The sequence below is a fragment of the Eulemur rufifrons genome, chromosome 24 (assembly GCF_041146395.1).
Source record: "Eulemur rufifrons isolate Redbay chromosome 24, OSU_ERuf_1, whole genome shotgun sequence".
Taxonomy (NCBI): Eukaryota; Metazoa; Chordata; class Mammalia; order Primates; family Lemuridae; genus Eulemur; species Eulemur rufifrons.
In genome coordinates, this window is record NC_091006.1 from 6,617,909 (window position 1) to 6,751,824 (window position 133,916).

Sequence of the window (133,916 nt, forward strand, 5' to 3'; positions counted from 1 at the left end):
GGGGGTCCCAGGGGGGACGCGCAGCCTTACCTGTCCCGGCGCTCACCTGGTGGCCGGCTTGAAGGTGACGGCGGCGTACCAAGTCTTCCTGGGTCCCCCTTCCCGCGCCCCGCCCTGGGGGGGTGTGCGTGGGGTGCTTGAGACCGGCCGGACCTGTGGGACCCGGGTCCCCAGCTGTCTGGGGAGTCCGTCACCCCGAGGCGACCGGCTCTTCCGGGGCTGGAACAGGCTGTAGGCGGCGGGAGGCCTCGGCACCGGCAAACTCATAAATACCAGAACAGCGCTGGTGGCCGGAGACTCGGGTACCGGCAGCCGGCACCCCGCGAGGGTGAGCCGGGGTACCCGAGGGCGCCCCTCGCCCCGGCTCCACCTACCCTGGCAGGTCCGGGGCGAGCCGGGGCCGGTGGAGCAGGCGGGGAAGGGCTGGGGACAGGGGCGTGGGCCGGGGACGGGGGAGGCCTGGGGCGCTGAAGGCTGGCTGGATGCTGGGGGCGGGGCGGGCAGGATGGACTCAGGGATCTGGGGCTGGGGCGGGAGGACTGGGGTCACTAAGACCAAAATGGGCTGCTGAGGATGGAGCAGAGAGCGGTGAGGTCCTTGCCGGAGGGTGGAAGGCTGGAATCTTGGGAGTGAGGTGGAAGAAACCGGGGTTACTAAAATCAAGATGATCAAGATGGAATGCTGGGGGTGGGGTCACCAAAGACAAGCCCCTGCGCTGAGCCTCCCACCCCACGCCGGCAACTACACCTCTGGCTTTGAGGGTGAGCTGCGGTCAAAAGAGCAAGGCTCTGGAATCGGCCGGCCTGGGTCCGAATGCTGGTCCGTCACATCCCAGCTGTGCAACTGAATCACTCACTCAATTTCCTCATCTGTGATACGGGATGATGGTCACAGGAGCCACCACCTCATAGCAATGTTGTGAGGTCCCTGGAGTTAATCTATGCCAAGTGCTTAGCACGCAGGCAGGCCCAGGGCGCTTTGCTGCTCCATAGTGATCATTATTTTTGTTCTCTCTCCCCAGTGCCTGGATAACCACCCCCTTGACGACCTCCCTGCCGTCTGGCTTCCCACCCCGCAGCCCTGCCTCATCTTCCTCCATCCTCCATCCTCCCAGCCCTTCCTGCTGGACCTGAGGAATCTCGTCTACTCAGTCCTCCTCTCCCCATCTCTGCCCCCACGGTCTCCCTACCATGCGCTCCCTTCCATGCTTCTTGGAGTCCTGCTGCTGTCTGCTTCTACTGTTCTCCTCAGGAGTCCAGGGGGCCCCAGGGGCTCCCAGTGCTGCCCCAGAGCAAGTCCATCTGTCCTACCCAGGTAAGTGTCCACACGCCTCCCCGCGTCTCTCCCAGAGAGGCCCAGTGGTGCCTCTTCCCCACAGGCTGCCTCCTGAGCAAGATCAAGAGGTGGTGGTGCCGTGTGGTGCACTGCGGGGGTAGAGCTTGACCTCTGAACACTCTGCACCCAGACTGCCTGGGTTAGAGCTCCAGCTTTGCTACTTACCTGCTGTGTGGCATTGGGCAAGTGACTTAACCTCTCTGGTCTCAGGATTGTCATCTGGACAATGGAGTAATATTAGCGTGACCTCCTGGCGAGGAGTAAATGAGTTGCTCCCTGTGTAGAGGCAGAACTGAGCTTGGTGTGTGGTAGCTTTTGTCTCAGGACTCCGCACTGCTAAAAACCTCAAAGAGCTGTCGTTTATGTGAGTTATATCTAGTAATAGTTACCATGTTAGAAATTAAAACTGTCATTTAAAAATATTTATTGTCATTTAGGCTAAGGCCACATGGCCCTGAAGGCACCCGATCTCCTCTGATCTGGGAAGCTAAGCAGGGTCCGGCCAGGTCAGGTTTTTAAAAAAAATTAAAAAAAAAAAAAGAAAAAGAAAAAAATATTTATTGTCATTTAAAATGAACAATTATAGGTTGGGTGCAGCGGCTCACTCCTGTAATCCCAGCACTTTGGAAGGCCTAGGCTGGAGGATCGCTTGAGGCCAGGAGTTTGAGACCAGCCTGAGTGACATAGTGAGATATCATCTCTACAAAAAGTTTTTTTTTTTTTTTTTGTTGAGACAGAGTCTCACTTTGTTGCCCAGGCTAGAGTGAGTGCCGTGGCGTCAGCTTAGCTCACAGCAACCTCAAACTCCTGGGCTTAAGCGATCCTACTGCCTCAGCCTCCCGAGTAGCTGGGACTACAGGCATGCGCCACTATGCCCGGCTAATTTTTTCTATATAGATTTTTAGGTGTCCATATAATGTCTTTCTATTTTTAGTAGAGACGGGGTCTCGCTCAGGCTGGTCTCGAACTTCTGACCTTGAGCAATCCACCCGCCTCGGCCTCCCAGAGTGCTAGGATTACAGGCGTGAGCCACCGCGCCCGGCCTCTACAAAAAGTTTTTTTAAATAATAAATAAAATTAACAATAACAAATCCTTTCTGTATTAATGGAAGTGACTTTTTGATGAAAAATTACTATATTTTGAATAAAGAGAAATTTAGTGAGGAGAGTGGCATTGATTTACATCTCTTCAAATCTCTTTTGTGTCTGGCTTAATGGGGGACAACGGGATTGTCCTCAGATCTGCTTCTGCTTCAGTCTGTTGTGATAAGTTGCATTGGATGACGTAAGTGAAGAAAATCTGCTCTCAGACACGTGGTTGAAACAGGGAGGAAGATTTTAATAGGAGTTTCAGATAACTGTGGCTATTCTTCTTTGATACTACACGAAAACTCAACACACAGTTCTTTCTTTTTAAAAAATGTTTAAGCTTTTTATTTTAAAATAATTTGACTTACAGATGAGTTCCAAACACAATACAGAGTTCCTGTATACCCTTCACCCAGCTTCCCCTCATGGTAATCCCTCACATAACCGTGATACCATTGTCAAAGCTAAGAAATTAACACCAATGATCATGTTATTAACTAGACTTCGGATTTCACCAACTTTTCCACTAATGTCTTTATTCTAATCCACAATTGCATGTTGCATTTAGTCTTGTCTTTTGTATCTGGGACAGTTCCTTAGTCTTTCCTTGTCTTTCCTTATTTTTCAAGTCCTAGACACTTTTAAAGAAGATAGTTTCCTTTTTTTTTTTTTTTTTTTGAGACAGAGTCTCACTCTGTTGCCCAGGCTAGAGTGAGTGCCGTGGCGTCAGCCTAGCTCACAGCAACCTCAAACTCCTGGGCTCAAGCGATCCTCCTGCCTCAGCCTCCCGAGTAGCTGGGACTACAGGCATGCGCCACTATGCCCGGCTAATTTTTCTATATATATATTTTTAGTTGTCCATATAATTTTTTTCTATTTTTAGTAGAGACGGGGTCTCGCTCTTGCTCAGGCTGGTCTCGAACTCCTGACCTTGAGTGATCCACCCGCCTCGGCCTCTCAGAGTGCTAGGATTACAGGCGTGAGCCACCGCGCCCGGCCAAGAAGATAGTTTCTTAAAGGTTGGTTGCAGTGTGGAAACAGAAACCACATGAATGAAGTGACTTGGCATTGCTGGCCAAGTGACCTTGACAAAAAGCACTTTGCCCAGAGGCCTCAATGAAATGGGAAAGACGGAAAAAGCCATCTCATGGTGCCACTGTGAAGATCCAGTGAGATCACAGCTGTCCTTATTGGCCTACACAATTATAATAGCAAATATATTCTTACTAAGTGCTGTAGATGGGTAGATAACTCATTTAACCTTAAGTCAATCTTAAGCTATAAGTACTATTGTTACTCCCATTTGACAAAAGAGTAAAACTGAGGCTCACAGAGGTGAAGAGTCTGACCGCAGATCACATAGCCTGGAATTTGAATGCAGCAGGCTGGCTCAAGGGCCCACGATCTTTGCTTTAAAACTTAATTTTGCATTAATTTTACATCTAGCAGAAAAGTCCAAAGGTATTGTAGAGTTCCTATCTCCCCTTCGCTCAATTTCCCCTGATGTTACCATCTTATGTAACTGTCGTGCACTTATTAAAACCAGGAAATCAAGATTGGTGCGATACTGTTAACTAAACTGCAGACCTTTGTTTGAATTTCACAGTTTTCCACGAACGTCCAATTTCTGTTCCAGGAGCCAACGCAGGGTCTCACACTGCATTTAGTTGTTGTGTCAGTTTTTCTATCTTCGCTTATCTTTCATGATTTTGGTATTTTTGAGTACCGATCAGTTACTTCACTGGATATCATTTTTGGGTTTGTCTGATGTTTTCTCTTGATTGGAATTAAGTTACCTATTTTTGGCAAGATGGTCACATATGGGATGTTGTGTCCTTCTCAGTGGATCACGATGTGGATGTGACTTATTGCTGTCACTGATGTTGACCTTGATTGTTTGGATAAGGAGATGCCTGCTGGGTTCCGCCACTATACAGTAATAATTCTTTCCTTAGTTGTTTATAAATATCTTGGGGGCGATTGCTCAAGACTATGCAAATTCCATTTCTTCTGAATGTTTGCCCACTAATTTTACCATCCACCCGTGGATCTTATCTGCAACAATTATTAGTGAGGTGATTATCTAATTGTGATTTTCTAATTTTCTAAGTCCCTCTTTCCATGTAATTGAAAGTTTACCGTAAGAAGAGCCGTCCCTCTCTGCTCCACTTATTTAGTTATTCAATTATTTGTTTATATCATGGACTCATGGATATTTCTTTTATTCCCATGGGTGAAAATCTAATTCTATCATTATTTATTCCGGTACTCGGGTTGTCCCGGATTGGTCTCAGGAATTTCTTCAGATTGGGTTCTCTGTTCTTTCAACAAGCCCCCATCGTTTTTGAGCACTTCTTCCCTTTATGACACCACAGATTATTCCATGCTCATCTTATATATATTTTTTCTCATCCCTGGAATCAGCAGTTTCTCCAAGGGGTCCTCCTGGTTCCTCTCATTAGAGAATGGGTATTTAGAAACTAAGATCTGAGCACTAGGTGTGCTCATGCTACTGGGGGTTGCTCATGCTGGGGGCTTCTAGGCTCCACAGACAGAGCAAGACAACACGTGCATGTATGCTAACGTGCATGTTCACAACCCACATTTCTGTACCCATCTCTCTGTGTACATACTAAATACCATGACATCATACTGATACCTCTAAATTCAGCTCAACACCAAGGGTTTATTTTAGCCTCATCTTTCCTTATTTGTAACTTCTTTCTCTAACACTGAGAAACCTGACTTTCACTGTCTACAATGTACTTACTTATTTGCTCAATCCTAGCACATGCACAAAGCAGTTTCAGAATTGTCTGCCCATATTCCGGGAGACGCGCTTACCGACTAGATGACAGTATTTATGCACAGTCCTTTTTGGCTTTAGCCTGAAAATACCCAGTTAGGACACTGTTTCCCACAGTTATTTTTCTTCCCCAACCCCTTCAGTGTGGTTATGTGATTCATCTTTTTAACATCGTTAGGTCCATGTTTTAGTGTTTATATTCCATATTGGGCTCCCCCCACATCCTGGTGGTTTTATTTGTTTATATTTTGGGTGTGTGAAGGACATATGAAACATGACTATTGTTCCGGGTATCAGAATGATCACATTAACTGCCATGTGAGTTGTATTTAACTCACGCTAGTTTCGAGCCCAGGGCCTCGTGAAGCATATGTAACTCACACATCTCTTCACCTTGGGTAACTATTTTTCAAGTTGCATACAACTCATGCACAGAAAACAATAAAAAATAATAAATTTTTCATTAAATTAGAAAGGATTGTTTTGTTTTTGAAGTTTTTATTCTATTTTCATGATAAAACATCGTGATCCCAGGGAAAAAATTTTTTTTCCAGTCTGGCCGTGAAAGTGTTATAAAAAAGATTGACTCAGAGAAGTGTCTCTCCTTCCTCATCCCTGCTACTCTGTTCCCATTGCCCCCTTTTCCACCCCATTTCCCACCCACCCCCGTAAGTGATCCATGTTTTTAGTTCCTGGTGTATTCTTCCTGTATTTCTTTTGCACAAGTGAGCAGATACCGGCATATTCTCTTCTATCCCCTTATATTAAGGGTATCTGACTATGCTCTTGTGCACTTTGCTTTTTTTGGTTTAAGAATATGTCCTGGAAATCATTTCATAACTGTTCTTAGAGCCTGTTCTTTTGTACACCACTGTGTAGATCTTATTCAATCACTCTCCTAAATCTGGGCATTTTGGTTGTTTCCCATATTTTGCAATTATAAAGAGTGCTGCCATAAATAACCCTGTGCACATGAATTGCTGGAGGAAGAACCCATGCTCTTAACACTATGCTATACCACATGGTATTTTTAAAACCTTGATTTGGTTGCTAGCATTTAAGAATTTGAAGCTATCACTTAAAAATCTGGACCCAGCACTTTGGGAGGCTGAGGCAGGAGGATCACCTGAGGCCAGGAGTTCGAGACCAGCCTGGGTAACAAAGGGAGACCATGTCTCTACAAAAAATAAAAAATAGTTGGCATGGTGGCATACACCTGTAGTCCCAGCTACTCAGGAGGCTGAGGCTGATCACTCGAGCCCAGGTTTTCGAGGTTGCAGTGAGCTATGATCATACCACCGTATTCCAGCCTGGGTGACAGAGAGAGAACCTATCTCTAAAAAAAGAAAAAAATCTGGATTTGCGTATCTATCTATGTATGCTCCTGGGTTATAAAAACCACTGTGTAAAGATTTGCTCTAGAAGTTGATAGATTTGGTGGTACTGGGCCTGCTTCCGGCTTGGCGGCTATCGCCAGTGCTGAGTGACGGCTGTCCCTTTTAGACAGGGTGGGGTCTGCAGTTTGCCACATGCTCTGCAACTCCTTGCTGCCTTACAGCTGGCCCTTGTCCCCCTTTATGTGACCTAGCTGGTCTCCAGACATCTGCGTGGGCAACCCTTCAATGGTATCATGTGTGTGCAATGTTTGGCACAAGGCCCGTGCACAATAAACAATGGTATTAATAATAATATTCATTCCCCCGTATAACTCCGACTGTAGCAGGCACTGTTTCGAGTGCTGTACTTATATTTATTCGCCTAAGCCTCATAACAACCTTAAAGGGTAGATACGATTACTATTCCATTTTACAGATAGGGAAACTGAGGCTCAGAGAGATGAAGTGACCTGCCCAAGGCCAGCACAGTGTGGAAATGGCAGAGCTGGGATTGAACTTGGGCAGCTCCAGAACCGGTGTCCTTACCTACGAAATGTTCCAGAGCTGTTGCAGTCAGTGGCCCGCCCTGCCCTGCCCAGGCCTCACTGCCCGCCCTCCCTGTTCCTTTCTCCCCAGGTGAGCCAGGCTCCATGACTGTGACCTGGACCACATGGGTCCCAGCCCCCTCTGAAGTGCAGTTTGGGTTGCAGCTGTCGGGGCCCCTGCCCCTCCGGGCCCAGGGCACCTTCAGCACCTTTGTGGATGGGGGTGTTCTCCGGAGGAAGCTGTACATGCACCGAGTCACGCTGCGGGGGCTGCTGCCCGGGGCTGAGTATGGTGAGCAGGGTCCCAGGCTAGGGTGTTGACGGGAGCAGGAAGAGGAGCGGGGTGCAGACCAGCAGCTACCACTGGCGGTGGCTCAGGCCAGGCTGGAAACTCCTCTGCTTCCCCGCAAGCCTATTGTATGCGATGCTGCCCCATGAAAGTGGGAGGCGCTGGGGAAGGTGGACAGGGGGCGTGTGTCAGCCCTTCCACCGCTCCAAGAGGATAGGGGTTGGGGGAGAGGTCCTGGGGCGTCCCAGCTGACCGTGATCTTTTCCTCTTTTCTTAGTTTACCGCTGTGGCAGTGCCCAGGGCTGGAGCCGTCGTTTCCGCTTCAGGGCCCTGAAGAATGGGGTGCACTGGAGCCCCCGCCTGGCTGTGTTTGGGGACCTGGGGGCTGACAACCCGAAGGCCCTGCCCCGGCTGCACAGGGACACCCAGCAGGGCATGTACGATGCTGTTCTCCATGTGGGTGAGGCATCAGCAAGGGTGTGCCTGGACGTGGGGGAAGCAGGGGTGGAGGGCAGCGCCAGGACAGCGGAAGGGACAGGGCCGGGGCCAGTGTGGCTCTGCAAGGCCACGGAGATGGTGACTTTGGCTAACCTGCTGCCCAGGCTAAAATTCCAACTCTGCGCTTACTGCTGTGAGCTTTGCTTTTCCCCTGCGGATTATTATCATCAGGGGTAAAGCGAGTTCCCAGTTCCCAGGATTGTCATGGCGACTGCTTAAGTTCACACGGCCTGGCAGGGCGTGAGTGCTACATAAGTGTGTGCTATTGTCATTATTGCTGCTGCTGCCGTTGTTATTTGAGGGGGCAGGGGATGACATGGGAGCTGGGGCCTGGGGCCTGCGTGGTTCAAGGGCAGACAGCAGCCAGGCTCCGGGTTTTATTCCTGGATCTTTACTAACCGGCTCTGTGACCTGGAGCCTCAGTTTCTCCATCTGAAATGGGGATAATCCCTCGCAGAGGGAGTTTTGAAGAGTTGGGTGATCATGTCCGTAAAGCCTTTGGAACTGCGCCTGGTACAAAATTGGTACCGGACTCTCTCAGTTTTAATGTTGTTGTTTTGGGAGGGGACAAGGGGGCAGATAGATGGGGGCTGGTGTGCTCAGAGCACAGGAGACAACATGGTCCTGAGGGGGACCAGAGGTGTCCCAAGCACATGGAGGTGGGTGTGAGGGAGGGATTGGGGGGCTGGGGGAGCCCTGAGGCCAGGGGTGGCACAGCCCACACCTGAGCGACCAGATCTCTCACTTCTGGCAAAAGCAGAGCCACGTTTGGGTCCTCACTGTCCTCTGCCTCCCGTCCCCAGGAGACTTTGCCTACGACATGGATCAGGACAATGCCCGTGTCGGGGACAGGTTCATGCGGCTCATCGAGCCGGTGGCTGCCAGCCTGCCGTACATGACGTGCCCCGGGAATCACGAGGAACGCTAGTGAGGACAAGGGCTGCGGGGGAGGGGACAGCCGGATCAGTAAAAATGGTTGCATCTGTCCTTCTTGGTGTCTCCCCTTAGTCCCTCATACTGTGGAGTCTCTCTCTCTCTCTTTTTTATTTTTTTGGAGGCAGAGAGTCTCGCTCTGTCACCTGACTAGAGTGCTGTGGCATCAGCCTAGCTCACAGCAACCTCCAACTCCTGGGCTCAAGCGATCCTCCTGCCTCAGCCTCCTGAGGAGCTAGGGCTACAGGTGCTCACCACTGCGCCAGCTAATTTTTCTATTTTTAGTACAGTCGGGGTCTCACTCTTGCTCAGGGTGGTCTCAAACTCCTGAGCTCAAGTGATCCTCCAGCCTTGGTCTCCCAGAGTGCCAGGATTATAGGTGTGAGCCGCCGCACCTGGCCCTGTGGCCTCTCTTTGTATATCAAGAGGAGAGGGGGTGGGGGGCCTGAGAATGGGCTGGGGCACCCAGCCCCTCATCCCCTCCCTTTTACTTCCTTTTTCCAGCAACTTCTCTAACTACAAAGCTCGCTTCAGCATGCCGGGGGACAATGAAGGCTTGTGGTACAGGTACTCTGGGGGACTGGGGGACTGGGGGACTGGTCTGTCTCCCCTGAAGGATGGAAGATGCAGAGGAGACCCTGTCTCTGACCCCTGCCCTTTGACCCCTCCAGCTGGGATCTGGGTCCGGCCCACATCATCTCCTTCTCCACGGAGGTGTATTTCTTTCTCCATTACGGCCGCCACCTAGTAGAGAGGCAGTTTCGCTGGCTGGAGAGTGACCTCCAGGTAACCTGGGTGGGGTCCCCTTCCGTCCCTCACCTCCCCCTCCACCCACCCCTGCCCTTCACCTGACCTGCGCCCTTCTCTCTAGAAAGCCAATAAGAACCGGGTGGCTCGGCCCTGGATCATTACCATGGGCCACCGGCCCATGTACTGCTCCAACGCGGATTTGGATGACTGCAAGAGGCACGAGAGCAAGGTGAGGACCCCCTTTCTGGGTGGCGGGGTGGAGGCGATGAGAGCCAGGTGGGACTTCCGCCTGAGCCTCACCTGCTCGTTCACCCTGCCCAGGTCCGCAAAGGCCTCCGAGGCAAGCTGTATGGGTTGGAGGATCTTTTCTACAAATACGGTGAGTGACCCCTGGGACGGCCCAGCCCCATGTCCCCCTCTCTCCCCGCCCCAGTGGCCTGACCCCACCTGCTCTGTCTCAGGAGTGGACCTGCAGCTGTGGGCGCACGAGCACTCGTACGAACGGCTGTGGCCAATTTACAACTACCAGGTGAGGCAGGTGGCGGGCCAAGCACCCACGTGGCTGGTGCCAAGGTGACCAGATGCCCTGGGCATGGCCTGGTGTGACCTCCCCCCACATACTTGTTCCCTTTCTCCAGGTATTTAACGGCAGCCTAGAGTTGCCCTACACCAACCCTCGTGGCCCTGTCCACATCATCACAGGATCCGCGGTGAGCAGCGGGGGGCGCCCTGGCTTCTCCCCTCTTGTTATGGATCGAGGGCTGACCGTGTTCCAGCCCGGGTGCCCTGCGCTTCACGCTCTTGATGTCACTTAACCTGCATCCCTACGGTTAGGTACTCCTAGCAGCACATCCCTTGTACAGATGCAGGGACAGAGGCTCAGGGAAAATACTCGCTCAATGTCACAGGTTGCATAAGTGGCAGGGGTTGGGTTTGCTCCACGGTAAAGTTACTATAGTTCCCTTTTTAATTCATAACTGTCTTGGGGAGACCCTCGCAGACTCTGCAAATGTCTTGTTTCTCCTCAAACTTTCAGCCCCTAATTGTAGCGCCCGTCGGCGGATCCTGCCTGCAACAGTTATTACTGCCGTGTTCTGAGGGGGACTTGCTATTTCCCTCATTCTTCCAAGATTTATTCATTGCAATCCTTCTGTAACGGGACATTGCACCTTCTGCCCCATTTGTTTGGTTGGTTAACTATTTATTTATGTCAGTGTGAACTCCTGGGTAATCTATTTTATTGTGTGGGTTATAAACCAACACTACTGTTATTTATTTGGATGCTCAATTTGCAGCAGCTCTGGCCGGCAGGAGCTCTCTCAGGTGGGCTGGGCTCCCTGTCCCTTTCCACATGTCCCCGTCATTTTGTGAGCACTTCCCTGTTTTCCCTGCCCGGCCTCGGTATCAGCCCCTTCTCCAAGGAGAAAAAGGCTTAGTTTTTTAAGCTGATCCTTACAAATTATTAAGATCAAAGTAAGAGCCACTCATGATAAAAATTCAAACAGTGCAGAGGTCAGGAGGTAAACAGCAGCCACCCATGCCACCTCTCGCCTAGTTCTCGGTGTTCCAGGTCTAGGGTGGCATTCTGCAGTGTCCTGTGCATACAGATGAGTGATTATTTAGACAGAGATGGGTAACTGTAGCACCCACTTTTAAAAAGCAACATGGGGCTGGGTCACACACACCTATAATCCTAGCACTCTGGGAGGCTGAGGTGGGAGGATCGCTTGAGGTCAGGAGTTCGAGACCAGCCTGAGCAACATATTGAGACCCCTATCTCTACAAAAAAACAGAAAAATTAGCCAGGCATGGTGGCACATGCCTATAGTCCCAACTGCTTGGGAGGCTGAGGCAGGAGGATGGCTTGAGCCCAGGAGTTGGAGGTTGCAGTGAGCTATGACGACACCACTGCACTCTAGAGCCCAGGCAACAGCCAGAGACCTTTTCTCAAAAAACTCCCCCCAAAAAATAAATAAAAAGCTTTCTCAGAGGGTCTACTATGCAGCCAGAATTAAGACCCAGTGTTTTCTTCTATTCTTCAAATTGCTTTTTCCTCTTCACAAACACATCTTGGTCACCTTCCTGTATCTCCCTGCTTGCGATGGCTACGCTATAATTTATTTAACTGGCTCCCCTGCTGGGCATTTGGGCGGCTTCCAGGTCAGGGCTTTTATAGAAAGTGCTGTAGTGGGCAGTCTTGCACAGCCAGGTACTTTTCTAGAAGTCAAAGACCGGGGGCAACGGAAGCCTGGCTGGGTCAAAACACTCAATTGTGAGCATTCTTGTGGCCGAATCTTAGCTGGCTTTGTCTTCCTTGGGGGCAGCCGGGTCATTTCTGTTTCCTGCGGGTCCTCCACCTGTCCCAGCCCCCCGCCTGACCAGTTCTGCCCCGCAGGGCTGTGAGGAGCTGCTCACCCCCTTCGCCATCTTCCCGAGGCCCTGGAGCGCCGTGCGCGTGAAGGAGTACGGGTACACGCGGCTGCACATCCTGAATGGGAGCCACATGCACATCCAGCAGGTGTCCGATGACCAGGTCAGTGAGGCGCAGGCCCAAGTCACCTGCACCAGTGAGCCACCAGGCCCAGCGTGTTTGGGAGCTGAGTGTTTAAGAACTTGGACTCTAGAGCTAGAAATCTGGGGTTCAAATCCTGCCTCAACTACTTACCAGCTGGATAACCTCAAGCAACTTATCTACCTTCTTTGAGCCTCAGTTTTCCCATCTGTGAAAAGGGCATGATAACAGTTTCTACCTCACAGGATTATATGGGGGTTGAATGACTTATGATATATAAAGTGCTTAGAACAGTGTCTGGGACTTGGTAAATTCAACAATCCCATAGGGGTGGATTTTCTTTCCATTTTACAGATGAGGGAACTGAGGCTCAGAGAGGGGAGGTAATTTTCCCAGGGTCACACAGCTGGAGGATGGCTGAGCTGGGATCTGACAGCCACCATTTATCGAGTGGCATGTGCACCAGGCACAGGTGTCTGCATATCTTGTTGAGCTGGCATGATTACCCCGTGTGGGCTGTTCTATTGCTGTCACCATTGCATGGAACGTGGAAGTTAAGTGTGCTTAAAGCCACACAGAGGGTGACGCACTGGAATATAAATCAGGTTTGTCTGACTATGCGGTTTGTGCTCTAATAATCATAGCCTGCACTTACCCAGGCCTTGCCATGTGCCAGGCTCTGTTGTAAGCCTTTACAAATATTGTCTCATTTAATTCCCACAACATCGGTGATGTAAGTACTATTACTATCATCCTCGCTTTTTAGACGAGGAAAACTGAGGCTCAGAGAAGTCTAGCAACTTGCTCAATGTTGGACAGCCGGTCAGAGGCAGAGACGGGATTTGAACCTAGGCCATCAGGGTTCAGGCTTTCTGTTCTCACCACCTTCCCTGTTTTTGTGCCTCACAGGACGGGAAGATTGTGGATGACTTCTGGGTGGTGAGACCCCTGCTCGGCCGGAGGATGTACCTGTAGGGCTGGGGACAGCTGTCATCAGGAACCCGGTGACCAGTCACTGCCCAGGCCTGGATGGGGAGTCGAGGCGGGCCCCGACTCTCCTGCCCCCTGGAGGCCCCACGTGGGGTGGAGGCAGCTCTGATGGAGCTGGGGAAGCTCTCCCCCCTGGAGAGGTGGGAGTCCTGGCTGGCTATGGAGGGAGGGCAGGTGCGCAGGCACAAAGTGACGCAGGGGGGGTCCCCGGCAGCGCAGCCCCACCCTCCTGCATAGCACTGACCAGGCGGGGTGCCCACGGGGACCAGGAATAAAGAGGATTACAGCTGTGCCTCCGTGGACTCTGCACTTCTGCCAGGATGCCCCTGGGCCGCCGCCTCTCCTGCCCACCTGGCCACGGGCATTGCCAGCCTCAAGGCAGCAAGGTGGACACAACCAGCATGACACCACTCACCGGCAGGGGGCGCCAGGGCTTTCTCTTCTCATCCAGGTCCTCAGAGCCAGTCTGAAGCCTGTCTCCCTGTCCTCCAAGGAGTGCTACCCAGTGTCCCTTTGTGCCTCAGTTTCCCAGCCTGGTACTGTCTTATCTGGGAAGACGGGAAGTGTTAACACTCCTGCCTTTCAGCCGGGGCAGCTGACAAGCCGTACGAGCTGACAGATGTGCCACTTTCTTCCCCCCTTCCTCCCTTTCCTTCTTTCTCTCTTTCCCTTCTTCCTTTTATTTATTTAATCATTATTTATTGCGTGTCTACCACGTGCCAGGCCCCATTCTCAGTACTGGGGGGACAGCCATGGACAAGACAGGGACCTCTGCCCTCATGGAGCTGACATTCTGCCCAGGGAGTCAGAAGTAAACATGACAAATAAGTAGGTCAAATGTACATCCGCTCAGGGCCACCTCACTGAGAGGGTGACATTTGATCTAAGGAGCTGAGGGAGGGGAAGAGCACTGCAGGCAGAGAAACAGCCAGTGCAAAGGCCGGGAGACAGAAGGGCGCCTGCCCCGTTGGAGTATCCACAAGGAGGCCAGTGTGGCTGGAGCAGAGAGAGGGAGAGGAGACTGAGGTCGAGGACAGGCAGGTGACGGGGACAGACTGTGTGGGGCCTTGTGGGCCACAGTGAGGACTTTGGATGGAGCCAGGGAGGGCTCTGTGCAGGTGAAGGATGTGATCTGACCCACGGAGTCTGATGCAGAGGCTGGGGGCTGCCTCTAGGGAGGCCTGTGGGCCCCAGCTCTGTGGGATGGGCTCGCGTTTATTCATTGTGCTGCAGTTTCAGCTGCTGCACACCGGTGTCCTTGGGGCTTCTGGAACATGCTCAGCTCTGTTTCACTGTAGGGCCTGCGCACGGGCTGCTTGTGCTCCCGAGTGCTGTCTCCCCAGCTCCTCCGGGTTGGCACCTCCTCAACCTCAGGTCTCAGCCCCAATGTCCCCTCCTCAGGGGCCTTCCCTGATGACCCAGCTAAAATAGCCTCAATTGCTCCCTGTCCCATCCCTGTTTTATTTATTTATTTATTTATTTATTGTCCGAGACAGAGTCTCACTCTGTTGCCCAGGCTCGAGTGCCGTGGCGTCAGTCTAGCTCACAGCAACCTCAAACTCCTGGGCTCAAGCGATCCTCCTGCCTCAGCCTCCCAAGTAGCTGGGATTACAGGCATGTGCCACCATGCCCGGATAATTTTTTTCTATATATATTTTCAGTTGTCCAGATCATTTCTTTCTATTTTTAGTAGAGACAGGGGCTCTCACTCTTGCTCAGGCTGATCTCAAACTCCTGACCTCGAGCGATCCTCCTGCCTCGGCCTCCCAGAGTGCTAGGGTTACAGGCATGAGCCACCAAGCCCAGCCTCTTTCTTTCTTTTTTGAAAGGGGGGAGTAAGGTTCAATTTCCTTTTTTTTTTATTTTTTATTGAGACAGAATCTCACTCTGTTACCCTGGGTAGAGTGCAGGGGCATCACCATAGCTCACAGCAACCTCCAGCTCCTGGGCTCGAGTGATCCTCCTGCCTCAGCCTCCTGAGCAGCTGGGACTACAGGCGTGTGCCACTGCACCTGTCTAATTTTTCTATTTTTAGTAGAGACAGGGATCTCGCTCTTGTTCAGGCTGGTCTCAAACTCCTGAGTTCAAGCCATCCTCCCACCTCAGCCTCCCAGAGTGCTAGGATTACAGGTGTGGGCCATTTTGTTCACTCATGAGTCCATCACTTCTACCAAACACTCCTGGGCCCCTTCTCCGGCTGGGTTGGGGGCCCTGGGCCCCCCTCATCTCAGCCCTGCCCATTCTGGGCTGTCGCTATCTGGATGTGGGTCTCTCTGACGCCCCCACTGGACTCTTCAACCTCAGGAGGGTGGGACTCAGGGCTACATCCCGGTTTTGCCCAGCACAAGATAGATGCTTAATAAATATTTGTCGTCTTAGGCTGCCACATGCCAGGATCCAGTCAGGTAATACCAGGGACAGCAATGAATCAGCCCCAGTCATGCCCTCTCGCAGGCAGGCGGGGAAACGTGGTTACCCAACACAGGTGACCAGCAATGAGGGAATGCCGTGGAGGGCTGGAACAAGACCGTGAACTCACAAGCCGGAGAGTCATTGCATGTTGCAGCGCAGGATTGAGCTGGTGCATGATGTGGGCCCGGCACGTTCTGTCCTGGGCTGGGTGGGGCTGCGCAGAGGTGGGGTTCACAGAGGGCAAAGGCCTGGCACTGGAGCCAGACAAACTGGGTTCAAATCTCAGCTCTCCCACTTCCTGTGTGACCATGGGCTGATCACCGGCCCTCTCTGAACCTCTGTTTGTCCATCTGTAACATAAGGATCGTAGTACTTTGTGCGGTTGCCTTGGGATTAAATGAGATTGAAAGCCTTGGTCTTGTCATTGACTCCTCTTTTTCTCATGCCCCACATCCAATTAACTAGGAAATTCCATGTGCTTTAAAATCTATCTAGAATCTCTCCACTTCTGCCACCTCCAAGCCCGACCCTGGCTCTGCTACACTCATTTCCCACTGACTCCCTGCTCCCTCCCTGTCCCTGGAGATCTTTGCTGCCTCTTTGCAGAAAATTTTTTAAATAATAATATTTTTATTTTATTTCAGGTGAAAAAGAAACACACTCATTGCTTTAAAAAAATAATAAATTCAAACCATGCAAAACAATGAAGTAGACACAAAAATGATATGTGGGGTAATGAATGTGTTAATTAGCTAGGTTTAGTCATTCCACAACGTATATATACTTCAAAACATCATGCTGTACATGGTAAATACATAAAAGAATCAGGTAGAAGTGGAAATTTCCCTGCTGTCCCATTGCTAACAACTTCTAACTTTCAACATTTTGATATGTCTTCTCGTAACCCCTGATGTTTTAAAACTGAAAATACTATCATATGATATGGGAGGGGTTGTGATTTGTTTTTCTTTTCTGCTTAAATTAGCATAAATTCATGTACTGCATTTTTTCCATTTTTAAGAATAAACTTTATTTTTTGAAACAGTTTTAGATTTAAGGAAAATTGCAAAGATAGTAGAGTTCTCATGAACCCCCCACCTAGCCTCCCCATTATTAAAATCTTAAATTCTATGGTACATTTGTTACAATTAATAAACTAATATTGATATATTATGAACTAAAGTCCATAATATGTTCTACTGTATTTTAACTTTTTGTTTGTTTATTTGTTTTGAGGCAGAGTTTTGCTCTGTCACCTTGGCTAGAGTGCAGTGGTGTCATGATAGCTCACTGAAGCTTCAAACTCTGGGCTCCAGCGATCCTCCAGCCTCAGCCTCTGGAGTAGCTGGGACTACAGGCTTGCATCATCATGCCCAGCTAATTTTTTCTATTTCTTGGAGAGACAGGTCTCTAGGTCTTGCTCTTGCTCAGGCTGGTCTCAAACTCCTGGCCTCAAGTGATCCTCCAGCCTCAGCCTCCCAGACTGCTAGAATTACAGGCGTGAGCCACCACGCCCGGCCTTACTACATTCTAAAAACATTTTAAATATAACTCTATTGAGACATAATTTAATACAATTTGCTGCACCCTTTTAAAGTGTACAATTTGATGAGTTTTGACAGATGAAACCACCAGCACCGCAATCAAGATACAGAATATTTCTGTCACCCCAAAAAGTTCCCACCTGTCCCTTTGCAGCCTCTGTCCCCCAGCCTCAGGCAACAGCTAATCTGATCTCTGTCACAATAGATTTCCCAGAATGCTAATAGAATCATGCAATTTGTAGCCTTTTGAGACTGACTCCTCTCACCCAGCCTGATATATTTGCAATTTACCCATGTCGTGGTGCTTATCAAGAATTCATTCCTTTTTACTGCCAGTGTATTCCGTGGAATAGATGTACTGCAACGTGTTTATCCATTCACCAGCTGATGGACATTTTGGGTTGTTTCCAGTTTGGGGCGATTATGAAAACAGCTGCTATGAACATTCCTGTACAAGTCATTGTGTGAACACATTTTCATTTCTCTTGAGTAAATACCTAGGAGTGGGACCGCTGGGTCCTGTGTCTTCCACATTCTTTTTGTGGCCGCTTGGATGTGTTCCATAATGTGGGATTTTTCTTTCTAGTGCCGCTCACCGCTTTATTTTATGTTCGATTATTTCCTTGTTCATGTGCTTGTTATTTACCTCTCAAGCATTTCTTCTCTGAAAAAGAAGACAAGTGGTTGGGGGCCCAGACCCTGAAGCCAAGCTGCCAGTTTGACTTTGGAGATGGTACTTAATGTCAATGTGCCTCAGTTTGCACAGTTGTAGAATGGGGATAACAAGAGTGCATAGGATTGTTGTGGGGATTAAATGAGGTAGTGCAGTACATGTAAAGTGCCTAGCACAGCGCCTGCTATATACAACGCTCAATAAATGTGTGCAGTTGTCATTACTCAACATGCTCGGCACAGAGATGGCAGGCAGTGGGTATATTTATTGAATGAATTTGAACAGTCTTTAAAAGTATCAGTCTTTAAAAGTAACAGTTTTGAAGTCAGACTTCCTGGTTAAAATCCCAGCAGAGCTGTTTACAAGTGGTGGGACTTTGTTCCACTTCCCACCCAACTCCCATGCCTCAGTTTCCTCATCTGTTAAATGGGACTAAGGATCCCATCTTATAGATGAATGACAAGGATTAGATAAGCTCATGTAGGTAAAGTGCTTAGAGAGAGTCTGGCATAAAGAACAGTGAAAAAATTGGAAGCAACCTAAATGTCCAACAATAAAGGTTTAAGTACATTATGATACATCAATAATTAAAAAATAATAGTTATAATAAATATTATCCAAATAGTGTTCACTAATGATAAACATTTTCACATATACACCTTTGTCTATGTCTTTCTCTTTTTTTTTTTATGATTCCAATTTTATTTTATTTTTTTTTATTTCATCTTATTGTTATGGGGGATACAGAATTGCAGGTTACATACGTTGCCCATGTACCGCCTTTCCCCCCAAGTCAGAGCTCCAGGCGTGTCTGATCCCCAGATAGTGCACATTGCACCCATCATGTAGGTATATGTCCCTCCCCCCACCCCCCCTTCCCGAGTCAGCACCTTCAAGCGTGACCATTCCCCAAACGGTGCGCAATGCACTCATTGTGTAGGCACACACCCATCCCCTCCCCCACCCCCCACCTCAGTCTGATATCCGATTGGTGTCGTTCCCAGATGTGTATTTAGGTGATGATCAGGGAAACCAATTTTCTGGTGAGTACATGTGATGCTTGTTTTTCCATTCTTGGGATACTTCACTTAATATAATGGGTTCCAACTCTCTCCAGGAGAACCATAGAGATGTCGTATCTTCATTATTCCTTATAGCTGAGTAATATTCCATGGTATACATATACCACAGCTTACTAATCCAATTATGTATTGATGGGCATTTGGGTTGTTTCCACATCTTTGCTATTGTGAATTGTGCTGCTATAAACATTCGGGCACATGTGTCTTTGTTACAGAATGACCTTTTTTCCTTTGGGTATATGCCCAATAATGGGATTGCTGGATCGAATGGCAGGTCTACTTGAATCTGTTTAAGATACCTCCATAATGCTTTCCACAAGGGTTGCACTAGTTTGCAGTCCCACCAGCAGCGTATGAGTGTTCCTGTCTCTCCACATCCACGCCAACATGTGTTGTTTTGGGTTTTTTTGATAAAGGCCATTCTCACTGGGGTTAAGTGATATCTCAGTGTGGTTTTGATTTGCATTTCTCTGATGATTAGGGATGTTGAGCATTTTTTCATATGTTTGTTAGCCATTCTTATATCTTCTTTTGAGAAGTTTCTATTCATGTCATTTGCCCACTTTTTGATAGGGTTGTTTGATTTTTTCTTGCTGATTTTCCTGAGTTCTAAATAGATTCTTGTTATCAGTCCTTTATCTGATGTGTAGTATGCAAATATTTTTTCCCATTCTGTAGGTGGTCTGTTTATTCTCGTGACTGTTTCTTTGGCTGTGCAGAAGCTTTTTAATTTAATCATGTCCCATTCATTAATTTTTGTTGCTGCTGTGATTGCCTTGGGGGTCTTCTTCATAAATTCTTTACCTAGGCCAATGTCTATAAGAGGGTCTATGTCTTTCTTTTCCTTTAAGATCGAGTCCTAGATGTGGAATTGCTGTATCAAAGGGTAGACAGCAGTATTAAGTTTCTCGATGGATATCACCAAAAGTTCCTCTCGATCGCAGTCTGCAGGTGGGATATGAGAGTAGTTGTTATCTTGTATTTTCATTAGTACTGATTATAATATTTAAAGAATATTTTTCTGAGAGACCAAAAACAAAGGATCTGTTTAATATGCATCTCGTTAATTTTTTGTTTGCCAATTCCATTTTTATTGTTCATTATCTGTATAATTTTTGTGTTTTTTAATGTCCTTTTTCTATTTTTCTGTGGTATGGTCACCTTTTTCAACTTAATGACCCTGTAAATGCCCTTTACATTTGAAGGCCAGAATGCTTTGCTTGACATCCATATATTATCCACCCAAGTAAATGACTGAAGCAAAAATCTCAACCAATGGAGGTTTATGAAGCCAAGATTTTGAGAATTCACCCAGGAAAAACATGAACTGCAGACAAGCTGTGGCTGTTTTTCTGAAGGGGAAGTTAAACCTTCAGCATTTTAAAGGCATACAGACATTTTACATAAAATAAGGCAGTGAAGAAAACATCAATTACGTAGATATCCCTGGGTAGGTGGAAGAATGTCTAATTCTGTCTGGTCTCCAGTTCTGTTACCTGTAAGATAAACTTGTAATGCATTAATAGTGTGGAATCAGATAGGCTTCAGTTTTAGGTGTTAGACATAGTTACAATTGGCATGTCTTTGCTTATGGGAGATTAGCAAGGACTTTCCTTAATGATTGATCTGTGGGGCCAGGTCTTCACAGGTGCCTGAGGCTTTTACCTTCTCTTTTGCATAAGGAGATGGGGGGTGGCCCTGAGACTTCATTTTTCCTTTTACAGCAAGGTATCTTTTTCCTTTATGTACTGAAATTTATAATTCTTACGAGGCCAAATCCTTTTCACCCTTCTCTCCTGTTTCCATCCTTGAGGGTCACCTCCTCACCACTCCCCTTCCAGGAAGCCCTCTGTAGGAGGCTCTTTGGGGGCTGATTTTCCTCTCCTTAAGGGTCCCGAGGTAGCAAAGCCTGATTGCCCACCCTGAGTAAGCCCCCGGGGCAAGTCTGTCTCTGGGAGCTTTCCAGGGGTCTGACCTTTGACTGGGATCCCCAGCGAAGTTACAAGAGGGCTTCCCCAGACGTGGGTTCTAGAGCGTAAGGCCCTGACGTTTGTGCAGGGCATTGAAGAGGCAAAGACTGCACTTGGCCCTCTTCCCGCCACTACGGCCTCAATAAGGTGCTGTCGTCTCAGCTACTAGTCTTGTTTTGTTTTTTTTTTTTAAACAAAGATTCTGTAAGACATAAACATTTCAAAAGAGCACAAAAACAAGAATGTTTAATGGGGGCGAGGATACTTTAAAGGGCACGTTGCCTCCTAGCGCTGGCGGGAGTGCGAATTGGATCCCCGCAGCACAATTTGGCAATGTGTGTCCCAGGCCGTGGGGCGGCAGCAGAGGGCAGTCAGTGAGAACAGTGCCTGGGAGTCAAAGCTGGGTTTGCCCCGTTAGTGAGTGACTGTGAGTAAGAGAAGTAACTTCTCTCAGCCTCAGCTCGCCCCTCTGAGAAACAGGGATGGATAATCACAGCCCCTGTAGCTAAAATTACACGGTGTAAGTCAGGCGCGGTAGTGTGGGCCGGCTGTTGCAGCTACCTGGGACACCGAAGCAGGAGGATCCCTTGAGCCTAAGAGGTCGAGGTGAGCCTGGGAAACACACCGAGGCCCCGTTTCTTAAAAAAAATAAAAAAATAAAAAATTCACAGCTTAGCGCTATGCTTCCTCGTGCATGGAAACGCTTGAAACGTGGGAACAATCATTAGATCTTAAAGATGTATATTCCCTTTGCCCCAGCAGTTGCATCTAGTAATCTATTCAAAGGAAATGATTAGAGATGTGCACAAATATTTAGCTGCTTGGCTTTTTTGGGGGGGGGCGGGAATTACTTATAATAGCAAAATATTTATTACAGCGTAGATGTTCAACAAGAAACAGTGGTTAAACAAATTAGAGTTCATCGACAGGATGGCATCATATGCAGCCATTAAAACTAATCTTGAAGAATATGTAAGGACAAGGAAAGATGCTGGTGATATTTATAATCTTGTGTTTAAGTGACATGACCTTCTTTAGAAATGTGCGTTTCAATTCTGTTAAAAGAAAAGAAGGTAGGTAAATGTGAAGACGTAACTCATCATACAATCATTCATTCATTTTTCCGCAGACATTAATTAAATGCCTACTGTGTGTTAGACACTGTTCTGGGGCAGGTGAGAAGCACCAAACATTTAAGAGTATCTGTGAAGGGGTGGAATTACCACTCATTCAACCATCCATTCGACAAACGTTTATTGAGCATCTGCATGCCAATAATGCCAAGGCACCGGGAATGCAACAGTAAACAAAGACAAAAATCCACGCTGTCATGAGGCTGATTTCCAGCTTGGGACACAACTAACAAACAATAACTATAATTAACAAAAAATAAGAAAATGCAGGCAAAGGGTTCGGTAGCTTCTGAGAGGGATGTTTGTTGCTTTCTAGGGTGGGCAGGAATGATCTCACTGAGAAGGTGGCATTGGAGTAAAACCCTGAAGGAAGGGAGGGAGGGAGCCAAGAGGACATCTTTATGTTCCAGACAGAGGAACACTCAATGCAAAAAACTTGAGGCCAGAGAGCACGTGATATTTTTCAGGAAGAGCAAGAAGGCTGGAGCCCTGTGGCTAAGATCATAGAAGAGGATGTCTGAGTTTAGTTTATGGGTCTTTTGTTTGTTTGTTTTGTATTTTCCAATTTTTTTGACTAATTACTCTTTTTAACACTTATAAAAGAGATTAAGATCAAATAGTGTCAGGTTCCCAGGCTCAGACAGATTGTCGTTCTAAACTCATTACCTACTTCCTGTGATGCTATGCCAGCTAGTTCGCCCTCTGAGCCTTAGTTTCTTTATCTGTAAAATGGGTATCAATAATATACTACAATAGGGTTGCTCATTCAGTGAGATAATGAGAACAAAGCACTTAGCCAGGTGCCTGGCTCATAATAAGTGGTTAAGAACTGTTTCTGGCCATTGTTAACCCATTACTGTCTTCCACTCCCTAATTCCTTTTGGGGGGAAGGTGGGAACAGGCGATACAAGAAAACAGTCATTTCCCCTTTAAGAACCTGAGCGGGCCGGGAGCCAACCTTCCCGCACCTTTTCCAAATTTTCCAATCCCTGCTTGGCATTTTCCGTCCGAAGGTCTCCGATTGGACAATCTGCACCAGTCGGAGGCCGGAGCGGGAGCTACTAGGAGCCCAGCTCCGCCCCTGCGCAGGCCCTGCCCACTGCCCGATCAGCGCCGTTGCTATGGGGACTGGTGGGCGGCGAGGGGGGGAAAGCCCCGGATGTTCGTTGGGTATTCAACATGGCGGCAGTAGTGGCCGCCGTGGCGGCGGCGCAAGAGAACTGAAGGAGGCGCGAGGGCGCAGAGTTCGGGGCCGAGCAGCTAGACCGCTAGCGACTGCAGCGCCGAGCCGGTAGGACAAGCGGTCTGGCCAGAGGTTTGGGGTGGGCCGAGCGCTGGCGGTGGGAGAGCGTTTACGCGAGGAGGGGGCGGGGCAGCCTGGGTCAAAGTTCACTCATGGAGGGAAGGGTCGCGTCCTAGGGGTCGAGGGTCAACGTTAAGGGGAGGGAGGTGCAGAGGAAATCGGAGGTCAAACTAGCAAAGGGGGCGTGACAGAAGGGAGTGCATAGTTGGAAATTTGAAGTGGGGGCGCGTTCGAAGGGATAGGGCGAGTCTCAAAAAAGGGAGGGTTCAAGTTGATAATTTGAGGGGAGGCTGCGCCTACAAGGGTCAGAGGCACAACCACGGGGGTGGCGAGTTGGAGGTTTAAGGCCGCAACCAGCGGAGCAAATGGATGAGATTTAGATTGGGGGGGCGTCTTTTAGGGGATCATAGGTGGGGCATGGCTAGAGGGTACAAAGGTCAAATTCTGACAGTGGGACAGATGTTGAAGGGTCAAAAGTTAAAACCCTCGTAGGGTATACTGCAGGGAGGAGGGGCAGGGACATCCAGGAGGTGCTTCCAGGTAGTGGGAGAAGGGGGCCCCTCCCACAGATGCTGATAATATAGCAGACACTCATAAAGCAGTTACTTTGTGCTAGACCCTCTTCCCCACACTTTATGTATATTAACTTGTTTAGTCCTCACTACAGCCTTGTGGGGTCTTAACCTATTATTAAGAGGTTAAGTGATTAGCCCAAGATCACTTAATGGGTAAGCTGTGTGGCTGGAATTCCAACTCTGGAATTCAGGCCTATAGTCCTTCCGTGGCCTACTGCCTCTCAATCGTAATGTGGGTTAATGTTTAATGAGAGCTCACACTGTGCTCAGTGATGGGTGTGTGCCCAGTTTTATTTCATTCCTACCGCAATCTTGTGAAATGGGTACTAAAGATGAACCCACTTTACAGACAGAAAAAGTGAGGCTCAGAAAGCTTCTGCTAAGGGCAGAGGCAGATTCAAAGCTGAGGCTGGGTGATTCCAGAGCTCCTGCCCTAGTTGCCACATTGTCCATTGCCGGTAGTTCTGTTCCTGGAAGCAGGGGGCTGGGTAAGGCTGGGACACTCCCTGGGCAGGAACAGATTGTCGGCTTGGCCTCCTTGGAAGGGTGTGATCTGGGAGGGGAGGTTCCCATGGGCCTATGGGAGTGGGGTGTTTGTGGGTGGCCCAGAGTCTGAGTGAATCTGATGGTTTTCTGGCGGGGAAGGGTGTCCCTGGGTGGTACCCTGTGCAAAGTTGGTTGTTCTTAAAACCCCAGGCTCTTGCTGTGGTCCTCAGTCACTCCCACCTCATTTCCTACTGCTCTCCCCACCACTCCCCAGCCTGTTTGCTGTTCTTGACCTCTAGGCTTCTCCTCCCTCCAGGTTATTGACCTTCCTATTCTCTCTGCCTGGAATCCTTATCCCACCCTGCCCCCTTTCACTGGGTGTCACTCACTCGGCCAGACCAGGACCACCCTAGCTCTCACTGCCCTCAGGCTCTCTCTGTCTCACTGTCTGTTCTCTTCCCAGCCATTTGCTTTTGCTTCCTCCTTACCTTGTTAATTAGGGCAAACGTTTGGTGTCTGCCTCCCCTGCTAGAACCCCCTCTAGAATGTGGGTTCCACATGGCAGAATTGCTCCATGGAGTTCCTTTTCTCAGTCCCCACCTGAAGCCCTGCCTAGCCTGCAGAGGGTGCTCTTTTGGTGGTGGTTGACAGTTGGGCACTGTGCTGGGACTGCAGGGGACACAGAGCCCCTACCCCAGAGAGCTCTCAGGGTCCCTACCCCAGAGAGCTCTCAGGGTCCCCTGGTGGGAGCAGGCTGGAACCAGACCCCCAGCCAGTGACACATGGCTACATTTCTACAAACCATGATGTAGCCTGCGAGGACATGTTCAGGGAGCCGGGAGAGTGCCCAGACCCTGAGCTTGGGCTGAGGCCTGTGTCCCTTTCCCCTGGGAAAGTCCCCTGGGAAAGTTCTGAAGGATGAGGAGGAGGGACAGGAAAGGGTGCACCAGGCAGAAGGAGCAGTGTGTGCAGGGCCCTGGGCATGAGTGGAGGTCAGGGGGCAGGTGCAGAGTTGGGGCCTGGAGGCAATGTGTAGGCTGCGTAGGGTCAGGGCGAGACCCTGAGGTAGCTCAGCCTTGAGGGACAGTGGGAGTGGGGGAGCGCTGAGGAGCTGCCGGTGTGTGGGGGGCTCTGTGGGGCCGCAGGGGGCAGTGGTTCAGAGAGCAGGCGAGGACCAGGCATGCCTGGTTCACACCCAGCCCCATCACTCACAGGCTGTGTGCGAGTGTCTCGGTTTCCTCCTCTGCAAAATGGGCATAATGATAGTGGCTGCCTCATAGGATTGCTGTGAGGGTGCAGAGTGTAGAGCGCTCGGCCCAAGGCCTTGTGTGCAGTAGGTGCTGTGTAAGCAGTGGTTCTGCTGCTGCAGCTGCTGCTGCTACTACTACCACCGCCTGGGGAGGGCCGCTCTCCACCGGCCTCCTGGCTTTCTCTGGCAGCCATCCCACTCCCACCTGGCTCTGGCAGGGTCACAGAGCGGGCACACTGCCAGGCAACCATGTGAGGCCAACCCAGCCTCCTAACCTGCGGTGCCAGCTCACTCAGCGTCTCAGGGCTTGGCGGAGATAAGGAGGGCTAAGGCTTTGGCATTGCAGACCCATGTTCAGGACCCTGCTTTGTCACTTACCAGCCATGGGACCTTGGACAGATGATTTCTTACTTGCCAGTTTTGTTCCTCGTGATACATTGTGGACCAAGGAAAAAGAGTAGAGCTTTCAGTATAATGAAATACCCACACAGAAATACCTACCTGTCGCATCCATCCTGGGAACAGAACATGCTGTGATATGTTACAGGCCGGGGGTCTCCTCCCCACTCCCCTCCCCTCTCCTTTCCAGTGGTAGCTGCTCTGCTGGATTTGGTTGTCAGCATTCCTCCGCAGCTTGTTATATTTTTTGCTACCCTTGAATGTATTCACAAACAACAGAGCAGTAGCTATACATTGCAACCCCCTGGAGAGCTTTAACGAGATGCCTTTGCTCAGGCACGCTGTACACCATAGAAATTCTTCAGACTCGCCTGGTCTGGAGTGGCGCTGTCTTCAGTCTTTACGAAGCTCCCTGGGCGGGTCTCATGGTTAGCCTGGGCGGACCACTGCTGTTTTACAATTCATATAAATGGTTTCACTGTTAACATGTCCTACTGTGACTTGCTTTGCTCGACATTACTATATATATAATTTTTTTTTTTAAGAGACAGGATCTCGCTAGGTTGCCCAGGGTAGACCTGAACTCCTGGGCTCAAGCGATCTTCCCGCCTTAATCTCCCGGGCAGCTGGGACTACAGGTGGCTTTTTGCTCAGCGTTAGAGTTTGGATCTTTCTCCGTGGTGATGTCTGTAGGTCTAGGGCAGGTCATTTGCTTTCCCTGCTGTTACTTCTTTTTGTGATTGTGTGTCACACAGAAGTTATCTGTTTACCTTTTGGTGGCCATTTAGGTGATTTCCTGTTGGGGCTGTAACAGTGCTATGATGAACATTCTGGAATGTCTTTCCTTGTATACTATGGCCGGAGTCTGTCTTGGGCATATGCCTCGCAGTGGAAATGCTGCACTTTCCACCTTTGCTAGCCGTTGCCAAGTCGCTCTCCTAAGCGGTTGTACGAGTGCATCCCAGCCGCGCTCCAGAGCTCCCTTCGTTCCACATCCTGCTTTGGGCGAGTTCCTGGCCCTCGCTGCAACAAGTTACTCAGCCGTGAGACGGTAGGTTTATGGACCCCTGCACCCCACCAGGCTCGTTGGAAACAGCTGGGGAGATGGTTCATGTGACTGGCTTAGCCAGGACCTGATACCCACTGGCCCCTCACACTCAGAGGAGGAGGCAGGATGGGGAGGCCTTTGACCTTTACCCTCTAGGGCATCCAGGACAGTGATGGCGGCTTTGACCCAACTCTCCCTGGGAGGCAGCTCGCAGGGTTGACAGTTGGGAAAGGGAACTGTATTAACTTGAACCTCCCTTGGGAGGAGGCAAGGGGGAAGGACGTGAAGGTTGGAAAGGGCTGGACAAACCCTGGGTACACTGTTTTGGTGTGTCGAATTATTGGTCCAGTGGTGACCAACACAGCCCAGCACTGCCCTCCTGCCCTGGCCAGAGAGGTTAGGGCTAAGAAGGAGGAAGCACAGGCAGAGGGGTTGGGGTGGTGGTGGGGCACAGGGACTGTGGGGCTCCAGAGGAGGCATCTGACCCAGCCTGGGCGGTCCATGGTGACATCTGATTAATGAGAAAGAGTGAGCCAGGCCTAGAAAGGATGTAGAAAGGACATAGCAGGTAGTGGGTACAGAAAGTGCAAAGGCCCTGAGGTCCAGATGAGCTTGGGGTGTTCAAGGACCATCACACAGGCCAGTGTGGCCGAGTGGGGGAGGGTGTCCCGGAGGGGGAGGATGTGGCAGACAAAGCAGAGCTGACAGGCCGAGGTAAGGCGTGCGGATTTCGTTCTGTGTGTGATGGGAAGTCATTGGAGGGCTTTGGCAACATCTGGTTTCCCTGTTATGAGATTGCTCAGGCTGCTGTGTGGGGAGCAGGTCGTGGTGGGGGAAGGGACAGGGAGCCTATGGGGAAGCTACTGTGATAGTCCAAGCAGGAGAAGAGGGTGGATAGGATGAAGGTGACAGTGATGGAGGAGGGTCCCGAGTGCCAGCCGAGATCGTCAGTGCTTTACCCATGTTAACTCATTCGATCTTCACAACAGCCTATGAAGTGGGTACTATTATCATCCCCACTTTCGAAATGAGAAAACTAAGGTCACACAGCAGGCAAGAGGCAGAAGTAGTGTTTGAACCCCGGTCCTCAGGGCTCCAGAGTCACTGCTTGCTGGGGCTGCCTGCCATTGGTTTGGAACTGGCCTTGAAGGATGGGGCTGATTCCTGTCCAGTTGGCTCTTCCCCAAGCTCCTTTTTAGACAGAAGCTCCTTGGGGACCTGTTCCACCTGGGTAGTTTCTGGGCACTGGGTCCCCTCGGGGCCCCCCTGTACCTCCTTTCCTTTCTTGTCCACTGCCCCACCCCTCCTTGTGCTGCTGGCTCATGGTGAGCCAGACTTCCTGGCCAGACGTTAGGGGTGTCCCCCGCAGCTGTTTCTCCCATCACCCGAGCTGGGCCGCCACAGATGCTGCCAGCAGGAAGCAGTCTCCTTCCAAGTCACGGCCAGGGAAATGGGACCCTTCCCGCCCCGGCCACCCATCTGGGGCCAGGGCTTATTGTCTGCCAGACGCCTTGGCCCACAGGAAAGTTATGGGGGCCAAGGAGAGTGAGAAGGGGAACTCTCCCAGGTCCCAGGGGAGCCAGCTATGGCGGATGTGACAGAAGCCATTGCTCACTGCAGCCTGTCTCCTGGGGCCCTCAGGTCCTGCCCTGACCTTCCCCTGTGTGCGAGGCCATCTGCTGCTGTCCTAAGGGACAGTGGGAACTTCCCTGCTGTGCAGTCCAACACATCCCTCAGCTTGCCCCCCTAGCTGGGAGCTCCCTGGGCCTCCCGTTTGTCACTTACTAAATGGGGATGTTAGTGGCTACTTCTTGGGGCTGTGGAAGGATTTGAAGAGATCATGTGCGTGTGTAAAATGCTAGCCCGGTGCCGGGCGCACAGTAAGCTCTTGGTGAGCATTGACTTAACAGTTCTATGGGAACTATAGTTCCATCTCCTCGCACCCTGCCCTCCTCTGGGCTCCCAGCCATGTCGATCCCACGGTAGCCCCCAGCTCCTGGCGTCCAGGCTTGGTGAGCCAAGCACCGGCACGTGTGACTTATTGTCGGGTGGCTCTGCACAGAGACCCTGAGAAGGAGGTGTTATTAACCTCATTTCTCTTTTCCTGCATTTTAATTTTCAGAAGGCACATTTTTGCTCCATGTGCACGTATTACCTATTCCTCTAAATAATAATTGAAAAACTGCACACAGCACCAGAAGGTATACAGAGACGAGCAAATCTCTTCCCTGCCCGCTGCCAGAGGCAGCCACTGTTCCACTTTCCTTTCTTTCCTGCACTGTTTGTTTCCTGCAAGTGTTCTCCACTTCTTTTAGTTTTTACTCAAATGGAGCGGACTTCCCATGTGTGCCGTATGTCCTGCCCTTTGCGGTTTCCCTCCGAAGTTCTGTATCAGGACAGAGAGTGCTTCTCGATTGTCCCCTGGCAGGTGTGTGCCCCGACAGTTCCCTGGGTGCCAGTGGCCGGTCAGGTGGCTCCACTCTTCCCCTGCTGTGAACAGGGCTGCATCTGCATGCGAGCTGCGTGTGTCTGAGCTCGTGGTCTCCTGGTCTGAGATGGGTGCCCCGTTGGCCCTGCCAGTAGTGTTCCCTCCTGCCAGGGAGGCCGTGCCCGTTCACACTCCCACCCCAGTGTCTAATGGCACCAGCGTTTCCTCGCACGCTCACCAGTGTGGACGGGGCATTACGTGATGCTTTGACCTTTGCCAATGAGACAGATGACAAATGGCCCTCCTTGTGGTTCTGATTTTAATATGAGTAAAGTGGAGCATCTGTGTGTTGTCGAAAGCCATCTGGGCTTTCTTCTCTGGGAGCTGTCTATTCCTGATTTTATTTTCCCTGAGAAGGGGAAACTGAGGCACAGGCCAGCAGCCCCACAACCAGTAAATGACAGATCTGGGGCTCCAACCCAGGCCTTCTTGGCTCCATTCTGGAGTTCCTAACCTGTCTGACACAGTGGAGGTCAAGGTCATGGACTTTGGAGCCAGCTTTGCCACTTACTAGCTGTGTGACCCCAGACAAATCACTTCACCTCTCTGTGCCTTGATGTCCTCATCTATGAAAAGCGGATGACAGTTATACCTCCTCATAGGGTTGTTTTGAGGATAGAAATGCATGTTCAGCAGGTAAGATGCATAGTGAGTGTTCAGAGACTGTCAGCTGCTAGTGTTAGCGCGCAGAGTACTATTCTGTATTGTTAATACTACCGGGCCCTGTTCTCTCTGCTTTCTGTGAGCCAAGACACAGGTGCTGTTACTGTCTCCCTTTTACAGGGAAGAACATGGAGAAGCGGGAGGTGAGCAGGGCTGGGGCTTGCTGAGCCCCCTGCCTCCCACCCCCAGACTAAGCGCCAGGATTAGAAGGCTCTGCCTCCTCCTTCTCCCACCCCGTTCTATCGTGTCTCCATGCTGTGCAGGCTGCAGTGGAGCTTTTGAGGGGACACCTTGAGAGGTGGTTGCCCTGGGCAAAGTCCTCACGTAGAGAGCCTCCCTCCCGGCCCTCCCTGCTCCCACCCCGGCCAGCCCTGGAAACTCCTGATAAAGCTGCATTGTGCAGCGGGTTTCGAGTTTGCTCCCCCGGCTCCCCCAGCTCAGTTTCACCACTCCCACACCTCGCCACTCCCACCCTTCGGAAAGCACCCACAGAAAGCGCTTGCCATCCTGGGCCGCCTTCCCTGCCTCCTCCTCCCCCTCCCACCCCCACAGGCAGCGGTCAGCCCTGGGCGCAGGGAGAAAGTAGGACACTGCAGGCTGCTGGCCTCTCCTCAGACTCAGCCCCCAGGTGAAGACCCCGCAGGCAGTCCTTGTCCCTGTCTCCTGAGGAACCCTCCTTCCCTGCTGCCCACAGGGACCTCCCTAGCCCTGTTGTCCCTTCCCCCAAATCTTCCACTGCAGCCTGGCCCCAGATTATTTGCCTCTGAAATGCTGTATATACACATAGCACTTATAATTCCTCTACTCTTTCAAAACCTTTAATAACTGTCAAGTATAATGTGTCTACAAAAAAAGTGCACAAAATGTACATGTCAGTTTAGCAAAGAATTATAAGGTGAATAAACACTTCACCACCAGGTGGGTGAAAACAGAGAAGGCAGCATCCCCAAAGCCTCCCCATCTCCCCTCGACCACGGCCTCAGTAGTGACCACTCTCCTGACCCTGGTGGTCATCACGTCCTTGCTTTTCCTGATAGCTTTTACCATCAACGGTGTATCCCTGAATTCCAGAATGTCGTCTCGCCTGCTTTTGAACTTGACATAAATGCAGTCTTCCAGTGTGTCCCTGTCTGAGTCTATGTCTTTCATCTTTAGGTCTGTGAGATCCATCCTCGTGGCCGCGTGTGTCTGTGGTTCATCCCTCTCGTTGCCGTGCCGTGTTCTGTCTCTCCGTCTCCTGCCGTGCTGGTGCCTGTGTCCTCTTTGCAGGCGTCTGCTGGGGCGTGTGCGTGCGTTTCTGCAGGGGACGTACCCACGAGTGCCTTGCTCAGGGCAGAGGGTGGGGCAGTTTCAGTGTTAGTGGACATCCCGAGGTGGTCGTGCCTGTGTACACTCCCAGTAGTGGTGGGTAAGAATTTTTTTGCTTGACATCCTCACCAACACTTGATACTATCAGACTTTTTAGTAGATCTTGGAACGTTTTTATTCTTTTCTCCTGCGAAAGTGTTAATAACACTGCTGGTTGCATTGGGAGGGGTCCTCCCTGTTGTTTTCTCCTCCCTGTGTTCCTGCCTGTCCCAGCTCTCACCCATTCTACAAATAAGAGTCAAGTGTTGGGGACCAGGGGGAACGCAGGTAACAGGTGGCCCTCGCTGAGCTGTCTGGCAGGGGACACAGAGACAGGTAAGATAAACCAAACTGGTGGCTCTCACGCCCCCATCTTCCCACAGTGACCCTGTCTCAGTAACGGGCACCCATGTCCACCCTCTTGATTAGGACACCAAGGCTGGCATCATCCTGACTCCTCTCTTCCTCTTCTCCACCCCCCAGATGTCAGGAAAGCCTGTCACTGTACCTTCAGAATGTGACCTGGTGCCTCACACCCTCCCCTCCCCCCTGGACCATTGCTGCAGACTCGTGGCTCCCGCCTCCTCCACTGTCCCCACACAGCCAGAGGGGGCTGTGAACACCTGGTCACATCCCGTCCCTGCCCTGTTAGGGACCCTCCGCTAACTCCACCTGTCCCAGGGGAGAAGCCCATGAGGCCTGAGACCCGGGCCCAGCTTTGCAGCCTGCCCACTTCACTCCTGTCCTGCCGCACCATTCCTGAATATTCTAGGCTACGGCCCGCGCCAGGGCCTTTGTTCTTGCTGCCCTCTCTGCTGGCAGCACTCTCCGTCCCTGCATTCGGGCGCGTCCCCACCCGACCGCTGGGTCTGCAGGGGCAGTCCCTGTCGTTCTCTCTGGCCACCTTCCCCTACGTGGTTTTCTTTGTGGCACTCATTATGGTTACTTGCATCACACTATGATTTTTATTGTGTCCCTCCCATAACTTGGCTTCCCGCGGGTGGGGAATGACAGGGCCTTACTGTCCCTTGCCGTGTTCTCAGGGCTTGGCAGGTAGTGGTCTCTGAATAAACACTGGTTGACTGACCAAGTGAGCTGTCGTAAGAGGAGCTGCCAAAGTGTCTAGTGGGGGATCCGCCCTGGGTGGGGAGCGCAGGGCAGGCTTTCCTGAGGAGGAAATGCCACTTGAAGTATGACCTGGCCTCAGCTGAGGGAGGAGCAAGGCCGAGGCTGAGCAGCTGCCTGTGCAGAGGTCCTGGGGCGGGAGACTGCGAGGGGCCTCTGAGGAAGGGTCAGTTCTGGAGTTGGTCTGGATTCGAATGGTGACAGCCACTCAGGCCTCTCCTGGCCTCAGCGTTGTCTTCTCTAGAATGAAGCTCCTTCGGGTGATCTAGGGCCTCTCTGAAGTTCTGCTGCTGACATGCTTATCCTGGTGCCGGGCTCAGAAATGTAAATGTGATTGTTTATTTTTTCTACAAATACTCTGGAGTGCTGGCCTGCTGTGACTTCCAGGGACACAGTGGTAGATAAACAGACCCAGTTGCTACCCATTTGGAGCCTGCTTGGTGGCCTCTTGGCTCTCTGGGGTGCCCCAGCTTGGAGGCAGGAGAGGGCCTGACATGACCCTGGGCCTGGAGTGTCCTTATTCTGGACACAGGAAGCTCTTTAGGCTGATTAATAGGGAAAAGTAATTGAGGGTTTGCGTGCGCTGGCGCTGGGCCCTGTGCGGTGCTCCCACGCTGCTGCCCACCCTCCCAGGGTCCCAGGAGGTGGTGGGCAACACCCATTTGACCCATTTCACAGATGTGGAGGGTGAGGGTGGCGCCACAGGTAGGTAAATGCTCGGCCCATCTTGCAAGCTAATGCCGAGTGGGTCTGGTGGTCTCTCCCCTGTGGTGCTGGTTTGCATTTCCCTGGTGGCCAGTCCCATGGAGCAATTTCCCATTTGTTATTCCGGCTCCTGTGAGGGGCCATTCATGGCGCTCGTCTGTTTTTCCACTGGGCTGTCTGCCATTTTAGTTTTCATTCGAGTTAAATCCTAGATTCTGGACGAGAGCCTTTGCTTCCAAGGTGTTACGCTGAACCTTCTCCCAGTTGGTGGCTTGTCTTTTCACTGTTTTTATTTTGTATTTGATGAACAGAAGTGCTTAATTTTAATGTAGTCAAGTTTGCCACTCATTTCCTTTGTAGGTTTATAGTTCTGCTTTTCCCATTTTGTCTGTATTGTTTTCATGTGTGGTGGGCATCCAGTTCCATGTTGTCCATGTGATTCCCCAACCATCCAGGCGCTATTTATTGAAAACAGACTGACTTTCCCCACTGCTGCCTTTATCATAAATCATGTCTCAGCATAATTGTCTGTTTCCAGGTGCTCTCTTCTTTTCTCTTCTGTGTGTTCCCGCGGTAGAACCACACTGTCCTAATTTCTTTAGTTTGTAAGTCTTGAGTGCAGCGAGAGCAAGCCCTCCCACTTGTTTTTCAAGAGTATCTTGGCCATTCTTGACTTTTTACAATGTTTTAAAAATATTAGACAAGCATCTTGTCAGTGTATTGTCCACCACACACACACCTAAATGCACACATGCACACACACATGCGCACATGCGGCAACGAGTCTCCCAATCCATGAACGTGGTATGTCTCTCCGTTTATTTATATCATACTTTTTCAGCAGAGGCCTTGCCCACCTCTTGTTGATTATTCCAGTACTTTGTAATGCAGCAGAGGGTTTGGTCTGTGCCCTTCTCTCCCACAAGGCATTTTGCTCCCTGGGTTTGGCCTTGCTGGGTGAAGACCTCACAGCTGTGGCAGGAGCCCACTTCCTCCATTCCTTGCTTCTTCCTGGCACCATCCCTGGGCCCTGGTAGAGGGTGGGCAGGGCGCCCAGAGAGGAGGCTGTAATTTTCCTGAATGATTTCAGGGGCTAATTAAAGGTTTTCCTTGACTAATCAGCTTACAGTTTAATTATCAGGGAGCAGGCTCAGGGATGCGGGAAGCAGCTCTGCTGGGGTCTCCCCTCATCGTGGCAGGAAAGAGCCAGGGCCCCGCCCTACCCTGTGGGGGTGGCAGGATTTGGGGATACCCCAGCACCCTCCAGCAGGTCAGTGGGGTTCTCCATTGCTGTGAGAGACAGAGGTGGGGGGCAGTAGGTGCGGTTGAAGTTAGAGCAGGTCCCTCCCCTGCCTCAAATCCTCCCGTGGCCCGAATTTCCCAGGGAGGGGTCAGGACCCAGCCCCTCCAGCGCTTGGGCAAGGCCCTGCCCCCTGGTCGCCTGCTGGCCTCTGTGCTCTCTCTTCATTTGTTCTGTGGGTCTAGGCTCGAAGGTCGGCACCCCTGGGAAGCCTTCTCTGGCGTCCCTCCTGCTGGCTCTCATCACAGTTGTTCATCCACTCACTCGTCCTGCCCACACTGATACGTGCTCTGAGGGGGTTCTCAGTGTTCAGGGGACCCAAGAGGACAAGGGGTTCAGGACTGGAGCTCCGAGGAGAGGGCTGGGAGTGGGTGTTCCGGCAGCCAGGCCCCAGTGATGGCTGAGGCCTTCCCAGGGCAGGCGGCTGGCCGGACCCAGGATGGGCTCCTGGGAGTTTGTGCAGGGGGAGGGGACCTGGAGATGGCCGTGCCAGGCCTGGCCTCATTCCTTGCATTCCTCAGCAGGCCCCAGACTCCTGGTGGCCCTAGGTGGGGGAGGGTGAGCCAGCAAGAGAAGGGCCTTCTGGGTACTGCTCCTGTCACTCTGTGGGCCTTATCGTCCTGTCTCTGTCTCACTTTACACCCTCCCGTCCCCAGGTCTCAGGCCTGGATCTGTGAGTCCGGCCCCCCCTCCATCCTCAGCCCTGGCTGGACATTAGATTCACCTGGGGTGGGATGGGAAGTGGCTGGGGGCGGCAAACCCAGACCATTTGAGTCAGAATCTCTGGCTGTGGGGCCTGGGCATTGGGGTTTTTAAAAGCTCCCCTGGTGACTCTACTGTGATTTGAGCTGGGATGAGAACCACCGCCCTGCAGGAATGATGGCAAACGCGAATTAGCTTTGGGAATGTTCTGAGTTCTTTCTGAGGCTCCTGACGTGGAGTGATGAAGCCACGACATGCCGTAGGAAGAGGTGACTCCTATGTTACGGACAAGGCAGCTGAGGCCCAGAGAAGCCTTGCGTGCCTGGCGGTGTGGCCTCTGTCACCGTCTTATCTTCCCCTCCCTGGGCCGTCTGGATGTCTGTCTGGGCCGATTCTCCGTCTACCCCTGGCTCTCCATTTCTTCTCTCATCTCTCTCTCCATTTCCTCTCTCGTCTTCCTGTTTCTGTCTCTTGTCTCCCTCTCCTCCTCCCTCCACATTTCTGCCGCCACCCCCCCCCCACCTGGCAGAAGCTTCTAGGCTTCTCTGTTTTGAGGCAGGATCCAGCTGAAGCCACAGAGAGGAGATGATTTCTGCAGGCCCAGGACATCCTTCTGATGGGAAGGATGCTGATGTCACCGTGCTGGCCTCCTTCGCTGCTCCTGACACCTGGGGTCTGGGGGCGGGGGGTGCACAGCATCCGATGGACAGTTGCGGGGTGCCAGGGCCAGCTCTGCAACCCTGTGGAAAGGACTGGACTGTCCAGGAGGGCAGACTCTGACACACCCTGTGACACCAGACCCCTCCACGGGCCCAAAAATCTGGTGTTATCCGTTGCTAGTTAACATTTCGGGCTCCCGTTGGGTAGGGCTGCCTGCTGGCCAGTAGTTTAATTCCAGCAAAGGTTTGTGCTAAGATGTGAATAAAGAGGCTTTATTGTGTGATGGGAACGAGGGGAATGATAGCCAGTGCTCCCCTGCGTCTCCACTCGCTGAGTGCTCCCCTGGCCTCTTCTCCCCTCGCCCCTCTGCAGGGAAGGGCTCAGGAGCCCGGCTCCCCTCCCGCCTCTCCTAGCTCCAGCACAGCTTCCGCTGTGACCTCCGGCCCTTGCCGAGAGCCTCAGAAGTCTCTGGGTTCCCACATCTGGAGCAGGAGGATAATGATTCTAGCTGCCTCCCAGGGTTGTTGGGAGGATTAAGTGAGTCAGCGTGTGTGACGTTCAGAAGAGGCTGCTATCATGTCATTGCGGTCACTGTTCTGTCATTACCGTCACAGTTATTAGAGAAGCAGGGTGTGCGCTTGGGTTTAGTAGTTAGGGTTCACAGAGGGAGTGAGCCGCGACGCTCTGCTGCTGTGATTAGGCCGCATTTCCTATTGTAAAATGTGGGACACTTCTGTGTTACGGAAATGTTCACACATACTCAAAAGGATGGTCTCTTGCCCTCCGCATGTCCCTGTCACCAGCCCCAGCAGGTCCCAGATGTGACCACGCTTTGTCATTTATACCCCCTTACCGCACCTCCCTGATTATTTCAGGACAAATCCCAAACATATAGCCATAAAAATTTCAGATTTTTTATAAAGAGACATTCGTTAATATCCTCACGTTTCCTCAGTTGTCTCAATCCCTTTTTCAGTTTGATTTGGGTCCAGACAAGGTCTCCACTTTGCGTTTGGTCACTGGGCCTCTCACGTCTTCTTCCGCCTGCAGGATCTCCCCGTCAGCTCTTTTGCGCTCGCCGCTGTAGTCGTTTATCTATGGAAGACCCGGGCCGTTTGTCCCAGAGGGTTTCCCAGGCTGGAGCCGGCTCATGCGTCCTTGTGGTGTCGTCGCGTGGTTCCTCTGTTCTCTGTGCTTCCTGTAAGTGGGGACTGAGGTCTAGAGTCAGGTTCAGTCTGTTCTGGCAGAAACACTGTCAGAGGTGGTGCCATGTGTGAGCGTTAGGGTGATTTAATGTTCGTGTGACTGTCACGTTATAAAATGAATTCAGTAAAAAAAAGTGAGAGGATTGAAAGAAAACTCTTAGGTCACTCCTAGTAAGGCTGGTACCCAGGTCCAGCAACAGTAGGGCAGGAGGGACCCGAGGGGCTGAGGCTCAGAGCTCCCCTGGAGCCTGGGCACAGCGGGCTGTGTTGTCAGCTCCAGCTTCAGGCAAGCTGAGGCCTGAGTGACCTCGGGCTGACCCTTCCCCTCTCTGAGCCTCGCTCTCCTCCTCTGCAAAATAGGGTGTTAACAGCACCCTCCTCGCTTTTTGGCACCAGCGTGGTACCTGCACATAGTGTTTTGTAGTGGCCTTACTGCTGTCCTGTGTCTCTAGCACAGGGCGCCGATGAGCCAGCCAGGGACTGTCCCTGCCACGGGGACACTTTACATGATCTTGAATAATAATAAGTCCCTCCACTTTGTGTGACCAGCCGTGGTGTTCCAGGGCAGGAAGGCTTCCTGGGGAATGTGACTGGGGCAGGACACGAGAGTGCCGGTGTGTGGCGAGACCTGGGTGTTGTGGCCTGAGTCTGCGGGCCCAAGGGCTGGCTGCTTTCAGGACTTTGTCTTCCTTGCAGGAAACAGGCCAAGAGCTACGAGGGAGGAAGACTGCTGCTGTGGTTGTGGTGGCAGTTCCAGCCCTGGGGAGCGTGTGTGTGTGTGTGTGTGTGTGTGTGTCTCTACATACTCATAGCAAAGCAGAGACAGAGCAAAGAGATGGGGAGAGAGAGAGGGAGGTTGTTTGCAGGCACATGCAAACATGGAGAAAGCTTTTAGTTGTCGAGATCGATCTCCCTGGTTTTTCCTGCACAGTGGTGTAAAATCTGACATGTATACAGGAGAGTGCACAGAACCTCCATGTTTAGTTTAATGAATAATTATAATGCAAACACCCATGCAGCGACCACCCAGATCAAGAAGACAAGCTCTGCAGCTCCCCCCTCACCCCCCGCCCTGTCCGCTTTCCCCAGTACTATCAAATACCTCCTTCCTTCCTTTTTATTCTTGTTTCTTTTTTGGTAAATGATGAAAGATGTCAGACACCACCAAGAGAATAGAGAGTCATCTGCTGGACTCCCTTGGGCCCACTGCCTAGCTAAAAGACAAAACACTCTTGTCACAGTTGCAGCCCCCAGGTACCCTCCCCCAGGTCCCAGGCCTTTGGGTCCCCATGTTGTTCTGCAGGCTTTAAACTGCACACAAATAGTATGACACTGCCAGCTCTTGGCTGCAGCTTGCTCTTGGTATTTTGCTCTTGAGATTTCCCTGGGTGGAAAAATGAAGGCCTGTGCCAAGAAGAATGGTCCCCAACAGGGGTCAGACGTGCCCCCTCCCATAGCCAAATGAACGCAGCCTGGCTCTGAGGGATCCTCAGGAGGGTGCCCTGGGCTCCTCTCACCCAGGCCTGCAGCCCCCTAGTCCATCCGGGTTTGGAGCAACAGCCTCAGTGGAAGTGGATGTTTCCTGTCCTCGGAGAGCGCTGCCGGCTTCCCAAATCTCCGAGTGGGATTCCGTTACAGGCCCTTGATGTGTAAGGGGCCTTCGCTGAGTGCCTGTAGGGTACAAAGGAGGCCCTGGTGCCCCTGGGGTCTTTGTGTGCCACGGAGGGGCCTTCCCTGCAGGAGGGAACAGATCAGGGGCTGCGGGCAGGAGGGTCTCTTCTCTTCCTCCCTCCCCCGTCCCTGTTAGCTAGTCTCAGGCAGCCTGTCATGGGGAGGCCTTCTGGGTTGGAGGTCACTACTGAAGCCTGCAGATCCAGCTGGTGGCCTAGGTTAGGCATGTGGCAACCTCTGTCCCACCTCTGTTAGCCTCAGTTTCCCCATTTATAAAATGGGGTTGTGTAAGGGTTATTTTATCCATGTAAAGCATTCATGTGACCTGGCACACAGAAAGCTCCTAATGAGGGTTAGCTGTCAGTGTCATTGTCGTTACTGCCATTCTCTTTCATTTTGTAGATATTCACTGTTTACCTCCTCTGAGTCTAGCCCTTCAGCACCACCCTGCCAGGCTGGTGGTGGTGACCTGTCAGGCTGAGACTCTGCCTTCACAGAACATGTGGCCCAGAGAGGGAGACAGACGTGGCCCCAGGCAGGGACAGCCCAGAGTGACCTTGGGGTAAGGACAGGTCAGAGTGTGATGGCTGTGATGGGAGAAGCCTGGGCTCCAGCCCAGGAAATGAGGGAAGGCTTCCTGGAGGAGGAGACATCTGAGCTGAGGCCTGAAAGAGTAGCAGGGTTAGTTTGTAGGATGGTGCTCCAGGGAGACCAAACAGCGTGTTCAAATGTTCATAGGCTAAAAGATGGGAAATGGCCTGGCATTTTTAATAAATTAATAATATTTTTAAGTAAACATTTTATTTTGAGATCATCGTGGAGTCACGTGCAGTTGTAAGAAATACAGAGAGATCTGGTACACCCGGTTCCCCCAATGATAATCTCTCGCGAAACTGTGTACAAGATCACAACCAGGGTATTGACATTGATACGGTCAAGGTACAGAACATTCCATCACAAAGATCCTTCTTAATGCCCTTTTAGAGCCACACGCCTTTCCTGTCCATCCCAAACCTCTGGCAACCAGTCATCTACCTGTTCCCCATTTTTTAAATTCTGTTATTTCAAGAATGTTATGTAAGCGGAATTGTCCAGTATGTAACCTTTTTGCATTGACTTTATTCACTCAGCGTAATTCTCTGGAGATTCATCCACGTAGTTGTGTGTTAATAGTTATTGCTGAGTAGTATTCCATGGTATGGGTGCACCACAGTTCATTTAACCATTTTCCTATTGAAGAACATCTGGGTTTTTTCTAGTTTGGGGGTTTTACAAACAAAGCTGCTATAACATTCACATACAGATTTTGTGTAACTGTAAATTTTTGGTTTTTTTCTGGGACAAATAGCCAGAAGTATAATTGCTGGGCACTATGGTGGTTACTTTTTTTTTTTTTTTTTTTTTTTGGAGACAGTCTCACTCTTGCCCGGGCTAGAGTGCCGTGGCGTCAGCCTCGCTCACAACAACCTCAAACTCCTGGGCTCAAGCAATCCTCCTGCCTCAGCCTCCCAAGTAGCTGGGACTACAGGCATGTGCCACCATGCCCGGCTAATTTTTTCTATATATATTTTTAGCTGTCCATATAATTTCTTTGTATTTTTAACAGAGACGGGGTCTCACTCTTGCTCAGGAGGTCTCGAACTCCTGAGCTCAAACAATCCGCCCGCCTCAGCCTCCCAGAGTGCTAGGATTACAGGCGTGAGCACCGCGCCCAGCCTGGTTACATGTTTTAAAGACTCTTGGAAAACCAAAGTGTTTTCTGGAGTGGCTGGACCATTTTATATTCCCACCAGCAGTGTAAGAGGATCCAGTTTCTCTGCATCTTCACCAGCACTGGATATTGTCACTATTTTTTATTTTCCTGCTTCTAATAAGTATGTAGTGATATCTTATTGTGGCTTTAATTTGCGTTTTTCTAATGGCTAATGGTGATGAGCATCCTTTCATGTGCTCATCTGCCGTCTGTGTATCCTCTTTGGAGAAATACCTTTTCATGTCTTCCGTCCATTTTCTTATTGGATTGTTTGGTTTTTTTACTGTTGAGTTTTAAGAGTTCTTCATTCTACATACCAGCCTTTGTCAGATACGTGGTGTGCAAACATTTTCTCCCAGTTTGTAGCTTGTCTTTTTATACTTTTCACGGGGACTACTGCAGAGCAAAAGGTTGTAGTTTTGATGGGGTCACTTTACTAATTTTTTCTTTTATGGCTTGTGCTTTTGCTGTCAAGTCTAAAAACCCTATGCCTTGTCCTAGATCCTGAAGATTTTCTCCTGTTTTTTTTTTCCCTAAAGGTTTCCTAGTTTTCCATTAAGTCCCATGATTCACTGTGACTTAAGTTTTATACAAAGTGTGAGGTTTAGATCAAGGTTTGGGTTTTTGCATATGGATGTCCAATTGTTCTAGCACGATTTGTGGAAAATGCTGTCTTTCCTCCACCGAATTGCGAATACTTCTTTGTCAAGAGTCAGTTACCACGATGAGATACCACTTCACACTTGCAAGGATGACTACTCTCAAAAAAACAAAAATAACAAGTGCTGGGAGGATGTGGAGAAATTGGAACCCCATGCATTGCTGGTGGGAATGTAAAACGATGCAGCCGCTATGGAAAATAGTTTGGCAGTTTTTCAAAAGTTTAAACATAGAATTACCATACGACCCAGCAATTCCACTCCAGGCATACATCCAACAGAACTGAAAGCAGGGCTCCAACAGATACTTGTAACCCAGGCCCATGGCAGCATTACTCACAATAGCCAAAAAGTGGAAACAACCCTGTGTCCGTCAGTAGATGAATGGAGAAGCGAAATGTGGCGTGTATGCACGGTGGAATGTTCAGCCAGGAAAGGGAATGGAACTTTGATAGATGCTAAAATGTGGGTGGACCTTGAAAACATGATGCTTGGTGAAACAAGCTAGACACAGAAGGAGAAACATTGTGTGATTCCACTCGTATGAGGTACCTGGAATAGGCACATTCAAAGAGACAGAAAGTAGAGTAGAGGTTATCGGGCTAAGGGGACAGGGGAAGGGGGAGCTATTGTTTAATGGGTACAGAGTTTTTATTGGGTGAAATGTTTGGGTGTAGACTGTGGTGATGGTTATACAACAGTGTGAGTACATTTAATGCCACTGAATTGTACACTTACAAATAGTTAAAATGATAAATACTATGTATATTTTACCTCATTAAAAAATAATTTTTGAAAAACCAGCTAGGTGTGTTTGTGTAGGGCTGCTTCTGGGCTCTGTCCTGTCACACTGGTCTCTGTGTTTGTGTCACACCGTCCTGAGTGCTGTGACTGTAGCAGACAGCAGGCCTCAGGAGCGGTGGGGGGATTCTCCCACTTTCTTGTTTTTTTCCCCCTCCCAAGGTTGAGCTCCCCGGAGGCTCCCCATGTGGCAGGTAGCACTGTGATGGGCCTGGTTTCAAAGTCATCCTTGATGCTGCTCTCGTCCTCAGCCTCAGTGTCTGACGCCTCAACAACTGTCGCTTTTTCGTGGTAGGCACAACTCAGGTCTGTCCCTCTCTCTCTAGCTCTTGCCGTCCTGGCTGCCATCGTCAGTTGCCTGGACCAGGGCTGCATCCTTGTCACTCATCCCCACACCCGCCCAGCCCCCCTTCATCCCATCGTCCGCAGGGCAGCGGAGTTACAGCTTCATAGCCCGGGCCTGTCCTCAGCACCCACATTGGCTCCCCTTGCTCTCCAGCGACCTGCCTCCCCCACCCCACCCTCCCTCAGGTCCCTCCAGCTAGGCTGTGTCAGCTGGAACATCACATTTCGTTTGTGTGGTGCTTGACTGTAAGCCCCAGCACAGGTGGCACAGGTGGATTCTGTTGATGGCATCCCTGAACGTAGGGAGGGAGTTGCGTGCACCCGAGCAGGCAACTCGGGAGGAGAGTGTAGAGAAATACGGTCAGAGAGGTGGGCATGACCCTGGCGAGGAGATGGCGCCAGCTGTGTGGGTCCGAGTGGGGTTCCAGCAGGAGAGGGACACAGTCAGATAGGGTTACAGAGATCAATGGGGAACCTGCAGCCTCAAGGCCACATGTGACCCTCCGCATCCCCAAGTGCAGACCCTCAACCAAATCCAAACTTCACAGAACAAATAAAAATTCTTTATTAAAAGGATTTGTTCTATAAAATTTGGATTCATTCAAAAGGCTGCACTCAGAGATCCAGACAGCCACATGTGGCCCCAAGGCTGCAGGTTCCCCACCCCTGGATGGACATTCTGCTGGCTTTTGTAAATGTGAAAGGCTGTTCAACCTACTAAGTAGAAAAATACAAATGAAAACTAGGCTGAGAGGGGCCAGACCTCACCTGTCTGGCAGAGATAAGAGAGGTTGGCAGCACCGTGTCTGTGAGGCCAAGGGGACACGGGCCCTGGTGCTGCCGAGTGCCTTTGCATGGCAATTCCACTGCTAGGCATTTACCCACGGACACGCTTGCACGCCTGTGCAACGATAGACGCACGTGTTTGGCATCGCTGCACCGTTTGTAAGAGCAAAAGACTGGAAGCCGCCTGGCCCCACGGGGACTGCTCAAGGCCTCACAGCCCCTCCACACAGCCGCTGCAGCAGCAAGGCAGTGCTTTGCCAGGATCAAGGCATGGAAAGATCACGAAGACGTACGCATATATTCCATAGTCCCCTCCTTATCCACAGTTTCTCTTTTGTCGTTTCAGTTACCGTGGTCAATTACTGTCCAAAAATAATTACGTGGAAAATTCCAGAAATAAACAATTCACACATTTTAAATTGCATGCCATTCTGAGTAGCGTGATGAAATCTTGAGCTGTCCTGCTTCATCCTGCCCGGGGTGTGAATCATCCCGTTGTCCAGCAGATCCATGGTGTGTGTGCTGCCCGTCTGTTCCTCACGTAGTGGCCGTCTCGGTTATCAGATGGACTGCCGCAGTGCTTGTGTTCAAGTAACTCTTGTTTTACCTAATAACGGCCCCAAAGTGCAAGAATTGTGATGCTGGCAATTCAGATATGCTAAAGAGAAGCCATAAGGTGCTTCCTTTAAGTGAAGAGGGGGAAAGTTCTCGAGGTACTAAGGGAAAGAAAAAATTCGTATGCTGAGGTTGCTTAGATCTGTGGTAAGAACACATCTTCTATCTGTGAAATTGTGAAGAAGGAAAAGAAATTGGTGCTCGTTTTGCTGTTGCACCTCAAACTGCAAAAGTTACAGCCACAGGGTGTGATAAGTGCTTAGTTAAGGTGGAAAAGGCATTAACTTTGTGGGTGGAAAACATGAACAGAAACATGTTCTGACTAAATCAGGTTTGGTACCATCTGTGGTTTCAGGCATCCACGGGGGAACTTGGAACATATTCCCTGCAGATAAGGGGGGGGCTACTGCATGTATAGTCAGCCCTCCATATCCACAGGTTCTGTATTTGTGGATTCAACCATCTGAGGATTGAAAATTTAATACAGGCCGAATGCTCACGCCTGTAATCCCAGCACTTTGGGAGGCTGAAGCAGGAGGATCACTTGAGCCCAGGAGTTGGGGACCAGCCTGGGCAGCATAGCGAGACCCCGAATCTACAAAAAAATTTGAAACATTAGCTGGACTTTGTGGTATGCGCCTGTAGTCCCAGCTGCTGAGGAGGCTGAGGTGGGAGAATGCTTGGGCCCAGGAGTCTGAGGCTGCAGTGAGCTATGATCACGTCATTGTACACCAGCCTGGGCAACAGAGCAAGATCCTGACTTAAAAAAAAAAAAAAAAAGAGGAAGGGCTGACTTCCGTATGCAATTGGTTGAATCTGTGGATGCAAAAAATTTAATATAGAGGGCCAACTCAGGGACTTGAGCATGCATGGATTTTTTTTTTTTTTTTTTTTTTGAGACAGAGTCTCACTTTGTTGCCCGGGCTAGAGTGAGTGCCCTGGCGTCAGCCTAGCTCACAGCAACCTCAAACTCCTGGGCTTAAGCGATCCTACTGCCTCAGCCTCCCGAGTGGCTGGGACTACAGGCATGCGCCACCATGCCCGGCTAATTTTTTCTCTATATATTTTTAGTTGGCCATATAATTTCTTTCTATTTTTAGTAGAGACGGGGTCTCGCTCTTGCTCAGGCTGGTCTCGAACTCCTGACCTCGAGCGATCCACCTGCCTCGGCCTCCCAGAGTGCTAGGATTACAGGCGTGAGCCACCTCGCCCAGCCAGCATGCATGGATTTTGGTACGCTTGGGGGCCCTGAAGCCAATCCCCTGAAGATACTGAGGGGTAAATATATATATATATATATATATATTCCTTTAAAGTCAGATTTTAAATTGTTAGGATGCATACTTAAAAGTACGTAAAACAAAATTGTACAGCATAACCTATTACCATAAGGGAAAACCCATGTAGCTACCCTCCAGGTGATGAAACTGATGGTGCCACCTCCCCCACCCAGAAAGCTCCTGGTCCTTCCCTCTCCCAGAAGCAGCCGCTCTCCTGACTTTGGAGGACATCACTTCTTTGCTTTGCCACCTATAAACAGTTCCGTTTTGCCTGATCTTGAACTTTATACAGAGTCCTAGGATGTAGTATTGTTTTATATTTTGCGTCTGTTTGGCATCATTTTTGGTACTCAGCCACATGCAGCTCTAGGTCATTCATTCTCCCTGTTGTGTGTGATCCGCGGAGCCAGTAAATCGCAGTTCATTCACCATCTCCTTTGGACAAGCATTTGTCTTGTTTCCAGTCTCTGGCTGACTGCACTGCCGTGAACCTTCCCACACGTGCTCCCTGGCCCTGTAGGCCGCCTTTTGCCTGTGTTGTACCCAGGAGAGCACTTGCCAGGTCCAGAGGGTGTCTTCAACTTGGCTGGATGCTGCCAGACTCCTCCCAAGTGTCTAGCAGCGTGGGAGAGCCAAGGAATATTTTTGAGGGAAGCAACGTGCAGAATAATGTATGTAGTGTGCTGCCATTTGTGTGTTTATTTTAAAGTGTGTAAGCATGTATGTACACACACCACACACACCACACACACACACGCACATGTGCTTAGGATCTCTCAGAAGGAAAGAAAACCTCTAGTAGGGGTTGCCTCCAGGGCTGAGCTGGAGCAGGGCAGGAAGACATCCTGTCGCTGTTTGCCCTTTGGTGCCTTTTGGCTTTTGAACTTTGTGCCTGTATTAAAAAAATCAGAGGCCGGCTTGGTGGCTCACACCTGTAATCCTAGCACTCTGGGAGGCTGAGGCAGGAGGATTGCTTGAGCTCAGGAGTTCAAGACCAGCCTGAGTAAGAATGAGACCCCGTCTCTACTAAAAAAAAAAAAGAGAGAGAAATTAGCTGGGCGTCGTGGTGCGCACCTGTAGTCCCAGCTACTGGGGAGGCTCAGACAGGAGGATTGCTTGAGCCCGGGAGTTTGAGGTTGCAGTGAGCTACAGAGAGAAGGAAAGGAAATAAAAGGGGTAGATGAGCCCAAATGTGGCAAATTGTTAGTAGCTGAGAATCACCCAGTCCAGCCTCTCCTCTCCCTCTCCCTCTCCCTCTCTGTGGGACCTAGTTTCCTGCCCTGGCCAGAGCCTAGTCCTGATGCGCCTCCCCCACCTGGGCCCAAACCAGCCGGTCTGGTTTGTAGAGCCTGCCCCGCCTGGCTCCTGTCTGGGTGGCTGCTTGACAGGTGCCCCACCCCCACGGAGGAGGAGGTGGCCTGAAGTCTGGGACTTCTGGGGTCCCATTAGACCTGCACTGCCCTGGCCCAGGGCCCAGCCCAGCCCCTCCTCGGAACCCCTGGCATGGTGGGCAGATGGGCAAGTGTGGATGGAAGGTGGGTAGATGGGAGTTCCAGGCCCATGGAGCGAGTGCGGCCTGCCAGCCCACGCTCTGTGTGTGCAGATAACATCTGTCCTGGGGAGGGGGCGGGGATAGCTGGCTGGGGTGGGAGGGAGGGGGCTGTGCCAGAGCAGGGCAGTGAGAAGGACACAGGCTTCTCTGTCTACCTGCCTGCCTGGGCCACTTGCTAACTGGGTTTGCCGTGGACTGGGCCCCTGTCGTGAGTGCAGCCACCTGGCAGATCTGGTCCTTGCTGCTCCCTGGACCGGAGCCCAACAGAGTCCGTCTAGGATGTCAAATGCCCCCCAGCCCCGGAGCAAGGAGTTGTGTCTACTTTGTTCACGCTGAATTCTCAGGGCCTCCGACAGGCCTGCCTGGTGTGTGCCGGGAGCTCAATGAATGTGTGAATGTGAGAGACAGACATGTCGTGGACAGTGACGGCCTGCCATGGCCAGGGCTGGCATGGAGCCCAGGGGACGTGCTGACCCAGCCTGGGGTGTCAGGGAAGGCTTCCTGGACGCGAAGGTGTCTGAGGGTGAGTAGGGATGAACCAGGTGACCCTGGTGCCTCATAAGTCTCTCAGCCCTGGGGAGGACAGACAGACAGGTCACCACACAGAAGCAAACGACACTGGGTGTTTTGCCCTGGCCAGCGAGGCTTTGCAGAGGAAGTGGGATTCGAAGGGAGAAGTGAGGCAGTGTCTTCTCCTGTCCTGGAGTGGGGGTTCTGAGCTGGCCCGCCTCGTGCTCAGAGCCGCTGGGTAAGGGACAGAGCGGCCCCTTTCATCCTGCCCTGTGGAGTACATGCTGGAATCCCAGCCTGGGGGGCCGCGGAATGCAGCACCCTAGCTCTCCAGCCCCCTCCCTCTCCCTGGGGTCTGTCTGTACCTAGCCGCCCCTGCCACTCCCTGCCATTGCTTCTAACCTGGCTGTCCAGCCAGCCGCTCTCAGGGCTCAGCCTGCTCTGTGTAGCTGCTGTTCCCTGGGCCCTGGCACCTGGCCCGGCGTGGGGGGTGAGGCGGGGGGTAGTGTGCCTGTGTCAGTGGGGGACTGACTGCTGAAGCAAGGACTGTGTTTGGGGTCCCGTCCAGCCCCTCCCTCTGTCTGGGCAGCTGTGGGCCACGTGGCCCAGGCCCACCCACCCCGGCTCCAGGCTCGGCCCCGCCTCCCTCCCGCCCTCCGTGGGTGGAAGCCACAGCCGAGGCTCAACTCCTGCCAGGGCAGGGCCGCTTCACCAGCGCTGCCAGGGAGGCTGGGGCACAGGCCCAGCAACTCTCTTCGGTGGGTGCCCATGTCGAGGGCCAGGGGAGCCCTAGATCCCCGATCTCTGCTGTCCCTGCTGGAAGCCTTGCCTGCCTGCCAGCCCGCCCCACTGAGGGAGGCCCCGGAAGCAGGGAGAGGTTGGTGGAGGTGAGCTGGCCCGGGCCTCAGGCAGGAGGGAGGAGAGGGGAGGGCTGGACTAAGTGTGTGGAGGGCCAGTCCTGCCTCCTGCTGGAGCCAGTGTGAACACGTGTGAGGGGCCACACCTTTCTTAGGCCCAGGGGCGGGGTCACTGTGTTCCTATGTGTACGTGGTGGCAGGTGCCTGTCTGCTAGGGACTTACCAGGTGTCTGAGCACAGGTCCTTGTGCCTCTCTGTGGGAGCATGTTCCTGGGGTCTGGTTTGCATGGGGAGGGGGCTTCAGGGCTCAGCCTCACTGCGTCACTGGGTGACTCTAGAGTTGACTGGGTGTGCCTGGGTCCGTACAGGGTCTTATTCCCTATGTGTGTGGGTTTAGGGCTGTGTGGGCGTCCCAGTCTGGCCTGGTATTGCGGGGATATTCTTGGGGGGATGGCTCTCCCGGTAAGTCTGGCAGCCAGGGAGCGTCCCTGGGATCGTGCGTGTGCACACGTGTCCCTGTGTTTCTAGGGGATGACGGGCCTGTGGTGTGTGTGTCCGTGGGCTCCCCCAGGGTCACCGGTACATGTGTATGGGTCTCTTCCGGGAGTCCCTGCGTCTCTGGGGTGTGTGGGTCTTCACAGTGTTTGCGGAGGGGTCCCAGGTCCATCTGTGTCTTGTCTGGGGGTCCAGCTGAGGACGGGCTTAGCGTGCTGGCCCTTCCGTTTGCTGAGCGCTTACCCTGAGCGAGGCCCAGGCTATAGGAGCTACTTCCCCCCCAAGTCTCCCACTGGTGTCTGGGAAGCTCCCTCCGGGGCAGGAACTGAAGCTCCGGGTGGGTGTCCATTCCCCATACCCCACAGCAAGCAAGGTGCTGACCCCTGGCCACCAGCCTCCCTTCCGATGCTCCTGTTAGGGCCGCTGCCGGGGTGCCCGGGATGTTGTGGGTTTGAGGGTAGGTTGCCACTGTCTCCCGCTGACCAGCGTGTGTGCTGCTGGGGCCGTGGTTATGTGGCCAGGTGTCCACTCCGCAGGTCTGTGTGATGGTCTCTGGGGCTCTCCGTGTAGTGTGTCAGCAGCTGACATCCGGCACACAGTGGGACGTCCTCACATGCGTCTGTGTCTAGGGATCATGTGTGTGCATGCACATGCGTGTGTGTGAACGTGCTTGTGTGTTATCGGATGCCTTTGTTCGCATTGCTGCGTGTTGGGTCTGTGATGAGAGGACAAGTGTGTGTTGTGGCCATTAGTTGGTGCATAGTGCGTCTCCCGGTGTCTGTGTATGGCCTTGTGTGTGTGAGGGGGGACTGCGTGGCGGGGGAGGTGGACAGTGTGAGGGCTTGGATTTCGGTGCCTGGGAGGGGCCCCAGAGCCTGTTTCCTGCCTCATGCCCCCTCCTTCCTGCTGGCCTCAAGGGAGGAATGAATGAAGTCTGATCTGGTTTCCCCAGTCCCGGTGGGCTCACTCACACTCTCAGGTTTGTTGTGGTGTCCGTCTCCATCCTGGGCACCTCTGGGGTAAGGGGCACCAACAGTGAACTTCATGTCTGTGCCCTGTTGTTCCCGGCGGCCCTGGGGGCTCTTGAGCGCCAGCCTGGGCCCGCTGGGCAGGGAAGCACCGTCTCTTCTTTCAGCCACACTCTCTGAGCCGTGCCCCACCTGGTGCTGGGCAGGGCTGGGGACGCAGGGTGGCTAAGATGGCCCCAGCCCCTGCCCTCCTGGGGCTTCCACTCCAGTGGACAGGCAGACCTGTCATCAGACCGCGACAGCCCAACACGCTCCCCTCACCCCAGCCCTGGAGAAAGTAAGACTATCCCATTTGCTCTGCGAGGAGGGGAGCGTGCCCAACCTCCTCTTCCATTCATTCATTCATTCATTCATTTTATTTGATTTCATTCATTCGGCAGCCACAACACCCATGGCAGCGATACAACAGCCGCTGGGCTGCAGTGAGGGCCTGCTCGGCTCCGGGCACTGTTCCGGATGCTTTAATGTGTCATCTTTTCACTCATCCAGCGTTCCCGGGAGGTAGGGACTGTCATTACTCCTAATTTGCTGACAAGAACATTGAGGCCCAGAGCGGGGGAGTGGCTTGTCCAGGGGCACACAGCTTGGAGTGGGGGCACTGGTACCTGGTCCGGGCACTCTGCTCTTCCCACCAACTGCCTGCTGAGCCCTTATACTGGGCCAGGCCTGTTCTGGGGACGTGGCAGTGGCCAGGAGAGACAGGTCCTGCCCTCATGGGCCTGCCTGTCCATTGGGGGAGACAGATATTAATCAAGTGACACATAGACAAATGTAAAATTGCAGCTGTGACAGATGCCCTCGAGGAGAAGGCAGGGAGTGTTTTGAAGGAAGAGGAAGGGCTAAGAAGGTGACGCTCCGGGTGGGGGCATTTCAGGACTCAGGCCAAGGGCACAGACCGTGCAAAGACCTGGCAGGGGAGGACGGCGCTGCACCCGGTGGGAACAAGAGAGCTTGGCTGCCCTGCCCTCCACAGGCGGCCAGGCCAGGGTGCCCTGTGGATCTGATCTTTTTATGGCCTCGCACCCATCGTGGGGGCTGGTGGATTTCTGGAGGCCCCCTGTGCGATTTGCCTCCTGCCTGTAGCCAAAGTACGCTGCCACCTGCTCACATTCCCAGCCTAGGCCACGCGGCCGGGGTGGGCCTCCTTGCGGTGGGGAGGGCCTGGGAATACCGGTGGGGGTGCCTTTTGTGGTGTTTGGGACACACACCAGGTTATTTTCTAAGCAGCCACATTCAGTCTCTGAAGACTCAGTTCCTTCTCAGGCGTCAAGGTCAGACTGCCAGGCAGTGTAGGAAAGTGGCCCTGGGGACTCGGATCTGCCTCTGCCCCCAACCCCCTTCCCTGCACCTGCTCAGGGTCTAGACTCTTCACTTTGGCAATGGCATCATTCATTTGTTCCATAAATATTTACTGAGCGCCTACTGTGTGTCAGGCACTGCTGTGGATGCCAGGAATCCCTGTTCTCAGGAAGCCGACCGTCTACTGAGGAGTGGGTGGCAGGGGGATCGCCAATCAGTAGGCACATGATGACAGCTGGTGATGGGCGCCACGGAGACATACAATACAGGGTGCAAATGTTGTTAGTGGGTCAGGGACAGCCTCTCTGGGGAGGTTTGATTTGCATTAAGACCTGAATATCAAGAAAGGGTGAGCCATGCAGTTCGGGGCAGAGGGAACAGTAAGTGCAAAGGCCCTGAGGTTAGAGCAAGCTCTGATGTGTCCAAGCTGTAACAAGGAGGAGGCCACGTGCTCGCAGTGAAGTGAGGGGAGGAGATGAGGCTTGTGTGGTTGGCAGGGCCCGGCTGAGCAGGGCCTTGTTAAGTCACAGCATTTGAGGTGTGTGAGCCAAGAGGGGAGCCTTGGAGAATTTTGTGAATTCGCTTGTTTAGCATTTCTTCAAATTCCCTCCTACCCAGGGCAGCTTTTCTAATTTTGCCTCAGGTCACTGTCAGTGGAGTAGTCTCAGCCCTGTTCTTATCACATAAACCTCTGGGGCCCTTTCTCTGGAGTGGAGGCCTCGGCTGGCGGGAAGAAGCAGGAGGCTGAGGGGCGTCGACAATCTTTCTCTGTAGGACACAGTGGATACTTTTATGGCTGGCACTGGGTGGCCCTGGACAGTGACTTCCCCACTCTGGGCCTCAGTTTTCTGGTTTGGGAAACAGGAAGGAAGAGGACTCATCACCACTCAGGACTGTTCTGAGGGCTCAGAGTGGCCTGGTCTGCATGCCTGGCACAGGCCTGGGCGAGTCAGCTGCCACGAAGGGGGCGCCCACTGTGGCCTCGCCCTGCTCTAGCCACTGGGATGCAGCCGTAGCAACCGAAACGCGGTCCCTGCCTGTGCAAGCCACCGACTTAGTGGGGAGGACAGCAATAGACAGACGAATAACCGTGTGATGTGTTAGGTGATGCTAAGGGCTCTGGAGGGAAGGGACTGGGCGCCAGGATGTGCCAGGCACCGGGCCAGGTGCTGCGCTGAGCAAGACCAGGCCAAGCCCCTGCCCTGTGAGCCCACACTGCAGCTATTACAAAACGTGCCGTCAGTCCTCGGCCGGTCCTGCCACTTGGACCTTTAGAGCATGCCCAGAACCTGCCCACTCTGCTGCCTCTGAAGCCCCCACGTGGTCCTGTCCACTTGTCTCCCATGGACCGTCACAGCCTCCTCCTCCCTGGTCACCCTGCTCTCATCCTGCCTCCACAGACTCTTCCCAGCCAGAGGGAGCCTGTGAACGTCTGGGTGAGGTGACATCTCACTTCTGCTCAGAACCCTCCCGTGGCCCCATCTCACTCAGGAAAGGAGCAAGCCCTCCCTGTGGCCCACAAGGCCCCACAGTCTCTGCCCCGTCAGCTCTATGACCCGTCTCCACGAGGCCCCTCACCCGCCTGCTCCAGCCCCACGGCCTCCACTGCTCTTTGACCACACCAGACGCGTGGGGACTTCTGCCATTTGACCTGGCTGTTTTTCCCACCTGGGTACCCGTGCAGCTCCCTGTCCCCTCCTCCCTCAGGTCCCTGCTCAAGTGTCTCCTTTATTGAAAACTCCAGCTCCCCTTGTGCTCAGCGCCCGCCTGTTCCTGCCTTTATTTTCCTTGCCACTTTTATCATCCGACTTACCAGATCTCGTTTACGGGCTGTCTCTTTCCCCCTGGAATGTGCGTTCTGCCAGGACGGGGCTGTTGCTGTTCTGTCCTCTGCTGTGGGCCCTCGGTACATATTGATGGGTGGAGGGACTGCTGGGCACTGGGGGTGCGATGGAGTTATTTGTGGATAGATCAGAGCTTGCTCAGGAGCGGGTGGGGGGACGTGTCAGTCCCAGAGCCTGAGGATTCCCCGGAGGAACAAGGCTCAGAGCTGGGCAGGAGAGGGTGGGGGCTGTGCAGGGTGGCGGCAAGAGCTGGGGAGGTGGGGTACTCGGGGTGGTGGGGTACTCGGGGTGGTGAGGAGCCTGCTGTGGCCCGGATGGTAAGCCAGGCTCCCTTCCATCTTCAGAGCACAGGCCCCGGAAAGTAGGAGGTAAACTGAGGCAGGGAGGGGCCTTCCCGCAGCTGGTAGGTAAAAACGGACAGAGGGGTGAGTGGGCACCAGTGGTGGAGGCCTAGAGTGCAGGCTGGGGGCAGTGAGCGTTTCTGCCTCCTCCCCTTGATTAGGGTTTCATTTTGGTGAATGCGAAGGAGGATGGCTGTGACCCTGGTTGCATCCCTGTTCTGTCCCTGGGCCCCTGGGTTCCAGCTGGGTCAGCTCCCTCCATGCCAGGGGCAGCAGCTTTAGTCAGAGGCTGGAGCGCATGGGGTGGGGGGCAGGAGGTAAGGAGTTTTGTGTGCACCCATCACACACACACACGCACACGCACCAGGCAGCTTTGTCACACAAGTGAATCTCTTCTACCTGGGCAGATTACCTGGGGTGGGGGGTGCTGGGGTGGTACCATTTTCTTCTCATATAAGATCAGGGGGGTAGAACAAGAGGGTTGCAAGGCTAACTGGAAAATTTGAAGCTTTCGCTGGGCCAGGTCAGATACTGCCTGTCCCACATACTAGAGGATTCACAGCCTTTCAACACTGAAGTAAACATTTTAGCGTAGGATGTAAACTGGGCCTGAATTTTTAGGCTCAAACACTGGACTTCAGAGGCGTCTGTGCCCCAGCTGGTAGCAGGGGCTGCACGCCGTCCTCCATTCCCGCTCTCTGGGGTTACTGGTCCACCTGCTGCCTCTGGGTCCCAGGTATTTCTCCAGAAAAGCTCCCCAAGTGCCACCAGGGCCTTTTCCGAGGCTCTGAGCAGGGGTGTAGTCCAGCGGGTACAGCTGAATTGGTTTGTTCACCAGATGTTCATCACATCCCTGCTATGGGCTGGGCACATAGGCACTGGGGCACAGCAAGCAACAGGACAGATGACAGTCCCTGCCCTTGTGGAGCTGGCATTCTGCGGGGAGAGGCAGACACTAAAGACTTAGACACACACACACACACACACACACGCACACACACACACAATGGATGTGGTAAGTGCAACGAGGAAAGATAAAGTGGAGAAAGGGGCGTAGAGTGCGACGAGACAGGAGCAGGGACATTCGGGTACAGAGCACAGACCTTCGTGGGGGCAGACAGGGAGGGGGGAGGCGGGTACTGATCAGCGAGAGGAGACTTCCAGGCGGCCTGGGCGCTGTGCAAAGGCCCTGAGGCGGGAACACGTCTAGGATTTGAGGAGCATCAGGGAGGCCGCGGGGCTGGGGCAGCGGGAGGAGAGGAGGGCAGCGAGGGGATGGGTGGATCCTGCAGGGACCGTGGGCCATGAGGAGGAGTTTAGGGGCCAGAAAAGGGTCAAGGATGCTGACTCTGGAGTGGCTCAGATGTCTTCCAGACCCGGCTCTGCCTCGTGAGCTTAGTGAGAGATTTTACCTTGGTGAGCCTGTCTGCACACCTGTAAAATGGGGTCAGAGCAGCCGCTGCACGGAGGTTGCAGGGAGTCTGAGCTGAGCGTGGGCATCTGCGCAGGGTTGCGGGTCCCCTCCTGGTGGTGGAAGCACTAGAGCGGAGCCTCAGTAAGCCACGTTTGGTGGCCGGGACTGGTTTTCAAACATCCTTTCTGCTGCAGGCCAGGTCACACAGGCCCAGGAGGGACTAGGGCAGGAGAGGAGGACAAGGTCTGAGTGTGGACAGAGAGGACAGGGAGGGAGGGGCAGAAGCCAGGGCCAGGACCAGTCTTGGAGATAATAATAATCGCAGATAAAACCAACCCACAGCCCTCAAGGGCCACAGGACAGGCAGATAAGAGCCCTGTCTTCTGTGCCCCACTGCCAGGTTCAGAGCTACGCCTCCCCAGGTGGGTGTCCTAGACAAGGGTTTCCTGCTCTGCGAATTGGGGTGGTGAGAGCACCCGTCTCTCCGGCTGCTGGTGGGGGCGGAATGGGATTAGCACAGAGCAGGGCGAGAACCGCTAATCTCTGGGCGCAGCTGCTGTTAATTCCGAGAAGGAGGGTGGGGGGCGGGGGCAGGCCCTGGGTTGGACAAGGCCTGGCGTATGATGCCCACTCTGCCACCCTGGCTGTGCCACCTGGGCAAATGGGGTGCCCTCTCTGTCCTCGTTCTCGTCTGTAAGTGGTACTCATAATGGCCCCTTCCCCCAGGGTCAGGTGTACAGATGAGGGACTCTGGGTAAAGTGCTTAGAGGAGGAGTGGCCCATAGTAGGTGCTCAGTAAGTGCTGGCAGTTATTGTGATAGTGACCGGCATTTACTGATCATTTCCTGTGTGTGATTTGCCTTGGCTGTGATCCTAACCTCCTTTCTCTGGGCCAGGCCGTCAGCGCCTTGTGTGCTCTGTGACTCCTTGTGAAAACTCCAGGAAGCAGCTACTGTCATTGCCTTCTTTTAACAGAGGAGGAAACTGAGGCACACAGCGGTGGAGTTGTTTGCCCAGGGCCGTGCATTGAGCTCCCGGCATGGCTTGGATCTTCCACTTGACAGATATAGAAAGTGGGGCTTTGAGTCCTGGGGCTGTCCGCTCCTGGGCTCTGGGTTGGCCTGGCAGCCCCATCCTTCTGCAGCAGCTCCCTCGCTCCCTCCCAGGCCTGGCTCTGGCTCTGGCTCTGGCTCTGGCCTGTGGGGAGGGAGGGCCCCGTGGGGAAGCCGCAGGGCTTGGAGCTGCCTGCAGGGCCAGGGTGGGGCTCCCGCCTGGTCATTATAAACAGAGCCAGTTCCTCTGTTTGTCCTGCCCTCCATGCTGTGCCCAGAGGGAAGGGGTGGCCCCAGGCAAATATCCGGAGGCGTGTCCCTTAGCCCCTTCCTCTACAGGGTCACACAGGGCTGCAGGGGGAGAGGGGTTTGGGGGAGCTTATGGTGGGGGCTCCAACCTGTGGGGTGGTGAGAGGGCAGATGCCACGGGACAGCCCCCTCTGCTGGCGGAGTTGACTGCCCCTCCCCTCTCCTGGGTTAGTGGGGTCACCTGGCTGATTTTGCTCCTGCCCATGGCCGAGGGAGCTGCCTGGTGCCCCAGGCGGTGGGAGGAGGGAGCTGGATGGGCAGGGCAGAGCTAAAGATGAGCAGCAGGGCTGGGTGTGGGGCCAAATGGGTGGACATATGGGAAGACAGTGAGGCCATGGACATGGGGCGCAGAGGTGGGGGACTGCCCACCCTGGGAGCTGGACCTAGAAAGGCCAGGGAGATGGGGAGCAGGGAGTGGGTCAGGGCCGCCCAGCACAGAGGCTAGAAGGGAGGGCTGGTCGGAGCTCAGAGGCCAGCATGACTGGGTCAAGGAGGGGCTGGGGCAGAGGCAAAGGGGGCTCTTTCCTGCCCAGGGCTGTCCCATCCCCTATCCAGGGACTAGGGGGCCCCAGAGCCAGTGGGAAACCTGGGCCAGTTGGGAAGCCCTGGCCAGGCCTGGCTCTGACAACCTGCCGGCCTCTTGGGACCAGTTGAGACAGGTTGGCTGCTGGGTCCCCACCCACCTCCCACTGGGCTCCTGCTGCCGAACCGGTTCCCCTGGAAGGCTCCCCATTGATGGTCCTACCTCTGGGCCAGGGGTGGTGGCCTCACCTCCCAGAGCTGCTCCCACAGGAAAGGAGCCCGAGAAGCAGGCGCCAGGGGTGGCCACGTGGTCACAGACACACTGGGAATGTCCTCTCTCTCCTCCCACGTGGTCACAGACACACTGGGAACATCCTCTCTCTCCTCGCTAGGTCCACGAGACCTACTGGGCTGGGTGCCAGGGCTGGGGAGCCAGCGGGAAAGGACAGAAACCACCCCCATCCCCCACCTTTAACCCCCGCACGGTTCTCCTTGTCTTTTGGCCTCAGCTCATACGGCCCCTTTTCTGGGATGCCTCCCAGCCCACAGTCTCCAGGTGGGGGCTGGTGCCTCCCAGCCCCGACCACGCTGGGCTCTCACTGTTTGTGCCATGTGAACACCCCCGAGGTCAGAGGCTGTCTTGGTCATTGCTGTGTCCCAGGCACCAACCAGCATAGGGCTGGGCTCAAAGGAGGCCTATTGGTGAGTTAGGGGTGAATGAATGATTGGATGAATGAATGGATGAGTGAGTAAGCAAACGGTTGCTTTCTTCCCATCTTACAGATGAGTGACCCGAAGACCAGAGAGAAGAGGTCACCTGCCTGAGGGCACTTCTAGCCCAGCCAGCATCAAACCAGGTCTGTGCGACCCCAGGGCCCGTGTGTGGCCCGTATCCACTCACTTCTCCTCACAGCAGCCCTGTGGGGGTTGATCCACGGCACAGAGAGGTTGAGTCACTTGCCCAGGGTCACAGGTACCACATGGCAGAGAGACTGTGCTGGCCTTGCCATCCTCTCTCTGGGCTCCCCGTGGGATACCACCATCAGCATGTCTCCCCTGAGGCTCCTTTGCTTTTTAAACCGGCTTTTATTGAGCATTTACTCTGTGCCTGGTACTTTTTAAGTGCCCGACTGAAGACACAGATCCTAAAGATAGGGGAGTGTCACAGTGAGGGTACCTGGGTGTCCTGCTTACGGCAGGGCTCGGGAGCCATCTGCTGAGTGAGTAACCAAGGTGTGTGGTGTTCCCAGCCCACATTCAGGGCTGGGCGAGCTGGGGCACCGTTCACTGAGTCCCCGCGGGGCCGGGCACCCTTCACTGAATCCCCTTGGGGCCGGGGGCACCCTTCACTGAGTCCCCTTGGGGCCGGGCACCGTTCACTGAGTGCCCGCGGGGCCGGGGGCACCATTCACTGAATCCCCTTGGGGCCGGGCACCCTTCACTGAGTCCCCTTGGGGCTGGGCACCGTTCACTGAGTGCCCGCGGGGCCGGGGGCACCATTCACTGAATCCCCTTGGGGCCGGGCACCCTTCACTGAATCCCCTTGGGGCCGGGCACCGTTCGCTGAGTGCCCGCGGGGCCGGGCACCGTTCACTGAGTGCCCGCGGGGCCGGGCATGGGGTGGGACGTGGGAGAAACTGGGCTGATGAGACCTCCCCGTGGTGCTGACGTTCTGGTGTGGGGTGTGGACACGGAACCAGTAAGCACAGGAATGAACCCAGCAGACTGTCCACAGACCGCACATGCGGGGAAGGTGATACGGTGGAGGGTGGTGGCACCTGGGGCTGTTGTCCCTGGGGTGGTCGGGAAAGGATTCACTGACTACTTGGAGCTGCGGGAGGGCAGGAGGGAGCCACGTGTGGACACTGAGGCAGAGTGTTCAGGCCAAGGGGACGGCCCTGCAAAGGCTGCGATATCGAGAGGGGAGGAGAGCAGAGGTGGCGGGTGGATTGTGGGGGGCCTTGTGGGCCGGAGGGAGTCAGAGCCACAGGGAGATTCTGAGCAGGGCAGGGATGTGACCTGGCGTGGGGGTCCACAGGCCCCTCTGGCAGCGCGTGAGGCACAGACTGGGGAGGAGGCTGCTGCTGCCTCCCGTGGATCCAGGTGGGAGACAGATGGATCGGCCCAGGGCAGGGGCAGAGGAGGGGAAGAATGGCAGGTTCTTGTCGCCTGCCACTCACCCCGCCGGTGCCTTCCTCCCACAGGCCTGGTAGGAGCCCAAGTCTCAGCCCTCTCGGTGCTGAGGCCCCGGCGCCATGTTTGGAAAGAAGAAGAAGCGGGTGGAGATCTCGGCGCCGTCCAACTTTGAGCACCGCGTGCACACAGGCTTCGACCAAAATGAGCAGAAGTTCACGGGGCTGCCCCGCCAGTGGCAGAGCCTCATCGAGGAGTCGGCTCGCCGGCCCAAGCCCCTGGTCGACCCCGCCTGCATCACCTCCATCCAGCCTGGGGCCCCGAAGGTATGTCAGCACTCGCCACGCTGACCCCGCTGGGCGGCCCCAGCCCTGAACCTCACACCTGTCCTTGCAGCCAGTAGCTCTTCCCCCTCGCTGACCTTGACAGAGACACACCCCAACCCTCCACCCTCATCCTGGGCCCGGCACTGGCCTTTCACCCACGGAGCCTCCGTCCCCACAGCAGCCTTCAGTCCTGCCTCTGCTGGAACCTCACACCCAGAGTTCCGTGCTCCTGTCCCCACACCTGTCCTTGAGCCTTCCTAGAGCTCTGTGGCAGTGGGTGGCACAGACCATTCCCAGGCAGTGACAGCCAGCCCCAAGTGGTCAGAGTGGGGATGGGGGAGCCCAGAGGAGGCACCTGACCCAGACCAGGGGTCCAGGCAGGCTTCTCGGAGCAGGGACACCCGCGCTGAGCCCTGAGGGCCCGTGAGGAGGAGGGATTGCGGCAAATGCCGGGTATCAGAAGAGGAAGTAGCTGGTGCGAAACAGTGGGGATTTTGGGTTTGGGGTTTTTCTTCCTGCCATCTTGTACAAAGTGGCAGGGTGGGGATTTGAACTGAGGTCTGTTTCCAAGGCCCATGCTCTTAACCCCTGTCCTGCCTCCATGTGACATTACGAGTTGTGGCCCCGGTGCCCAGGCATGGCCTGCAGTGAGGCTGGCCTGGTGGCGGGGTGAGCTCAGGAGCCAGCCTTGGAGGGTGGACTTTATCGCAAGGGCAGCGGGGACCAGGAAGGGCCGGGGGCCAGGGAGAGCTCGGCCAGGTTTGCTCCAAGGGGCTGGCGATGGGAGTACCTGCCGGGCGGCAGGCCCGCGGCTGACTCTTCCTCTCCCGTGCCCAGCCCCGGCCCGGGAGGAGGAGGCCGGGGTCAGCAGGCGGCCACAGACACGAGTGCAGAGTCTCAGTCTGGCACCCACTGGCGTGTTCATTCGGCCCACACAGGGTGCTTTGGATACTTCTTCCTCACCATTACTTAAAAAGCAAGAGGCTTCACGTCTCGATCTCTCTTTGGCTTCTTGTGCCAGACTAACTGGAGTCGGGTGGCAGCTGCCTTCGCAGGTGGGGCACTGGCTCTTCTGGGCCCGCGGGCCCTGCCCAGCCTGCTTCAGTTCCATGCCCTGCCTGGCTCCGGGGCCATGTGTGTGTAGGTTGTGCCCACACTAAGGGCACAGTGCTGCCTGGCTCGCCAGCCGGGCCTGCCTGGGGCTGTGTCCACCGGGAGGAAGGGGCACCTTGGCTTAATTCGCACAAAGGGCCCCTGTGGGCTAGCACTGTCCCGGGGCCTCGCGGCACTTGTGTTTGCAGATCTTGGCTGGGAATCTCCCCAGTCCTGCCAGGGCCCGCTTGACCCCTTATTCTAACCTCAAAGTCTGGCCGCGTGTCTGCCTTGCTTTCCTGGGGACCCCCGGCAAGGCCAGGCTTGCGTGGGTTTTGTGGGATCAGTGTTTTCTGCACCTAGAGGAAGTGCTCAGGCTTCAGGACGTCTAGCAGCCCTAGGCCCACGTCCCTGTCTGCCAGCGATGGACAGCGGTGGGGCAGGGCCCCTGTCGCAGGCGCCATGTTCTCAGCTCACTGTGGCCTCTGCCCAGCCCACCTCCCTCCGTCGCCCACCTCCCTCCGTCCCATCAGTGGTTCAGCAAACGTTTACCGAGCACCTTCTGTGTGCCGCATGCTGGGCTGGGTGCTGAGATGTAGCAGGACCAGAAACAGGAAAAACAGTTGCTGCCCTCGGGAACGTTCCACCGGGCAGACTGGCAATGGGCAGATAGATACACGCGTGCTTTATGCTGGTGTTAGGTGCTCTGGAGAAAAAAGAAAGCAGGGAAGGGGGCTAGCGAGTGTGAGGGGCTCTCATTTTAGGCCCTGGATGGTCAGCAAAAGCCTCTCTGAGAAGCTGAGTTTTGAGGAAGACCTGAAAGAGGGGAGGGAGGGAGCCCTGGGCCCCGGGGGAAGGTGTTCCCAGCAGAGGGACCAGCCAGTGCAAAGGCCCTGAGGTGGCAGCACGTCTGGTGTGTTGGAGGAGCAGCGAGGAGACCCTTGCGCCTGGAGCTGAGTTGGGGGTGGGGACCACGACTGAGGGAGACAGGGTGGTGGCTGTGGAGGGTGAGGACTGGGTGGATTCAGGACGCACTTGGCTCTTGGCCCAGTCCCCACGTGCATTTGCATTTGCATTTGCATTTGCCACCCAGCCTCCCGGGACCCTTGTGCCCTCTACTTTAGGCCCAGGCCTTTCTGACTGTCCTGGACCCCACCCTTGGGCTTCAGGGGAGCAGAGAGTGGTTTGGGGGTTAGTGACCCGGCAGCCTGCAGGGGAGGAAGTGCCGGCCAAGCCCTGGAGGGGCACCCTGTAATTTGCAGCTCTCCGGGCTGATTGTGGGCGGGTTGGCTTCTGCCCTCCCTCCCCTCCACCCACGGGGCAGGACTCTCCCCCCAGTCTGGGGAGCAGGAACAAAACAAAGGGGACACTTCCCAGAGGTGCCACCCACACTGGGGGGACATCAGCTGGCTGTGGAGATTACTCCTTCAGTACCCCGCCCCCTGCCGTGCAGCTGAGTCCCCTGTGGGGGGAGGGTCCTGTCCCCACATGCCCACCCCTCATCACCCCATGGCATTTCTTCATTCCGTCTCTGTCTTGTCTTCTGTGTGTGTTGTGTTGTCCTGTCCCTGCGTGTCGGATGCGCGTCCTGTGTCCCCCCGCTCCTTGCCCGGCCCCCACCCTGCCATTGCCCCGGACCCCAGACCATCGTGCGGGGCAGCAAAGGTGCCAAGGATGGGGCCCTCACGCTGCTGCTGGACGAGTTTGAGAACATGTCGGTGACACGCTCCAACTCCTTGCGGAGAGACAGCCCGCCACCACCCGCCCGTGCCCGCCAGGAAAACGGGATGCCGGAGGAGCAGGCCGCCACGGCCAGAGGGGGCCCAGGGAAGGCAGGCGGCCGAGGCCGGATCGCCGGCCACAGCGAGGCGGGTGGCAGCAGTGGTGACAGGCGGCGGGTGGGGCCAGAGAAGAGGCCCAAGTCTTCCAGGGAGGGCTCAGGGGGACCCCAGGAGTCCTCCCGGGACAAACGCCCCCTCTCTGGGCCTGACGTTGGCACCCCCCAGCCTGCCAGTCTGGCCAGCGGGGCGAAACTGGCGGCTGGCCGGCCCTTTAACACGTACCCGCGGGCCGATACGGACCACCCGTCCCGGGGTGCCCAGGTAACCCATCCCTCCAGGATCCCCCACTGTCCCCTTCCTGTCACTTCCCTTGTTCCCACCTCCCAGCCCCAGCCCCCTGTACATCTCATCCTGACCACCCATCTGTCTGTCCCATGGCTGGGCCTCTCTTGCTCAGGGAGCAGAGCTGGCCCCTGGCGCCCCCCACTGACAGCACCTCTCTCTTCTCTTTCAGGGTGAGCCTCGTGAAATGGCCCCCAATGGGCCATCAGCGGGGGGCCTGCCCGTCTCCCAGTCCTCCTCCCGGCCTCCCACCCGCACCCGCGGTCCCCCCGGCCCTGGAGTGCTGGGCCCCCATGCCTCTGAGCCCCAGCTGGCCCCTCCAGCCCGCACCCCTGCTGCCCCCGCTGCCCCTGGGCCGCCCGGTCCCCGCTCGCCACAGCGAGAACCGCAGCGAGTGTCCCACGAGCAGTTCCGGGCTGCTCTGCAGCTGGTGGTGGACCCAGGTGACCCTCGCTCCTACCTGGACAACTTCATCAAGATCGGCGAGGGGTCCACGGGCATCGTGTGCATCGCCACCATCCGCAGCTCGGGCAAGCTGGTGGCCGTCAAGAAGATGGACCTGCGCAAGCAGCAGAGGCGAGAGCTGCTCTTCAACGAGGTGGGTGGGTGGGAGGCGGGCGGGCACGGCCCTCTCGGCCTTGCCCTCGCCTTTCCTCCCCAAGCTTCCGTCCCAGGCCAGGCCCAGTGGGTGGGTTGGGGAGAGGCCCTAAGGCTGGGGTGCCCCGGGCTGGGTCCTGGGCCATCTGCTTCCCTGAGTCCTCACACCCTCCCCAGGCTGCCTCCTCTGTCCCCAGCTGAAGGTCCTAACGATACCCACTCCCACGTCCCTACCCCATTCCCGACCCTCCCCTGCACCCCAGACACAGGGTGCATCGGCTGACTGAACCCCTCCCAGTGTCCTCCAGGCCCCTCTCACCGTTGGGTCCCAGCTGGCCTCTAGGGGACAGTGTCTCCACACCTGCTGCTCCTCAGGGTCCCTGTCTCCCTGTGCCCCCACCTCCTTCCAGTCCACGCCCTCCACCACCCCATGCAGTCTGTCGCTCTCACTGGGGGCCTTGCCCGGCCTGCCCTCTGGGGCGTCCCCTTGGCACTCCTCCCCCCACAGCCAAAGGGCTCTTCCTGCCACGGCGGCCCTTCTCATCTGGCGTCCATCGAGGCCCTTGGTTTTGTTCAGCTTTTGGCTTTGGCTCTTGGTGGCCTCTTTGCCAAGGAACTTGGTACAAAGTCAGACTCCTGGTTTCTTCCCCGAGAGGAATCTCTGTAAGCAGCCCTGTTGCTGGAGTCCCCAGGGGACATCAGGCCTGGGGGTTGTCCAGGCACCGGTCCCCGCCCCCCGTCCCTCATCTCAGCGCTTCCTGTACTGGCCGCGCCGTGGCCTGTCCCCTGGCCAAACTGCAGCGCTCCAGCTGCACCGTGAACTTCTCCTAACCCGGAGTTCTTCATCCCCCCACGCACCTCCTCTCTCAACCTTGACTTGCTGTCCTCGTCTCAGCCCTGCGCTTAGACACCCTCCTCCCCTATCCCTCTGCCAACACTAGCCTGATCTTCAGGGCTACTCAGAGACCAGCCCAGGACTGGGCCGAGAGCACAGTGTCCACGGGGTGGGGTGCACCCCCAGAAGGGCGGCAGGCCTCACCCTCTGCCTGGCTTTGGCAGGGAGGTGGGCCTGGGCCGGGCCGTAGAGGGAAGCAGGGGGCTGGCTGATGCTCGGTCCGAGGGCGGGGCTTGGCGCTGACCCGGCCCCCGTGCAGGTGGTGATCATGCGGGACTACCAGCACGAGAACGTGGTGGAGATGTACAACAGCTACCTGGTGGGGGACGAGCTCTGGGTGGTGATGGAGTTCCTGGAAGGAGGCGCCCTCACTGACATCGTCACCCACACCAGGTACCACAGGGCAGCTGGACCCTCCCCAGAGTGGACTCAGTCCCCTCCAGGCCCCTTGGGCTGGGGCCATGTCTGCTCAGAGCCAGCCGCGCTGTCCCCTGGGATTGGTCGCATCTTCTTAGATTCCTACCCCTAAGGTGGGTCTGTGTGTCCTTTCCCCCACCCACGACTCTCCAGAGTGGGGTCGTGTCATCTCAGGTTCCCCCTACCCAAGGCAGGCTGTGTCCCCTCAGACCCTGGGGTCCTATCTGCCCAGCTGCTCACTCCCCACCCCCTACGCAGGATGAACGAGGAGCAGATCGCTGCCGTGTGCCTGGCCGTGCTGCAGGCCCTGTCTGTGCTCCACGCCCAGGGCGTCATCCACCGGGACATCAAGAGCGACTCAATCCTGCTGACCCATGACGGCAGGGTGAGGAGGCGGGTGACTGTCCCCTCTCCCCAGGCTCCTGTGTTAGGGTGGCAGGCTCTGCTCCCCAGTTGAGTGGCTGGAGGAGCAGTAAGTCTGTCTGTTCCTTACAGAACAGTCCAGGGTCGGGGGTCCAGGTCAGTGGGGGCTCCGTGCCGCGGGAGGGGCAGGCTGGCGGGGGCTCTGCCATTAGCGCAAGATGCTGGGGGCTGTAGTCTAGCCCTGGGCCCCAAGGGGACAGGTTCGGGCAGACAGATGCAGCTTTCAGCCACATTTCTCCCCCCGCTGAAGGACAGCCCCTGGCCCAGCACCCGGGTGGGCTGCAGACGCCGGTCCTCACTCATATTCTGGACCGAGGGTCTGAATCGGGGGCCCTGGATGAGCCTTTCAGTGCCCAGAGCTTGTGTTTATAATCCGAGGGGGACAGGATTTTCTATGAGAGGGCCCTTGACTTTCACTAAATTCTTGAAGAAGTTGGCGATTCTGCCCCTCCGCCAAGGAAAGTTAGGCCCCAGCGGTCGGTGGAGGGAGAGGGGACAGCTCTGTCTCGCTGAGTGTCTGTGGACATCCGAGGGTGTCTACAGACAGATGTGTTTCGGGGAACATCCGTGAGCCACCTGAAATCGTGTGCACACTGCATGGGTGTGTTTTCTGGGGGCAGGAAGACCCACAGATGTCCTCATGAGTCTGAAAGGGGCCCATGGGTCAAAAAAAAGGTGTAAATCCTTGGTTCCGGGGACCTGGTTGTTGTAGAGGCAGGCCGTGGTGAGCTGAAGACTCGCTTCCTTCGGGGAAGCAGGGCTGGGCACGGCCTTTCCGAGCCTTTGGTCTCTGCAGGACTCAGGCCACTTCCCCCAAGAACTGCAGGGCAGCTGGTGGCTCCTTGCAGAGCCTGTGAGGGCCCATGATGTGATCTGGGGAGGTGACATGCCTGAGGGCCCTGCAAGCAGGTGGTGCAGCTGCAGTGGGCTGGCTCCAGAGCCTGCTCTAAGCCCTGGGCTGCACGTCGTGTCTGAAGCAGGGGATTAAACAGGTGGGCGCCTCTGCTCTCCCGCACCCCGGGCCAGCACCTCTGACCCTGCTGCTCTGCCCTACGCCAGGTAAAGCTGTCAGACTTCGGCTTCTGTGCCCAGGTGAGCAAGGAGGTGCCACGGAGGAAGTCACTGGTCGGCACGCCGTACTGGATGGCCCCGGAGCTCATCTCCCGGCTTCCCTATGGACCCGAGGTGAGCCCAGAGGTGGCCTGGTTGTCCCGCTGTCAGCACAGGTTTACACTGTGGTGGCCCAGAACAGCCGCGTGCTGGGGTGAGGCGGGGCTCAGTCTGGGGAACGGTTGCCAGGGGTGGTTTCGTGGAAGAGGAGGTAGGCACGCACGCACACACACATGCACGCACGCGCATTTATTCATTCATTCCTTACTGATTGAATTCTAGTTCTGGGGCAGGCCAGATGATTGACAGGAGGGACGAAATACCCTGCAGAAGTGGCCACGGGCCCTGCTGACAGCCTGGTGCGGAGGCCACAGGCTGGCAGGCTTCTGGCTGGTGCTGCCTAAAGATGCCCTTGCAAACATTTTAAAATGAGACTCACATGTAGAAGTCTGAATTTCCGTCTCCTGTTGCAAAGCCAGGAGATCTGGCCACGTGGAGGCCAGGTTCCCACGTGCCAGCAGCTGCGGTGCTGAGGGGCTGCTCCTCTGCGGAAAGGCCGGGCCTTCGTCCTGGCCGCAGTCCCCACCCATCCCCGCTGCCTGCTCTGAGGCCCGTGGCCTGTGGCCCCTGGCCCTGAGGATTCCTCCACCAGTCGGTGGGTCAACAGGACTTGCCCCTTGGCCATGAGAAAGGCGCCCTGGGAGCATATCATGGGCGATCTCAGTTCGGAGCAAGGTCACACGGGGGAGAGAGGCCGATGTGAGACTCTGAGGGGACATCTCAGTCAGGACTGCCTGTGACGGACAGAAGACCCAGCTCACAGATTCAGCAAAACATGAGAGCCAGTCCCCAGAATGGTGACGTTCGGGGTGGACAGGCTTCAGGCACAGTCGGCCTCGTCTCTTTTCCTCGGTGCTGTCTGCAGTCGGGCCGGCGCTCGCCGCGCTTGGGGCAGAGACGACCTGGCAGCCCGGGAGGTCTCCTGCCTCTGCTGCCCCAGCTCCCCCGCGGCTGGCGCAAGTTCCCGGGTGACTCTGATTGGCTCAGCTTGGGTCACGTGCTGTTCCTGAGCTGATCCCTGTGTCCCAGCTGTGGTGCTGAGGCCGCCTGGGTCACAGACCCACTGCTGGATGCTGCACGACCACCTGACGGCAGGGGGGGACGGGGGCTCTCACCAGAGGAAGCGGCTGTGCAGTTGGCAGAGAGAAGGGGGTGGCTGTTGGGTGGGCGACAGCCTTTGGGGGCTCCCTGGAGGAGCAGTGTGTGGGGTCTGGCTGGCTGGGGGTCCGAGAGGACGTTTTGGGCCCAGGGACTCCAGAAGCAAAGAGGCAAAGGCAGAAGAGGGGGCACCTCTCCCTGGCTTCCCCCAGGACCGGCTGTCCTTCGCACTCAGCCCTGCTGTCCCTCCCGCCCCCCAGGTGGACATCTGGTCCCTGGGAGTCATGGTGATCGAGATGGTGGATGGGGAGCCTCCCTACTTCAACGAGCCGCCCCTCAAAGCCATGAAGATGATTCGGGACAACCTGCCCCCCCGACTGAAGAACCTGCACAAGGTGGGCCCCGCCCGCAGGCAGGCAGTGCTCAGGCTGGCGGAGCGCGCGTGGCCGACACTCGCACCTCGATGGGCCGGGGACGCGCTGTGTGCCAGGCCCCCCAGCCCCGGGCCTCGCATGTCTGCAGACAGGCTTATGTGGGGACTGAGCAGCAGAGACGGCAGCGCCCGCGGGTCCCCTGTGCCCTGGCCACCCACAGAGGTTGTGCTGAGGTTGGCCTGGCTGATGGCTGAGCACACGCGTAGCCAGGTCCCAGGCCCTGCCCTGCCACAGACAGATCTGGGTGGTTACAGGTAGCAGAGGGGACAGGGCCTTCCTGGCGGAGGACCCTCCTGATGGGCAAGGGGCCCCCAGGGCCCAGCTGGTGCCAGCTCCTTGCCAAACCACGAGAGTGGGGAGGAAATGAAATTCAGGGGCCTTTGGGTTTGTCACTGTCGCCGGAGCCAAGCTCTAGACACCGAGTCTCTTTGCCCCCTCCCCGGGCAGTAGGTGCCCGCGGCCCATCTGATGGAAGAGGAGATTGCGGCCCCACGGCAAGTGACAAGTGAGGCTGGTCCTCAGACCCAGTGCCAGGGACCCTCTGCCCCTGACCTCCCCCCGCCTCCCCACAGGTGTCACCATCCCTGAAGGGCTTCCTGGACCGCCTGCTGGTCCGTGACCCTGCGCAGCGGGCCACGGCGGCCGAGCTGCTGAAGCACCCGTTCCTGGCCAAGGCGGGGCCGCCCTCCAGCATCGTGCCCCTCATGCGCCAGAACCGCACCAGATGAGGCCCGGCGCCTGCCCTGAACCAAAGAGCCCCTTGGTCGCCCCAGCCCTGCCAAGGCCAGTAGGGGGCCAGCCCGGGAGACACTCCGTGTGGCACCACCCTGTTTGCTGGGAGGGGGACATGGGACCCTACTACTGAACTCTGGTTTTGATTTCATGACTTTTAAGAAATCACAGTGACTCATGGGAGTAAGTGAGATTCCCAGGACCTCCCTATCCTCTGGGACGGGCCCCCTCTGTGTTCTTCTGTCTCCAGGAAGGACAGGCGGCCCTCCCGTCACTGGAAATCTGCAGCGGGGGTTGCTGGGGTGGAGAGAACACTATGAAAGAGGTGCGAGTGTGTGCGTGCGAGTGTGTGCGTGCGAGTGTGTGCGTGTGCGTGTGCGTGCACGCTGAGGGTCCCGTTGCTCTGTCCTCCAGCCTGCAAGTGGGTGTCCCTGACACCTTGCCTGACATCCAGCCCCCGCCCCCCCTGAGCCATTGTGGGGTCGATCATGAATGTCCGAAGAGTGGCCTTTTCCTGTAGCCCTGCTCACCTCTCCGGATGGGAGACAGGGGCCGGGGCCTCCCACCCGCCCCAGCCTCTGCAGCAAATGACTACTGCACCTGGACAGCCTCCTCTTTTCTAGAAGTCTATTTATATTGTCATTTTATAACACTCAAGCCCCTGCCCCCACCTGGGGACAGATGGCCCCTGTCCTTTGGGGTGGCACCGGAGACAGAACTGCCTGAAGAATCAGGTTCCTGCACGGTCAGCGCAGCCCCGCCCACCCCCACCTCAAGTTAGTTTTACAATTAAAACATTGTCTTGTTTTGTGCGTGTGGTGTGTCGGGGCCCCTGCCTGGCCATCTTGGGCGGGAACTTGGGGGGAGGTGGTCTGGAGTGGGAGAGAGGCCTGGCTGCCCCCCGCGTCCAGGCGAGGCAGGGTGGGTGGGCGGATGGCAAGTTCTGGTCCCAGCAGCCGGTAACGGCCCACCCCACTCCCCGGATGAGGGCAGGACTGTCCCCCGCCCTGGAAGCTGCCAGCTTGCCAGAGTCCATGAGCCATGGTGACCAGTTCACCAAATCTGTGATTTCCTGGAAACTTCTAAAGGTGGTCTTGAGTGTGTGGGGTGGGTAGGAATGGACCCTTGAAAATTACGTTAGTAAATTGGCCATGTGGCACGTTGGTCCGTGGGCAGATGGGCTTCGGGGGGATTGACTGGGGCTGACGGACCGGGAGCTGCCACTTGAGAGACACTCGCAAACCCAGGTGCCCGAGGGCGCAGTGATGGGGAAGGAATCTGGCCCACACAGGTGACACCACCACATCTGCGTCCCAGGCACATCCTGCCGCTCAGGCCCTGCTGGGCTGCACTTCCTGCGCCCTCCCCAGCACCCAGGGGTGGGCAGAGGCAGCAGCGGCCTCCCGGGGGTGCAGGTGGGAGAACGAGGAGTGAGCCTCCATCTCCTGTGCCGCCTGGGCGTCACTGGCACCAGAGACCTCAGCCTGGTCGCGGTGCTGGGAAGCAAGGGGCAAGGGCGGAGATTCTGGATTAGCCCAGGCCTGCCGCGGCCCCCACCCCCGCTCCCGGGACCCCTCTCCATAGGTCCTGACCCCCCAGGAGTCTGGCCACCGTTTCTGTGGCAGGGCCTGTGCCAAGGGCACACACGACCTGGACAGATCATCACAGACTTAAACAGAGCAGTGCAGGCAGCCCTCGCTCCGTAGGAATGTGTCTGAGGCCCAGGTGACGTGGATACATTGCTGGGGAAAAAATATGCCAGAATTGGCAGGAAAACATACAGAAAACAAGAGAAGACCAAGATAACACACCCCCCTACACACACCCAAAAATAAAAAGCTTCAGGCTTGAACACTCAGAGATGGGATCTACCAGACTGAGGGAGTCGGTCATTCCCACCTTGTGCAAGTGGTTCCAGAGAGTAAGAAAAGACAGCCCAACTCATTCTAAGCGGATGAGGTTCCAAAACCAGATAAAGGCGGTGAAGACCGGAACATTGCAGAGACGTCGGCTTCGGGGCATCCCACGGGCCCTGAGAACAGCTCTGGGAGGTGCCCGCTCCCCAGTGAAGAAACAGGCTCAGAGACGGCAGGTCACTTGCCCAGTCGTATCTGCCTGACCCCACAGCGTCTCTGCTGCTTTGCCCTGGCCTTGGGTGGCGCAGTGGCTGCTCCTCGAGCCCCAGCGCTGCCTCCTGCTGCTGTTGCCCGTGCAGAAGGGGTTCCCGCGGGAGCGGTCAGGGGCGGGTCAGGAAAACAGGCCCCTCTAGTCGTTTCGAACAGGGGAGGGGCAGATTTAACACCGGCGGCTGGTTAGTTAAAAGCCAGGTACCCAGCGATCATTAAAGGCGCCAGAGCAGAGTGGCTCCTTCCAGCTTCCTGCCCTGCGCTCTCACTCTGCCTCCTGCAGGCAGAGCATCACTGACCCTGCCGGCAAGGGAGTCTGCAGAGCAGTTTTTCAGGCGGAACAGGGAAGCGCTTAGAAGGGCAAGTGTGGACCACACGGCAGCCGAGTGGCACTAGAGGACCCGCTTTGTTCAAATGTAATTGACCAGACACGGCACTCCACGGGAAGGAATGTGAACTCAGCGGGACAGGAGGTGTGGGTGACAGTTAGACCCACAGGCCTGGAGGGACAGCCAGGGATGTGTTAGTCTATAGGGCAGAGGTGTTGGGGTCTCGGAGACCCAAAGCGAGTGATTTAAACAGGTCAGGACAGGGGCTCCCGAAGTGTGCTTCCCAGTCCAGCAGCACGGATGGGAATTTGACGTGTGAATTCCTGGGCCCCACCCCCGGCTGAATCAGAAACTGGTGGGGCCCAGCAATCTGCATTTTAACGAGCCCTCGAGGGCATTCTGATGCCTGCTCAGGTGTGGGAACCGCTGAGATCCACAGGCGTCCTCTCGTGTGAAAGGCCGGCTTGTGTGGGACTGGGCCCTCTCCAGTCGTCAGCAACCCAGGTCCTTCCATCTTGTTCCTTCATCCTGGGACCCCTGCCTCTCCCGCGTGGTGTAAAGTGACTCATCACACCAAGAGGGGCGCGGGGAGAGGAGGGCGCCCCGCCTCCTAAGGACCTGACCCAGACGTTTCACCATTACTTCACTGGCCAGAGCTGAGTCACACAGCCGCACCCGCGGCAAGGGAGGTTGGGGCGGCCGTGTGTCTAACTCCACATTCCAGTCGTGATTCTCCACCCCTGCTGTTCGCTACACTTGCGCGGCTTCCCTGGAAATTCTGATTTAATGACAGAACAGAGAGTCCAGAAGCAGACGCAGATGTATGCGGGAGCTTCATCTATGATAAGGACGGCCCCACGAATGCAAGGAGGAAAGAGATTGTTTAATAGTAGTGCTGGCGAAATTGGCTCATTTCTGGAAAAAAAACTAAATCCCTCCCTAATGCCACAACAAAAAGGAAGCGTAGATCTGTGCTGTCCAGTACAGTGATCGCTAGCCGCGTGTGGATATTTGATTTTAAATTAAAGTGAAATAAAATTAAGCAGACGGCCCCTCAGTTGCACTAGCCACATTTTCACGCTCAGCTGCCACACGTGGTCAGTGGCTACTGGTTGGGCAGTACAGACACTGGACATTCCCGTTATCTCAGTCCTATTGGACACCGTTTCTCTAGATGGATAAAGATCTAACTGTGCAACAAGTGAAGTGTAAAGTTGACCTGGGGGCCAAAAAGGACTTTTTAAACAAAATTGCAAAGGCACACATTAGTACGAAAAAAATAAAGGTGGTTATTCTTTGTAATAGGTTTCAGAATGGGAGAAAATATTTCCAAAGTCTTACACTGACTTTTTTTTTTTTTTTTTTTTGAGATAGGGTCTCTATCTCCCAGGCTAGAGTGCAATGACGTCATCATAACTCACTGCAACTTCAAACTCCTGGGCTCAAGCGATCCTCCTGCCTCCTCCTGCCTCAGCCTCCCGAGTAGCTGGGACTACAAGCACACAGCACCACGCCCAGCTAATTTTTCTATTTTTTGTAGAGAAGGATCTTGCTCACGTTCAGGCTGGTCTTGAACTCCTGGCCTCAAACCATCCTCCTGCCTCGGCCTCCCAGAGTGCTAGGATTACAGGTGTGAGCCACCACGCCTAGCCAAGTCATCTTCCTAACAAGAAAAAGAGAGCAACCCTAACAGGAAAGTGGGCAGAGGACATGAACAGGCAACTTAGAGGAGAAGGAACTGAAAGGCCAGTATGGGTATCACAGTTGCTGAGACTCACTGGTGTAGCTGTCAGAGGCAGATGGAAACAGTGAGCTGCCGTTTTACACTCTGGGTCTGATAAGAGCTAAGAAGTCTGGCTTAGTCAAATTAAGTACTGCACCCATACACGTATCTCCCAGTAATTACAACAGTCACCCGAGGGAGAGTGACCGAGGACGTTCCCTGCAGCATTATCTGCAGGGCAGGAGCTGGAGGCGGCCTTCATGGTGCGTGGCCACCCCAGGGGAGCGGGTGGCTGACAGAGGGGAGCACCCTAAGGATTCCTGTGCAGACGCCAGGACTCACGGACCAAGTGTGCCCCCGAGGAGGGGCGTCAAACCAGTGGGACACAGAGAAAGTAAAAATGGATCTGTCATACAAAGCTGGGTGTATAAATTACAAATTGTGGACCTAAAACAATGGTCCTCATTTGCAAGGCCAAAGAAAGGGATCATTTACGTATTAGAATGGCTACCCGTGGGGTGGGGGGGAGGGAAAGGAAAGGAGGAGTGAACAGCAGAATAAAGGCCTTGAAGGCCACGCAGAGGCTTTGCTATCTAAGCAAATGGCGACCCCCTTTGGTGTGGACGGGCCTGGTCACAGATACTTGAGATAAAAATGATCTAGGTGATTCTAACATGCAACCAGGACTGAGAACGGACACCCAGCAGTTTGTGTGCCACAGGAAGTTGTCATTGACCCCCAGATTCGTGTCTGCCTCCTGAAAACACACCACAATCTACCAGGAAGGCCCATTTCCCAGATCAGAGACTGAGGCCCACAGAGGGAAAGGGGCTTGCCCAGGGACCTAGGCAAGTGTGGGTCTCTTGTCAGCCTTCTGTGCTCCAGGCCCTGGGCTGGCAGTGAGGCTGCGTGTGGGCAGAGCAGATCCCGCCCAGGCCTCACCTGGTCCAGGAGTCTCGGACTCCGATGTCCCCGAGGCTAGGCAGGCGACGTCAGTAATCGAAGTGGGTGAGTGCTGCTCTGTAACGTGGCCCACCCAGCCCCTCGAAGGCCAGTCCCTTCGTAGCTCACTTTGCACCGATATTAGCAAAATGTGCACATCCTCGTGCGTCTTGCTTTTTCCCGCCTCACAACGTATGTCTTGGTGGTTGCTCTCTGTAGGTGCATAAAAAGCAACGGGATGAACAGGGGTGGATTTATCTAGTGTACCTGCGCGTCCCCTGCTCCCTCAAGCACCCCTGGGCTCCCACCTACCCTCTGCCCTAGGTCAAGCCTTCGGGTATCTCAGACCCTCCCCGGATCCTTCCCTGGCTCTGGTCAACCCCACCCCTGTCTCTAAGTCCCTCTCTCTTTCTGTCTCTAAGCCTCAGCCTCTGTCTCTCGACCTCTCATTCTGTTTTCTCTGTTTGTCTCTTTGCTTTCTCTGTCTCTGTCTTTATCTTTGTCTCTTTCTGAATCCCTGCCTCCCTCTCTCCTCTCTGCCACTCTCCGACCTCCCTGCTTCTGCCCTGCCTCACTCCTGCCTCTCTGTCGTCCCCTGCAGGGAGCACCTGGCTCACCGCCCCCTCCAGCTCGCAAACCTCTGTGGTTCCCATCTGGGGCAGGCGGCACCCAACCCAGCCCACCTTTCTCCCACCCCCAGCCCTCCTGGCCTGGCTGCACCTTCCCACCCCCTGCAGCCCTGGCGCAGAACCCAGGGTCTGCTCCCCTGAGTCCCAGGTGCCCCCCCTGCAGGACGCCCGCCCTACCCTCTCCACCAGAAGGCTTGGGTCCTGGGATGTGCTGGCTCCCGGGGGTGACACTGGTTTTGCAGCCGGAGCTGTGGGAGGTTGGACATGGTGCCTCAACTAGACAGAGCCTCTTCCTTCTGCCACGGGGCCTGGCCTTCTCACCGTCCCTGCCCAGCAAGCAGAGCAACAGCCCGAGTCAGCCCCGAGCTGGGGACAAACAATAAACAGACCTGCCCAGGCCCTGCCCCGGTGCGGCTGACACCCCGGCACAGTGAGACAGCTATGCCCAAGCGGGCCTGTTCCACGTACTCAGCTGGATTTACAAATCATACCAGGCGCAAGAAAGAAAGAGCAGGGTGTGGCCACAGAGACTAGCCGGGGCGGGAAACTTACCTGGCCTGGGGAGGGCCCAGGTCGCTTTCTGTGTCCCAAGAGAGAACAATCACCAGGCTGTATTGTCGGGTAGGAAAGCAAGAAGGGCGTGGGCATCGGGAGGCGGCGAGTGTGAGTGGAGACGAATCCCCAGAACCTGTAAATGCTACTTTATTTGGAAAAAGGGTCTTTCCAGATATGATTAAGTTAGGGGCCCTGGGTTGAGGACATCACCTCAGATCACCTGGGTGGACTCTGAATTCAGTGACAAGTGTCCCTGGCCTGTCACTGGCTCCATCCTGTCTTCCTGAGGGTGCTGCATCTTGTCATGAGCAGGATTGGGAGCTCTGGGATGCAGAGAGAGAGGAGGAGCGGTGCTGAGGGGGATTGGGACCAACTCGCAGGTGGCTTAGAAACCGGGCTGAAAACTAGAACCTGATCCGAGACTTCTCGGAGCCACGCGGCATTTTCAGGACAGGGAGGCTTGGCCTAAAGGCTGCAGAGACGGACCGTGCTGGTAGCCAAGTAGCAGCACACAGAGCTTGGACCCTAACCCGAGCCACCCTCCCCGGGGATGCTCATCCAGCCCAGCGCACAGACTCTGGGGCCACAATGCTGGGGCTCAAACTTCCAAGCTGTGTGACCCTGGGCACTTCACTTCACCTCTCTGTGCCTCAGTTTTTGGATCTTCAAAGTGGGTTTAATAACAGCACCTACCTTGGAGGTACGCATAGAACAGAGCCTGGCACACAGTAAGTGCCCCCTAATTGCTGTCGTCTCTGAGTTGTTTTCATCTCCTCAGTTCCTTGGCTTCCCAGATCTGCTGGGTCATAGGGTGGGAGTATGCTCAGTTTCATAAGAAATTGCCAAATCCTTTTCCAAAGCAGTCACACCACTGCTCAAGCCTTTACCATTGCATGATATACGACATGTGGCTTTTGGGGACAGGTGCTGTGTTGGTCATGCAGGCCTTGGCCTGTTTGGAAAATCACCTTTCGGAGGCTGAATCCCCACGCTGGGGCCTTGGCTGCTGGCGGAGAGAGAGGAAGTTTGGGATCTAAAGTTAAAATCCGCTCGGCTTTGCAGGGCTCCAGTCGTGCCCCTGGATCCCTCAGGTTTAAGGAAAAGGGTTCTCGTAGATTCCGGAGCCCATTGCAGAGGGACTGAATCTAACTCCTGGGGATGGGACTTAGAAACACACATTTTTAATAAGCTCCTGGGGTGAATGTGACCGGTCTTCAAGTCTGGGAACCACTGAGTGTGGGGACACGGGTGAGAGGGAAGGCCACGCTGACAGAGGAACTGTCATGAGTAATAGCCCAGGATGCTCGCCTGTAATCCTAGCACTCTGGGAGGTCGAGGTGGGAGGATCGCTTGAGGTCAGGAGTTCGAGACCAGCCTGAGCCAGAGCGACACCCCATCTCTACTAAAAATAGAAAAAATTAGCCAAGTGTGGTGGCGCATGCCTGTAGTCCCAGCTACTCAGGAGACTGAGGCAGGAGGATCGCTTGAGCCCTGGAGTTTGAGGCTTCAGTGAGCTATGATGATGCCACCACACTCTAGCCTGGGCAACAGAGTAAGACCCTGTTTCAAAAAAAAAGATGCCAACAGGAGAGAACAGGTCATAGAGGCAGGGACCAGAAACCAGGCCCTTGAATGCTGGTGAAAGAGCTGGGATCTTCTCCTGAGGGAGGGCACTGGGGAGTCATGGAAGGTTTAGGTGGGGGAGTACCTGGTTGAGTTTAGGCTTCAGTACAACCCCTCTGGCTGTCGTGTGTGTGTGTGTGTGTGTGTGTGTTTGTGTGGAGGAGTGGAACTCCTGTGGGTGAGGCACCCAGAAGAGATGATGTGAAAACCACGGCCAGGTGGGGGGCGGCAGAGGAGGGCGTCACCCCCGCTCTGCAGCCTGCTCACCGCCCTCCTTCCCGCTCTCCTCTGGCTCCTCCCGGCCCCGCCCCGCCCTGGATTCCGACCTGGGAGCAGCTCTGGCTGCACGCACCAGACACCCCTCCTCCCCCCCATGGCGGTGATGGGTCCGAGACAGGTGGGCGGGCGGCCAGTTCGGCGTGGGTTTGCGTGCTTGCGGCGGCCGGGCCATCTCTGGTGGTGTGTTGTGGGCTCTGCCAGTGTTTGTCTGGGAATCTGCTGGGGACCTCCGGGTGCAGTGGGGCTACACCTCACGTGCGTGAGTTGGTTTGCCCCCTCCCCAGGGTCCCCCTGCCCCACCGCCATGGCTCAGTCCCGGCTTGCCTTAGTCCCCTGGTCTGTAGTGGAGACGCTATTACCTGCTCCCACCTCGGCAGGGCTGTGAGGTTTGACGAGTTCAAGACGGACCTTCAGTAAATGTAACCACCAGCTCCGGTCTGCTTCTGTGTGAGTCAGTCTTCCCGGGAGCGATTGAATCTGTGTCCCTGCGTATCTTACCCGAGACTCCATGTGAGTGTGTCCCACTCGCCATGTGCCTCCTGTGCAACCTTGGGTGAGTTACTAGACCTCTCTGCTCCTCTCTGTTTCCTCATCTGCGAAATGGGCACGACGATGGTGTCTACTTCCCGGGGTGGATGCGGAGATGGAATTAATCACTCTGCCTGATGGACTTAGCAAAACACCTGGCACGCAGGCAGCCCTCAATTACCTGCGCATTGTCACGGAGTGCCTGAGCATGTGGGGGCAGGAAGTGCCCTTGGGAGCTTGTGGTGGTATCTGGGACAGAATGAGACAAGGCCTGGGAGGGTGGCCTCTGTTTCCACATCCGTAAAATGGGCACAGCGTTGCTGTGGGTAAGACCTGTACCGGAGCACGTGGGGCCAGCACGCACAGCTACACACACACACACGTGTGCTGATTCTTTCCCTTTCCCTGTAAAAGGCTGATCGTAGCGGCGCCCACCTCCTCATCGTTGTTAGGAGGGTGGAACTACCTTGGGACGGACCCAGAAAGCATCGCTGTGGCACACATTGACAATCTGGGCGCAGCTCAGTGCCCGCGCTTACCTAGGTCAGGTGAAGGATGTGGCCATGGGCAGGAAGTGGCCGTGGGCATCTGGCCCTACAGGTTCCTCTGCCACCCCACCTCCTCCGCACCTCCTGCCCCCATTGCCCCACCCCCCACTCCAGCCTCCCCACGACCTCTGAGGGAGGAGGCTCCGGCAGCCCACCTGCCCCCGCCCAGGAAGGGGTGCAGGCACCCAGAAGCCCAGCTGGGGCGACTGCTATCTCCCTGCCTCCCTGGGGCCCCCCATCTCTGGGGCTCCCCATCTCTGCTTCCAGGTCTCTCTCTGCTCTCCTCACCTTGGTTTCTAGGACAGAAAATGTCGGGGTCCCGAAGGGGTGTCCTAGGTGAGGGCAGAGGAGGAAGTGGCAGAGGCAGGACCTCCCCTCTCCACCCCTCCGATGCCCCCCAGAGTGAGAAGGGGGAGGGAGGAGAGGTCTTCATTAACCGACTTCTCAGTCCTGCCCGACCTGAGCGAGGGGGTTGGGCCTCATTGCAGAGCGCAGAGCCGGGCAGCAGCCTGGGTCCTCAGCCGCCCCAGGAAATTTGAGGGAGGAAGTCTGGGGACCTAAAGAGGGGGCTGGGGACCTAAAGAGGGGTCTGCGGGAGGAGGGGTGGGGGCCCGGGCTCCGGAGTTTGAGGGAGGAGGACCCGAGAGCCCAGATCCTCCCCCTAACACTCCCCTCTCTTAAATGCCATCTCGGGCACCCTGCCCCTTCCTGCTCCCAGTTAACCCCGAGCCCTGCAAAACCCGGGACAGTCGCTCAGACCCAGCTACGGATGGCGGAGGTGCCGGACAAACGCTCTCTCGGTGGCCGGATGGAGGCTGACGGGCCAGCGAGCCCCCAGAAGCTGCCGCCCTCACCACCGTCGCCGCCCCCACTGCCATCCTCGCCACCTCTGCCCTTGCCGACGTCACCCGCGGCCCCAGGGACCCCCGTGCTCCCCCAGCTCGAGCCGTCCGAGGCCTACGCCCGGCAACTGCTGCTGGAGGAGTGGGGGCCGCTGGGCAGGGGCCTGGAGCTGCCCCCGAGCCTCACCTGGAAGGTGCTCCTCCTGCGGCGGCCGCTCTACCGCAACCTGCTGCGCTCGCCCAACCCTGAAGGTGCCTGGAGCACTCTGCAGGCACCACCCAGACCCTCTGTCTCTTCATCTGTCCGTCTCTGTTTCCTTGTCTCTCCGTCTCTATCTCTTCATTTCTCTGCATCCCTCTCTCTCTCCTTTTCTGTCATTGTGCCTGTCTCCCTGCGTCTCTGTGTCCCACCTTGCATCTCCGTTGTACCTCTGTCTCTATGTCATACATCTCCGTCTCTCCCTGCATCTCTCTCTCCTTCTCACCGGCTCCTGCCTGTGTTTCTGTCACTTTTGCTGAGTCCCTCTTTTTGTCCCTCTGTCTCATCTCACTACAACCCCCCTTACCCCCTGGCGGCATCGGTCCCCACCCCCGAGGACGTTCTCCCGGTTCTCTCCCCGGGGCCCTGACTCACTCACCCCCGCCCCACTGCTCTGGCTCGGCACAGGTTGCGGCCCTTCCAGTGCAGCCCTGCGGGGAGGGAGTGGGGGTGGGTGGGGTCTGGGCGCTGGCCTGAGGGCCCCTCACCTGTGCATTGCAGGCATCAACATTTATGAGCCAGCGCCCCCTACCGGTCCCACCCAGCGACCCCTGGAGACTCTGGGTGAGCGCTCGGGGGCGGGGAGCTCAGGGTGGGGGCTGGCCTCCAGGATGGGGTGTTCCAACGCTTTGCCCCTCCACCTGCCAGGCAATTTTCAAGGATGGCACATTAGAACTGAAATGCTCCAGAAGGACCTAAGGTGAGTCGCCAGGGCCAGTGTGGCCTGTGTGTCACAGTGGGACCCGGTTTCCTGCTCTGTAAACAGGGTTAGTCACGGGAGAGGATGCTTGTGAAACACACAGAGTCCGGCTGAGCGGGGCTGGCACACAGCAGCTGCTCAGCAAACAGCAGCCATTATTGTTACTGCTGTTATGATTTTCAGCCTCTTTCCCCGGGAGGGGAAGAGCCACGCAGGCTACCACTTGTCCTCCACCAACCCAAGCCCTGCCTCTGCACGGCGGATGAGGCGGTGTAACCCGGCACTCAGGGTCACACACGCCCAGGTTTGGATCCTGGTTCTGCCACTTCTTTGCGGCTTGACCTTGGGCAAGTCTCCATTGTCTTTTTTTTTTTTTTTTTTTGGCTTTCTTTCAAAATATTCAGGGAGTGCACATGTTTTACGTCACATAGATCGTTTTTGTAATGCTTGAGTCCTGGCTGTAGGTGCGCCTGTCACCCAAATAGTGTTCATGGTGCCCATTAGGTTGGTGTATTCCCCTCCCCCTCACTCCCCCCTACCCCCCCCCCCCCCCCCCCCGCCAAGTTGCTTCCCACTGAGTTTTACTCTCCTAAGTCTCCATCTTGGGCCTGTTTCCTCATCTGCAACACGGGCTTCAGAGCGCATCACCCTCAGAGGGGCTCATGGGAGCCGAGGCTGTAGAGTGCTGGGGGCCCCTGTGTGGGGGGCTCCTGCTATCTCTGAGAGCACCAAGACCAGGGCTCCCTGCTCCCCGGAGCCAGGCTGACCCGGGGGACCTCCAAGGATCCCAGCGGATCCGGACCCCACCGCTCCCGCCCCCTATTCGCAGCTGGACGGTGAAGCAGCAGTGTGTGGACCTTCTGGCCGAGGGCCTGTGGGAGGAGCTGCTCGACGACGAGCAGCCGGACATCACGGTCATGGACTGGTGCGTGCCCCACCCCGCCAGGTCGGGCCCTCTGTCCCGCAGGGCTCCCCAGAGCTCCCCGGGCCCCGAGACCCCCCTGGCGCTGCAGGGTCCAGCTCTGCCTCCACTCCGGCCCCTTCTCTCTGGGTCTTTCAGGTGTTGAAATGTGCCAGGTCTCTTACACCTTTGAGGTTTGCTGAGGCTGTTCCCTTCCCCTTGGATGCCCGTCACCCCCTCTGTTCCCAGGACTAATTCCTGCTTACAGGAGTCATTGGCACATGGCTCTGCCAGGAAGCCTTCCCTGACTGCCCCCCGCTGGGTCAGGTGCATTCGCTCCAGTGCCCTGTGCCCCCATCCTCCCTGACCCCTGTACCTGTGCCCCCTCATCCCCCAACCCCTCTGCCCGTGTCCCCCCATCCCGGCCCTGGCCATTTCTGGCTGTCACTGCAAGGTGACATGTCTGCCTCCCTCGCTGGACTATGAATCCCACGGGGCCAGGCTGTGGGGCTCTCTTGGTCACTGCTGTGTTGCCCGCACCACCCAGCCCAGGGCTGTGCACAGAGTGGGCGCCAGTGAGTGTCTGTTGAACGGGGAATGGGGCCAGAGGTTGGGGCTGGGTTGTTGAGACCACGGTGGCAACTAAAGGCCTGGACCCCACCTCCAGGTTCGAGGACAGCCGGCTTGACGCCTGCGTCTATGAGCTGCACGTGTGGCTGCTGGCAGCGGACCGCCGCACGGTCATCGCGCAGCACCACGTGGCACCGCGGACCTCTGGCAGAGGCCCCCCTGGCCGCTGGGTGCAGGTGAGACTCCCTGTCCCAGTCCCCACCCCCAGACATGTGTTGTCTCCCAAGACCTCGGGGGTGGGGGGAGCAGGTGTGGGTCCCTGATAAGGACCTCTCCCTAACCCCGCTGCCGCACAGGTGTCCCACGTGTTCCGCCACTATGGCTCTGGCGTGCGCTTCATCCACTTCCTGCACAAGACCAAGAACCGCATGGTGCCCGGCGGCCTGCAAAGGACAAGGGTCACCGACTCCTCCGTGTCCGTGCAGCTCAGGGAGTGACTGGCTGAGCCCGTGCCTGTCCTGACCCCACAGCACCGCCCGACCTTAGCTCCGCCCTGTCCCTTAGCTCCGTCCTGTCCCTTAGCTCCGTCCTGTCCCTTAGCTCCGCCCTGTCCCTTAGCTCCGCCCTGTCCCTTAGCTCCCGCACAGCCCCTCACGCCACCTCCTCGGCCCCTCAATCCTGCCCGGCCCTGGGCTTCTGATCTTCACGCGTCCTTGAGCGTCCAACTCTTTGGCATTTCCCCTGCACTCCCCGAGCCCCACGAGGGCAGGGGCCGCTCCCTGCAAACCCGGTGCCCGGCACATAGCAGGTGCTCAGTAAATCTCTGCTGAGCCAACGAATAAATACACGTGCCCAAGGATGCTGAGCGCGTCCCGGTTTCTGCTCCAGAGAGCTTCTCTCGGTTCCTATCCCACCCGCACACCCTCTGGCCTTGACCCTCCAGCACCTTTAAAACCTGTGCACCTTTTGCCTCAACCTTGGCTCTGGTCTCCTCACGCATCCCCAGTGCATGGACTCTCAGCGTCTCCACTTCACTCTTCTCCCATCTCTCTGGACTCACAGAATCTCCCCTAATCCCTCTCCTGCCTCCAGCTGCTCCCAGTTGTCATTCCCCCAGAGCTGTCCCCACACCTCTCCTCCCAGGACCCTCTGTGTCTCTTCTCCAGTGCCCCCAGTGCCCCTGAACCCAGGTATCCATCAATGTCCCTCTCTTGTGAGGGGGGTGGGGGCATATATTGCAACCGGAACGGAACAGAAATAGACAAATCTGAACTAAAGTGACCTTCCTGTGTGGGGCAGGGGTCATTGAAAGTATTTGACACCTGTATGCGTCTTGGGCTGCAGCCAGATCACTGTAGGGCCCCTGGCCCTCGCCTGGGGCAAAGTCCTACAAGGCCCCCTGCTGTCCCATGCAGGAATCAGAGGGTGTCTGGAGGCCCCAGGGACACTAGAACAGCTCAGGGAAGGGTTGTTTACAAGAAAGGGTGGGAAGCATTTCAACACTGAACAATCAGCCAGCCGTCCCTGCACATGCCACACCTGTGTCCTGGGGATGCGTGTCTTGTATGCGCCTAAAACTGCGTCGGAATCTATGGTGTGTCCCCATCCACAGCATTGTCCTAGGTATGGGCTGACCCAGGCCTGACCACCCTGCTCTCTCCCCCATTGCACCTGGTCCTGGGTGGACTTGGGTCCCAAGTACAAGCGGATGGCAGACGGGAACAACTTCACAAGGGCTGTGTTTCAGGAAAGGTGGTGGGGCAGGCAGAAAGCTACTCCTCTTGGGTATTGGGACCTGCAGCAGACCCCAGGGACAGGCCAGGCGAGGGGCTCGGCGCCGTGTGGAGGTTACAGGTGTGGGAACTCCAAAGCCTCAGGAGCACCTGCAACATGATAAAAATTTCCCATCAGGGGATGCCAGGAGCTCGGAGATCCAGGTGTGGTGGGTTCTAGAAGCCTGAGGCTGGGTCAGGGGCTGGGGAATCTCAAACTGAGGCTCCAAGTTCAGAAGCTGGGGGTCTTGGGCTGGGAGAGTTTGGGGCTTGGAGCTCTTGGGGGACAGGAACAGCTGGGATGGGTTTTGGGGGTGCCACAGCTGGATCTACGGTCCAGGGCCTATGAGCTTGGATATGAGTGCAGCGTGGGCTCAGGGCCTCCAGGGTTGGGTCTGGGGGCTGCGGCACTGGTTTTAGAGGCTGATCTGGAGGGTCCAGGTGGGTGGGGAACATGAAGGCCAGGCTGGTCCTAGAATTGAGTCTGGGATCTTGAGTTCTGGGTCGGTTTTAGAGTCTGGAAATCCCAGAGTTGGGTCCGGGAGCTTTCAGATCTCATGATCCGGGCGGGGGATGACTTTGGTTCTGGGGGCTCCGAGGTAAGGGGGTTGCTGAGCCCCCATGCCCAGAGTTAGCTTCCCTGGGGGTGCAGCTGGGGGTGCAGCCAGGTGGGGATTCAGGAAGTGGGGCGGCTGCTCCCAGAAAGGAGGCTGGGGGCTTCAGTCAGCGTCCGAGCCTGGGGAGCCCAGAGCCAGTGCTGAGAGGCTGGAGGGGCAGCGGCTGCAGGTGGGGTGGGGCTGGGCGCTGGGGGTGCGGAGGAGGAGGACCTGGTTTGGGTGCGGGGTCTGAGCTGGGGGCCTCCAGGGCTGCTTCTAGGGAGCTCAGGGGTGGTGGGTCCGGGGCGGGGGGGCGGTTCTTAGCGGAGGTGAGCGGGGGCCTGGGGACGGGCGGGCACCTGCAGTAGAGCGCGGAGATGGTGCTGGACCATCCCCGCAGACGCCGCGGCGGTGCTCCTCCAGGCGCGGGTAGGCGCGGGACGAGAACTGCGCGTCTTGCGGCTCTTGCCGCGGAGGGACCACGCGGTGAGCTCGCAGCGCGGGGCCACCCCGAGCGAGGAGGCGGCGCCCGCTCCAGCGACAGTTCGGCGCCCGCGCAGCAGTTGACGTAGTCGGGGTCGCTATTGTCGTAGAGCTTGGCGCAACTGCGCGTCCTGTCTTCTTGAGGTCGCGCGGGGCAGGCGCCCAGGGGACGGCCGCCAGGGCCAAGGCCAGCAGCAGCGGGCACCGCGGGGACATGGCGACCCCGCGCGCTTTTAAGCGCCTGCCCCGTGGGAAGGGAGAAGCTGCGAGATAAGGACTCCGGGAGGGGAGGGGAAGGCGCCCCGTCCCCCGGGAGCCCCCCGGGAGCCGGATGACCTGCCTAACGCGGGCCAGAAACCCGCAACCGGGGAGTACAGGGTGGACGAGTCTGCACAAAACTTAGTACCTGGCCGGTGCGGTGGCTCACGCCTGTCATCCTGGCACCCCGGGAGGCCGAGGCAAGAGGCTCGCTTGAGCTCAGGAGTTGGAGAGCAGCCCGAGCAAGAGCGAGACCCCCTCTCTACTAAAAATAGAAAGAAAAAAAAAATTAGCCGTGTGCAGTGGCGCGAACCTGTAGTCCCAGCTACTCCGGAGGCTGGGGCAGGAGGATTGCTTGAGCCCAGGAGGCTGAGGTTGCAGTGAGCTATGATGACACCACTGCACTCTAGCCAGGGCGACAGAGTGACACTCTGTCTCAAAAAAAAAAAAAAAAAAAAAAAAAACCACCCAAAAAAACACAAACAACAATAACAAAAATAACTTAGCACCTTAAGATGTTAAATAACAACATTATAAAGAAAGTCAATGGACAGGATTGAGGACGAGTCATTTGCAGTGCGGAGAGCGGCATGGGGTGCGTGGGTAAGTAGGAAGGGCTCTTAAAAATCGACAAGGAGTAGAACAACCCCCCTTCTAAATAAGGGGAGGCTGGAGGAGGCTGGGCAGCTCCCTCCTTGGGAGGCAGGACCCTGGAAAAGGAGAAGCTGGAGATAAGGAGAGGCCGGTGGGTGGGGAGGAGGGGGAGGGAGGGAGCCTCCTCCCACCAGCCAAGGTTGAAAATCCAGAATCTGTGAAATACAGGACAGATTTATTTGCATAACACTTTAAAACATTTTCAAGACAATGTACAAAAGGCTTGGGGAAAATTTTGCAACATTTTGGACAGCATAAAGTTAATAGCTATAATATGTAAAGAGTGCTTACAAACTGACAAAAAGAAATCACTCCCCCGCCACACACACACTAAGGACAGGCCCAAGAGGGGGAGAGGGAGGGAAGATCTGCCACTCCCACTCCAAGAGCCAGGAGACTTTCTTAACTAAGGTTAGAAATCATTAATCTACAATATAAAATAAATGGTGGCCCTGTGGAGCTGTATAAAATTTTAAAAATTAAAAAAAAACGGCAAAAAACAAAACAAAACAACAACAACAAAACCCAACCCATCTAGGGAAAATGGACTCAATTCAGATATTAATAATAAAATGAGCTCTTACCACTCAGCAAGCAGAAACTAAAAAGCCAAAGGGAACACTAAGGAACAGCACAGAAAGGGGAGGGAGGTGGGGACCCCAGGGCTGGACAGAGACGTGGACATCTGGGAGCCTGGCCAAGGCCACCTGAGGCTCTTTGGAATCCTTGGCCTCCTGCCAGACAAGAACGGGGTCAAGAGTGTAGACGTACTGCCCAGACAGGCGAGGGTTCAGTGGCTCTGTGAGCAAGTGCAAGTCTGGGCCTCAGTTTTCTGATGTATAAAATGGACAGTATTCCTTCCTATACCATAGGGTTGTGGTGACGATTACAAGGGATGCTGGAAGGTGTGTGCAGGTTAGGAGAACAGCCGATGGAGCCTGGGTCCAATTCCCAGCTCCCCCATGAGCTTGTGCACAAGATCGCACCTCAAGGCCCCATGAAGGCACTAATGGTATCTACTGCAGAGTATAAGCAGTAAATGAATTAATCCATATAACAGTAGGGGCCACCCTTGGTAAGTGCCATATGAGCATTTGCCATCATTATTATTACGACAACCCTTAGCGCAGTGCCTGGCACATAGTAAAGGCTCAATAAACATAAACCATCACAACGCCATAACACCAACAGTCTGCTGTCATCCATGGTCACTCAGCCAACCCTCCTCCCTACTGATGCCCCTCAGACTCTGTGTCCTCCACCTTGGGCAGGACAGGACTATTGTTAAATCCACAGGCTGGAAACACTGGGAAGTGGGTTCAAATTTTGGCTCCACCACCTGCTTGCTGAGCGCCCTTGGGCAAGTGAACTTACCTCTCTGAGCTTCAGTTTCCTCCTACCTTCACTGGGGCAATAGAAAATGTGGTCTCTGTATAAAGTAACTTGCAAAACACAAAACGTTATGAACAATCCATATCATTGTTATTTGTAAATATAATTAAATACTTAATATATAATATTGCATGAATACAATAGTATAAATGCTAATATCGAAAGCGTGAAATACAGTGCCCAGCACATGACAGGGACTCAGCAAACGGAAGCTGTTATGACTGTTCCCATAAGACTCTGAGATCCTGGCCTTTGGTCTTAGTTCTCCTTTTCTGTCATGACCCCATGAAGTCTACTCTCCAGCTGCTAACTTCCCAGAGGGCCTCCCTGACCCCAGGGACACAGAGTCCCTGCCCTCTGGCTCTGTACCACGGGGGACACAGGGATGGAGACACATAAGTGTAGCAGTCACCTAGAGCCCAGCCCACCCAGGAGGCCATGAGCTCCGATCCATATAGGGACATGGGCAGGGAGACCCTGATGGGGAGATGGAAACAAGGACACTGTACAGGACCCACTGGGGCACAGCACACAGCCAGCAGCCAACAGACTCGGTCTCAGGTGTGGGCACACTTTCAATCCACACGGGCGGCGGTGTAGGGACACCCTTCCCACAGTCAGCCACGGATGGCCACTGATTCTCACTGCTGAATCCTGGAGAGCTGCACACAAGAATGTAGACAATGTAGACACGTGCTTGATATCTGGTCCTGGAGAAACAGTGACAGATAGCCCTGTCCCCCGACGGGACCACACAGCCACCATCACAGACAAGCTCCCTGTCCTCCACCACTCCTGCCACAAACCCCACAAAATCCCACAGGTGCAAAATCTCACGCACACATCTGACATGCTCATGAGAGCACACATGTGACACATACGTGTGACACACAGATGCTCACGCATGCTCACCTAGAAATAATTTCCTCACTGTTTATTAACACAAGCTAGACACAGAGTAGAAAAATAAGCATCTCCTTGTCACATCCTTTTTTTAATTTTTAAAAATTTATTTATTTATTTATGTACTTATGCAACACACAGCATTTTCATTTAAATTATGTGCTACCTATAATGTTTATGTTTGGATACAACCCTGATAGAGACAAACACTTTATTTTTTTCTTCTAGTGACAATTTCATGTGTGTAGCCATCTCCTTTTTTAGGATCTGCTGAAAAATGTAGAATCAAGGTTGTGCGATCTGAAAAGATTTCCTACTATACAAATCAAAATATATCCGTATTAAAAATAAACAAATCTGTCATTCTTCCCACTGCATTCCCAGAGTCCTTAGCGATGCCCCTGCTAGAACTCTATTCACATTGTGTTCGGATTAGTGATTTATCATCTGACTCTCTGAAGGGCGCATGGGTTCCTCCAGGGCTGGACGTTCTTCCATTTAAAAAAAGGATGTGGCCGGGCGCGGTGGCTCACGCCTGTAATCCTAGCACTCTGGGAGGCCGAGGTGGGTGGATCGCTGGAGCTCAGGAGTTCGAGACCAGCCTGAGCAAGAGCGAGACCTCGTCTCTACTAAAAATAGAAAGAAATTATCTGGCCAACTAAAAATATATATAGAAAAAATTAGCCGGGCATGGTGGCGCATGGCAGTAGTCCCAGCTACTCGGGAGGCTGAGGCAGTAGGATCGCTTAAGCCCAGGAGTGTGAGGTTGCTGTGAGCTAGGCTGACGCCACGGCACTCACTCTAGCCTGGGCAACAGAGCAAGACTCCGTCTCAAAAAATACATAAATAAATAAATAAATTTTTAAAAATTAAAAAAAGGATGTGACAAGGAGATGCTTATTTTTCTACTCTGTGTCTAGCTTGTGTTAATAAACAGTGAGGAAATTATTTCTAGGTGAGCATGCGTGAGCATCTGTGTGTCACACGTATGTGTCACATGTGTGCTCTCATGAGCATGTCAGATGTGTGCGTGAGATTTTGCACCTGTGGGATTTTGTGGGGTTTGCGGCAGGAGTGGTGGAGGACAGGGAGCTTGTCTGTGATGGTGGCTGTGTGGTCCCGTCGGGGGACAGGGCTATCTGTCACTGTTTCTCCAGGACCAGATATCAAGCACGTGTCTACATTGTCTACATTCTTGTGTGCAGCTCTCCAGGATTCAGCAGTGAGAATCAGTGGCCATCCGTGGCTGACTGTGGGAAGGGTGTCCCTACACCGCCGCCCGTGTGGATTGAAAGTGTGCCCACACCTGAGACCGAGTCTGTTGGCTGCTGGCTGTGTGCTGTGCCCCAGTGGGTCCTGTACAGTGTCCTTGTTTCCATCTCCCCATCAGGGTCTCCCTGCCCATGTCCCTATATGGATCGGAGCTCATGGCCTCCTGGGTGGGCTGGGCTCTAGGTGACTGCTACACTTATGTGTCTCCATCCCTGTGGAGACCTTGATTTTAGCCCAGTGAGACCCCTTTCGAACTTCTAACCGCCAGAACTATAAGATAATAAATTTGTGTTGTTTTAAAGCACTAAGTTTGTAGCCATTTGTTATGGCAGCAATAGGAAACTAAAACACAACTGATCCAGGCTTGCTCTTGGAATCTTTCCCTATCTTTAAGGCCCCTGGTTAATGATAATCCAAACCAACACCTAAGATCAGGAAACACATTGTGTACTTTCCAGGTGCCTGAAAGAATCTCAGCCCACTGCGCTTGTCATCGGATGTGAGCCACGCAGCAGTCCTACAAAGGAAGTGTGAAGCCTTCAGTACAGATGTGGGAAAAGAAAAATATTCAGATCACTACTTAGGTTCACATCAGAACTCATTACAATTGTGTGGTGATGTGTCACTGAGTGGGATTACTTCTATATTATTCTTAAGGGACAGTATAACCCCAAAGCAGCCATAACTGTGTGGTTTGGAAGCAGTGGTTCTCAAAGTGTGCTCCCTGGGCCAAACAGCACCAGCATGCTCTAGGAACTTGCTAGAAGTTCAGATTCTCAGCCCCACCCCAGCCCCACTCTGAAACTGTAGGGGTGGTGCCCGACAGTGAGAGGTTAACAAGCCCTCCTGGTACTTCCACTGCACACTCAAGTTTGAGAACCACTGGGTTAGGGCTTTGGTCTAAGACTTCATGCATCACTGGTGGTTTATTACATCTAGAATGTTCTGTTTTGATACCTCAATTTGCTCAGATCCTTTAAAAGTATATCCCATATAATTTTCCTGATTACAAAAACATTCCATTAGCAATTAGAAAAAGGAACATCTCTTGGGGTCCCAGGTGGAGCCTCCTAATAAAATGTCTGGAACCCAAATGCCGGGAATGAACTTGAATCTTCTCCAACACAGACAGAAGAGCCATTGTCATCTAACTTCAGGGCATGGCTGATGTCATTTTCTCAGGCACACTGCTGCAGGGAGGTGCCTTGTGTTGAAGGTTCCCTGGGTCCCACAGGCCAGAGGTATCAACCTTTAAAATGCTGTGAATCACGGGGGTGGGGTGGGGTGGGGGTTGCAGGGGCTGAGGAGGGAGGGGAGGTCTTGTTAAGCTCCAGGTTGATTGAGTCTCTGTGAGTGGGCTTAGCTCCTGCGTTCCCTACAAGTCCCCAGGTGATGCCAGGCTGCTATGGGCCATCGTTTCAGTAGACAGGCTCTCTGCAGACAGTCCCCGCTGAGGCGGAGGAAGCAAGAACACAGCCCAAATTTGGAACCTGCTACCAGGAGGAGGTGGCAGGAATTCAGAGGCAAGCAAGGGCAGGGGACACAGGAAGGCGGTTGAGAGTGAAAGAGACACTCAGATGAAATTCAGAAGGCGAAGGACGCTGAATCTGAATCTCCTAAGGGCTAGAACAGCTTTGGCCGGAGAGACTCTCGCCCAGAGAGGGGCAGAGTCTCACTGGCAGCAGGGCTGGGGAAGGGACAGCCCAGAAGCGCTCAACAGGTGGCGCCGTAGCTCAGAAAGTGAACCAGCTGGTCCTGGAGCCCAGGTTCAAATCCTGACTCTGCTGGTTCCGTGCTGTGTGAGCTTGGGCAGTTACCCAGCCTTTCTGAGATTCAGTTTCCCTCGTGTGTGAGGTGCGTATAATACACACAGAAACTTAGTTACACCTTCCTGGAGTTTTCAGATCTGCAGGGAGACTTCCTTTTTCTTATTGCATATGTTGGTCATCGGTACATTCTCTTTTTTCCTTTATCAGTTTTGAGTTAAACGGCAGCACTTTTGTTAGTCTTTTCAAGTTACCAACCATAACTAACACTTGGCTTTATGGGGCCTCGCTGTGGTATATTTGGGGTTTTTTTCTTTAATTCGAACTTATTTGATCTTATTTCATTAATAATAATAAATAGTGCTAGTTTCCATTATGGGTTTGGTTTTTGTTGTTTCTTTCAATGCTTGCTTCCTTTATTCTTTCTTTTTTTAAAAAAACTCTTTTTTTTTTTTTTTGAGCCAGAGTCTCGATCTGTTGCCCGGGCTAAAGTGCCGTGGCATCAGCCTAGCTCACAGCAACATCAAACTCCTGGGCTCAAGCGATCCTCCTGCCTCAGCCTCCCAAGTAGCTGGGACTACAGGCATGTGCCACCATGCCCAGCTAATTTTATATATATATATATATTTTTTTTCAGCTTATTATGAGGGTACAAAAGTTCAGGTTACATAAGCTGCCCATGTACCGCCCATCCCCCCCAAAGCATACCCATTCCCCAGACAGTGCGCATCGCACTCATCATGTAGTTATACCCCCATCCCCTCTCCCCATCGCTATATATTTTTAGTTGTCCGGTTAATTTCTTTCAATTTTTTTAGTAGAGATGGGGTCTCACTCTTGCTTAGGCTGGTCTCAAACTCCTGAGCTCAAATGATCCACCCGCCTCGGTCTCCCAGAGTGCTAGGATTACAGGTGTGAGCCACCACGCCCAGCCTCTTTATTCTTTATTTATTTATTCTTTCTTTCTTTCTTTGAGTTTGGTGTGCTGTTCTTTTGCTAACATTTGAGGCAGATTGTTCACTTGATCGTTCTTGACCTTTTTTTCTTTTCCCACATCTGTACTGAAGGCTTCACACTTCCTTTGTAGGACTGCTGCGTGGCTCACATCCGATGACAAGCGCAGTGGGCTGAGATTCTTTCAGGCACCTGGAAAGTACACAATGTGTTTCCTGATCTTAGGTGTTGGTTTGGATTATCATTAACCAGGGGCCTTAAAGATAGGGAAAGATTCCAAGAGCAAGCCTGGATCAGTTGTGTTTTAGTTTCCTATTGCTGCCATAACAAATGGCTACAAACTTAGTGCTTTAAAACAACACAAATTTATTATCTTATAGTTCTAGCGGTTAGAAGTTCGAAAGGGGTCTCACTGGGCTAAAATCAAGGTGTCGGTAGGGCTGTGTCCTTTCTGGAGGTTCTAGGGCAGAATCCATTTCCATACATTTTCCAGTGTCTAGAGGCCACTTGCAGTCCTTAGCTTGTGACCCCTTCCCTCCTCATCAAAGCCAGCAACATTGCTTATTTATTTATTTGTTTTTTTGAGACAGAGTCTCACTCTGTCGCCCCAGGTAGAGTGCAGTGGCATCATCATAGCTCACAGCAACCTCAAACTCCTGGGCTCAAGCAATCTTCCTGCCTCAGCCTCTCGAGTAGCGGGACTAGAGGCATGCACCACCATGCCTGGCTAATTTTTCCATTTTTGGTAGAGACAGGGTCTCGCTCTTGTTCAGGCTAGTCTCAAACTCCTGACCTCAAGCGATCCTCCCCTAACTTGAGGAAGAGGCTGAAACATGGAGGATGGCAAGGCTGAAAGATGGGAAGAATCTGAGTTATTGATATCACTGGTGTGATTTCCAGAATTAGCCACACCTGATCTATCTTGTCCTCACACTTTTTATATGAGATTATAAATTCTTGATTTTTACGCAAATTGAGTTGGGATTTTCCATTATTTAAGCAAAATAAATCCTGATAAATAAATTTGCATTTTATATATAATAGGATGGCTCTATTTGTTCTATAACCATACATGATGTGCCAATATTTCATGGGTAAAAAAGAGAATCAGCTGGGCGCAGTGGCTCTCACCTGTAATCCTAGCACTCTGGGAGGCCAAGGCAGGAAGATCGCTTGAGGCCAGGAGTTTGAGATCACCCTGAGCAAAAAAGAGAACCATCTCTACAAAAGATAGAAAAATTAGCCAGGCGTGCACCTGTTGTCCCAGCTACTTGGGAGTCTGAGGCAAGAGGATTGCTTGAGCTCAGGAATTTGAGGTTGCAGTGAGCTATGATGATACCACTGCACTCTAGACAGGGTGACAGAGCAAGACTCTGTCTCAAAAAAAAAAAAAAAAAAAAAACAAAAATAAAAACAAAAAACACCCCAGTACTGAAGAAGTTCACAGGCATTCATCAAGATCACAGGGATGAAAGCGAACTAGACCACTCTGCTCCAGCAGACTATGGTGTTCAGAACCATGGAGAGCGGCCCAGGGTTGCTGCCTTCTCTACACCCAGACTAGCTCTTCTTGGTGGGGGAGTTTCCAGTGGCCGATTCCTTTTATGGATCACAGTTCAGAAGATGACAAGGGAACTGTTAGGATAAGAGTCTTTGCTGCTATTGGCTTATCAGGTGGTCCATTTTGGATCTGAACTTAAGGTGATTTATATGCACAAGAATAAAGCTAATTTGTCCTTCTTGAAATCAGAATTGGAGATGTGAATTTAGGGTGTATTAGACTGCATTATTCAAAACATTTTTCCCCTTCCAAAGTGAGGAATTCATTTCTTGGGGACAATTATAAATCTACAAAAATGCTTACAGAACTAATAAGTGAGTTCAAGAAGATTATAGGATACAAGGCAAACATACAAAAACCAACTATTGGCCAGGTGCAGTGGTTCATGCCTGTAATCCTAGCACTCTGGGAGGCCAAGGCAGGAGGATTGCTTGAGCTGAGGAGTCAAGACCAGCCCCAGCAAAAGCGAGACCCGGTTGCTACCAAAAATAGAAAATTTAGCCGAGAGCGGTGGCACATGCCTATAGTCCCAGCTACTTGGGAGACTGAGGCAGGGGGATCACTTGAGCCCAAGAGTTGGAGGTTGCAGTGAGCTATGATGACACCACTGCACTCTACCTGGGGTGACAGAGTTAGACTCTGTCTCAAAAAAAAATTTTTTTAAAAACAAACGAACAAAACCCAAACTAACTACATTTCTAGATATTAACAATGAATGCATTCATTCTGTCAACAGATGTTTAGTGAGCACCTAGTGTGGCAGGCACTGTTCTGTGTGCCGGGGACACAGAAATGAACAAAACAGAAAAGGATCTGTTTTGGACACAGCAATTAAAAATACAGCACCATTTACAATCACTAAAAAAGGAATCATTTAGGTGAAATAAAAAAAAATGTACAGGACTCATACACTGAAACCTACAAAACCCTGATGAAAGACATTAAAGGAGACCTAAATAAAATGGGAGATACACTGTGTTCCTGGATTAGAGGACTAAACACAGTGAAGATATTGATTCTCTCCATGCTAATAGGTAGGTTGAATGCAATTCCTATTAAAACTCCAGCAAAGTTTCTTATAGATATAGACAAGATTATTCTAGAATTTACATGGAAAGCTAAAGGAACTAGAATAGCTCAAACCATTTTGAAGAAGAACAAAGTGGGAGGAATGAGCCTACCTGATTTCGGGACTTGGTACACACTCCAGTAATTGACAGTGTGGTGTTGGTGGAGGGAGGGACATAGAGACCAATGAACACAATAGAAAACCCAGAAATATTTAACACATCCACACAAATGTACTCAACTGATTCATGACAAAGGTGCAAAACTAATTCAATAGAGGAAAAATATTTGAGAACCACAAAAGAATATTTGAAATGCACATGAGTCATACATCTTAAGGATAAATGGATATTTATAAACCTATCACTCAGCTTAAAACACAGAACACCATAATACCATCGGAGCTACCTATGTGCCGTCCCTGATTCCATTCACCTGGCGCCCCAGCTAACCACCACCGTGAATTTTTGTTCTGTTTTGTTTATCATTCTATTGATTTTCCCTTTGGCTTAACCACACCTGAGTGGGTGGTTTAATTGTTGTTGAACCTTACAAAAATGTTATCTTATTCTATGTAGCTTTCTGTAGCTTGGTGTTTGAACTCAACACTATGTTCCTGTACCTGTTAGAATTAGATGCCGAGATGGAGCTGGGAGTGTGAGAGGTGGATTGGTAGGCACTGTCTGGGGAAAGGACACTGTCTGGGGCAGGAAGCAGAAGCTGGCAGGAAAAGCCTGAAACTGGGACACAGTTAGGACACATCCGGGAAAGGAAAGGGATGAGGTGGGATTGGGCAGGGAAGGGCTCAGATATGATGCATTTGTGACAAAGTCTTGACCAATGCGATGGGGAGCTCCAGAGCAATGGTTATCCCTTAGAGGAGCCTCCTGCTGGGTCGATGTGGCCTAACCTTGGTAGCCATGTTCGGTAGTCGCCTATGGCTTCCCTGCAAGGCTGAGGCAGACCCTGAAGGGACTGCCCCGCTTGCAGCTGAGTGGCGAGTTCTTTTTTGAAGGGGGATCCAAATGGTGCTTCGCCTCCGCTGCCGCAGTTCTAAGACACATCCGTGTTGAAATGTGCAAGAGTTCACGGCCCAGAGCGGTGGCTCACGCCTGTAATCCTAGCACTCTGGAAGGCCGAGGCGCGTGGATCGCTTGAGGTCAGGAGTTCGAGAGCAGCCTGAGCAAGAGTGAGACCCTGTCTTTACTAAAAATAGAAAGAAATTATATGGACAACTAAAAATATTAATAGAAAAAATTAGCCGGGCATGGTGGCACATGCCTGTAGTCCCAGCTACTCGGGAGGCTGAGGCAGGAGGATCGCTTAAGCCCAAGAGTTTGAGGTTGCTGTGAGCTAGGCTGACACCACGGCACTCACTCTAGCCTGGGCAACAGAGCGAGACTCTGTCTTAAAAAAAAAAAAAAGAGTTCATTCACTTTCCTGCTGGACTATTCTATGCCCCAATTTCATTTCTCCCTCTGTTAGTGGCTATTTGGGTTGTTTCCAATTTTTTCCTATTACAAACAATGCTACAAAGAACACACGTGTACTCTATGGGTCTCCAGTGCGTGCACGCGAGAGTTTCTCTTGACGTATCTTAGGTGTGGGATTTCTGGCTCATAGGATCTGCACATCTTAAACCTTACGAGATAGTGCCAAAATGTTTTCTAGTAGATTCTTTAACACACCCTTTATCCTTACACTACATTCCTCTTTTCACTTTAAACTAGCTTGAGTGGGTTTCTATTGCTTGCAATCAAATTAATTCTAACCCACCTAAGTCATCAAAAGTGACTTCTTGATGACAACTCTCTCTGTGATTTTCCTCCCAAGAGATCCCCACCCTGACGAGTCACCTCAGGTTTAGAATCACTGGAGGTTATGGGTGAATGAACCGCAAATACAAGTTTGACACGTGTCCTTGGAAACACATGCGCACGTGCAGATCCGAGGTCCATGGTGATGCCATTGTCCACTGATCTGGCCCAGCCACAGCTGCCCTCTAGACATCTCATTATTTGGCCTAAGGACTGCTTGTGATGTTTAAGTCACTTGCAATTAAATCTTTCATGACTTGTAGCAGAAATCATCCTCAGTGATCTTTTCACTCCTCGTCCATTCTTTTTTTCTTTTTCATGCTGTCTTCCATTCCCCACCCCACCTCTCTCTCTCTCTCTCTCTCTCTCTCTCACACACACACACACACACACACAGAGCTGCAGTCGTGGATGCTGGCAGGTGTTCAATCATTTATACAGTCACATAACCAAACAAGATCAATGTCACAAATTGTTTTTCTCATAGTTTATTGTCAAGAATTGTATGAAGGGCCGGCTGCGGTGGCTCACACCTGTAATCCTAGCAATCTGGGAAGCCGAGGTGGGAGGATCGCTCGAGGTCAGGAGTTCGAAACCAGCCTGAGCAAGAGCAATACCTCATCTCTACTAAAAATAGAAAGAAATTATATGGACAGCTAAAAAATATATATATAGAAAAACTAGCCGGGCATGGTGGCGCATGCCTGTAGTCTCAGCTACTTGGGAGGCTGAGGCAGAAGGATTGCTTAAGCCCAGGAGTTTGAGGTTGCTGTGAGCTAGGCTGATGCCACGGCACTCACTCTAGCCCGGGCAAGAGAGCAAGACTCTGTCTCAAAAAAAAAAAAAAAAAAGAATTGTATGAAAAGCACAAGAACAAGTGTTTTCTGAGGGCTTCACAAACAAATAGAGGTCTGGAGACAATAACATACAGGAGGTAGTTGGTACATAAATAAGAGGCTGGGACAGTTCTATGGTTTGAGTGCTGGTCCCCTCCAAAACTCATGTTGAAACGCGGTCCCCAATGTGGCAGTATTGGCCAGGCGTGGTGGCTCACACCTGTAATCCTAGCACTCTGGGAAGGCTGAGGTGGGAGAATTGCTTGAGCTCAGGAGTTCGAGACCAGCCTGAGCAAACGCGAGATGCTGTCTCTATTAAAAATAGAAAAATTATCCAGGAATAGTGGTATGTGCCTGTAGTCCCAGCTACTCAGGAGGCTGAGTCAGGAGGATCCCTTGAGCCCAGGAGTTTGAGGCTGCTGTGAGCTACAATGACGGCACTGCACTCTACCCAGGGTGACAGAGTGAGACTCTATCTCAAAAAAAAAAAAAAAAAAAAAAGTGGCAGTATTGAAAGGTGGGGCCTTTAAGAGGTGACTGGGTCAGGAGGCACTGCCCTGCTGCACGGGTCAATCCATTCATGGACTAATGGATTTCTGGGTTGATGTGGTGTCCTGGGGGTGAGACTGGTGGCTTTATGAGGCAGGGAAGAGAGACCTGAGCTAGTGTGCTTGGCACCCGCACCGTGGTATACCCTCTGCAGAGTCCCCACCAGCAGGAAGGCCCTCACCAGATGAGGCCCTCGACCTTAGACTTCTCAGACTCCATAACCGCAATAAGTAAATTCCTTTTCTTTATAAACTGCTCGGTTTCAGGTGTTCTGTTATAATCAGCAGAAAACAGGCTAAGACAGGTTGCAGGGGCAGGCACTTGGGTCTCCACTAGTGACACACTTCATAAAGAGGCAGAAGAGGTCTAAGACGACAGAGGGCTGAGGCAGCCTCGGGCCTCCCGTGGGAAAGACATTAATTCATGAACCCAAAATCCTTCCCCAGGTCCCGGACACCAGTCCCCCTCCTGGTCACTCACCTTCCTCGGGGCCTCCTGGAGCCGGTCCAGCCAGTGCTGGAGGTGGCCCCGGGGCCTGGGGCCTGCAGTGGGCGGAGCCGGACCCTGTGGGCAGAGGGGGCAGGTGTGAGGCAGGGCCTGGCCGCAGGGGGAGGGCGGGGGTCACAGCCCAGAGACATGGGGACCCCGGGGCTGAGCACTCACACAGACCTGGAGCTAGGACTGGATGTGGCGCAGGGTGCTAAGGGGCTGGTCCAGGACGTCCCCCAGGGTCGAGTTAGCCACGGCCCCCAGGACCTTCTGTGTCAGGCCCAGCTCAGCCACCAGGGCCTGGGGGCGCTCCCACACCTGAGGAAGGAGGCAGGAGACAGGAGAGATTCCACGTGAGACAGAACAGGTGGGGCGGGAGAGAGGAACAGGAGAAGAAGACAGGTGGGGGACAGGTGAGAGGGCACAGCCAATGTGGTCAGGTAGCGGGATAAGGAGGCACAGGTTGTGGGGGACAGAGAGGGACAGGCCAGAAGCAGAAGGTGACAGGGCCAAGGAGGCAGCCAGAAGAGCGGGGCTGGGGAGGACAGGGCTGCTCCTGCCTCTGCTGACTCACCTGCAGCTGCTTCAGGCTCCAGGGCCTGGGGAAGGGGCGGGAGCCACACCTTCGGTCCCGGTCCCTCGGCAAGAGGGACCCTTCCTAGGGAGCAAGGGCACAGGTGAGCCCCAGCAGGAGGGGTGGGAGGTGGAGCACGCAGTGCGATGGCAGGACGGCTGAGAAGGGGCGAGGGGAGGCTCACTCCCAGGAGGACGGTAGCGGCACCTCCTCGCAGTCAGAGCTGGAGCCAGCCCGCTGCGGGGGCCGGGGAGCCCGGGAAGGAAGGGTGGAGGCCCCCTTTCAGCGGAGCCAGCACGGTGACCCAGGAGGGAGGGGTGGAGGGCAGCCCCCAGCAGCAGGGGCAGCGGGGAGACTCACTGAGGTGTCCTTCGCTGCCTTAAGGCCTCACCTCACCTGGATTCATTTGCGGTTCCTGAGCCTCTGTGACCAGGAGGACGCAGGGTCCTCCTTGGCCCGGTTGCTCCAGGGGCCCACCCAGCCTTGTCCAGCCTCTGGTCTGGGTCCCCTCATTTGGGTCTCAGCCTGCTGCTCTGTGTCCGAGCGTTTCTGAACTTCCAGCCCCGTCGGCGACATCCTTCCTGCCCGAGCTCCACGGCGCAGCGCGTGGCCCCGACAGAAGGGCCGTCCCGTGACGCAGGAAAACCTGCCCGAGGTTGGCGCTGGCCGCCCGGGGAAGCCCCAGGCTGGGGACGCCGGAGTGGGCCGTGGCCAGGTGACGCAGGTGAGCCCAGGGAAAGGGAAACTGGCTCCCGTGGCTCTGTGCTCCCCTACCGGAAGGTGACTTCCCAAACGGGACAATCCTGGGGCTATAGCAGCCTCAGCCCACAAGGAGGAGCCACAGGTCCCCGGACGGGGCCGGGGCGGAGGTGGGGGCTTGTCTGCCTGCAGCCTGCCCGAATGTGGGGGGCAGTGAGGGGACACCCTGGAAGTATTTTCATGAAGGGTCCTGGGCTCCTAGAGGGGGGCTGCGTAGGGAGACCACCCAGGGAGAGGGCAGGGTGGGAGGTGGGGGACAGAGTCAGTGAGGCCGAGACAGCGGAGCGTAAGGAAAGGCCAGCCCCCCCTACTGTTCCCTAGCGGGCATCTTGAAATAGCCTCCATGCTCGTCTCTACTTCTAAGTCACAGTAGGTATTCGAGCTGCCGCAATTTTTTTTTTACTTAATGCATTAATGAAGAAGCACATAAATTACGATATCACAGTGTGAAAAAATATTTTGATCACTGCATTACAAAAAAATTGGATTCCTTTGTCCTGTGTATTTTCTTTCATTCTGAGAAGACTCACAGGCAAGGCTGCTGTGACGTCCAGTGCCTGAGAAAGGTGAAGGAGGCCAACCGAGGGGACCGAGGCACACAAAGCTGGAAGGACCCAGGACCCCTGGATGGCTGAGTAGGGCCGTCCTGCCAGCGGGACCATGCACCGTGGGACGAGGAGCTGGCAGAGGATCGCACTGTGTGGTTGCGCCCACTGGACTTGGGGGCTCTCTGGTACAGCAGCCCAGCCCCTGTGCAAACTCTGCCCAGCGTGGAGTCTCTGCTTCAAGTTGCCCTCGCTTGTGCGGGCTGAACTGGGATTAGTGGGGCTCGGCACTTCTACAATTTAGGGGCTCATTTTAAGAAAGAGAATGGAAAAAGATTTCATTTTGCTAATTTTATGAAAATATCTGGCTACGTAAGCACAATGACAGGGCCCTGCCCAGACCTGGGAAGGGCCGTGCACAGGCGAGGCTCCCACGCTGCAGCCGGGTGGTGGATTCGGCTCCGCTGGCCCCAGATCCCTCTTCAGGACCCCCACGCCCGGCCCCCAGCTGTTGGGGGTGCTGGCTGCTCCTGGCTCCCGGCTGCACCCCTCGTGGGAAGTGCCAGCACCCCAGGAAACTGCCTTGGCTCAAACGTAGTCCCCCTCCCAGGGGACTGCCCATGGCTGGTGGTGGCCTGACACAGACATACCAAAGTCTGAGTCCCTGGCTGCAGTTTGGGACAACTCTGAAGGGCCTTCCCAGCTGCAGAGCTCACCGTAGTGTGGGCTAAAGTCCCTGTTGCCTTGCACTGTGGTCACCTTGCCCCCACCGTGGTGCCTTCCTCGTGTTCTTATGGGAGCCCATTTTTTAGCCTACTAGGACGATGTTTGCTGCCTGAGGACCACTGACAGGGGCTGAATCCCCACGAAACTTAACCACGGGTGTGCCAGGTCTGCCAAGATCAGCAAGACACCAGACACCAAGCATGTCACAGTGTGTGGTAATATGTACCATCAGGGACATCAAGGGACTAGACCCTGTGGGCGCTTGAGCAAACAGAAGGTGAAGTTGGTGTGTTCGTTTCCTAGGGCTACCGTAATGAAGTGCCACAAACTGGTGGCTAAAAACAGCAGATATTTATTGTCACACAATTCTGGAAGCCAGAAGTCCAAAATCAAGGTGCCAGAAGGGCCATCTCTCTCTGCAACCTGTAGGAGAGAATCCCTCCTTGCCTCCTCCTAGCTCCTGCTGGCGTGCAGGCAATCTTTGCAGCTCTGTGCTTGTAGTTGTGTGTTACCAGTCTCTGCCTCTACCTTCATGTGGCCTCTCCCTGTGTGTGTGTGTGTGTCTGTGTTCCTCTTTCCCCCTTTTAGAAGGACACCAGTCATCTTGGATTAGGACCCACCCTAATGACTTCATCTGATTTGATGACCTCTGTAAAGACCATGTCTTTCAATAAGGTTACATTCTGAGGTCGTGGGAGTTAGGACTTCTACAAGTCTTTATTTTAGGGTAGTAAGGGGGCACGACTCAATCCATAGTGGATAAGGGAGTGTTCATCAATACGGGAGTATTTGCCCAGGATAATGGATTTAACATTCAAGCAAGGAACCGGGGCGACGGGGTTAACATCCTTGGACAAAGTGAAGGCCTGCGCTCCAGTGGAAACAGCAGGAGAACTAGTACCGCAAGGATCAGAGGCCAGGCAGGAGTGGATATGTTCCAGGAGGCTGGAAGCCCGCCTGGCCGTGTGGCCCGGGAGGTGCCGCCAGAGTGACAGGGAACACACCAACAAGGGAGCCCCAGTGTCATCAAAAAACTCAGAGGTGAGGCCGGGCGCGGTGGCTCACGCCTGTAATCCTAGCACTCTGGGAGGCCGAGGTGGGCGGATCGTTTGAGCTCAGAAGTTTGAGACCAGCCTGAGCAAGAGCGAGACCCCATCTCTACTAAAAATAGAAAGAAATTATATAGACAGCTAAATATATATATAGAAAAAAAATTAGCCGGGCATAGTGGCGCATGCCTGTAGTCCCAGCTACTCGGGAGGCTGAGGCAGTAGGATCGCTTGAGCCCAGGAGTTTGAGGTTGCTGTGAGCTAAGCTGACGCCACGGCACTCACTCTAGCCTGGGCAACAGAGTGAGACTCTGTCTCAAAAAAAAAAAAAAAAAAAAAACAAAAAAAAAAAAACTCAGAGGTGGCTCCTTCCCTGAGCCAGTGCTGACATAGGCGATTGCCTTAGTCTGTTCATGCTGCTGTAACAGAATTCCTCAGACTGGGTAGTTTATACAGAAAAGAGGTCCAGTTGGCTCTTGATTCTGGTGGCTGGGAAGTCCAAATTGAGCATTTGCATCTGGGGAGAGCCTCAGGCTGTTTCGACGCATGGCAGAAAGTAGAGCTGGAACCAGTGTGTGTCAAGAGATCCCACAGCAAGAGAGGAAGCAAAAGATTGAAACCAAGGAAGCGGCTCTTTTGAACAACCCACTCTCATTAATCTATTCCTGAGGGATCCACCCCCTTGACCTAAGCACCTCCCACTGGGCCCCGCCTCTCAACACTGCCATGTTGCACATCAAGCTTCAGCGTGAGCTTTGGCCGGGACAAACCAAACCATCGCAGGGATGCTTCTATAACCTGGACTCCCTGGTAAAAATGGGTGTGAGAGGACACTTAAATAATAGTTTGGTGACATACATTTCAGAAGCAAGGTGGATGGAACTGTTGCAACGAGCAGGACGACTGGATTAGCAGCCTGTGGGCCTGACTCACAGAGAGCAGTGGAGAGTTAGTAGAACAAAAGCTCTGAGGGCAAGATGTACGGGCAGCCAGCAAGGGCGTTTCTTAATTTACAAACAACAAAATCTAGGATGTGTGATCCTGGGGGTGAAGTCAGATGCCCAGAGAAGTCATGTTCCCTCGCCCAGATTCTAGACCTGAGTCAGTTTTCAGATCTCAAATTGAAGGAGGGTCCGGGTCCCTGTGAGGAAGGACCCTACGATGCCACAGCAAGTGTGTCCCTTAGTGGTTCCACAGCCCTTCCCTGAAGGGACCCATGACCATGATGTGCTGCAATCGGCTTGCACTAATTGTTAATTTTTTAACGAGACTCAATTGTTAAATTTTTAGGAATTTTGTAAGTCGGTCATTAAACAAAGCCATTTAAAAAATTAAATAATATAAACTTATAATTAAACTTATATTAAAACACAGGTAATTAATACTCAAAAATCATATTCTGATTATTTTGCCACAGTTTACTGTTATCTATGCTCTTGAGGTATTTACGCGTTATGAGTTCAGTTGTGTCCTCCAGAAAGACATATTGAAGTCCCAAGCCCTGGTACCTCAGAATGTGACCTTATTTGGAAATAGGTCATTGCAGATGTCATTAGTTAAGGTAAGGTCATTAGTGTGGGGCCTAATCTAACATGACTGGAGTCCTTATAAGGAAGAGAAGAAGAGAGACAAAGGGAGGGACAACAGGGAGAAGATAGCCACGTGACAACAGACACAGAGATCGCAGCGACACATCCAAGGGACGCCAAGGACTGCCGGCAAATATGGAAAGCTGGGAAAGGGCAAGGACGGATTCTCCCCTACAGGTTTCAGAGGGCACATGGCCCTGTCCATACCTTGATTTTGGCCTTCTGGCTTCCAGAACTGTGACATAATAAATTCTGTTGTTTTAAGCCACTCGGTCTATACTATGGGAGCCCAGGAAAAGAAACCATTGTCTGTGCTGTGTCTGTATGGTAGGAATACTATACAAAGATGTGCAATTTTGCATCTCTTCCAAATCCTGTGCTCAGTGACATCAGGTTGGCAGCTTAAAATTGGCCTGGTGGTGTATTTACACAATGGAAATGGGCAAATGCTACCTATCAGAGCTCTCCTTTCCAGAGGGCTGGTTGTTAAATGTTTACCGGCACATCACTGCCAATGGCCAACAGCACTCAGACCTTCTGATAACTGTTGGATGCAGGATTTGAATCAATGCTGATGCTGGGGACCCAGAGTACCATTCTGGCCCTCCTAGTAGAGTGGGAGGCATATGGAGGTAAGTATTAGTAATAAACGGAGTCGTGACCCAGATCTGGCTCGCAGAGCTATTATAATGGGGGAAGACCAAGTGGAAGGCTGACACTGGCCCCTTCCCATCTTGGCCATGATGGTAGAAACGGTCCTCATGTCCCAGAGGTTATGGCAGAGATCAGTGCCATACTCAGTTTGGAGAATGCAGTCGTGCCGATTCATGTCATATCCCCATTTAATTCACCTCTTTGGTCCCTTCAAAAGCCAGATGGGTCATGGTGGATGACAGTAGACTCAACTGAATAGTAGCTCAAATTGCAGCTACTATGCTGGGCATGGTATCTTGGCTAGAGAGGATTAACATGGATCGTATCACTATGACATCGCATATGTGCTATTTGGCCATTGTCCTGGCAAAAGCAATCTGTCCATCCCAACTAGAAAGGAGGGTCAGAGGCAGTTCACATTTACGTGGGCTGGCCAAAGTGCACATTTAGAATCTGGCACTGGTGATACGTTAGTAGTACTGCCCTCTGTTGTCATAGCAACTACGAGGACTGGACCATCTGGACAGAGCATCCCTTTGGCCCACTCTTCTAGGTCAACATGGAAGATTTATGCAGAAGAAGTGACGAGTGCATTGGAAGACCTATGCTCCAGAGGGTGGGAGAGCAGCCTTTCAAAGTTTTGTGAGTGAAGTTTTTAGAGATCTAGTGGAGGGATCTATTTGAAGCATATAATCCAACAGACTTTGAGAACTAGAGGTGTATGGTGAGAAAAGATCCTTGTGGAGTTTACACAGACCTCAAAGGGGAACCACAGTGCAGCCCACCAGGGTTCAGGAGCCGGGTCAGGGTATCTGTGGCGTAGTGCACACCATTCACAGAGCTGTGCCTGGCAGCCTACTGGGACATGGCGGAAAGGAAGTGAGGACCGCAGGATAGCAAGTGACTGATCACGAGGTGAGGTGGGCCAAGCAGCAATCGGTTGTAAGACAGAAGTGGTACATCTAGGACCCGGCACAGCAGGGCCACAGGATGAGTAAACCACAGGAACAGGTGGTCCCAGTTCCCTGGCACCCACCACTGCTGCATTGGTGTCTTCCTCTGCTCACACCTGTGGCCACAAGGCTGGGACCTTTTGTGACCAGCTGATGGAAAATGAAAGAGACAAAGTGTGATCCATGGGTGGATGGTGTCCATGGCTCAGTATATGGGTATAAGAAGAAAATGGACTTTTCACTACAGCTGAATTCCAGGGGCCCCTGAAAGCCGGAGGTGAGAGGAAATCTTCCCAATGGCAGAGCTCCAGGTGGCGAAGTGGATCCCCCACTGTGCGGAAAGAAGTAGCCTGAGGTGGCCACTCACCCGAGATTATTACTGGTAAGGACTTCGGCGTAGAGGTATATGGATGGCCTTACAGGAGTGGACACAACTATGATGATCCCTTTTTTAATGTTAATGGCCACCAGGGAGGACCTACCACAGAAGTGGCACTGACCAACCAAGGAGAAATAATGACTTGGCCAGTTGTTGACATCAACCAGCCTCTGCCATCAGCCGCGCAGCTCTGGCATGGTGGGAGTGCAACTGGAGCATCTGGGTGGCAGGACAAAGGCCACACCTGGGGCCCAACAGCACCAGCTCCCGTTCACCAAAGCCGATCTCACCAGTGCCACTGCTGGGGCTCAAACCTGCCAGCCAGAGGCACCATCCCCTGAGAAGACCAACCTGCTACTTGGGGGCAAGCGGATGACACTGGTTACCTTCCACCCTAGAAGGGGCAAGGGTTCATCTTGACTGGGATAACCCAGCCACAGGTTTACCTTTCCTGGCCTCGGGGACTTGGCCAGAACTACCGCCTGAGGGATTACAGAACTCTGACCACCAGCAAAAGAACCTGTGTAACATCACCGTGAATTGAGGGCCACACTTTTTAGCAAAGGAAGTGCCACCATAGGCATTTTGGGATCCATTACTCCCATTCCAAACCCCACTATCCAGAAGGTTCTCACCCAATAGAGCAGTGAAATGGGTTCTTAGAGATGCAGCTCAGGCCACAGCTTGGCATGGAAACTCTGCAGGATGGAGTCTGCTCACCAGGTAGGCACCATGCACCGCAAATCCACCATCGCTGTGTAGTGTTGGGTCCCCCAGCACAGAGAAAAATGGATCTGGGAACAAAAGAGCAAATACCAAAATGGCGTTGCTCCCCATCGTGCCCACTGACCACTTTAGAAAGCAGTTCTTCCTGCCCCAAATTTAGACTGTGCAGATCAAGAGGCCCTGGTTCCCAGAGAAAGATCCTACCCAGAGCGCAGCAAGAATCCCACTGAAGCTACAGTGCTGATGGCCACCCAGTTACTGTCCCCTTCTGCCGAGAGAACCAGCAAATAAGGAGAGGAGTCAACACCTTGGCAGGAAGAACAACACTGGTCGTCGGGAGGACGTGGGGCTGCTGCACAGAGTGAGCAGGGAGGGACAGGCTTAGCACCCAAGTGACCCACTGAGGCATCTTCAGCCACTCTGTTGACCAGTTTAAATGAAAAAGCAAATCGGCAGAGAGCAGCCATAGCCCGAGAAGGTCATGGTTACAAGGGCTTCAGACAGCACGGGGAGAAGGGTCTGGGTCACCCCATCATGTAAGCCATCTAAGCCAGCCCTGAAGTTCAAGGTTACAGTGAGCTATGATGGTGCTACTGTGCTCCAGCCTCGGCAGCAAGCAAGACCCTGTCCCTTAAAACAAACAAACAAATAAAACCTGAGAAAAACATCAGTGCCAACCCATAGGGTTAGAACCAGGAAGCTGTAATAGTGGGGGGGGGGGGGGGGGGTGGCTAGTGTTTTCCATTTGCCCACACACACCTACTCTCCCCATTTCTCCACCCTGCTCTGGGCCCCAGGGAGAAGGGAGAAGAAGTCAGGGTCCGTATTCCCCAGTCTTCCTCCCTGTAGGGCCACCATCACCGGTCTGTTTCCTCCACTTGCCTACCTGACTCTCCTCCCCAGGCCAGGCAACCACACCCTCAACCCTCTCCCCTTCCTTTAGGCCTCCCCCCAGTGGTGATGCCCCTCCCCCATGCTGGCCCCAGGGCCTTGTGCTGGCCCATGTCATTTTCTTTCACCATCCAATCCCTTTGTAAATGCTCCCAGTACCAACCCTACCTCCAATTACCCTAAATTGATTGGGCCATCTGTTTCCAGCTGGGCCCTAACTGATACACTATAATTAAAGATGTGGGAGAATGCAAATGAGAGATAATGGTAAGACATTAAAAGCAGGCTACCAAACTGTATACAGCATGGTTCCAATTTGGGTGAAATTGCTCATAGAAAGGGGCAGAGTGGGTAGGAAGGAGGAACAGTTACAAATTGTTAAAAAAAAATTTTTTTTACCTCCATGAGGTGGGCTTAAAGATTCACTTTAACTTTCCAAGTTGTATGTTTTTGTATTGATGGAATCTTGACGAGGAATAAGTGTTACTTTGGTAATAAGAAAACATATGCACAAATAAATACATGAAAAATTGCTATATATTGGGAAAAATTCTTCCAGAGGTGGGATGAGGGGTGGGAGCAGGGCAGTGAAGTGATAGATGGTTTTTTTCTCTTTTATGCTTTTCTGTATTTTCCAGACTTTATCCAATGAACGTGCATGGCTAATTCTATCAGAAAAAAGGTAGATTTTATTTTTAAACTAAAACAAAGATTGATTGAGACAGACAGACAGAGAGACCAGGGTCAGGATGTTTGTTGGCAAAATGAATGCGGAGTGCAGGATGGAGTCACACGGAGCCAGAGACCAAGAGACAGAAAGAGAGGCATATACAGAGGGAGAGAGAGGTAGAATGAAAGGAAGACAGAGAAGGAGACACTGAATGAGATTTTTAAGGGCAGTTACACGGAGAAGAAGCTTTGAAGCTGGACAGTGTGCAGGTTCAAACCCCACCTCTGGCACTAACTAGCTGTGTGTCTTGGAAAACCTCTTTCACTTTACTGGGGCTCAGTTTTCTCTCTGCAAAAGAACATAGTAGCAGAACATCCCTCCTGTGTCCTTTTGGAGGATTTCATGAGAAAATATGTATGTGTCAATACATACAACGGGGTATGATGGACAGTAAATGCTATAAAAGGGAAGATTATTGTAGAACAAAGATAAGGACAACCAGGATGAGTTTAACAAAGAAAAAGGAAATAGTAGAGATGGGGACAGAGACCTACTTTGGTAGCTGAGGGTTCGAGCCCAGCCATCCCTGGCCCAGGCCCACTAGCAGGTAAACTCCTCCCAGCGGCCTGGGGCCCGCGCTGACGTGCAGAAAGCCACCAAGGGCCATCCGGACACTGCCGCCCAGGGTGGACACCACTCGAGGGGCAGTGCAGCGCAAGTCCTACTGCAGCGCACGAGGCACAGAGGGTTCACTGCGGGAGGGAGAGAGGGGACAGAGGCTGAGCGGAGCAGCGGGTCCGACCCAGGCGGTCTCTCCCCTGCGGGTGATGCCCGCCAGTGCTGTGAGCATCAGCCCCTCTGCGACCTTAGCCAGAGCAGGGGGCTGGACTCGCGGGCCCCTCTCTTTAGCCTCCCTGACGTCCCTTGCCTCCTCCTGCAGGAGCACAGATGGAGACGAGTGGCGGAGACGTGGTGGCCGCCGGGCTGTGGTCGGGTGGACGGTGGGCGTGGTCGCGCTGGGCGCTGCCCGCTCTCGCGCTAGGGTCCTCTGGATCCCAGGGCGCTGGTGGCGGCCAAGGCAATGAGGGACAGCCACGAGAGAGAGGGCCCAGACCCACTCCGTTCCCCAGGACCCTGGACCCTCCAGGTCCCCATATGGCTGTCCCAGTCCCCAGGAGTCCTTGCGTCCTATCGTCCCGCAGGCGCATCTCCTATCTCAGGGTCCAGAATTCTGGCCACGAGACCTCCGGCAAACTCCGTCATAGGCGCAAAAATAGGCGCTTCGTGCTGGTCACAAAAGGGCGCCCTGGGTCCGCTGGGCGGACTCAGCTCCAAGTCTGGGCACAGGGCTTTGCTGGGGGAGCGCAGGGTGCATTTCAGTTCCCGTTCATGCCTTCGGAGAACTCCCTAGTTCAGTGCACAATATGCGCGACCGTACGCGGACCAGCGTAGTTCCACGTCCAGGAGTTCCAGACGGCCCAGTGATCAGGGGCCCTGACGAGGAGGCCCAGACTCACCTGGGCGCTTGTCCTGTAGGAGCAAGAGACGATGATCTGGAGGCCGCGCAACTGCTCCATCCGCACGAGGAGGGACCATTTCCAGCCCTTGAACCTGGCGCCGGGAAGCGCAGACCCCGGGCGCGGGCGGTCCCCAACTCCCCAGGCCGTGCTGAGCAGCCTGCACAGCCGGAAGCTGTTCCCGGGCACTGGCCCTTCCTGGAGCAGCTGGCTGCCAGGGAGCGTGAGTGACGGCCCGCACCCCGCTCCGCTTTAACCCTGCCAGCTTGGCCTGCGCGCCCGGGCTCGTAGCGAGTCTCATCGCTTTGCGAATCTGTCCCGCTTAGCGGAAAAACCGGCCGAGGTTTAATTCACGTCCTCTCCGTGTCCAAATCCAGGCTTGGGTCTGCTGCTGGGAGGGTCACTGGCAGGTTAATAGGTGAGGCCCCATTCTTCACCTTCTTCGTGTCTCCCCTCCAGCTGCAGCTGATCCGGCCAGACTCCCTCAAAGAAATCCCCTCCGGCCACGGAGGGGGCGTCACAAGACGCAGAGAGCTGTGCGTGGCGCGGGCGGTACAGGGGTGAGACCGCAGGGAAGACCGGGTGAGGATGAAATGGATGGGACTGAGGTTTGGAGCCGCTGGGTCCAGAGGGGAGCTTCTTGGGAAGGAAAATCCTGGCTCAGCCCCGCTCCGCCTCCTTGCTAGGTTCCAGGACTCGCCCGGATGCCCCAAGCCACAGTCACGTTCAATCGCCTGCAACTGCTCGCGTAGGACCCGACCCCGCCCTGCTCTGTCGGATCCGAAACCCTCACGCCATTGGTTGGTCCTCTGTTGCCCCATTGGACCAGGAGAGTCTCTCAGCCAATGGGCGCTGAGGCCCGGGAGGCTCCCTGCCGCCGCCACTGGCCGGACTTCAACCCACCTACGCCCGGTGCAAGAGGCGCAGGTATCTCACCCACACCGCACCCCCCCCACCCGCGTCCCCGCCCGAGGATGAGAACCAGATCCTCAGGAAGCGGCGACATTTCCTTGTGGTGCTTTGTCCGAAGCTCTTCCAGGGGCTGGTCTGGCGAGAGACTTGAGCTCTGGGGACACTTGCTGATCCCCACACACCAGGGATCAATTCTTCATTCTGTGATTACCAAGATACACACACGCCTCTCCCACGTTCCAACCCCTGATTTGAACCTTCAGCACCAGCTTGGAGAGTCTATGAACTCGTGACTCTGGGATCCCCCACGTGAGGGACACCATTCCTAAGCGATCTGGTAGTGAAAGGCCCCAAACCCTAAAGTTACTGTCGTTCTTGGGATTCTCTTACATGTGTGTTGTTTGCGTTTGTGAAATTCTGTGTGTATCTGCTATTGTGTCTCCTGGTTTTAAGTTATTAGTGTTTGGATTGCATTGGTTGTTTTCCATATGATCATTGGGAGGTACCCTCTACGGCAAAAATCCTGAGCCAGGGACTCAGATGGGCTGAGTTTCAATTCTGACCCTGCCATTTAATTACAGCGTCATTGTCTGAGCGTGCGCTTTCTCCCCTATGCAGTGGCATGTTATATTTCTCTTGCAAAGGAGTAACGTACGTTGCCTGTGTTTATAAACCTGCCAGCGGAGGTCATAGGATGGCCTTAATAAACGTCCTCCTTTAAATAATCACCCACGTACAAACAATTGTATTATTATATTTCATCCAGATCTGTGGGCTAGCAATCTGTGTTGCTACTGCACCCCTCCTTCCCCAGGTGACACAGCCAGTGAGGGTCAGAACCAAGTTGGGACCCCAGGCCCTCCAGCGCCAGAACCCACACTCTCCACCGCTGCCTCAACTTCCTTTCTAAGAAAAACAGCATGATATTTAGGAATTCCAGGTATTGTGCCTTGTGCAGAATTCATTGTTGGTGCAGTATCTCCTACCCACCTGAACTAAGGCCCCTGCATTGGGCAGAAAGTGACCAACCTTTTGGCAGGTGACTTGTGCACATCCTGCTCTTGGGTCTGAAACATTTTCATGTATCAGAGTTCAAAGATTTTTCCAACTGTCCAAGGTCTCCCTGGAATTATGAGAGAAAGAATGGGTTGGGGTGGAAGTCAAGTGTCAAAAAGGACACACTCCCCTGGTGGCCAGTGTGCCTCACCCTGCTCCGGGCTTCCCCAGCCTGGGGCTCCCCTTCTTTCCCAGGAAACCATCACCTCTGGGTCCAGAGATCTAGGTGCACAGGAGGCTGGAGAGGACAGTGGTTACCCTCTCTGTGTCAGACAAAACTTGGTTAGACTCCTCCCTAACTACTTATTTGCTGTGTGACCTTGGGCAAGTCTCTTAACCTCTCTGAGCCCCCGCTGTTAACTACTTATTGAAAAGGTAGGCAAACCACAGTGTGCCCTTGTTATCTTGGGTATCCAATGCTATCTTGAGACAAAGCCTCCATGACAGGGCTGGACATGAAAGTGCTCAACCAAAGGGGGTGTCTCTGTCTTTATTTTGCACTGACTATAACCTTGGTGTACAAGGCTCTTCCCTCAGACTTCACAGGGCTCCCTCCTTCACCTCCTTTTGCTCTTTGCTCAAATGTCTTTTTTTCCAGGAGACCTCATTTGATGCAAACGCCCTCATGTACTCTGTGCTCTGATCCTGGCCTTATTTTTCTGTGTTTATTGGCATAATGTACGCCACATGCTTACCTCCCCGCCCCCAATATCGTCTGTTACTCCTGTCTAGTAAAGGCTCCATAAGTGCTGTTTTGTGGGGGGTTTTTCCCCAATGCTCTTTGCAGACACAAAGTGGAGGCTGAATAAATACTTGTTGAATGAATGAAGGCAATTGTCACAAATGGATCTGATGCTCTGAAACCCCTTGGTGACACTTCAGTTCCTGAGCAGAGCCTCATATTCCTGGGTCCTTCCTTGCTTGGACAATTAAAAAATATTGTCCACGCCTGAATTTCATGCTTTTTGTCTCCATAACAGGTGGGGAAGGTAGGGAGAGGTGGTCCCTCTTAATTCTCTGGTGACCTGCCTATCTGACTCTGTCTCCACGCCAGCAGCCTCCTCCGCGGGTTTTCTCCTCTTCCCCAAACAGCCTCCCCGTGGGAAGCTCCAGGTTCTTCAGGCAGCGCCTGCTAGTGGTGCCCTTTCCGTTCCCTCATGCATTGGGACATTCTGCAGAACAGCGAGTCACTGTCCTTCTCTCCTCCCCCAGTCCTGGATCCAGCCCCATCAGGGCACCGTCACCCTCCCTGTAGGGCTGGAGATGCCAGCGCTGAGTGTTCCTCTTGGGAACTGACTTCACGTGGGTGACCCAGTCCCTGTCAGTTTCCCTTTCCTCCAGCTGCTCGTCTGGCTTGTGCCTGCCCTGCTCTGGGCTTCCCCAGCCTGGGGCTCCCCTGGTGGCTGGTGTCAACCTCAGGCTGGGTTTTCACTTTTCCTACGTCAGCTGGGACCGCCCATTTGTGCCGGCTAAAAGCTACACCATGGAGCTCAGGCGGGAACTGTACCACGCACGTGGCTGGAAACGCAGAAACAGCGCTAGGCACACGGCAGCAGGCTGTGACCCAGGAGAGGAGTCTGAGCCCAGAGAATCCAAACGAGACCCAGTGACAGACCCCAGGTGACAGCCTGAGTGGACACAAGGGTGCTCCGTCTGCTGACAAAGACCAGAGACCAGGATGAAACTGGGTGAGCCCCACATGACTGTCCATGGCGGTCACCTCCCTGCAGCCTCTGGCCTCGGCCCCAGCGCGTCCATCTCTGAGCGTCCTTCCCTTCCCCGACACAGACATAGCCGCGGGCTGCACACAGGTGCTAGTGCTGATGGTCGTGGTGCTGACCAGGACTGGAGCAGTTCCTCTCACCAGGCCCCTCAGGGCCCTCTCGGATGCAAGGGGCTGCAACATAGCCAAGTTCAAGTCCCTGCCCCCAAAGGAGCTGCAGGCCTTCAAGATGGCCAAAGACGCCTTAGTGAGTCTCCCCGCTGCCCCTGCTGCTGGGGGCTGCCCTCCACCCCTCCCTCCTGGGTCACCGTGCTGGCTCCGCTGAAAGGGGGCCTCCACCCTTCCTTCCCGGGCTGCCCGGCCCCCCGCAGCGGGCTGGCTCCAGCTCTGACTGCCGGGAGGTGCCTCTACCGTCCTCCTGGGAGTGAGCCTCCCCTCGCCCCTTCTCAGCCGTCCTGCCATCGCACCGCGTGCTCCAGCCTCCACCCCTCCTGCTGGGGCTCACCTGTGCCCTTGCTCCCTAGGAGGAGTCCCTCTTGCCGAGGGACCGGGACCGAAGGTGTGGCTCCCGCCCCTTCCCCAGGCCCTGGAGCCTGAAGCAGCTGCAGGTGAGTCGGCAGAGGCAGGAGCAGCCCAGTCCTCCCCAGCCCCGCTCTTCTGGCTGCCTCCTTGGCTCTGTCACTTTCTGCTTCTGGCCTGTCCCTCTCTGTCCCCCCCAACCTGTGCCTCCTTATCGCGCTACCTGACCACATTGGCTGTGCCCTCTCACCTGTCCCCCACCTGTCTCCTTCTCCTGTTCCTCTCTCCCTCCCCACCTGTTCTGTCTCACGTGGAATCTCTCCTGTCTCCTGCCTCCTTCTTCAGGTGTGGGAGCGCCCCCTGGCCCTGGTGGCTGAGCTGGGCCTGACGCGGAAGGTCCTGGGGGCCGTGGCTAACTCGACCCTGGGGGACGTCCTAGACCAGCCCCTTCACACACTGCGCTACATCCAGACCCAGCTCCAGGCCTGTGTGAGTGCTCGGCCCCACGGTCCCCATGTCTGTGGGCTGTGACCCCCGCACTCCCCCTGCGGCCAGGCCCTGCCTCACACCTGCCCCCTCCGCCCACAGGGTCCGGCTCCACCCCCGGCAGGCCCCAGGCCCCGGGGCCGCCTCCAGCACTGGCTGGACCGGCTCCAGGAGGCCCCGAGGAAGGTGAGTGACCAGGAGGGGGACTGTTTTCTAGGGAGCACCTGGGAGCCCAGACACTGGGCAGCCACCAACCCAGCCCTTCCTCCCCCACAGGAGTCCCCGGGCTGCCTGGAGGCCTCTGTCACATTCAACCTCTTCCGCCTCCTCAGCCGGGACCTGAAATGTGTTGCCAGTGGACACCTTTGTGCCTGACCCTGTGACCCACCTGCCACTTGTCCTGGAACCTTAGATTGTATTTGCCTCTTAATTTATTGCCACTTCGCTATTTATGTATTTATGTGTGTGAATTCTCAAACTCACACCCAATAAAATGTTTATTTTTCTACTTTTTATAAACTTTGTTGAAATAAACAAGGCAAAGACATTCACTGCGATGTGGACTGCATGTGTGTCGGTGTGTTTTCCTCTGACATTGCTGCCGTGAGAAGTTGCCAGAGACGTAGCATGTTACAAAGACACACAGCGATTCGCTGGCGGGGCTGTCGGTCAAGGTCTCGGTTGTGTGGTCCACTTTCCTTCCCTGGGCGTCGCAGGCGGGGAGCGAAGTGCTGCTCGGCTCCTGTCGGGCTGTGGGGCCGAGGTCACTGCTTCCTTCTGGCTCCGGGGTCCACCCTCAGCTCCCAGAGGCCTCTCCCTGGTCCTTGCACACGGGCCCTACAGCTCAGAGCCAGCAACAGTGTGCCGCGTCCTCGTCGCGCTTGGGACCTCTCTGGCTTCTCCTGCCACGTTTCTTTTCTGCCTCCAGCCGGAGGAAGTTCTCTCCCCTGAGGGCTCCTATGATTAGACTGGACCTCTCGCTGTTCTGCAGAATGTCCCAATGCATGAGGCTGCCCTTAGAGTGTTTAGGGTGCAGGAAGTAACGGATGAGGCTGATACCCAGGCGGTACCAGAAATGGCACTGTATTCTGTTGGTCCAAGCAGGTTCAGGTCCTGCCCAGATTTGAGGGGTTTATAAAAAGCAAAATTCCGTCGATTGCTGGTCATTGTCACCTTTCAGTAGAGCATGCGGGATGGAGATATTGCTGCCGTGGTCACTGCTGGAAAACACAATTTGGCCACTATAGACACAAAAATCAGCTTTGGCGTTCCTCACCCCCACTGCCGTGAGTGTGCCGAGGCTGCTGGGGCGAGTGTGGGCATCTGTCTGAGGTCCGTACCCCTGACACCTCCAGAGGTTTTGTCCAACCCCGGTGTCGGGGGATGGGAGACACGTGAACATCACCGTCCCAGGCTCTGAATCTGCTGTCATGGCGTGATCCCTCCCTGCCGAAGACAAGCAGGAGGAAGGTCCAACTCTACCAACACACACACACATTAGGTGTTCTTTCTTTACAAAAATATACACAAAACGTAGTCACAGAACAGGGATAACTATCTCATTTTATAACAATAGCAAATAGAGAGAGATTACATTGGCTCTGGTTGCATCCCAAGGGCAGCCCAAGGATAACTCCTTGCATTCACACAGTAATTCTGCGATGTGATACCATTATCAGGGACACCAAGGAACAGAGAGGTAAATCACTCACCCAATGTCACACAGCTAATAAGTCAAGATTTGAAACAAGTTATTCTATGCATATGAGTCCATACTCTTAAACACTCTAATTATCGGAGTCTAAAAACAAACAGACACAAAACAAAAATAAACATGAAAAATAAGACTTTTGATTACCTTTGATCAACCACCGGCAGGGTCCAGTCCCTGATGTCGCCGGCTCCCGTGGTACACATTACCACACCCTGTGACATGCTTGGCGTCTGGTGTCTCGCTGCCCTTGGCAGACCCAGCACACCCCTGGTTAGGTTTTGTGGGATGCCGCCCCGGTAAATGGTCCAGAGGGAGGCAGACACTGTCCTGGTAGGCTGAAAATGGCCCCCCAAATATATCCACGTCCTAATTACTAAACTAGCAAGTAATACCTTATTTGAGGGAAAGGTCTTCACAGATGTAATTGAATTAAGTACTTTGAGATGAGGACAGTATCCTGAATTACCCGGGTGGGTGCTGCCCGCAATCACGCGTATCCTCACAGACGCAGGCAGGGCGAGATTCGAGATTCGATGCACACAGAGGAGCACGCGATTGAAGATGGCGCAGGGAGAGACTTGAAGACTGAGTGATGCGGCCACAGGCCGAGGAACGCAGGCGGCCACTGGAGGCTGGAGGAGGCAAGGGAGGGGTTCTCCCTGGGAGCCTGCCGAAGGAGCACGGCCGTGTTGTCACATGATCTCAGCCTGGTGAGACTGAGTTTGGACTTCTGGCCTCTGGAACTGTGAGAGAGTAAATTTCTGTTTCGTAAGCCACCAGGTTTGCAGTCATTTGGCAGCCGTCCCCACTCTTTGGCTCCAGGGACCGGTTTCATGGAAGGCAATTTTTCCATGGACAGAGGGGTGGGTGTGGGGTGGGGTGTTGTGGGTGGGTGTGGGTGTGGTGCAGAGCTCAGGTGGGCCCGGGGTTGGGGACCGCAGTGCAAAAGCAGCCACAGGAAACTAATACAACAGCCTTGTAAGATGCGTGTCATTTGAGGTCCTTGCATGATCTTCAAGCTGAGTGGCTTCTGTCTGCTGACAAGGGGAAGGGGCTGCCACGGCAGGCTCGGGGGGCTCCAGGCATTGGGAGTGTAAGGCTCTCGCTGCGTCTGCCCAGATATCCCCATCTCGAGTCTCCGGGTCCCCCTTTGGCACAGGAGACTTGAGGAGCTGGGGGTCAGTGTTCCCTGAAGCCCCGCAGCTCTGAGGAAGATCTTGCGAGTCTGTTTTCCATTCGTCTGCTACCAAGATGGATTCTGGCATTGAAGTTCTGCCTTGAACTGCTGATTAATCACCTGAGCCTCCGTGGTCTCCCCTCAGTGAACCAGTGGTCTCAGGAAAAGCCATCAGTTCTGTGGACCTTGTCCCCTTTTCCCCACGACCCCCTAGAGCCTGGGATACCACCCCCCCACCAGGCTCCTCTCTCCCCAGCCTCACCCCTGCACACCACAGGTAAAAATTCTCACCACCGCTAAGCATGACAAGGCTCTCCGCAGGCCACCTGCCATCATGGAGGGGTTCCACTGCCAGTGTAAAAGGAAAATCAAAGTCTCAGGGCCACCCTCTACGCTCCTTATGCAAAGGAGAAGGTAAAAGCCTCAGGCACCTGTGAAGACCTGGCCCCACCGATCAATCATTAAGGAAATTTCTTGCTAACCTCCCATAAACAAGGACATGCAAATTGCACCTGTGTCTTGCACCTAAAACTAAAGCCTATCACATTCCACACTAACAGTGAATCACAAGTTTATCTTACAGGTGAGAGAACTGGAGACAAGACAGACCCAGACATTCTTCCACCCACCCAGGGACACCTACATAATTGATGCTTCCTTCACTCCCTTATTTTATGGAAAATGTAGATTTCTTGGGCCTCACAAGAATGGAACTATTACATCATCAGCCCCCTCTCCCCCTGCCTTTTCCCTTCTCTCTGTATGCCTTTAAAATGCTGAAGGTTCCGACCTCGCCTTCAGAAAAACTGCCATAGCTTGTCTGTTTTTCCCAGGAGTGTCCTCAAAATCTTGGGTTAATAAACCTCCATTGGCCGGGTGCGGTGGCTCACGTTTGTAATCCTAGCACTCTGGGAGGCCAAGGCGGGCGGATTGTTTGAGCTCAGGAGTTCCAGACCAGCCTGAGCAAGACCCCGTCTCTACTAAAAATAGAAAGAAATTATATGGACAACTAAAAATATATATAGAAAAAATTAGCTGGGCGTGGTGGCGCATGCCTGTAGTCCCAGCTACTCGGGAGGCTGAGGCAGGAGGATCGCTTGAGCCCAGGAGTTTGAGGTTGTTGTGAGCTAGGCTGACGCCACTGCACTCACTCTAGCCCGGGCAACAAAGCGAGACTCTGTCTCAAAATAAATAAATAAATAAACCTCCATTGATTAAGATTTTTGCCTCATTTACCTGGTTTGACACCAGTCAACTAGCAAGTGACCCCATTCCAACAGCCCCTTGTAGAGTCGCTTGCCAGGACCACTTTTGATGCAAATGGTCTGAGATTCAGTTCCCTGGAAGCACCTTGAGACACAACTGCGGGCGGAAGGTTGACTGCGGAGGGCTCTCTGGAGATACTCCTGCAAGAACACGCGGAAGGCACCACGGTGGGGGCAAGGCGACCGCAGTGCAAGGCAACAGGGACTTTAGCCCACACTACGGTGAGCTCTGCAGCTGGGAAGGCCCTTCAGAGTTGTCCCAAACTGCAACCAGAGACTCAGACTTTGGTATGTCTGTGTTAGGCCACCACCAGCCATGGGCAGTCCCCTGGGAGGGGGACTACGTTTGAGCCAAGGCAGTTCCCTGGGATGCTGGCACTTCCCACGAGGGGTGCAGCTGGGAGCCAGGAGCAGCCAGCACCCCCATCAGCTGGGGGCCGGGTGTGGGGGTCCTGAAGAGGGATCTGGGGCCAGCGGAGCCGAATCCACCACCCGGCTGCAGCGTGGGGGCCTCGCCTGTGCACGGCCCTTCCCAGGTCTGGGCAGGGCCCTGTCATTGTGCTTACATAGCCAGATATTTTTATAAAATTAGCAAAATGAAATCTTTTTCCATTCTCTTTCTTAAAATGAGTCCCTAAATTGTAGAAGTGCCGAGCCCCACTAATCCCAGATCAGCCCCCACAAGCGAGGGCAACTCGAAGCAGAGACTCCACGCTGGGCAGAGTTTGCACAGGGGCTGGGCTGCTGTACCAAGAGCCCCCAAGTCCAGTGGGCGCAACCACACAGTGCGATCCTCTGCCAGCTCCTCGTCCCACGGTGCATGGTCCCGCTGGCAGGACGGCCCTACTCAGCCATCCGGGGGTCCTGGGTCCTTCCAGCTTTGTGTGCCTCGGTCCCCTCGGGTGGCCTCCTTCACCTTTCTCATGCACTGGACGTCACAGCAGCCTTGCAAAGCCTGTGGGTCCTTCTCAGAATGAAAGAAAATACACAGGACAAAGGAATCCAATTTTTTTGTAATGCAGTGATCAAAATATTTTTTCACACTGTGATATCGTAATTTATGTGCTTCTTCATTAATGCATTAAGTAAAAAAATCACTGGTGGCAGCTCTAATAACTACTGTGACTTAGAAGTAGAGATGAGCATAAATGCTATTTCAAGATGCCTGCTAGGGAACAATGTGATATGAAAATGTCTGTAATTTCTTTCAGTGACAAAGTTACAAATTCTACTAATGCAATTGTGGTTGGTTGCCTAGACTTGTAATAGATTTGTGGTAGACCGAATAGTGGCCCCCAAAGATGTTCTTGATCCCTGGACCCTGGGAATATGTCCCATTACATGGCAAAAGGGACTTTGCGGATGAGATTAAGTTGAGAGTTTGAGACGGGGACGTTGTCTTGGGTTGTCCAGGTGGACCCAGTGTAATCACCAACGTCGTTATAAGTGAGAAACAAGAGGGTCAGAGTCAGTAGTAGGCAATATGACAACAGAAGCAGGAGGTTGGAGTGATGTAAGGACAGGAACGTGAGCCGAGGCATGCAGGAAGCCTCCAGAAGCTGTAAAAGGCAAGGAAAGGGATACTCCCCCGGAGCCGTCAGGGGAACCAGCCATGCTGACACCTTGAGCTTCGTGAGTGAGAAAGGGGATCCCAGTAGAAGAACCACCGGGTCAACTCTCAGATCTGGAGAAATAATAAATCACTGTTGTTTTTATCCACCAAGTGTTGGGTCATTTGTCATGCATCAGTAGGTAACAAAAACGGGCAGGCAGAGACATAAGAAGTGACGGGAGGAAACATATAAAGAAAAGACAAATTCTTTAACCATTTATTAAAGCCCAATATCCTGTAGGTCCCAAGGAAAGCTGGGGAGGCAAATCATATATTTAGGTCATTAAATATGAAATGTTGGCCAGGCACGGTGGCTCACGCCTGTAATCCTAGCACTCTGGGAGGCTGAGGCAGGAGGATCGCTTGAGGTCAGGAGTTCGAGACCAGCCTGAGCAAGAGTGAGACCCTGTCTCTACTAAAAATAGAAAGAAATTATATGGACAGCTAAAAATATATATAGAAAAAATTAGCCAGGCATGGTGGCGCATGCCTGTAGTCCCAGTTAATTGGGAGGCTGAGGCAGAAGGATTACTTGAGCCCAGGAGTTTGAGGTTGTTGTGAGCTAGGCTGATGCCGCTGCATTGTAGCCAGGTGACAAAGCAAGACTCTGTTTCAAAAATGAATAAATAAAAATAAAAAAATATGAAATGTCCAATTTCGAATCAAAAGTGCAGTTTGTTATATCTCAAACAAGAAGCAGTACCATTAATCAAAGTATGCGCCTACACTAGCCACACAGTTTTGCCATCTGAACGGTAGCTTGTTTATGCCAGCAGCAAAGAAGCCTGGAGAGCGAGTGGTGATGAAATCGTGAAAGGCGTTTTCCACAGCTTGTTGAGAACTGAATATTTTTCCTTGCAGAAAATGGTCCAAAGCCTGGAAGAAGTGGAAGAGGTTCCCTGGGCGCCAGGGAAACAGGCAGCGTTAGGGGCACAGCGGAGCCAGAGCGGGTGGGTGGCGCGGCGGGCTGCTGAGGGCGCCCATAGAAGTGGGAGCTAAAGCGCACGCCCTCTGCAGGAGCTTCGCACGGGCCAAGGCCAGATGTACCGGGTCATCGGCTCACTAAACAGCCAGCCCCGTGTCCCCCACGCCAGCAGGAACATGTTGGGGCTGGGGCGAGCATGTGAAAGCAGTAACCAGGCAGGGCACAGGCTCACACCATCTGAGGCGCCTGGATACGCTGCTGCTACCCAAGTGAAAAGAGGGCAAATGATGGCGAAAGCTGTCCCCTGCAGCAGCGTGGCCCTGGAGAAACCACACAGGGCCGAGCAGTGCAGAGAAAGAGTGCTCACCTGCAGGTGGGCGAACCAGCCACCTGGAACCAGCAAGGAGGGCCCCGCCCTCCTCCGGTGTCCCTCCAGCGCCCTCTACTGGTCAGGCCCCGCAAGTTTCTGGCTGGCAAAGGGGAAACACGTGCAAGGCGTGGCCCCGTTAGCAGACAGCCGGCAAAAAGAGAGAGTTTAGGGGTCAAGAAGTGAATGCACCTAGGAAGTAATTCTGTAGCCACGTGACTTACAGCGGGCATAGGACCTGGGATTCACCAATCAGGTGCATCCACAGCAGCTTGGCTTCAAACGTGAGCCCCAATCCCAGGAGAAATGAAAACGTAGGTCCGAAGAAAAACTTGAACCTGAATGTTCACAGCAGCATTATTTACAACAGCCAATGAGTGGAAACAAACCAAAAGTCTATCAACTGATGACTGGAAAAACAAAATGTGGTCTGTCCGTACAATGGAATATTATTCAGCCAGAGAAAAGAAGGAAATTTTGAAACATCTGTGCTACAACATGGATAAGCCTTGAAAACACTAGGCCAATTGAAAGAAGCTGGACACAAAAGACAACATATTGTATGGTTCGATTTATATGAAATATATAGAATAGGCAAATTCATACAGACAAAAAGTAGATTAGTGGTTACCAAGTGCTAGGTGGGGGGAGGGTTTGGGATGAAATGCTAGGTGATTGCTGAAGGGTATGGGAGTTCCTCTTGGGATGATAAAAAAATATTCTTTTTTTTTTTTTTTGAGATAGAGTCTCACTCTGTTGCCCGGGCTAGAGTGCCATGGCGTCAGCCTAGCTCACAGCAACCTCAAACTCCTGGGCTTAAGGGATCCTCCTGCCTCAGCCTCCTGAGTAGCTGGGACTACAGGCATGTGCCACCATGCCTGGCTAATTTTTTCTATATATATTTTTAGCTGTCCATATAATTTCTTTCTCTTTTTAGTAGAGACAGGGTCTTGCTCTTGCTCAGGCTGGTCTCGAACCCCTGAGCTCAAACAATCCACCTGCCTTGATCTCCCAGAGTGCTAGGATTACAGGCATGAGCCACTGCACGCAGCCAAAAAATATTCTAGAATTGATTGTGGTGATGGCTTCGCAACTCTGTGAATATACTAAAATCCATTGACTTGTATACTTTAAGTAGGTGAATTATATGGTATGCGATTTATATGTCAATGAAGCTTTTACAAAAAAAAATGTAATGTAATGTCAGGTAGGGAGAAGGAGTATGGAATACACAGACAGACTTGAGTATGAAGTCTGGCCCGGCCACTTACAAATCGTCTGACCTTGAGTAGGTTGCTTTGTCTTTCTGATCTTAGTTTTCTCATCTATAAAACTGGGACAATAACACCTACTTCATGGGGCCATTGTGAGAATTAAATGACATGAATAATTGTACCTGGGACATAATAAGTGCTCAATAAATGTTGGGTTCTGCTGTTTGTCAAAAAGTGAGCCACAAGAGGGGGTGGTTACAAAAACAGAAAGCTGTCACCTGGCAACCAGTGCCGTAGAAGCCTCTGGTCATTTGGGGGTGGTTGTGAAGGAGGACCCTGGAGTCCAACCTTGACCATCAGAAGTTCTAAGCATCAGGAAGAGAATCCCACCCCACCCACCCACCCAGAGAGGGCCTCGTGGTGTGTTTGGGAGTCATTCTGGGCATTTAGCTTCATAGTCTGCCTCTCTGACCTCCCTGATAATCTATAAGCTCCCCAATACCCTTGACTGCTCAAACTACCCCGTGCTGATTCCGCTGTTTGCCATTAAGAGCCCTGACACATGCAGCCAGAAATGGGCTTCTTGCTCAAGGAACAGCACCCAGGCCATGTGGCAGAGGTAGGGGAGTGGGGAAGGGATGAGGTTAGAAGGCCAGGAGGGTCCAGGCCTCAAAGGGCTTTGTGAGGCAAGGCTTTGTATTTTATTCTGAGCGGGATGGGAGCTGTAAGAGGGTTTTGGATACAGGGGGATGTGATCTCTCTGTGGGAAATGGGGTGTGGGGGTATGGGACGACCAGGAGGAGGCTGCTGTGATCGTCCAGGCAGGAGGTGACAGTAGACAGGTAGACAGGACCAGGATGGGGGGTGTGGGGAAGGTGAGAAGTGGATGAATTTGGAAACACGTTGAAAGTACAGCCACTAGGACATACGGATGAATTGAAAATGGTATGATTGTGTGTGTGTGTGTGTGTGTGAGAGAGAGAGAGAGAGAGAGAGAGGTGGTGTGATGGGTACAATGAAGCCTCAATTTCATCAACAGGAAAAGAAGAACAATACTACATAGGTTGTTGTGGGGAGTCTATATAATGTGGGTACAAAGCACTTAGCACATTTCGTGAAACATCATCTGATACTATGAACCCATCATATTTCTTCTGACACCACCATAAACCCTATGTGTGTCCCCTAGGATTTTAAAAAAAGTCTCCACCATGCCCCAAATTCTTCAAAAACATCTACCCCTTATTTAGTATTTTGTTCTTTCATCATCCTTAGGAAGCAGGAGTGACTCAGGGTGACTTCCTCTCCTCCCACTACTCTGGGTTCTGAGGATTCTACACTCAGGGTTCTCTTTCTAGAAGACTTCCAGGCTCCTTTCTGTTTCACTTTCACTTTCAGTCTCTCATGTGTCCTCTCTTGATGACACCTGGGCTTCACCAGCCCTGCCCTGGCGGTAAATTCCAAACTCAGGTGGTGTATTTGCTTTTCTTACATCAGCTGGCATTGCCCCAGTGGTTCATGCTCTTGCTTGCTTTGTAATCCACTGGGGACCTCTAAAGATACCTATGTCAGGCTGCAACCTCAGAGATTTGATTCATCTTAATCAGTACTCTATCAGTGGTTCCTAAACTTTAAAGTGCATTAAAATCAGCTGAAGTCTCGCTAACCCATAGATGTCCGGACACTCTGCCTCCCCAATTTCTCATTCAGTAGCTCAGAGAATTTTCATTTCTAACAAATTTGCAGGTGAAGCTGATGCTGCTAGTCCGAGGACCACACTTCGACAATCACGGCTCTATCCCAAGAGGTGGGAATATGTGATGGTTAAAACTCTCACTCCTGAAAGTGTGGCCCAAACACCAACAGCATTAGCATCACCTTGGGAGAGTGCTAGAAATGTAGACTCTCAGATCCTTTTGTAGCTCGTAAGCGTGATGACTGGGCTTTCACACGCATGCGTGAGATGTGCCTCCCTCAATCCTTGTTACAACATCAGCCCACGACCCGTCTGACATTAAAAACAAAAGAAGAAATGCAGAATCCCGGGCCTGAGTCCAGACCTAATGAATCAGAAATCTGCATGTTAACAATATCTCCAGGTGATTCATACACATGTTAAAGTTGAAGAAATACCAGGTTCAATCCCAGTGCTGCCTGTTATTAACTATGAGGTCTGGAAGCATCTTCTTGAGGACTCAGTTTCCTCATCTGTAAAATGGGAGTAATTGTATTAATAATACCTACATCATAAGGTTATAGTAAGGATTAAATGAATTAACATAAAAGCATAACAGCGCCTTGCATAGGAGATGCACCAAACAAATGTTTGCTATTTTTGTTGTTACTGTTATTTATTATTATTACAATAATTTCCCCTTATCCATGGGGGATGCATTCCAAGACCCCCAGTGGATGCCTAAAACCGTGGATAGTACCAAACCCTGCATATACTATATTTTTTCTATCTGATAACCAAGGTGGCCACTGTGTGGCTAATAGGCAGGTAGTGTATACAGTGTGGATATTCAGGACAAGGGCACGATTCACGTCCCAGGTGGGATGTGCAAGATTTCCTCATGCACAGAACGGAGCACAATTTAACACTGATGAATTGTTTATTTCTGGACTGCGGTTAGCTGGGGGTAATTGAAACTATGGGTAAAGAAGGACTACTGTATTATTATTATTATTATTATCAGCTCCCAGGTGTTTCCAATGTGCAACCAAAGCTAAGAGATCCTAAGCAAGGCCAAACCCTTCCCCTGGGACCCCAGGAGCCATGGAGATATCGATAAAGGTGTCCAAAGGCACTGAAAGGGAGATGCAGACAGCAGGACAGAGGCCGGAATTAGGAAAACATCAGCAAAGCCCCAGAGACCGAGACTTCATAAATCAAAAGCTGAATCCAGCGTCTCCCAGCAGGGGAGACAGAGACTGTAAGGAAATACACCCGCAGAGAAGCAGCGCCAACCCGCTCTCACAGCCAGAAGTCGGGGTGAAGCTAAGTGAGGCCGACCTTCCTCCCTCATCAGCATCCAGCCGTCTGTCCGTCTGTCCATCCATCCATCCATCTCACTCCTTTCCCCAATCCATGGCCCAGCCCTGACTCCCCTCTCGCGGCCATGTCCTCAGCCCTTCAGTCTCTCCATGAAACAGGCAGATGCCATCAGCCCAGTCGTGGTTCCCGCGGCTGCGCTGGAGCAGGTATTGTCCTCTCACACATCTGGGAGAGGCTGCGGTGTTGTGAGCTTGTCGTCGCCAGGCATCCAGGACGGCAGAGGCCACCACCTTCCTGAGTCTCCCCGCGTGGTGGCTGAGAAGGCAAGCTCTGCAGTCAGACAGACCTGGGTTTGAATCTGACCCTGCTACCTACCATGTAACCTGGGCAGATTACTTCTCTGTGCCTCAGTTTCCCCATGTAGGAAAATGGGACTCATAATAAGATGTCTGACCTCCTAAGTCTGTCCTGAGGCTTTAGGCGGCTCACAGGGGTGACGTGTATGGAACGGTGCCCGGGACAGTAAGCATTCCAGTGTAGCCATGCGCCGCTGATTTCCTACTCCTCCCGCTCTCGCTGGGTCCTGCCTGTCTCCCATCTCTGTGGACTCACACTCCCCTCCTCGGGAGATCACTGAGGTCCACCCTCTGTCCCTCAAGCTGTGGACTGAGGCTCCCTCCCCCTCTGCCTCTGTCCTCGGACCCACTCCCCCTGAGGGACAGTGACAGCAAACACTTGGTCAGCCCTGGCACATCGCAGGGCCTCATTAACAGTCGAGGAAAGGATGGATGAAGGAATTCTTTGGGACTCCAGGCCAGAAGGGTGGGTCATGGCTCCCGCCCCTCCACAGGACCTGAAACCCGGGACTTGCGACTGCAAATGAGGCACTGAGGGGCACGAAGGACGGGTCCCTGGGAGGGACAAAGGTGAGCAGGATGGCGGGGTCAGGTGAAGGGGGACAGGGGCCAGCGAGGGGAAAGGGACCCACTAGGGCGGGTTGAAGAGAGGGGTGAGAGAGGCACGTGAGGAGACAGACCCGAGTCGTCTTGGTGACGGGTCCTGGTGAGGAAGTTTGAGGACACAGGCGAGGGACAAAATCGGGTAAGGGAGGGGAAGAGCCCGATGGGGTCCCAGCTCCCCCCTCCCGCGGCAGCCTGCCCTGGCCCTCTCATCCGGCTCTCCCCCAGCCTCTCTAACCTGTCCCTCCTCTAACCTGTCACCTTTCCCCTCCCCTTGCCCCCCTTGCTCACCGGAGCCGACACCTGCTCCCATCTGTGTGTGCGCCCCTCCCCCCTGCTCTTCCCACCCGGGCCCCTCCTCCCTCTTCCCCTTCCCCTCTCCCCTCCACCTCTTCCGCATCTGTCCTCCCCGACCTTTTCCCTACTTGTGCCCCTCTTTGCGGGGATCCTTTTTACCGGCTGGGACTTCCTGTTTCCCACCCAGGGTCCCTCGTGCTCCTCCCAGAGCTTCTGGGCACCCCGGGGCGGGGGCGGGGCTCTGGGACCCGGGCTGGGAGCAGCCACCGCAGGACGACAGCAGACCCGTGGGGGAGAAAGAGGCAGAGGTGGGAGGAGGTCCGAGAAGGTTGCCCAGGAGGTGGAGGTTGCCCTGGGGCCGGGGGCTGGCCGTGGGATCTGAGGGTCTGCCCGGCCAGCGACGGCGCCAGTCCCCCTCACCCACCCCCGGCCCGGATGCACGGAAATGCCCCTTCTGCCCCGCTCGCGCCCTCTGCCTTTGAGGGTTACCCCCCCCCCCACGCACACCTTAGTCTGTTCCCGCTGCAATAACAAAATACCATAAACCGAGTAGCTTATAAACGCCAGAAATGTATTTATTGCAGTACTAGAGGCTGGAAGTCCAAGATCAAGGTCCCCGACGATTGGGTGTGTAATGAGGGCCCCTTTCCTGGTTCATTGGCTGTGACTTCTCGCTGTGTCCTTAGCTGGTGGAATGTGCCAGGACACTAATCCCATTCGCGAGGTTTCCGCCCCCTGTGACCTCATCTGCTCCCAAAGGTCCCACCTAATTCCATCACCTTGGGGCTTAGGATTTCAACGTAAGAATTTCGGGGGGGCGGGGAGGGAGCACAAATAATAGCAGGGGGTGCAGAGGCTAGCACCCCCTGTGGGGGTCCTGAGAGACACACCAGAGAATCCAAGGTGGCCCGGCTGGCACTGTGGGAGGGGGTGGGCAAAGGAAGGTGGGCGGAGACCTCCTCTGACTGAAGGTCCTTTGACTCAGCTCTTCCCAACCCCAAGTGGGAACCTGACCTAGTTCCTTCCACCTAACCTACTAGGACCCCCCAGGACAAGTTTCCAGGAGCATTGCTAAGCGAGGAATGCAAGTGGTGGAAAAATGTATACCGTATGATTGCATCCACTTTGGTAAAACCAATAGCAAAAACAATATGTGCATGAGTCTACACTTGATTTAAGTGGCTGTCGTCAAAAATGGTTATCTAAAGGGGTTGGAGTGGGAAAAGGAGGTGGGGAGGAAAGAAGAAAAAAAATCCTGTAGCTTCATGGAAAAATATGCAAGGAATAAGTTTTCTTTCTTTCAGTACATTTTTATCAACTTTGACATTTTACAAACTTTTTTATTTTAAAATACCATATATTTACAAAAAGTTGCAAAAACACTATTGAGGGATTCCCTGCACCCCTCACCCTACTTTCCCTGATGGTGACATCTTGCACAACCATAGCACATTCTTAAAACTAGGACACTGTCATTGTCACAACGCTATTCACAAAACTACGCACATTACTGGGATTTCGCCAGTTTTTGCATGCACTCATTTCTTTTCATATGTCTTTGTGTATAACTCAGTGACATTTGATCACATGTAAAGCCCCACAATCAAGATACAGAATTGCTTCTTCACTACGTAGAAATGCCCGAGTGCCACCCTTTATATTATAGTGACACCTTCCCTCTCCTTCCCTCACCCTTGACAACCACTAATCTGTCAACATCTCTGTAATTTTGTCATTTCAAGAATGGTGTATAGGCCGGGCGCGGTGGCTCACGCCTGTAATCCTAGCACTCTGGGAGGCCGAGGCGGGTGGATCGCTCAAGGTCAGGAGTTCGAGACCAGCCTGAGCGAGACCCCGTCTCTACTAAAAATAGAAAGACATTATATGGACAACTAAAAATCTATATAAAAAAATTAGCCAGGCATAGTGGCGCATGCCTGTAGTCCCAGCTACTTGGGAGGCTGAGGCAGTAGGATCGCTTAAGCCGAGGAGTCTGAGGTTGCTGTGAGCTAAGCTGACGCCACGGCACTCACTCTAGCCTGGGCAACAAAGTGAGACTCTGTCTCAACAACAACAACAACAACAAAAAAAAAAAAAAAAGAATGGTGTATGAGTGGACTCATATAGCATGTCACTTTTTCAGGCTAGCTTTTTATTTTATTCAGCCACAATGCCCTTAAACTCCACCCAAGTCGTGTACATCAATAGTTTAACCCCTTTTATTGCTGGGTGGTCTTCCCGTGTGTGGATGTCCCCGACTTTAACCATTCACTTGTTGAAAGACATATGGCTTGCTTCCAGTTTGGAGCTATTACACATAAAATTGCTAGGGATATTCATATCAGGATTTTGTGCAAACAAACATTTTTATTTCTCAAGGATAAAAGCCCAGGAGTGTGACTGCTGAGTTGTGTGCTGAGTGTATGGTTAAATGTTTACGAAACTGTAAACTGTTTTCCAGAGTGGCTGTAATATTTGACACTCCCACCAGCAATGCATGAGAGGTCAAGTTTCTTCACATCCTCACAAGCATTTCGTCCTATCAATATTATTAATATAATTTGTCATTCTAATAGGGGTGTAGTGGTATCTCATGGTGGCTTTAATTTGCATTCGCCTAATGGCTAGCAATATTGACATCTTTTCAGGTGTTTATTGACTGTGTATTCTCTTTGGTGAATTGTCTGTTCATGTCTTCTGCCCATTTTCTATTGGATTTTTTCTTGTTTTAATGGATGAGTTTTTTTGTTGTTGTTGGTTTTTTTTGAGACAGAATCTCACTCTGTTGCCTGAGCTAGAGTGCCGTGGCATCAGCCTAGCTCACAGCAACCTCAAACTCCTGGGCTCAAGCAATCCTACTGCCTCAGCCTCCCAAGTAGCTGGGACTACAGGCATGCGCCACCATGCTTGGCTAATTTTATATATATATGTATATATATATATATATATATATACACACACACATATATATATATATATTTTTTTTTTTAGTTGTCCAGCTAATTTCTTTCTAATTTTTTAGTAGAGACGGGGTCTCGCTCTTGCTCAGGCTGGCCTCGAACTCCTGAGCTCAAAGGCCCACCTTGGCCTCCCAGAGTGCTAGGATTACAGGCGTGAACCACCATGCTCGGCCTAATGGATGAGTTTTGAGAGATATTTGTACACCCATGCTCATAGCATTATTTGCAGCAATCAAAAGGTGAAAGCAACCCAAGTGTCCATCGACTAATGAATGGATAAGAAAAATATAGTATGTACATACAAAATTCAGCCTGAAAAAGGAAGGAAATTATAACACATGCTACAACTTGGATGGGAAAATGGAGAGTTATTGTTTATTAGGTATAGACTTTCAGTTTTGCAAGATGAAATTACAACAATGTAAAGGAGAAGGAGAGGGAGTCTACTTAATGCCACTGAACTGCAAACTTAAAAATGGTCAAGATGGTAAATTTTATGTTGTGTTTATTTCATCCCAATAAAAATAATAAGTGTTGAGAATGGGCATCTTTGTCTTGTTTATGATTTTAGGAGGAAAAGCAATTAGTATTTCACCTTTTTTGAGGTTAATGGAAGGTTTTTCATAGATTTTCTTTATCAAGTTGAGGATTTCTCTTCTATTCCTAGTTTTCTGAGAGTTTTTATCAGGAATAGATGTTAGATTTTATCGAATGCTTTTTCTGCATTGATTGATATGATCATGCAATTTTTCTTCTTTAGCCTGCTAATATGATGGATCCCATTAATGGATTTCAAAATATTTAGCCAACCTTGCATTCCTGGAATGAATCTCATTTCGTCATGGTATACAACTTTTTTAAAATATAAAACATCTTTATTTGCTTTGGAGTACCATATTTTCAGGAATATTGCTACCCCCTTTTTTGTAGAAACAAGATCTCACTATGTTGCCCAGGCTGGCCTCAAGCAATCCTCCCACCTCGGCCTCCGAGAGTGCTGGGATTATAAGTGTGAGTCACTGCAGCCAGCCAAGGTTATCTTTTTCCCTGTTAAAATTGCAGTGAAATATGGATAACATAAAAGTTGCCATTTTAACTATTTTTGTACACAATTTAGTGACATTAATTACATTCACAATGGTGTGCAACCATCACCACTATCTGTTTCCAAAACTTTTTCAACACCTCAAACAGAAAATCTATATGCATGAAGCATACAGATCATACCCTCACCCTGGCCCTGAGTAATCTCTAATCTGTTTCTTATCTTTATGAATTTGTCTATTCTAGATATTTCCTATAAGTAGAATCATAAAATGTTTGTCTTTTTGCATCTGGCTTATTTCAGCAGCATAGTATTTTCAAGGATCATCCATGTCATAGCATGTATCAGAGTTTCATTCCTTTTTATGCTGAATAATGTTTTCTTATATGTATACACCACATATTGTTTGTCTACTCATCTGTTGAGGGACACTTGGGTTGTTTCTACCTTTGGCTATTGTGAACAATGGCACTATGAACATAGGTGTACAAGTATCTCTTTGAGTCCCTGTTTAATTCTTTTAGCTATATACTTTATTATTTTTTCTTTTTTTAGAGTCAAGTTCTCACTCGGTCACCCAGACTGGAGTGCAGTGGCAGGATCACAGTTTGCTGCAGCATCCAACTCCTGGGCTCAAGCAATCCTCCTGCCTCGGCCTCCCGAATAGATGAAGCTACAGGTGCATGCCACCACGCCCAGGTAACTTTTCTATTTTTTGTAGAAATGGGGTCTCACTATGTTACCCAGGCTGGTCTTAGATTTCCTGACCTCAAGTGATTCTCTCGCCTCAGCCTCCTAAAGTGCTAGGATTACATATACTTATTTTATATATATATATTTTATTGGTGGGTATGATTTGATAATTTCTTTGCATGTATGCTCATAAGAAATGCTTATGGTCTACAGCTTCCTTTTTGTCCTTTATTTTTTGTTCTGTCTTTGCCTGGTTTTGAAAACAAGATAATACTGGCTTCATAAAATGAATTGCAAAGTGTTGCCTCCTCTTCTGTTTCCTGGAAGAAGTTGTGAAGAATTGGTGTTAATTCTTTAAATGTTTGTTAGAATTCTACAGTGAAACCTTCTGAACATGAAGATCTCTTTCTTCGAAGCTTTTTAATTAGAGGTCAAATTTCTTTAATAGTTACAAGACTACTTATATCATGTTTCATCTTAGGTGAGCTTTGGTAGTTCGTGGGTTTTGAGCAATTGGTGCATTTTGTCTAAGTTGAATGTATATGGATGTACTTGTGCATGTTATTCCCTTATTATCCTTTTAATGTCTATTCATTCCTGATGGTGATCATTTGTGTCTTCTCTCTTTTCTTCTTCAGTCTTATTAAAAGTTTATCAATTTTATCAATCTTTTCAAAGAACCAGCTTTTAATTTCATTCATTTTCTCTATTGTTTTTCTGTTTTCTGTTTCATTGACCTCTGCCCTTGTCTTTATAATTTCTTTCTTTCTGCTTGATTTGGAGTTATTTAGCTCTTCTTTTTCTAGCTTCTTGAAGTAGATGCTGAGTTTATTGATTTGAGAACTTTCTTCTTTTTTAATATAAGCATTTAGTGCTGTAAGTTTTTCTCTAAGATTGTTTTATATATTATATTTTTATCTTCCTTCATTACAATTACAATTTCAATGTATTACAAATATTACAATTTCAATGTAATATTTATTTGCCTTGAGAATTCTTCTTTGACCCATGGATCAGGAGTGTATCGTTTAATACTCAAGTGTCTGGAGATTTTCCTGCTGTCTTTCCATAATTTTTTTTCTAGTTTGATTCCATTTTGGTCAGAGGATATATTCTGTATTATTTTAATTCTTTTAAATTTGGTGAGGTTAGTCTTATGATCGAGGGTATGGTATATTTTGTTGAATGTTCCATGTACACTTGAAAAGAATGTGTATTCTATGGTTGTTGGGTGGAATGTTCTGCAAATATCAACTAGACCCTGTTGATTGATGGTGTTGTTCAGTCTGCTATATCCTTAATGATTTTTTGCCGGGTCATTCTGAGAGAGGAATATTGAAGCACCCAATTATAATTGTGCATTTGTCTATTTCTCCTTTCAGTTCTATTGGTTTTTCCTTAATGTATTTTGAAGCTCTATTATCTGGTGCATACATATTTAGAATTGCTATGCTTTCTTTGTGCATTTGGACCCTTTCACCATTATGTAGTGTCCTAGCTCTGATTATTTTGTTTGGTTATTTCCTAAAGCCTGCTTTATCTGGTATTTGTATAGCTACTCTTGATTTCTCTTGATTGTTATCTTTTTCTATCCATTTACTTTTAACCTACTTATGTCATTATATTTGAAATGCATTTCCTATAGATGGCACATAACTATATATTTTAAAAATGTATTCTACCAATCTCTGTATATAGACCATTTACATTTAATGTATTTGATAATTACTGATATGTTAGAACTTTAGTCTAACACCTGATTTTTCTTCCGTTCCTTTTGTTTTTCATTCTTCTACTTCCCTTTTCCTGCCTTTGTACATAAAAGGAGAGATTGTATATGTACACATGTATAATTCTTTTGCTCCCTGGGCCCCAGAGGTAGGGGAGCAGTAGAGTAAAAATGGATGTGTAGGGTCTTTGGGGGATTAGAGGTGTTTGAGCCCCCACAGAGGACCTGAGGAGCTGGGCTATACATCTGTCTTAGTCTGTTTGTGTTGCTACAAAGGAATAACTGAAGCTGGGTAATTTATAAAGAAAAGAGGTTGGTTTGGCTCACAGTTATGCAGGCTGTACAAGAAGCATGGTGCCAGCATCTGCTTCCGGTGAGGGCTTCAGCCTGCTTCCAACTCACGGAGGAAGGTGAAGGGTGGGGCTGGCATGTGCAGAAATCACTTGGCAAGAGACGAAGCAAGAGAGAAGGGAGGTGCTAGGATCTTTTTAACAGTCAGCTCTCAAGGGAAATAGCACAGTGAGAACTCACTCATTACCTTAAAGACAGCACCAAGCCATTGATGAGGGATCTACCCCCATGACCCAAACACCTCCCACTAAGTCGAACCTCCTAACACTGCCACACTGGGGATTAAATTTCAACACGAGATTTGAGGGGACAAACATCCAAACTATAGCAACATCCAAGATAGCTCACTCACATGGTTGGCAGCTGATGCCAAGTCAGGGTGGGAGCATGGAAGTCTCAGGGTGATCAGCCTTCTAACGTGGCCACTGGCCTTCCCCAGAGTGAGAGTCTCAAGAGAACCAAGCAGAAGATTCCTAGCCTTCTCTGACTTAGCTTTGGAGATCATAGAGCACCTGTGGTTATACATAAGCCACTAAGGCCAGCCGAGATTCAGGGAAAGGGACAGACTCACTTCTCAGTGAGGGGAGTGTCAATACTTTCGAGATATGTTTTAACAGTCTGTCCTCTGACCACAAATTTTTTTTTTTTTTCTTTTTTGAGACAGAGTCTTGCTCTGTTTCCCAGGCTGGAGTGCCGTGGTGTGATCATATCTCGCTGCAGCCTCAAAGTCCTGGGCTCAAGCGATCCTTCTGCCTCAGCCTTCCAAAGTGCTGGGATTACAGGCATGAGCCACCATGCCCAGCCTGGCCAGAAATTATTCATATTCCATCCACATACCAAATAAACTCACATCTTTCCATAACCTCAAAAGTCTCATCTACTGTGTTGGGCTCAGACTCGAGGTACAGGATGTCATCATCTATGTCAGATCAGGTGTTGGGAAGGCTACACTATTGCCAGGATGTCAGGAACCCTTGAGCACCTCTGGAAGGAGAGAAGCAGGTGCAACTATTTGAGAGAGCAAATGATGAGTATCTAGAACTGTCCTGCTCATTATGATAGCCACTGGCTACATATAGTAATTAATTTCAAATAAAATGAAAATTCAAGTCCTCTACTCCACTAGCCAAATTTTAAGTACTTAACAGTCACATGTGGCCAGTGTCTACTGTACTGGACAGTACCAATGCAGAATATTTCCATCATTGTAGAAAGTTCTCTTGAACGGTGCTGATTAGGCAATATAAGTACAGGTAAGCCTGTGTGATCCAGCAATCCTACTCCTGAATATGTCTTAGGTTGCATTCTCCCAAAAGCATATCCTGAGCCAAGGGTGTATTTGGGAGAAGTCCTCCAGAAGCGTAAGTAAATGGGGAAACTGAGGTTGGAAGAGCAAAAAGCCAATAATGGTGTAACCTGGAGTAGAGAGAGGAACACCTGGGCACTGAGAGTGAGCACCCGCTTAAATTCTGACCCTGACCCCCAACTTGCCTTACCCTAGTCCCAGCCCTGGAAGGGTCACTCCTGTGTGTGAGCAACTAGAACTCATTTATACTGGGGACCCTCAGACGATGGAGGACTCATGAACATACCCGAGAACGGATCCACTGAGGAAAAGAGAAGCTGCAGTAGTTATTAACGGGCTCCCACCCCTCTCTAGTTGAGGATTTCTCCTGGGGGAATCAATGCTGGTGCATCTGCTCTGCGTGCAGACAGTGGGAAGTCCTCAGACTCAGAGGGAGAAGTAGAAAGATGCAGGCACATGAGGTGGGAAGCCGGCAGCAGGCGTGGGAACTGCCCACCATATCCACAGTGAGCACAAAAGTGGGTCGAGGGGACACAGTGGGAGGGCATCAGCTGGTGTGCTACAGTATATTCCAGAAAACCTCCCACACAGAGGACAGGTGTGGGCCTTATGGCGATGCAGAGCTGGAGACGACCTAGGTGTCCATCACGGGGGGAATAGATAAGTAAAAGTGCTCTGGGCACCACAGGACACAACGCAGCAGTCAGAAACGGGAACTCGGATGCACGCAGCTGTATGGAGAGATCTCAGAAACAGTGTTCAGTTACAAAAAAAAAAAAACCCGAAGAAGTAGAAGACGATTTATAGCACAATCTCATTTATGTAAATTGGAAGCACACACACAAAATCACAAATTATAAAGATACATCTTCGCAGCTATTTATCAA

General features: G+C 53.0%; 5 protein-coding genes and 1 non-coding gene across 7 annotated transcripts; 5 read left to right on the forward strand and 1 right to left on the reverse strand.

The window, feature by feature from the left end:
• Positions 1-1,190: 1,190 nt before the first annotated feature.
• On the forward strand, positions 1,191-13,108 carry ACP7 (acid phosphatase 7, tartrate resistant (putative)). The gene is made up of 12 exons (XM_069456884.1): positions 1,191-1,314; positions 7,243-7,443; positions 7,718-7,900; positions 8,742-8,865; positions 9,376-9,438; positions 9,543-9,657; positions 9,743-9,850; positions 9,943-10,000; positions 10,083-10,150; positions 10,260-10,331; positions 12,017-12,154; positions 13,043-13,108. Exons 1-12 carry the CDS (start codon positions 1,191-1,193, stop codon positions 13,106-13,108), a joined length of 1,320 nt encoding a protein of 439 aa, XP_069312985.1.
• A 10,031-nt stretch (positions 13,109-23,139) lies between these two features.
• Positions 23,140-68,519, forward strand: PAK4 (p21 (RAC1) activated kinase 4). 2 transcript variants are annotated; one of them, XM_069457441.1, is made up of 10 exons: positions 23,140-23,228; positions 57,109-57,182; positions 58,530-58,784; positions 61,520-61,978; positions 62,172-62,597; positions 63,751-63,884; positions 64,167-64,293; positions 65,391-65,516; positions 66,860-66,994; positions 67,606-68,519. In XM_069457441.1, exons 3-10 carry the CDS (start codon positions 58,581-58,583, stop codon positions 67,759-67,761), a joined length of 1,767 nt encoding a protein of 588 aa, XP_069313542.1. In that variant the 5' UTR covers positions 23,140-23,228; positions 57,109-57,182; positions 58,530-58,580; the 3' UTR covers positions 67,762-68,519. The 2 variants fall into 2 exon arrangements, with proteins under 2 accessions (XP_069313542.1, XP_069313543.1); XM_069457442.1 differs by lacking the exon at positions 23,140-23,228 and adding an exon at positions 26,871-27,000.
• Positions 68,520-77,816: 9,297 nt separating this feature from the next.
• On the forward strand, positions 77,817-80,816 carry NCCRP1 (NCCRP1, F-box associated domain containing). The gene is made up of 6 exons (XM_069456885.1): positions 77,817-78,141; positions 78,650-78,712; positions 78,797-78,848; positions 79,678-79,773; positions 80,417-80,555; positions 80,676-80,816. The coding sequence occupies exons 1-6, from the start codon at positions 77,817-77,819 to the stop codon at positions 80,814-80,816; spliced, it is 816 nt and encodes a 271-aa protein (XP_069312986.1).
• Positions 80,817-82,814: 1,998 nt separating this feature from the next.
• Positions 82,815-83,386, reverse strand: SYCN (syncollin). Its single transcript, XM_069456886.1, is given in 5 exon segments — positions 82,815-83,080; positions 83,083-83,139; positions 83,142-83,219; positions 83,222-83,335; positions 83,338-83,386. Coding segments are annotated over 5 exon segments (564 nt in total).
• A 28,012-nt stretch (positions 83,387-111,398) lies between these two features.
• On the forward strand, positions 111,399-112,792 carry LOC138374173 (interferon lambda-3-like). Its single transcript, XM_069456887.1, has 5 exons — positions 111,399-111,659; positions 111,937-112,020; positions 112,277-112,420; positions 112,520-112,603; positions 112,694-112,792. The coding sequence occupies exons 1-5, from the start codon at positions 111,399-111,401 to the stop codon at positions 112,790-112,792; spliced, it is 672 nt and encodes a 223-aa protein (XP_069312988.1).
• Positions 112,793-122,601: 9,809 nt separating this feature from the next.
• LOC138375201 (small nucleolar RNA U13) lies at positions 122,602-122,705 on the forward strand. Its single transcript, XR_011231453.1, has one exon. It is a non-coding gene; the product is annotated as a small nucleolar RNA U13 (small nucleolar RNA).
• Positions 122,706-133,916: the final 11,211 nt, after the last annotated feature.

Bases quoted from the DNA above. Each gene is read 5' to 3' on its own strand.
- ACP7 (XM_069456884.1), top strand. From the start codon at position 1,191: ATGCGCTCCCTTCCATGCTTCTTGGAGTCCTGCTGCTGTCTGCTTCTA. The intron at 1,315-7,242 runs GTAAGTGTCCAC...CTTTCTCCCCAG, and splicing joins AGTCCATCTGTCCTACCCAG to GTGAGCCAGGCTCCATGACT. The intron at 10,151-10,259 runs GTGAGGCAGGTG...CCCTTTCTCCAG, and splicing joins GGCCAATTTACAACTACCAG to GTATTTAACGGCAGCCTAGA.
- PAK4 (XM_069457441.1), top strand. From the start codon at position 58,581: ATGTTTGGAAAGAAGAAGAAGCGGGTGGAGATCTCGGCGCCGTCCAAC. The intron at 61,979-62,171 runs GTAACCCATCCC...CTTCTCTTTCAG, and splicing joins ACCCGTCCCGGGGTGCCCAG to GGTGAGCCTCGTGAAATGGC. The intron at 66,995-67,605 runs GTGGGCCCCGCC...GCCTCCCCACAG, and splicing joins GACTGAAGAACCTGCACAAG to GTGTCACCATCCCTGAAGGG.
- NCCRP1 (XM_069456885.1), top strand. From the start codon at position 77,817: ATGGCGGAGGTGCCGGACAAACGCTCTCTCGGTGGCCGGATGGAGGCT. The intron at 78,849-79,677 runs GTGAGTCGCCAG...CCCTATTCGCAG, and splicing joins ATGCTCCAGAAGGACCTAAG to CTGGACGGTGAAGCAGCAGT. The intron at 79,774-80,416 runs GTGCGTGCCCCA...CCCCACCTCCAG, and splicing joins GACATCACGGTCATGGACTG to GTTCGAGGACAGCCGGCTTG.
- LOC138374173 (XM_069456887.1), top strand. From the start codon at position 111,399: ATGGCGGTCACCTCCCTGCAGCCTCTGGCCTCGGCCCCAGCGCGTCCA. The intron at 112,421-112,519 runs GTGAGTGCTCGG...CTCCGCCCACAG, and splicing joins AGACCCAGCTCCAGGCCTGT to GGTCCGGCTCCACCCCCGGC. The intron at 112,604-112,693 runs GTGAGTGACCAG...CCTCCCCCACAG, and splicing joins TCCAGGAGGCCCCGAGGAAG to GAGTCCCCGGGCTGCCTGGA.